At 43.7% G+C, this 144,179-nt stretch overlaps 1 protein-coding gene across 1 annotated transcript; it reads right to left on the bottom strand.

Moving 5' to 3' along the window:
* Window positions 1-58,770: 58,770 nt before the first annotated feature.
* LOC144761986 (fucolectin-like) lies at window positions 58,771-132,352 on the bottom strand. Its single transcript, XM_078647151.1, has 4 exons — window positions 132,286-132,352; window positions 84,142-84,212; window positions 78,303-78,600; window positions 58,771-58,962 (listed from the first exon to the last, which is right to left on the bottom strand). The coding sequence occupies exons 2-4, from the start codon at window positions 84,209-84,211 to the stop codon at window positions 58,791-58,793; spliced, it is 540 nt and encodes a 179-aa protein (XP_078503277.1). The 5' UTR covers window position 84,212; window positions 132,286-132,352; the 3' UTR covers window positions 58,771-58,790.
* Between the last annotated feature and the right edge of the window lie 11,827 nt (window positions 132,353-144,179).

Below are 144,179 nucleotides of genomic sequence, written 5' to 3'. Positions count from 1 at the left end.
ATGGTGAGCAAAGTATTAATCTCATCAACCTTGCTGGTAACAACCACAAGTGCCCAAAGAAGCCTTAATTTTTTCCTGTTTTTTTTGCTCCAGTTGAGCCGTTTACAATTCCCTGTTTTTTGTTTGTCCCCATAAAAAATACAAAAAATTAATAAAATTCTTCATACAAGCCAAAAAAAGTAAAAAATGTTCAAAAAACCAATAAAAAATATAAAACAACAAAAAGAATAAAAAAACAGTTCTTTTTAGAACTACCTCTAATTTATAAAAAAATGCTACATTTTAAAAAAACTCTGTCATTCTTTTTTCTCCAGGGTACGCGTACCGGTACACGCACCGCTATGCGTACCGGGGCGCGTACCAAAAAAAAAATTAAAAAAAATAAAGGAGTAAGCATGAGGGAAGGATACAGAGAGAGTGATGTTAAGAGAAAGAGAGCTAGAGGTAGCAACACAGAGGGACTGTTTATTACATATAAAAACAGAGAGAAGGCATAATAGGGTGTAACTAAGAAAAGGAAAATGAATAAGGGAGCGAAAGAAGGGAAGAGAGAGGAAGAAGGCTAAAGCAGAGGTACTGGGAGAATGTGAGTGGGTGTTGAAAGTAAAAGGAAGGACAGTAAAGGATGGGGAATGAGGGGTAGTGACGGAACCGAGGTAAAGGAAAAACAGTGAGGGAGGGTGAGAAAAGAGCAGTGAGTGTAAGTAAAGAGGGGTGAAAGAGGGTGGATAAAATTGAATAAGGGTAAGACATGGGGAGTGACAGAGAGAAAGGACAGAGAGAGTAAAGGAGGGAGTGACTGAAAGGGTCTGAGTGAAGCAGCAAAGAAAAGTAAGTGAGGGAGTGTGGGTGAGTTGTAGGGAGTGAGCATGACGAAAGAGTAGTGACAGAGTGAGGGGACAGAGACAGCGACGGTAAGAGACAGAGTGAGGGAACGGAAGTGAGGAACTGTGAGGACAGACGGACTGAGAGAAGGAGTGAGAGGAGTGAAGTAAATGAGTAAGGGAATGAGTGAGGGAGCGAAGGAAGGGAACAGAACATAAGGGAAGTAAAGCAAGGGGGACTAAAAGAAGTTGAATGTGGTAGGAGAGTAATGGAAAGAGGAGTAAACATGGAGGATAAGAATAAGTGAGGAAAGCAGAGTAAGGAAACAGGAGTGAGGTAGGGTGAGAAAATAGTAGTGAGGTTAAAGCAAAGGGTGATGACAAACTACATTTTTTTAGTCACACTTACCATATAATTAATGTAACTTTAATTACATTTTTTTACTACACTTTGTATCTGTGAAAGAGAGAAGAAAAAATAAGTTATAATTAGTAAAATATATATTTTAAAATAAAAGATACAAGTGAAGAGGTTAAAAATCATAACAGTGTATTAAGAAATAAAGTACGAGAGAAAGACAGAGAAAGGGAAATAAAGTAATGTAGAAGGACAAAAAGAGGGTAAAAGAAATAGAAGGAGAGCAAATTACTAAGAGTAAGGCATATACATTCACTGACAGAGAGGAAGAGAAGAAGAAAGAAATGAACTGAAGGTAAGAAAGATACTAAAAGAATGTGAGTTAGCAAAACTAAATCAGGAAACAGGAGTAAGTAAAAAGAGGATGACTGAGAGGGAAAGGAGTCTGATTGAGGATGCATTTAGAAGAATGAGGAATGGAAGATAACTGAGAGTAAGTGAAGGGTAGTCATAGAGTGAAGGGATGAAGGGAGAGAGGATAATATAGAAGGATTGAGGGAAAAGGAGTGAGGAAGTTACTAGACAGATAGACTAAGGGAAGGACTGAGTGAAGTGGAGTACAATGAGTGAGGAAAGGAAAATGAGTAAGGGAGCAAAAGAAGAAAAGAGAGGAGAAGAGGACTAAAGCAGTGGTACTGAGAGAAAGTGATTCGGTGATGAAAGTAAAGAGAAGGACACTGAAAGAAAGGAAATGAGGGGTAGTAATGGAACCGGACTAAAAGAAATGGGGTGAAGAACGATGAGAGAGGAGCAGTGAAGTTGTTGTAGGAGAAATGATAGAAGGTAGATAACCACAATTGAACATAACACAAGGACAGTGAAGGACTGAGGACATAGAGGTAATGAGCGGAAAATAGAGAGAAGAGATCAAAAGAAAGGAGCAAACAAAGATAAGCGAGGGAAAGTGGGTGAGTTATAGTGTGACAATACTGGTGAGTGAGTAAAGAGGAATTACTAAAAGAACAAAGGAGGAAAAGATGGAAAAGGGAAGTAAAGCAGAGAGACTGAAAGCTGAAAAGTGGTGCAAGGGAGAGAGGGGATGCAGACAGTTGAAATGGAAATGAGGGGTTGTGAAAGAAGTGGAGTAAACGAATGGGTGTGAAACAGAGTGAGAAAAAGGCAGTGTGAGTGAGTAAAGAGAGCTGAAAGAGAGAGGAAAAAGGAAAGTGAGTGTGAGACAATGGGAATACAATATAAATTACACAATACAAACTATAGAATAATTTGTACAACATGTTAGATAGTTTATTTTTGCGGTTCTCAGAACATATTGAATTTCACTAAAAACAGTGAGTTCAAACTATTCATCATATGACAGCGGGAAAAAAACCCACAATCTAAAAGATTGTGTTTAAAAAAAAACATATAAACTTACAAATCACATATGTACACTAATCTTTGATTCACTTACTTTTCCTTTAGGCCAAATAGTGCATCATGAAGGTCCTTTTCGTTGGAAGGTACTCTGCTGTTCTCCTAAAATTCCATTTCATCAACTTTCTAGAAGAAAAGCTCCAAGAACATCTGAACTATGTTTCAATGTTTTCATATACTCCTTGTGTTCAGTCATGATTCTTTGCTCATTCCTTCACCTTTCCTTAAGGCCAAATAGTGTCAGATGTATCAGTATATTTTCAAATTACTTAAAACAAACTCTAAAATTACCGTTTTCCTGACGTTCTGAAAGAAAGGCTCAAACAACATTTTCACAATATTTAAATGTTCATAATTCCATCTCTGGCTCTCTCATGTTGAACATTTCCTATAATACTGAAATCACTTACTATGCGATCCACTTACCGTACCTATATGAGAACTATAATTTTTATATTATCTTCATCACTTTTACTCACAATATAATTTTAAACAGCAGACTAACTTTTATTAACTGCTCCCGTCTTCATAGGCCAATTACCTTTACTTAAATTTTGGTTGTAAAAAGACTAGGTATGAATTTTTTAAGTCAAAAGGCAAACGTTGTTTGAAAGTCAAATGAGTATCATTACAGTTAGTCCAACCTTTTCGACATTTTAAATACATTGTATAATGCCCTGATGTTGTTGAAGGACCGTCATGATAAATAATAGCTACAGTTGCAAAAGTTCTTCCTGAAATTGATAACTGAGAAGCCACGAAATTTTTAATAGAAGTTGTCAATTTAGTTCCATCAGGTGTAAATCGTTGGAACATTAAAATGACATACTGACCATAATTTTGTATAAATAATGTGGACAGCATTGCAGACTTACATTGGGTACACACCATATTGTGATCAGCTGCTTTAACTAGATTATTAAAAGGCACTGATTTGCAGTCTGGTAAAGTCAAATATATAAATCTTTCGGTGTCTATTGTAGTACTACTTGATAAACTACAGTTGTCGCAGTCATGCTGCCATTGATAAGAAAGGCTAAAAAGATTTTTTATATATACACCTTCATCTTCCAATACATCAAACATATACATTAAAAATTCCTGACAATCCTGCTGAATATTCTGTGAAAATTGATTTTGACCAGAACATATTTCTAAAAGATTACAAATTTCTGAAACACTTTCTATTTTTGCTCTATCACTGCTACATTTCTCAAACACAGAATTCAATAAACAGCAGAATGGTTGATCCCGATTTTCAACAATCTGTTCTTGTACATTTTGAAGAAAAAAAACAACATTAACCACTACATTAGCATAGCAGTTGACACCAGAACTGTTTTCAAACTGAAATCCAACAACATCTTCAACAGAATCCTTTTTCTTTCTGCTTACAATTACAGTTTCATCTACTTTTTGTCTTTTTGCTACTCCCTCACTGCAATTATTCTCATTTCTTCTTTTTCGGCCTACCACACGTTTTTCAAACAGAGGAAATTGAGGCAAATGTAGAGCATACTCTCTTCTTAACCTATTGTATTCTTTAACACAATCTAGAGCTGCACAAATCTTTGTTTCATCACACTCAATCAAGTACAATCCTGATAAAGTTCTGACTCGTGATAATGCCACATATTCCATACCCTCTTTAAACACAGAACTTCCAATGTTCACCAAAGCACTATCTACACTTAAACCTTGAGATTTATGAATTGTCACCGCATATGCCAAACAAACAGGAAACTGTTTTCGGCGAACATATAAGTCTTTCACAAGCAAAAATCTAGATGAACAACAACAAATTTGTTCTATTTCGTCAATGCCATCAAATTTATTTTTTAAAATTTCAATTCCATCTCTATTTTTGTAATTCACAAAATCAACAACATGACCCATTGCTCCATTTACCGGACCTCTTACAACATTTAAATTCCTTCTCAAAATGATACGACAATTTAAACACACATTCAGAGTCTTTTCAAAACCAGCAGTTTTAGATATACTCTTCTCTAATGAATCCAATTTTGATTTCAAATTTTCAGACAAAATAATTGTTGCTCCCATATGCTCTATTTTATCTATAGCTTCCAGTTTCACAATCTCTTCATTTTCTAACTTTAACATTTTGTTGTTGAAGATGGAACATTCTTGCAGAGTTGGCATCAAACATATCCCAGATTTGTTCTCAGTAATTTTCTTAAAAATATTCTCTGGAAGAATGTTTTCATTTGGATACAAATTTGAAATTAATCGTGCATGTAAAGCTTCTTTCCCATGCTCACTTACTTTTCCGATTCTTACATCTTGTAGAATATTTTTATAATCTTCATCCTTTGCCTGTCGCATATTTTGAAGTAGTTCTGCATATTTGAAATTTAACCATATATTAACGTTTCCAATGCTTCCTAGGCACTTCCTGGTATCTTCATACGTGACCTTTTTAAACAATGGTTGTCCTTTCACTGGAGTCAACTGCAGTAGATCTCCAAAAACAATAATGTGTTTTCCTCCGAATAAGAAATCATAGTCTGTTCTAAGAATTTCTTGCATTCTCAAATGCACAAAAGCAAGCATTAGATTTGAGACCATGCTTTCTTCATCAATGATAAGAAGTTTCATTTTCTTCAGGACTCTGGAAACTTCAGAACAAGCTTCTCCAGATAGCTTGTGGTATTGTAATTTGTTATCATGCTCAACTGGTAGCATCAGTAAATGATGTAAAGTAATCCCTTTAATGTTATGTGCTGCCAGCCCAGTTGGAGCGTGTTGGACCTGCGATGGGAAAGTCCAGCACAAGGGGGGGTAGCTTGGCTCAAGTGTCAAGGCAGTGAAGGCTGTAGTGCTAAGCCGGCTCTGATCCAATAATAACCCCCTGCACAATCACACTAAAAAGAAGGACACCACACCACTGCTGTAGAAAAATACAATTCATTTATGTAAATGTTCTCTGCTTGTGAATAGGGATCACTTGGAAAGCACAGTTACATTTCACTTTTCACAAAACTCTGGGATTCAGGTTAAGAATAAATACAGGGAATAAATACAATACATAGGAATTCAGGAATACTGGTATTGCATAAATATTGAGAATAGCTCTGTTCAATAAACAGATTAAATAGCAGGCTCAACTGTCACCATTACATGAATTAAATACCACTTGTACATAGCGCATTACTTTCTAGTTCATTTAGTCTTCAAAGCCACATTTCCATTTTAATAACGCTGTCACCAATTAGAGAATGTCATGCAGTTGACTCTGGTAAGTAACACACTTTTAGTAAATGGTTGTTTACAGTACTTGTGGAGTTCTGAGGACTGCCTGCGGTCACACGGTGAGCGGGGACTCCTTTTAGTTCACTCGGGAACTATGCGCGTATGACTGGAAAAATAAGGAAACCCAGTAAGTCCTTCATTCGGCCCTACGCGGCCACCGGGGAAGGATGTCCGCTGCCGGTGGGGGTTGACCCGAGCCAGCAGTGCTACTGCGGGCTCCTAGGCAGCTCAGTTCGACGTCGCTGGACGGACGAACGGCCGCACACAGGGGTTCTTGCCTTCAGCGCTCACTTAACTCAATGTCGGGCACAGTTCCACTTTACCGCGGCACACCAACAGGGGAATCATATTTCCTCACAACGGCTGGATCGATTAGCGATTCAGTCGGGCACAGTATTCTCCTACGCCAGCATCAGGGAATTCACGGGCTCCCGGGACCTCCCTCCAACTTCCTCACACGGGGGCTGGTCCCGCCCATGGCAACAGTTTCCCGGGTCTCGGAAAGGGCAGGGACGCAGATCCCGCCCAGTAAAGGCCGGCCTCTCCCCCCCCCCCCCGGCGCACCACCTCACCTTCTCACTTTGGGCACCAACCAGGAAGCGCGCAACGCCGGTGGGGCTCGGAGACGTCCGAGTCCCCCGCGCTTGGCGCTACACGTGAAGGGGGCACAGGATGAGGTCACAGTCACGGCGATCGGGCACACGCCTCGCGACCCGACTTCTTCCTCAGTCTGGCGCCACCGGGGGGGGTCGGGGAGGCACACAAACTCGGCCACAGTCTTCTGGGGCACAGAGGTGCTAGCTGGGCAGGCGCTGTAGGCGCAAGGGTTCAAAATTACGCCTGACTGGAACGCCAGTCAGTATCCACAATATTAACCCTTGCCACACTACTGCCTGTTCTCTCAGCCACCTCAAGGGTAAGCAGGGCAGGTGTCTTCTCTGGTGTCAAGTCAGGAATAGGGGTCACACCTCTTCAGCAGCTATCAGCATCTAGGTGTAGTAGTCTAACCAACTCCCCTCTCTCTTCAATAAAATGGCCGCCAGGGTCTGGGCTTTATATAGCCAGAGCCCTGAGGGACTGGCTCCAGCCAGAAGGTTCTAGAACCTTCCCTGGCTGTGTCAATGGGTTGACACATTCTGAGGTGTCTTATGGTCACTCACAGCCACCGTACTGGGGCTCTGGAGCGGCCATTTTGTGTACCTGAAGAAATCTTAAGAATTCCTGTCAGTAAAGCGCGCCAACCACAAAGGGCGCCAAAACCTCAGAAGGTCAGGGTTCAAGGAGGCTCCAATGGGAGTCACTCTCATGAGGAAAATATGTGTCCACCATTTTAAGGTTAAACACACACAGGTTGCCAACCTCAGTTTTAATGGCCACAGGTTTCTCCAGGCACCTTGTACATAGGTGCCAGAAACCTTGTGAGCAACTGGGTGTCAAGGAACACCTAGCCCCATGAAACAACACACAAAAAGGTCCTGGTAGACAAATGAAAAGCGACAAATTTTGGGAGGTACAGGGGACAAAAGAAATTATAGTGGTGAGGGGACTCTCAGAAGCAGACGGGTCCAACATGCATCCCCCCCAGCTGAAAGTGGGGAGAGCTACCCAACCCCTTGGGAGTTCTCAACACTAAGGCGGAAATACCTGGAGAGACCGTCTGCATTGGCGTTGTCAACTCCGGGCCGATGTTCCACCCGAAAGTCCATTCCCTGTAGGGAGATAGACCACCTCAACAGTTTGGGGTTTTCCCCCTTGATCTGCATGAGCCAGCGAAGGGGTCGGTGGTCCGTCTGAACAAGGAAGTGTGAACCAAACAGGTATGGTCACAGCTTCTTCAGTGCCCAGACCACCGCAAAGGCTTCCCGCTCAATGGTACTCCACCTCTGTTCCCGGGGAAGCAGTCTCCGTGACAGAAAGACCACGGGTTGATCCAGACCCTCTTCATTGAGTTGCGATAGCACCGCCCCAATGCCAATATCGGATGCATCTGTCTGGACAATGAACTCTTTCGAAAAATCTGGAGCCTTCAGGACTGGAGCTTTACACAATGCTTGTTTCAGAGTGTCGAAGGCTTGCTGGCAAGCCTCCGTCCAGATGACTCTCCTGGGTTGCTTTTTGGCCGTGAGTTCTTTAAGGGGTGCCGCGATAGTGCCATACCCCTTCACGAACCGTCTGTAGTAACCTGTGAGGCCCAGGAAGGCTCACACAGGCCATGATTGCCTCAATCTTCGCCTGAAGGGGCTGCACCGTTCCCCGGCCCACCAAGTGACCTAAGTACACTACCGACCCCTGTCCAATCTGACATTTGCTGGCCTTGATCGTCAAGCCAGCCCGTTCCAGGGCCTGGAGAACGGCTTGCAAGTGCTGCAAGTGATCCTCCCAACTGCTACTGAAGACAGCTATGTCATCCAAGTAAGCAGCAGAGAATGACTCCATCCCGGTGAGGATCGTGTTCACCAGCCGCTGGAAAATGGCAGGAGCGTTCTTGAGCCCGAAAGGCATAACGCAGAACTGGAAGTGTCCATCAGGTGTGGAGAAGGCTGACCTTTCCTTGGCTCCATCAGTCATGGGAATCTGCCAGTACCCTGCAGTGAGGTCAATGGTACTAAGATATTGGGCAGCTCCCAACCGGTCAATCAATTCATCCGCCCGAGGGATCGGATGAGCATCGGTTTTCGTTACCGAATTGAGTCCTCTGTAATCCACACAGAATCGTAATTCTGGTTTGGTGCCAGGTGGGGCAGCTTTGGGTACCAAAACCACCGGGCTGGACCAAGGGCTGTTTGAAGGTTCAATGACTCCTAGCTCCAGCATCTTAGCTACCTCGCTTCGGATACTGGCCTTCACCTTGTCAGACAGCCGGTAAGACTTTGACTTCACAGGTGGGCTGTGTCCACGTCGTGGGTACACAGATGGGTCTTACCCGGGACAAGGGAGAACAGCGGAGCGAATGTCCCCAGGACCTGGTGACATTCCCCCTGCTGCTCAGGAGTCAGGGATGGTGAGAGTTTTACTCCCTCCACTGACCCATCCTTTTCTTGAGACGCAAAGAGGTCGGGGAGAGGCTCAGTGTCCTCTTCCTCCGATCCGTCAGTCACCATCATCAGCATGACTTCGGGCCTCTCATAGTGGGGCTTGAGGCGATTGGCATGTAACACCCGATGCGGATGCCGAGGGGTCCTTACGTCCACCAAATAGGTAGACTTGCCCATCTTCTCCAATACCTCATAGGGGCCTGTCCAACGGTCCTGGAGAGCACTCAGCTCCCCCGGCTCCATCACCCACACCTTCTGTCCAGGCTCCAACTCCACTGGGTGAGCATTGTGGTCATACCACGCTTTCATGACTGCTTGACTGGCTTCCAAGTTGTCAGAAGCTTGCTTCCACAACTTAGCCATTTGGCTCCGGAAGGCCAGCATGTAGCTCACCACATCCTGGGGAACTTTCCGGGGAGACTTTTCCCAGGAGTCCCTCACCAGGCTGAGAGGTCCACGTACAGGGTGCCCGTACAAAAGCTCGAAGGGGCTGAAGCCCACTCCCTTCTGTGGCACTTCCCTGTAGGAAAAGAGCAAACAGGGTAGGAGGACGTCCCATTTCCTCCGCAGGCTTTCGGGTAGACTTCTGATCATACCCTTTAAGGTTTGGTTGAACCTCTCCGCGAGGCCATTGGCCTGTGGGTGATAAGGAGTGGTGAACCGGTAGGTCACTCAACACTCCTTCCATATTGCCCGCATATACGCTGACATGAAGTTGGTCCCCCTGTCAGACACAACTTCTTTGGGGAATCCCACTCGGGTAAAGATCCCCATCAGGGCCTTCGCCACTACCGGTGCAGTAATGGTTCTCAGAGGAACTGCCTCTGGATACCTTGTGGCGTGATCCACCAGTACCAGGATAAACCTGTGACTGGATGATGTCGGTGGATCTAGGGGCCCAGCAATGTCGATGCCCACCCTTTCAAAGGGGGTGCCAACGACGGGAAGTGGTTCCAGGGGAGCCTTCAGCTTCATCCCTGTTTTCCCACTGGCTTGGCATGACACGCACGACCGACAGTATGTGTCGGACGCCACCCTCATTCGAGGCCAATAAAAGTGGGGGACAAGCCGGGCAAAGGTCTTGTCCTGACCCAAGTGTCCTGCCAAGGGAATCTCATGAGCCAACTCTAATAGGAAGGCTCGGTAACACTGTGGGACTACCAGGGCCCGTGACAGTCCGTGCACTGGCGCCCTGGGTTCACTGTAGAGGAGACCTTCCTCCCAGTAAACACGATAGTTCCCAGACTCGTTACCTGCTGCCTGGGCTTCAGCCTGTTGCCGTAGACCCTCGAGGGCGGGACATTCCCTCTGTCCCTTGCTTAGTTCCTCCCTGGACGGTCCTCCCTCCACTCGCCACTCAGCAGGGGTAGGTAGGTCCTCCATCAGAACCATGTCCTCCTCCGCGGACTCCGGGTCCACCTCCACAGGTGGCCTATCCGTCTCACGGGGCACGGCCATCGAGGCAGGCTCCTCCTGTCCTCAAGATGCTCCCTCATCAGCAGCTGGGCGGGCCATTGTTCCAGGCTCCAACCCATGCGACTTCTCCTCCCGAGCAGCCGCCGACCTGGTACTCACACAGGCCCAATCAGGTGTACCCAGCATCTCAGAATGAGTCCGGTATTCCACCTCCTTCCAAGCATTGTGCTCCATATCATTACCCAGCAGACAATCAACTGGCACGGCGGGGCTTACGGCAACTCGAAGTGAACCTGCAACCCCTCCCCACTCAAAGGGAACCTCGGCCACAGGATAGTGGCCCATTCTGCCGTCAGCCATCGCGGCTGGATGAAGTACGTCTGGAATTACCTGCTCTGAGGACACCAGATGACTCCTTACCATAGTCATACTGGCTCCTGTATCTCTCAGAGCTTCCCCTCTATGGCCATTGATGGTGACCCACTGCCCATACTTGGTAGTATTTGAGGGCACCTGGATCTTTGGAGCCATCTCCCGATCACCCAGGGATACTAAGGTGACTCCCACCCACTCCCTCCCCTTAACTAAGGGCATCTCCTCCCCGAGCACTACACGAGCAACTCCCGGGGCCTTTCCTCCAGTGGGAGGGGGTGGTCTCTTTGGGCATTTCACGTCTCCCTTATAATGTCCAATACCACCGCACTCAAAGCAATGGACAACCCTTGGCTGCTGACTCTGGCCAGGATTAGGGTGCTTCTGCGGGTTAGCCTTAAAGTTGGAGAAGGAACTTTTCCCCTTAAAGTTATTTTGGGGGCCTTTGGAGAACTCCTTTTTCTTATTATCTCCCCCCTCTTTCTTCTGGGGAGCGCCCTGTCCGGACTTCTGAGAATCTCCTCCCGTCCCCCAGGTGGACACTCGGGTACTTGTCCAAATGTCCGCCTCCTCAGCAAGCTTACGGGGGCAAGTAAGTTTGCTGTCTACCAGGTGTTGCCTCAGCTCGGGAAGACATTTCTCGAGTAGATGTTCCTTGAGTATTAGGTCGTACAACCCTCGATAGTCTTCCACCTCACTACCTTGGACCCACCCATCTAGGGCTTTCTTGGCATAATCCAGGAAGTCACCCCAATTCTGTGAGCTCAGTTTGTGGCTGCCCCGAAACCTCTGCCGGTATTTCTCTGGGGACAACCCAAACTTTCTGATGAGCGCCACCTTCATGGCGGGGTAATCTACCTGCTCCTCCCGGTCTAGGGCCAATAGGGCATCCCTACCTGTCGGAGGCATGTAGCGGTACAATCCACCACCCCAATGCTTCTCATGGATCCCATGGGCTCTTAAGGAGACCTCATAGGCTGTCAGCCACTTGGCTATGTCGTCTCCAGCGGTATAACTGGCGACCACGTCCTTGGGTAAATGAGGCCTGGGCTCCCTGACAAATTCCTTTGACTCGACACCCCGCGGAGTGATGTTACGGGCTTGGAGGTCGAGCTCTCGTAGCTTGAGCTCATTTTCCATCCTCCTCCCTTCTCTCCTATCCTCCATCTCCAGCTTGGCCAACTCCCATCTGAACTGTCTCTCCTCTCTCCTGTCGGCTAACTCGGTCTCTGACAACCCTTTTGAGGATACACTGCTGCCCTCCCGTGAGGCTACCTTGGGGCTGATTGACATCTCACCCACCCCCAGGGGACATTCTGCAGTTACCTCAATGACAGTAACTCTGTCTGACTCCTCCTCCTCTACCGTTCCCTCCGGATGTGCTTCCACCCAGGCCCTGCAGACTAGTACGGAGCTCCTCTCTTTTGGCCCCTCGCCTAACGAACACTCCCCTTTACTGACAGAAATCCTTGAGCTGTGCCACAGTATAGGTCTCCAGCTCTGACATTTCGAATTCCATCTTGTCAGTGAAAAGTGTGGACAACCACCCCGAAGTAGGTTATAAGGATATGAGACTCTGAGGGTCACCTCCACCCACCTCCAGAAGAGAATTTGAAAAAAACAAAATGTTAAATCAGAGGGCCGCTGGGAGAAAACTCCGGGTTTGTACCTGTGACGCACACTGAATTATTATGGGGTACAGAACAAGCACGGCTCGCAATCCCACCATCTGAGCACCAATTTTATGTTGGACCTGCGATGGGCAAGCCCAGCACAAAGGGGGGTAGCTTGGCTCAAGTGTCAAGGCAGTGAAGGCTGTAGTGCTAAGCCGGCTCTGACCCAATAATAACCCCCTGCACAGTCACACTAAAAAGAAGGACACCACACCACTGCTGTAGAAAAATACGATTAATTTATGTAAAAGTTCTCTGCCTGTGAATAGGGATCAATTGGAAAGCACAGTTACATTTCACTTTTCACAAAACTCTGGGATTCAGGTTAAGAATAAATACAGGGAATAAATACAATACATAGGAATTCAGGAATACTGGTATTGCATAAATATTGAGAATAGCTCTGTTCAATAAATAGATTAAATAGCAGGCTCAACTGTCACCATTACATAAATTAAATACCACTTGTACATAGCGCATTACTTTCTAGTTCATTTAGTCTTCAAAGCCACATTTCCATTTTAATAACGCTGCCACCAATTAGAGAAAGTCATGCAGTTGACTCTGGTAAGTAACACACTTTTAGTAAATGGTTGTTTACAGTACTTGTGGAGTTCTGAGGACTGCCTGCGGTCACACGGTGAGCGGGGACTCCTTTTAGTTCACTCGGGAACTATGCGCGTATGACTGGAAAAACAAGTAAACCCAGTAAGTCCTTCATTCGGCCCTACGCGGCCACCGGGGATGGATGTCCGCTGCCGGTGGGGGTTGACTCGAGCCTGCAGTGCTACTGCGGGCTCCTAGGCGGCTCAGTTCGACGTCGCTGGACGGACGAACGGCCGCACACAGGGGTTCTTGCCTTCAGCGCTCACTTAACTCAATGTCGGGCACAGTTCCACTTTACCGCGGCACACCAACAGGGGAATCAGATTTCCTCACAACGGTTGGATCGATTAGCGATTCAGTCGGGCACAGTATTCTCCTACGCCAGCATCAGGGAATTCACGGGCTCTCGGGACCTCCCTCCAACTTCCTCACACGGGGGCTGGTCCCGCCCACGGCAACAGTTTCCCGGGTCTCGGAAAGGGCAGGGATGCAGATCCCGCCCAGTAAAGGCCGGCCTCTCCCCGCCCCGGCGCACCACTTCACCGTCTCACTTTGGGCACCAACCAGGAAGCGCGCAACGCCGGTGGGGCTCGGAGACGTCCGAGTCCCCCGCGCTTGGCGCTACACGTGAAGGGGCACAGGATGAGGTCACGGTCACGGCGATCGGGCACACGCCTCGCGACCCGACTTCTTCCTCAGTCTGACGCCACCGGGGGGGGCGGGGAGGCACACAAACTCGGCCACAGTCTTCTGGGACACAGAGGTGCTAGCTGGGCAGGCGCTGTAGGAGCAAGGGTTCAAAATTACGCCTGACTGGAATGCCAGTCAGTATCCACAATATTAATCCTTGCCACACTACTGCCTGTTCTCTCAGCCACCTCAAGGGTAAGCCGGGCAGGTGTCTTCTCTGGTGTCAAGTCAGGAATAGGGGTCACACCTCTTCAGCAGCTATCAGCATCTAGGTGTAGTAGTCTAACCAACTCCCCTCTCTCTTCAATAAAATGGCCGCCAGGGTCTGGGCTTTATATAGCCAGAGCCCTGAGGGACTGGCACCAGCCAGAAGGTTCTAGAACCTTCCCTGGCTGTGTCAATGGGTTGACACATTCTGAGGTGTCTTATGGTCACTCACAGCCACCGTACTGGGGCTCTGGAGCGGCCATTTTGTGTACCTGAAGAAATCTTAAGAATTCCTGTCAGGAAAGCGCACCAGCCACAAAGGGCGCCAAAACCTCAGAAGGTCAGGGTTCAAGGAGGCTCCAATGGGAGTCACTCTTATGAGGAAAATATGTGTCCACCATTTTAAGGTTAAACACATACAGGTTGCCAACCTCAGTTTTAATGGCCACAGGTTTCTCCAGGCGCCTTGTACATAGGTGCCAGAAACCTTGTGAGCAACTGGGTGTCAAGGAACACCTAGCCCCATGAAACAACACACAAAAAGGTCCTGGTAGACAAATGAAAAGCGACAAATTTTGGGAGGTACAGGGGAACAAAAGAAATTATAGTGGTGAGGGGACTCTCAGAAGCAGACGGGTCCAACAGAGCGGTAACAACACAAGACAGCGGTGATTCAGTCCTTTTCTGCAGATAAGTTGCAATTGCTTTAATCAGAAAACTTTTTCCAGTTCCCGCTTCTCCACTCACATACAGTCGGACAGGCTTAAATGATGTACATGAGCACTCTTTTTTCTCATGACTGAATCCATGTTCAACCAGTTCTGTGACTTCGTCATATATCTGTTTCTGCTCAAGGTTTAGTTGTTTCACCAAATCTTTTAAGTTAACTACATCATCTTGAGCTTGTTCCATAGCTCTTTCCACCTCATCCATGGCAGTGGCAGTTTCATTTTGGATAATTGGTCCTCCTAGTGGATCCTGACTCAATGAAGTAGAACTCTGACTGTCTTGAGAACTGTCTCTAGCAATCTCTACAGCAATTGTGGCTTCTTGCTCTATTTCTTCGTTCAACATTTGCAGATAATTGGAAAAACAGGACATTCTATGGTATCCTTGGTTGCATTAAAAGAATCTTCGTAACAGAGAAAATCTCCAAGTAGTTCCTCTTCTGTACGCCATGGCTTAAAGAGTTGCAAAAGAGCTAAATAGTAAAATTCCATTTTCTCTGGATTTTCGCAACTCAATTTTCGATGATTAATCAAATGGCCTTTTCTCTGCTTCACTAGACATCCGTCACACCCAATGACAGCATATATTCCATTATTGATATCTTCTCTGATGTTCCTCCTATAAATATAGTTTTGCAGAACTTCATATAAACAACTGTTCTCAAGATGACTACTTCTATTTGGATAGTATGTATCCAACATGTTTGTCTTCAAAATATCTGTACTGTGTGGTTCTTTCTCTGCCAAATACTCAATTTCTTGTACAGATTTCAAAACTCGGTTTCGTGTTGCAGCAAGACCTAGACTCGCCCAAATAATTGTTCTAGACTTGGCGTAGAGACTTGCTGATGATAACCGATCAGAACATTCATATGCTCCAATTTCTCGATGCGACAACATCTTCAGACTGAAACTGTATAATTTTTTACTTATACTCTTTTCATGTGAAATGTCCTCCCACATTTCCTTCAGTTCTGTCTTTTCTTTTTTTGTGATGTAAGACGTCACATATCGAGCCACAGCAATAGAGTTGTCAGCAACGAACTGAATATCCATGTTAGCATTCCACATGGACAAAATCACTGGTTTGTAGTCGTTGAAGTACTGGGACTCTTCGTTTCTTTTTAAATTGTATGTATTTTTTGGTGATTTCCTCGTCATAGTATGTCGCAGAGAAGACATCAAATTATTTACTCTTCCTTTAGAAATCACTGGTCGTGGAAACCCGAAACGACATTTTGTGTAGAACTTGTCCTTGTTTCTGAATTTTCGACGACAGTACTTTCCACAACGATGGGATTGAAAGTGTAAAACTTGTTGCCTTAAACTGTTTTCTTCGGTAGTTTTCAGAACAGCACATGTTGAATACTCTTCAATGAAACTCATCACTGTGTCATCCGAATCTGTTCCAAATTTGGGTGCATCTTTAATCCACAAAAACATATGTATGTGAGGAGCACCTCTCGCTTGATACTCCTTTCTCCAAAAGAAATCCAAAACCTCTCCAAGGGGAGGATTTTTTTTGTTCATAATAAAAGACATCATACCTTCAAATCTATGATTGAAATATCTGCATACATTCACTGGATCCAAAGAACACAGTTCTCCAGGTGTTTTGAATTCTATATTTTGTATGTTTGCGTTTGCCTCTCGTAGAAATTGAAGTAAGTCGTCCCATGCATATTCAGCACAGCTAAGAGTGAGGAACCATGTAGGAGTTCCTAAGTTTCTTAGCATACACTTCAATTCCCCATGACGACGGAACCAATACTCGTTTGTACCACGTTGACATGCCATGAGATTGATTAGATGAGATTCCAAAATATTGTCTTGCAGATTGACTTTCTCCATAAAGTCCCTCGCCGAAACATTTTGAAGATGTGCTCCACTTTTCAGTATATGGTTTACTGCATAAGAAAGCCCAGACAAGTCACTTTTATACAGTAGATGAAACAAATATGGGATGCATTGACGAAACCTTGGATCTTCAGCATATAATCTTAAAGTCCGGTATTCAGATGCAGGAATTTGAAGTGGTCGATCGTCATATCGTCCACCTCGACCTGTTGGAAATAGCTGTGGAAAACAACGAGGTTCCAAACTTTCTTCCCATACACTAATGGGACTTCCTTTTGCTGCTTTCATTTGAAACAAGTCAATTGTATTCCCATTACTTCTTTGGAATGCAAAGGATGAACAGTATAATGTTCATATATTTCTTCACTTCTAGACAAATCAACTTTTTCAATTTGGCCGGCTGAACAATCACTGTCTTCTTCTGCAGCTGTTTCCTCTGCTCCAACACATACATCTTTGTAGTACTCATTGTTTTTGACCAAATACAACGTTGCCTTTTTGACTTTCCTAACATCCACTAAATCTTGCTAGATTTTCTTACTCTTTGTCGGAACCCCATTAACTAGAATAACCAGAGGATCCTCTTCCACTTTCTCTACACCCATTGTATCAATATTTTTCTTGAAATCTAGAGGCAAATAAACAACTCTTCCCTTTAATCCTCCCTGTAAATCTGAAGGAGGCAATTTCCCTATCTTAGGCTCCATGCGAACAATAGCCTGAAAAGGATGGACACATTGAATCAAAATAGATTCATATGTATTTAAATCCATCAATTCAGGAGGAATGTCTACCAACTCAAGATTATTATGAACAGCTCTAGCAGACATTCTGTTTTCATTTAATTTATTATAACAATACTTACAAATACGCTGATGAGAACTCAAACCAAAAGAATTCTCCACCAACAAAAAAGTTGCAAAATTCTTCCATTAACTATTATTTTCCATTTCACTTTCTGCATATAAATCAACTAACCTAGTCTGAATCTTATAATGAGTCCGTCGACAACACACACAAGTAAAATTAGGCCTTTCACTTGATTTCACCTTAAACTTGGTAATTTCCTGGTCAAACCTTTCTGTACTTGAAATCTCTACATTGTCTTCCACATTACCTTCTATTACTGTGTCAATTTCTACACTGTCCTCTTTTTCACCAAAATAACAAATCTCAATTTCTTCACAAATATTCTTCACATCTAATTCAGTTCCATGCAAAAGAGCACTGTTTAATTGTTTAAGCTTAAGTGCTGGACTTTTTGCATAATACAACCTTCTCACTAATTTCCTCATTTTGTTATGATGCACTGCTAACATCCTAAAATGATGAAAAACACTCTGACATACTTTTCTAGAAAGACAAACCAGTGAATGCCCTTGCAAATCTGTTTTTTCTCTCACTCTGCAAGGATCTAAGTCTTGCAACATCTTCATTTTCTGTTTTAGACTTTTCTTACTATATGTACGTACGAAATTACGAAGCAAATCGATTGAATCCTGTCGCACACTACAAATACTACTACACTTCCAAGTGTACACTGGACCCTTAGTACGTCTCCCTAAAACTTCATCAGTTAACATCTCTTCTGCATCTCTAGACACAAGTTTCTCTTTTTCAATCGGACAACCGTCTTTCACCTCATATGCTCGACCACTGGTGTGAACTGCATGCACCAAATCATTCTCCTGGAAGTAACTCTCCTCATAAAAAAACGGCTCACAACTTGAACTATGCATCCATTCTCCAGAAAAAACTTTACAAAAATTAGTCCGATTAATTACTCTTTTGCAGCTACTGTTTGATTTGAAAACATCAATTCTCTTGTTAAGTATCCTAATTCTATTGATTACTAAAATAAATAATTTTTTCTTAACTTCAAAAGCCTTATCAACAATCTTCTCTACACTTTTCTTTTTCTTATAAAAAGCAGCTCTCTGTTTACCTTTCTTAATATTTTTTAACAAATTTAAAACAACCCTATTGAGAAACATTCGTTTACGAATGTCCCTAAATTGGTTTTGCCTTCTATTCCTATACATATTCTTCTCTCCTGCTCCAGTAGTAACATTTTTGGGGGGCCTCTCCTTCCTTTTCAAATTTGCTCTCTCCTTCTGTATATTCACATCCTCATCAACATTTTTTTTTGATCTACATATGTTCCGAAAGAAAGACTTAGTTGTCTTACCAGGAGCTTTTGTCCTGTTTTTTGAAGTATTTGTTGTAGACGAGTGCTTTAATTCCGTTGCTGTTTTTTATTTTTTCCGCTTGGCATCTTTTCTTCTCCTCTGCCTTGAGGGCATATTTCCTTACTATTGAAATCTTGATTTCAATCTGTGTTAAAGAAATAAATAACACATTTTAGACCACTATTACCAAACAACAAAGCAATGACAATAAGCAAACGATATAAACACTAGTTTACAACATATCTAAGTTTATATCACAGCAACTATGTAACTAGGAGTAAGACAGAGAAAAAGAGCTGGAGGAACTAACACAAAAAGACAGAGAGAGTCAGACAAAGAAACAGGTAGAGGGAGTAAAACATAGAGAAGGAGTAAGACATAAAGAGTGTATAATATGTTGTAAGACAGAAAAAGGATGTAATAGGGAGAGGGAGTCAGTCAAAGAAAGGGACAAAGGGAGTAAGTTAGAAAAAGGATGTAACAGGGTGTAAGACAGAGAGAGGGTGTAATACGATGTAAGACAGAGAGAGGGTGTTAGAAGATGAGAGAATGTAAAAGAGACTAAAACAGAGAGAGGCTGTAAAAGGTAGAGAGAGAGAATACGTTTGAGAGAGGGTGTAAGAGGAAGTAAATCAGAGAGAGGATGTAACAAGGAGTAATGAGAGAGAGGGAATAAATCAGAGACAGGGAGTAAGGGAAAGTAAGTCAAAGAGAAAGTTTAAGGGAGTGTAACACAGAGTCATGATGTAAAAAGGAATGAGTCAGAGAGAGGGTGTTAGAAGGGGACTGATGGAAAAATAGAGTAAGTCAGGAAGAGAATATAAGAGAGACTTATACATTCTTGACAATAAAGAAACCTTGGTGCATAAAGGAATTGTATTTTATAAATGAGCGACGTTTCAGTAGTGTAATGAAATGCTTATACATATGACCTTTTCTCTGTTTTTTAAATGTTATTCTAAAAAAAGATTTCGGGCACATGAAATAGTTTTACATTATTGACAAGGATTAGATAGTATCTACATTATTTAAAAAAATATATTAGCACCTTTCACAATCATGAAACCTGTGTTTTCTCAGATTAGTAAGTACATTGTGCACATGAGGTGAGGCCTGTCCAAGGGTGCAGAGGAGGTAAGGCCTGTGTCGAAGAGTGCATTGGACAGGACTCACCTCCTCTGACCCTTGAGCAAGCCTCACCTCCTCTGTGTACCCTGGACAGGCCTCAATGTATTGGGTATAAGTGATGGTAACAGGATGCAGATAAGGTGAGGCCTAACCAGGAGTGCAGATGAGATGAGGTCTGTCCAGTGGAGCAGAGGAGGTGAGGCCTGTGTCCAAGAGTACAGTGGACAGGACTTTATAAAGCCTCTCCCCCACTGCACTCGTAGACACAGGCCTCACCTCCTCAGCAACTTTCACAATCATGAAAGCCATTTCGACTTTCCTCATCTCCTCTGCACCTTTCGCAATCATGTCAGGGGTGTTTCCTCCTATTATGAATCAGATTGTGTTTTTTTATTGTTGCTTTCTGTTATTTTTTTGTTAATGCTTGGTAAAAATTTTCTGCTGCATAGAGGAATTGTATTTTGTAAAAAAATGAGGTTTCAGTAGTGAAATTAAATGCTTGTACATATGACCTGTGCTCAGTTTTTTTAATGTTAATATAAAAATGATTAAAGGGCAAATGAATGGCTTTAGCATTTTTCAGAAGGATTAGACAGTGTCTACATGATTAAAAAATATTCCTGCACTTTTCACAAACATGTCAGCTGTGTTTTCTAAGATTAAGAAACAGATTAAACTATTTAATCTTTCTTTGTGTCATATTTCTTGATAATACTTGGAAAAAGAAATGTTACTACATAGAGGAATTGTATTTTGTAAAAAAAATGAGGTTTCAGTAGTGCAATGAAATGCTTCTATATATGACCTGTGCTCTGTTTTTTTAAATATTAATTAAAAATCGATTTAGGGCACATGAATTGGACCCCTGGACAGACCTCACCTCATGTACACCCCTGGACAGGCCTCACCTCATCTGCACCCCGTTACCATCAATTATACCCAATACATTTAGGCCTGTTTAAAAAACGATTTAGGGTTGCAGATGAGGTGAGGATTTTCCAGGGGTACAGAGGAGGTGAGGCCTTTGTGCAAGAGTGTACTGGGAGAGATGCGTGTCCTGGGGAACAGAGGTGGTGAGTCCTGTGTCTAAGAGTGCAGTGGGCTGGACTTCATGAAGCCTCTCCCCCACTGCACTCTTAGACACAGGCCTCACCTCCTTTGCACCCCTGGACTGGCCTCTCTCCCACTACACTCTTGAACACAGGCCTTACCTCCTCTGCACCCCTGGACAATCCTCACCTCATCTGCAACCCTGAACAGACCTCACCTCATCTTCACCCCTAGACAGGCCTCAGCTCATCTACACCCCTGGACACGCCTCACCTCATCTGCACCCTGTTACCATCAATTATACCCAATACATTGAGGCCTGTCCAGGGGGCAAAGAGGAGGTGAGTCTTGTCCAAGGGTCAGAGGAGGTGAGTCCTCTCCACTGCACTCATGGACACAGGCCTCACCTCCTTTGTACCCCTGGACATGCCTCACCTCATCTGCACAATCTACTTCCTAATCTGAGGAAACACAGGTGACATGATTGTAAAAGGTTCAAATATATTTATTTAATCTTACAGACACTATTTATTCCTTCTCAAAAATGTAAAAGCCATTCATTTGCTCCAAAATCGTGTTTTCAATAACATTTACGAAACAGAGCGCAGGTCATATGTACAAGCATTCCATTTCACTACTGAAACCTCACTATTTTTCAAAATACAATTCTTCTATCTATGAAATGTTGATACCAAACATTATCATTAAACTTAACAAAAAGCAAGAAGAAAAAGCTCAATCTGCTCCCTAATCTAGAGTAACACAAGTGACATGATTGTGAAAACTGCAAATATATTTATTTAATCATGCACACACTATTTATTCCTGGTCAAAAATGTAAAATCTATTCATTTGCCCAAAAATCGTTTTTCAAATAAGATTTAAGAAACGGAGAGCAGGTCCTATGTACAAGCATTCCATTTTACTACTAAAACCTCACTATTTTACAAAATACATTTCCTCTCTCTTGCAAACATTGATACCAAGCATTATCAAAAACCATGACACAATTCAACAAGAAAAAAGCTCAATTTGCTTCCTAATCTGAAGTAACACAGGTGACATCATTGTGAAAGCTTCAAATATATTTATTTAATCATGCAGACACTATTTATTCCTTCTAAAAAATGTAAAAGCCATTCATTTGCCCCAAAATCGTTTTTTAAATAACATTTAATAAACAGTGCGCAGATCCTATGTACAAGCATTGAATTTCACTAGTGAAACATTACTATTTTACAAAATACAATTCCTCTATCTTGCAAATGTTGATACCAAGCTTTATCAAAAAACATGACACAAACCAACAAGAAAGAAGCTCAATCTGCTTCCTAATCTGAGGTAACACAGGTGACATGATTGTGAAAAGTTCAAATATATTTATTTAATCATGCAGACACTATTTATTCCTTCTCAAAAATGTAAAAGCCATTCATTTGCCCCAAAATCGTTTTTTAAATAACATTTTAGAAACAGTGCGCAGGTCCTTTGTACAAGCATTCAATTTCACTACTGAAACCTCACTATTTCACAAAATACAATTCCTCTATCTTGCAAATGTTGATACCAAGCATTATCAAAAAACATGACACAAACCAACAAGAAAGAAGCTCAATCTGCTTCCTAATCTGAGGTAACACAGGTGACATGATTGTGAAAGGTTCAAATATATTTATTTAATCATGCAGACACTATTTATTCCTTCTAAAAAATGTAAAAGCCATTCATTTGCCCCAAAATCGTTTTTTAAATAACATTTTAGAAACAGAGCGCAGGTCCTATGTACAAGCATTCAATTTCACTACTGAAACCTCACTATTTCACAAAAAACAAATCCTCTATCTTGCAAATGTTCATACCAAGCATTATCAAAAAATATGACACAAACCAACAAGAAAAAAGCTCAATGTGCTTCCTAATCTGAGATAACACAGGTGACATCATTGTGAAAGGTTCAAATATATTTCTTTAATCATGTAGACAGTATTTATTCCTTCTCAAAAATGTAAACGCCATTCATTTTCCCCAAAATCTTTTTTCACATCACATTTAAGAAACACAGCACAGGTCCTATGTACAAGCATTCCATGTCACTACTGAAACTTCACAATTTTACAAAATACAATTCCTCTATGCAGCAAAAACTTTTTACCAAGCATTAGCAGAAACATGACACAAAGCAACATTTAAAAACCACAATTTGCTTCCAAATCTTCTCCATAGAGTATACAAGTCTCTATCTATATTAAATGAATCATTACTCACCTTTACAAATGCTTTGGGAGATTGAGAACAGTGTCAGACACACACACCAATATTTCTTTAGCAGAGCAAAAGGTATGTACTCCAGGCACTGCAACCATGAATGGCACAGAAAACCTCTAATTCTACACACATATCCCTCATGTTAACCAATTAAAACTCTTCCCTCTCTATTTTCAAACCAACACCCTTCCCCCCCCTCAGCCCTTTCTACCTGTTACCATAGCAACTCCCTCCTCACTGAGCTCTCAGGTTTAAAAGTGTATTCTACAATGTTGCAAATGAACTCAGCAAGCATGTTTGACCTCTCAATACACCAGCTTATCAGGTGCAATGTTTCTTTAAATGACTTTTTCTTAACCATTCAAATTACTTCTTTCACAGAACAGAACCATGCACCCTAACTTTCAACTATCTGAATCCACCAATCATTGCTTGTGATTCAAGAGCACTGAAACTCCACAGTTTTGTTTTTTACAAACTCCTACTGTTCCAACTGCCATTTCATTCCCACATTTCATCTGACTTCACCAGAACCTCCTCTCACCATGTATTCTGTCTGGATTATTGGACATAGCTACATCCACTGGGCTCAAAGGTATGCAGCTATCAGAAATGTTCACAACCTTGATTTACCAAATGTAGAAATCAAGTGTATTGGCCAAAGAGGATTGAGATGTCATCAATTGATACCATTGGTGAAACCCTTTTACCATCTGCCACACCCTGACCTCATAATTGTGCCCTGTGGTGGAAATGACCTAGGCACTTTGACTGGGGTAGGTCTGGAAATGCTTTTAAAGGACACCTTTGGGCAATTGATGACACTTTTTCCACAAACTGCCTTGGTATTTTCCAATATATGCCAAAGACAGAAATGGAAGTGGTCCAACCAATTTTGTCCACAATTTATGAAAGCACGGAAACATGTGAATAAATCTGTTTCTGCTCACATGAGAGACTATGGAATGGGTTCAATATACAACAATAACTTGCGTTACAACATGCAAGATATCTACAGAGGACGCGCACTGTAGATGCGCACCGGGGAGCGTACCGGGGAGCGTACCATGGGGAAAACCTAGTGAAACAGTAAAATAATAATTTAAAGTGCTTAGAGGTAGGGTAGCTGTGAATAGAGTTGTTGTGTTGTGTGGGTTATTTAAGTACCAACATGTAGGTACCAATGCAGAGTCTTAAATTCAATGTACACCGTCTCCTCTGTAGATAATTTGCATGTTGTTACAGAAGTTATTGTGGTATATGGAATCTATACCATAGTCTGTCAGGAAAGCAGAAACAACATGGAGGCAGGATATGAAAAAGAGATGTCAAATACTCATTGGAGATAATATAGTGGGAGAAAGGAAGTAACTATGAGCAAAATTACTATGTAACACAAAAAAGTTGCACAGTATACTATAAGTCTCACTTTATATTATAATCATTTTGGTACTATTTCATGAATTACATATAAAAATGAATAATGTCTCAAACAATTTTTAATTATTAAATATAAATTTATGGTTGTGATTTTTTCAAAATTTAAAAGAACTTCTAAGATTACATCATCTGGAATCTCCTCATTGTGATTCCATGATTCTATTTCTTCAACACAATTAAGTAACTCTTGGTCCAGAGACTGATCCATAAAGTCCAAGTCATCATTATTTTCCTCAGGATTGTTCTCCACAACAATTTCGAAAGACATATTAATTTTGTTTTGTTCTCCTTCCATTTTCTTGCTGTAAATTGCATAAAAAATAAATATATCAGTAGAGTTAGGGCGCTGTTGGGTTTAAGTTCAGACAGGTACTTCTGAGTTTTTAACAGTGAAGTTATCTTTGGGCAGTGTATGGTATCAGGCAGGAAGTAGAAATATAAAAAAGTGTCTGTGAAGAAGCCTAAGTAAATTCATAATTATACCAGAGAAGCCTAACTCAATCTATAACTATAACAGAGAAGCATATCTTAATATATAACTATAACAGAGGGACAGTAAATAACTTAAAGTGCCCCTTACAAATTAACAACTTACCTTATAGAAAGGTGATGAAGATAAATGAGAAAATCCTTTAAAGACGTACCTCAGGTAGTTGTAGTCAAAATGGCCGTGTTTCCCTCTCATTTTTCATTTATATTCATGTACATAACCAATGAAATGTCAGGAAATAAAAGTAGAAAATGAAAGTAACATTTTAATTGGTTGTAAATTCTAACACTTCATATGTGTTTTTGTCATGTAATTTACCTCAGGATATTTAGACAGGGCTACAGCCCAAATGGCTCAATGGAATTCCACCAAATTTGGGAAAATGGTAGGGACTGGTATGTAGTAGGGCGTATTCTATATTTGGTGAAAGTCTCTCCAGTGGTTTTTATGTAAATTAACTTTAAAACATTTTTGGGAGCGCTTACCGGTGCGCGCCCCGGTACGCGTACCGGCAGCGCTACGGGAGTTCTCCATCTTGTGTTTCGGTAGATTTGAGACACAAGATGGAGGACAAACAACATTGGGAATGGGTAAAAGGGGGCACGGTAGACACCCCCTGATCCCCTAGGTTTTCTGAGGGGGGCTTAGGAGGCCCATATAGGCCCCCCAAAAAATATATATTTTTAATTTTTCGCGGGGGCAGCGCCCGGTACGCGTACCGGGGAGCGTACTTTGGTGAAAAACAGTGAAAAAAGTTAGAGTAAAGTAATCATTTTGAGTGATGAGAGGTAGGGTAGCCCTGAAAAGAGCTTTTGGGTTCTGTGGCTGATTTAGGTACCTACAAGTAGGTTCCAATGCACAGTCTTAAATTCAGGAGGAATATTCTATTCCCCTCATCTGAGAAGTGCACACCATCTCCTCTGTAAATATCTTGCATGTTGTAACGCAAGTTATTGTTGTATATTGAACCTATTCCATAGTCTCTCATGTAAGCAGAAACAGATTTATTCACATGTTTCCGTGCTTTCTCAAATTGTGGACAAAATTGGTTGGACCACTTCCATTTCTGTCTTTGGCATATATTGGAATATACCAAGGCAGTTTGTGGAAAATGTGTCATCAATTGCCCAAAGGTGTCCTTTAAAAGCATTTCCAGACCTACCCCAGTCAAAGTGCCTAGGTAATTTCCACCACAGTGCAAAATTATGAGGTCAGGGTGTGGCAGATGGTAAAAGGTTTTCACCAATGGTATCAATTGATGACATCTCAATCCTCTTTGGCCAATCCACTTGATGTCTACATTTGGTAAATCAAGGTTGTGAAAATTTCTGATAGCTGCATACCTTTGAGCCCAGTGGATGTAGCTATGTCCAATAATCCAGACAGAAAACATGGTGAGAGGAGTTCCGGTGCAGTCAGATGAAATGTGGGAATGAAATGGCAGTTGGAACAGCATGAGTTTGTAAAAAAAAACTGTGGAGTTTCAGTGCTCTTGAATCACAAGCAATGATTGGTGGAGTAAGATAGTTGAAAACTGAAAGTTAGGGTGCATGGTTCTGTTCTGTGAAAGAAGTAATTTGAATGGTTAAGAAAAAGTCATTTAAAGAAACATTGCACCTGATAAGCTGGTGTATTGAGAGGTCAAACATCCTTGCTGAGTTCATTTGCAACATTGTAGAATAAACGTTTAAACCTGAGAGCTCAGTGAGGAGGGAGTTGCTATGGTAACAGGTAGAAAGGGCTGGGGGGGAAGGGTGTTGGTTTGAAAATAGAGAGGGAAGAGTTTTAATTGGTTAACATGAGGGATATGTGTGTAGAATTAGAGGTTTTCTGTGCCATTCATGGTTGCAGTGCCTGGAGTACATACCTTTTGCTCTGCTAAAGAAATATTGGTGTGTGTGTCTGACACTGTTCTCAATCTCCCAAAGCATTTGTAAAGGTGAGTAATGATTCATTTAATATAGATAGAGACTTGTATACTCTATGGAGAAGATTTGGAAGCAAATTGTGGTTTTTAAATGTTGCTTTGTGTCATGTTTTTGCTAATGCTTGGTAAAAAGTTTTGGTGCATAGAGGAATTGTATTTTGTAAAATTGTGAAGTTTCAGTAGTGACATGGAATGCTTGTACATAGGACCTGTGCTGTGTTTCTTAAATGTGATGTGAAAAAAGATTTTGGGGAAAATGAATGGCGTTTACATTTTTGAGAAGGAATACATACTGTCTACATGATTAAAGAAATATATTTGAACCTTTCACAATGATGTCACCTGTGTTATCTCAGATTAGGAAGCACATTGAGCTTCTTTCTTGTTGGTTTGTGTCATTTTTTTGATAATGCTTGGTATGAACATTTGCAAGATAGAGGATTTGTATTTTGTGAAATAGTGAGGTTTCAGTAGTGAAATTGAATGCTTGTACATAGGACCTGCGCTCTGTTTCTAAAATGTTATTTAAAAAACGATTTTGGGGCAAATGAATGGCTTTTAAATTTTTGAGAAGGAATAAATAGTGTTTGCATGATTAAATAAATATATTTGAACCTTTCACAATCATGTCACCTGTGTTACCTCAGATTAGGAAGCAGATTGAGCTTCTTTCTTGTTGGTTTGTGTCATGTTTTTTGATAATGCTTGGTATCAACATTTGCAAGATAGAGGAATTGTATTTTGTGAAATAGTGAGGTTTCAGTAGTGAAATTGAATGCTTGTACATAGGACCTGCGCTCTGTTTCTAAAATGTTATTTAAAAAACGATTTTGGGGCAAATGAATGGCTTTTACATTTTTGAGAAGGAATAAATAGTGTCTGCATGATTAAATAAATATATTTGAACCTTTCACAATCATGTCACCTGTGTTACCTCAGATTAGGAAGCAGATTGAGCTTCTTTCTTGTTGGTTTGTGTCATTTTTTTTGATAACGCTTGGTATCAACATTTGCAAGATAGAGGAATTGTATTTTGTAAAATAGTAATGTTTCACTAGTGAAATTGAATGCTTGTACATAGGATGTGTGCACTGTTTATTAAATGTTATTTAAAAAACAATTTTGGGGCAAATGAATGGCTTTTACATTTTATGAGAAGGAATAAATAGTGTCTGCATGATTAAATAAATATATTTGAAGCTTTCACAATGATGTCACCTGTGTTACTTCAGATTAGGAAGCAAATTGAGCTTTTTTTTCTTGTTGAATTGTGTCATGGTTTTCGATAATGCTTGGTATCAATGTTTGCAAGAGAGAGGAAATGTAATCAGTAAAATAGTGAGGTTTTAGTAGTAAAATGGAATGCTTGTACATAGGACCAGCGCTCTGTTTCTTAAATCTTATTTGAAAAACGATTTTTGGGCAAATGAATCGATTTTACATTTTTGACTAGGAATAAATAGTGTGTCCATGATTAAATAAATATATTTGCAGTTTTCACAATCATGTCACTTGTGTTACTCTAGGTTAGGGAGCAGATTGAGCTTTTTTCTTCTTGCTGTTTGTTAAGTTTAATGATAATGTTTGGTATCAACATTTCGTAGATAGAAGAATTGTATTCTGAAAAATAGTGAGGTTTCAGTAGTGAAATGGAATGCTCGTACATATGACCTGCGCTCTGTTTCGTAAATGTTATTGGAAACACGATTTTGGAGCAAATGAATGGCTTTTACATTTTTGAGAAGGAATAAATAGTGTCTGTAAGATTAAATAAATATATTTGAACCTTTTACAATCATGTCACCTGTGTTTCCTCAGAATAGGAAGTAGATTGTGCAGATGAGGTGAGGCATGTCCAGGGGTGCAAAGGAGGTGAGGCCTGTGTCCATGAATGCAGTGGAGAGGACTCACCTCCTCTGACCCTTGGACAAGACTCACCTCCTCTGTGCCCCCTGGACAGGCCTCAATGTATTGTGTATAATTGATGGTAACAGGGTGCAAATGAGGTGAGGCGTGTCCAGGGGTGTAGATGAGCTGAGGCCTGTCCAGGGGTGCAGAGGAGGTAAGGCCTGTGTTCAAGAGTGTAGTGGGAGAGAGGCCTGTCCAGGGGTGCAAAGGAGGTGAGGCTTGTGTCTAAGAATGCAGTGGGGGAGAGGCTTCATGAAGTCCAGCCCACTGCACTCTTAGACACAGGACTCACCACCTCTTCTCCCAGGACACGCATCTCTCCCAGTACACTCTTGAACAAAGGCCTCACCTCCTCTGTACCCCTGGACAATCCTCACCTCATCTGCAACCCTAAATAATTTTTAAACAGGCCTAAATGTATTGGGTATAATTGATGGTAACAGGGTGCAGATGAGGTGAGGCCTGTCCAGGGGTGTACATGAGGTGAGGTCTGTCCAGGGATCCAATTCATGTGCCCTAAATCGATTTTTAATTAATATTTAAAAAACAGAGCACAGGTCATATATAGAAGCATTTCATTGCACTACTGAAACCTCATTTTTTTTACAAAATACAATTCCTCTATGTAGTAACATTTCTTTACCAAGTATGATCAAGAAATATGACACAAAGAAAGAATAAAAAAGTTTAATCTGTTTCTTAATCTTAGAAAACACAGCTGACATGTTTGTGAAAAGTGCAGGTATATTTATTTAATCATGCAGACACTGTCTAATCCTTCTGAAAAATGCTAAAGCCATTAATTTGCCCTTTAATCATTTTTATATTAACATTAAAAAAACTGAGCACAGGTCATATGTACAAGCATTAAATTTCACTACTGAAACCTCATTTTTTTACAAAATACAATTCCTCTATGCAGCAGAAATTTGTTACCAAGCATTAACAAAAAAATTACAGAAAGCAGCAATAAAAAAACACAATCTGATTCATAATATGAAGAAACACCCCTGAAATGATTGCAAAAGGTGCAGAGGAGATGAGGAAAGTCGAAATGGCTTTCATGATTGTGAAAGTTGCTGAGGAGGTGAGGCCTGTGTCTAAGAGTGCAGTGGGGGAGAGGCTTTATAAAGTAATGTCCACTGTACTCTTGGACACAGGCCTCACCTCCTCTGCTCCCCTGGACAGGCCTCACCTCATCTGCTCTCCTGGTTAGGCCTCACCTTGTCTGCATCCTGTTACCATCAATTATACCCAATACATTGAGGCCTGTCCAGGGTGCACGGAGGAGGTGAGGCTTGTTCAAGGGTCAGAGGAGGTGAGTCCTGTCCAATGCACTCTTCGACACAGGCCTTACCTCCTCTGCACCCTTGGACAGGCCTCACCTCATGTGCACAATGTACTTACTAATCTGAGAAAACACAGGTGACATGATTGTGAAATGTGCTAATATATTTTTTAAATCATGTAGATACTATCTAATCCTTGTCAATAATGTAAAACTATTTCATGTGCCCGAAATCTTTTTTTAGAATAACATTTAAAAAACAGAGAAAAGGTCATATGTATAAGCATTTCATTGCACTACTGAAACGTCGCTCATTTATAAAATACAATTCCTTTATGCACCAAGGTTTCTTTACCAAGTATTGTCAAGAATGTATAAATCTCTCTTATATTCTCTTCCTGACTTACTCTATTTTTGCATCAGTCCCCTTCTAACACCCTCTCTCTGACTCATTCCTTTTTACATCCTGACTCAGTGTTACACTCTCTTACACTTTCTCTTTGACTTACTTTCCCTTACACCCTGTCTCGGATTTATTCCCTCTCTCTCATTACTCCTTGTTACATCCTCTCTCTGATTTACTTCCTCTTACACCCTCTCTCAAACTTACTCTCTCTCTCTCTACCTTTTACAGCCTCTCTCTGTTTTAGTCTCTTTTACATTCTCTCATCTTCTAACACCCTCTCTCTGTCTTACATCGTTTTACACCCTCTCTCTGTCTTACACACTGTTACATCCTTTTTCTAACGTACTCCCTTTGTCCCTTTCTTTGACTGACTCCCTCTCCCTATTACATCCTTTTTCTGTCTTACAACATATTATACACTCTTTATGTCTTACTCCTTCTCTATGTTTTACTCCCTCTACCTGTTTCTTTGTCTGACTCTCTCTGTCTTTTTGTCTTAGTTCCTCTAGCTCTTTTTCTCTGTCTTACTCCTAGTTACATAGTTGCTGTGATATAAACTTAGATATGTTGTAAACTAGTGTTTATATCGTTTGCTTATTGTCATTGCTTTGTTGTTTGGTAATAGTGGTCTAAAATGTGTTATTTTTTTCTTTAACACAGATTGAAATCAAGATTTCAATAGTAAGGAAATATGCCCTCAAGGCAGAGGAGAAGAAAAGATGCCAAGCGGAAAAAATCAAAAACAGCAACGGAATTAAAGCACTCGTCTGTAAAAAGGTAGGGCCGAATTCGACCAAGAACCCTTCAGTATTTGCCCGGCGTTAGCCGCCTCTCATACCATTCGAGATTACCAAACAAAGAGGCAGGCGCTGGAGACAGAAGGCAGGAAACAGGAGTTTATTCCGACGGAGCAGAACACGTCAAATCAGACAACAGGGTATCTTCTCGAGGTGCTCTAACCGCATCTCAGAGGCCTGGCCTCTTATACACAAGTTTATGGCTTTATTACATACACTGCATCCGTAATGTTTCTTTGAAGGACAGAAATGACATCCTCGGAATCCCCGGGCCAGGCCAGTTCCCACACACATCTACAGTAGAGTTCCCACCCCGATCTCAGCATGTGGTGGTTATCACGCAGCTGGACATTCCGCTGGGAACGGGGATGTGTGTGATCAGTCGGATCTTCGGGGTGCAAAAGCATTGATTTATCCCCGCTCCTTTGATGTGAGGCGAGGTCCTACTGTAGGGGGCAATAAACTGCATCTGTTGGGCTAGGTGATGGCCTGGGATCAGGCCGGACAATCGGGCAGGGAGGAATAGGTTATCAAAAGGGCCTATTCTTTGAATGAGATGAAAGAGTGAGGGGGTTCAGCACGGGATGTGGCTCAGAGACAGGGTCGCGTTAGAGGTGCGTTTATGGCCCAAGCAGGAGAGACCGGGGGCTGTCGGGGCACGGGGGAATGCTTGCGAGGCCGAGGAGTGAGGGGGAGAGACACGCAGGATATTGGCAGTGGGCAGAGAGGCCACGATACACAAAATGGCTGCCACTTACGTGCATGATGGGGCCTAAAAGGGACAAGATGGCGTGGCCACTGTTTCACGATTCTCACTTTACTTTCAACAGTGGCTGTGGTGAACACGAATGAACGCCGCTTATATATACCTAATTTTAGTCATTTTCCACACGTCTACAACAAATACTTCAAAAACAGGAAAAAAGCTCCTGGTAAGACAACTACGTCTTTCTTTTGGAACATATGTAGATAAAAAAAAAAATTTGATGAGGATGTGAATATACAGAAGGAGAGAGCAAGTTTGAAAAGGAAGGAGAGGCCCCCCAAAAATGTTACTACTGGAGCAGGAGAGAATAATATGTATAGGAATAGAAGGCAAAACCAATTTAGGGACATTCGTAAATGAATGTTTCGCAATAGGGTTGTTTTAAATTTGTTAAAAAATATTAAGAAAGGTAAACAGAGAGCTGCTTTTTATAAGAAAAAGAAAAGTGTAGAGGTAGAGAAGATTGTTGATAAGGCTTTTGAAGTTAAGAAAAAATTATTTATTTTAGTAATCAATAGAATTAGGACACTTAACAAGACAATTGATGTTTTCAAATCAAACAGTAGATGCAAAAGAGTAATTAATCGGACTAATTTTTGTAAAGTTTTTTCTGGAGAATGGATGCATAGTTCAAGTTGTGAGCCATATTTTAATGAGGAGAGTTACTTCCAGGAGAATGATTTGGTGCATGCAGTTGACACCAGTGGTCGAGCATATGAGGTGAAAGACGGTTGTCCGATTGAAAAAGAGAAACTTGTGTCTAGAGATGCAGAAGAGGTGTTAACTGATGAAGTTTTAGGGAGACGTACTAAGGGTCCAGTGTACACTTGGAAGTGTAGTAATATTTGTAGTGTGCGACAGGATTCAATCGATTTGCTTCGTAATTTCTTACGTACATATAGTAAGAAAAGTCTAAAACAGAAAATGAAGATGTTGCAAGACTTAGATCCTTGCAGAGTGAGAGAAAAACAGGTTTGCAAGGGCATTCACTGGCTTGTCTTTCTAGAAAGTATGTCACAGTGTTTTTCATCATTTTAGGATGTTGGCAGTGCATCATAACAAAATGAGGAAATTAGTGAGAAGGTTGTATTATGCAAAAAGTCCAGCACTTAAGCTTAAACAATTAAACAGTGCTCTTTTGCATGGAACTGAATTAGATGTGAAGAAGATTTGTGAAGAAATTGAGATTTGTTATTTTGGGGAAAAAGAGGACAGTGTAGAAATTGACACACTAATAGAAGGTAATGTGGAAGACAATGTAGAGATTTCAAGTACAGAAAAGTTTGACCAGGAAATTACCAAGTTTAAGGTGAAATCAAGTGAAAGGCCTAATTTTACTTGTATGTGTTGTCGACTGACTCATTATAAGATTCAGACTACGTTAGTTGATTTATATGCAGAAAGTGAAATGGAAAATAATAGTGAATGGAAGAATTTTGCAACTTTTTTGTTGGTGGAGAATTCTTTTGATTTTAGTTCTGATCAGCTTATTTGTAAGTATTGTTATAATAAATTAAATGAAAACAGAATGCCTGCTAGAGCTGTTCATAATAATCTTGAGTTGGTAGACATTCCTCCTGAATTGATGGATTTAAATACATATGAATCTATTTTGATTCAATGTGTCCATCCTTTTCAGGCTATTGTTCGCATGGAGCCTAAGATAGGGAAATTGCCTCCTTCAGATTTACAGAGAGGATTAAAGGGAAGAGTTATTTATTTGCCTCTAGATTTCAAGAAAAATATTGATACAATTGGTGTAGAGAAAGTGGAAGAGGAACCTCTGGTGATTCTAGTTAATGGGGTTCCGACAAAGAGTAAGAAAATCTGGCAAGATTTAGTGGATGTTAGGAAATTCAAAAAGGCAACGTTGTATTTGGTCAAAAACAATGAGTACTACAAAGATGTATGTGTTGGAGCAGAGGAAACAGCTGCAGAAGAAGACAGTGATTGTTCAGCCGCCCAAATTGAAAAAGTTGATGTGTCTAGAAGTGAAGAAATATATGAACATTATACTGTTCATCCTTTGCATTCCAAGGAAGTAATGGGGAATGCAATTGACTTGTTTCAAATGAAAGCAACAAAAGGAAGTCCCATTAGTGTATGGGAAGAAAGTTTGGAACCTCGTTGTTTTCCACAGCTATTTCCAACAGGTCGAGGTGGACGATATGACGATCGACAACTTCAAATTCCTGCATCTGAATACCGGACATTAAGATTATATGCTGAAGATCCAAGGTTTCGTCAATGCATTCCATATTTGTTTCATCTACTGTATGAAAGTGACTTGTCTGGGCTTTCTTATGCAGTAAATCATATACTGAAAAGTGGAGCACATCTGCAAAATGTTTCGGCGAGGGACTTTATGGAGAAAGTCAATCTGCAAGACAATATTTTGGAATCTCATCTAATCAATCTCATGGCATGTCAACGTGGTACAAACGAGTATTGGTTCCGTCGTCATGGGGAATTGAAATGTATGCTAAGAAACTTAGGAACTCCTACATGGTTCCTCACTCTTAGCTGTGCTGAGTATGCATGGGACGACTTACTTCAATTTCTACGAGAGGCAAACGCAAACATACAAAATATAGATTTCAAAACACCTGGAGAACTGTGTTCTTTGGATCCAGTGAATGTATGCAGATATTTCAATCATAGATTTGAAGCTATGATGTCTTTTATTACGAACAAAAAAAATCCTCCCCTTGGAGAGGTTTTGGATTTCTTTTGGAGTAAGGAGTATCAAGCGAGAGGTGCTCCTCACATACATATGTTGTTGTGGATTAAAGATGCACCCAAATTTGGAACAGATTCGGATGACACACTGATGAGTTTCATTGAAGAGTATTCAACATGTGCTGTTCCGAAAACTACAGAAGAAAACAGTTTAAGGCAACAAGTTTTACGCTTTCAATCCCATCGTTGTGGAAAGTACTGTCGTTGAAAATTCTGAAACAAGGACAAGTTCTACACAAAATGTCGTTTCGGGTTTCCACGACCAGTGATTTCTAAAGGTAGAGTAAATAATTTGATGTCTTCTCTGCAACATACTATGACGAGGAAATCTCCCAAAAATACATACAATTTAAAAAGAAACGAAGAGTCCAAGTACATCAACGACTACAACCCAGTGATTTTGTCCATGTGGAATGCTAACATGGATATTCAGTTCGTTGCTGACAACTCTATTGCTGTGGCTCGATATGTGACGTCTTACATCACAAAAAAAGAAAAGACAGAACTGAAGGAAATGTGGGAGGACATTTCACATGAAAAGAGTATAAGTAAAAAATTATACAGTTTCAGTCTGAAGATGTTGTCGCATCGAGAAATTGGAGCATATGAATGTTCTGATCGGTTATCATCAGCAAGTCTCTACGCCAAGTCTAGAACAATTATTTGGGCGAGTCTAGGTCTTGCTGCAACACAAAACCGAGTTTTGAAATCTGTACAAGAAATTTAGTATTTGGCGGAGAAAGAACCAGACAGTACAGATATTTTGAAGACAAACATGTTGGATACATACTATCCAAATAGAAGTAGTCATCTTGAGAACAGTTGTTTGTATGAAGTTCTGCAAAACTATATTTATAAGAGGAACATCAGAGAAGATATCAATAATGGAATATATGCTGTCATTGGGTTTGAAGGATGTCTAGTGAAGCAGAGAAAAGGCCATTTGATTAATCATCGAAAATTGAGTTGCGAAAATCCAGAGAAAATGGAATTTTACTATTTAGCTCTTTTGCAACTCTTTAAGCCATGGCGTACAGAAGAGGAACTACTTGGAGATTTTCTCTGTTACAAAGATTCTTTTAATGCAACCAAGGATACCATAGAATGTCCTGTTTTTCCAAATTATCTGCAAATGTTGAACGAAGAAATAGAGCAAGAAGCCACAATTGCTGTAGAGATTGCTAGAGACAGTTCTCAAGACAGTCAGAGTTCTACTTCATTGAGTCAGGATCCACTAGGAGGACCAATTATCCAAAATGAAGCTGCCACTGCCATGGATGAGGTGGAAAGAGCTATGGAACAAGATCAAGATGATGTAGTTAACTTAGAAGATTTGGTGAAACAACTAAACCTTGAGCAGAAACAGATATATGACGAAGTCACAGAACAGGTTGAACATGGATTCAGTCATGAGAAAAAAGAGTGCTCATGTACATCATTTAAGCCTGTCCGACTGTACGTGAGTGGAGAAGCGGGAACTGGAAAAAGTTTTCTGATTAAAGCAATTGCAACTTATCTGCAGAAAAGGACTGAATCACCGCTGTCTTGTGTTGTTACCGCTCCAACTGGGCTGGCAGCACATAACATTAAAGGGATTACTTTACATCGTTTACTGATGCTACCAGTTGAGCATGATAACAAATTACAATACCACAAGCTATCTGGAGATGCTTGTTCTGAAGTTTCCAGAGTCCTGAAGAAAATGAAACTTCTTATCATTGATGAAGTAAGCATGGTCTCAAATCTAATGCTTGCTTTTGTGCATTTGAGAATGCAAGAAATTCTTAGAACAGACTATGATGTCTTATTCGGAGGAAAACACATTATTGTTTTTGGAGATCTACTGCAGTTGACTCCAGTGAAAGGACAACCAGTGTTTAAAATGGTCACGCATGAAGATACCAGGAAGTGCCTAGGAAGCATTGGAAACGTTAATATATGGTTAAATTTCAAATATGCAGAACTACTTCAAAATATGCGACAGGCAAAGGATGAAGATTATAAAAATATTCTACAAGATGTAAGAATTGGAAAAGTAAGTGAGCATGGGAAAGAATCTTTACATGCATGATTAATTTCAAATTTGTATCCAAATGAAAACATTCTTCCAGAGAATATTTGGGATATGTTTGATGCCAACTCTGCAAGAATGTTCCATCTTCAACAACAAAATGTTAAAGTTAGAAAATGAAGAGATTGTGAAACTATAGATAAAATAGAGCATATGGGAGCAACAATTATTTTGTCTGAAAATTTGAAATCAAAATTGGATTCATTAGAGAAGAGTATATCTAAAACTGCTGGTTTTGAAAAGACTCTGAATGTGTGTTTAAATTGTCGTATCATTTTGAGAAGGAATTTAAATGTTGAAAGAGGTCTGGTAAATGGAGCAATGGGTCATGTTGTTGATTTTGTGAATTACAAAAATAGAGATGGAATTGAAATTTTAAAAATTAAATTTGATGGCATTGACGAAATAGAACACATTTGTCGTTGTTCAGCTAGATTTTTGCTTGTGAAAGATTTATATGTTCGCCGAAAATAGTTTCCCTTTCAGTTTTGCATATGCGGTGACAATTCATAAATCTCAAGGTTTAAGTATAGATAGTGCTTTGGTGAACATTGGAAGTTCTGTGTTTAAAGACGGTATGGCATATGTGGTATTATCACGAGTCAGAACTTTATCAGGATTGTACTTGATTGAGTGTGATGAAACAAAGATTTGTGCAGATCTAGATTGTGTTAAAGAATACAATAGGTTAAGAAGAGAGTATGCTCCACATTTGCCTCAATATCCTCTGTTTGAAAAACGTGTGGTAGGCTGAAAAAGAAGAAATGAGAATAATTGCAGTGAGGTAGTAGCAAAAAGACAAAAAGTAGATGAAACTGTAATTGTAAGCAGAAAGAAAAAGGATTCTGTTGAAGATGTTGTTGGATTTCAGTTTGAAAACAGTTCTGGTGTCAACTGCTATGCTAATGTAGTGGTTAATGTTGTTTTTTTTCTTCAAAATTTACAAGAACAGATTGTTGAAAGTCGGGATCAAACATTCTGTTGTTTATTGAATTCTGTGTTTGAGAAATGTAGCAGTGATAGAGCAAAAATAGAAAGTGTTTCAGAAATTCGTAATCTTTTAGACATATGTTCTGGTCAAAATCAATTTTCACAGAATATTCAGCAGGATTGTCAGGAATTTTTAATGTATATGTTTGATGTATTGGAAGATGAAGGTGTAGATATAAAAAATCTTTTTAGCCTTTCTTATCAATGGCAGCATGACTGCGACAACTGTAGTTTATCAAGTAGTACTACAATAGACACCAAAAGATTTAAATATTTGACTTTACCAGACTGCAAATCAGTGCCTTTTAATAATCTAGTTAAAGCAGCTGATCACAATATGGTGTGTACCCAATGTAAGTCTGCAATGCTGTCCACATTATGTATACAAAATTATGGTCAGTATGTCATTTTAATGTTCCAACGATGTACACCTGATGGAACTAAATTGACAACTTCTATTAAAAATTTCGTGGCTTCTCAGTTATCAATTTCAGGAAGAAGTTTTGCAACTGTAGCTATTATTTATCATGACGGTCCTTCAACAACATCATGGCATTATACAATTTATTTAAAATGTCGAAAAGGTTGGACTAACTGTAATGATACTCATTTGACTTTCAAACAACGTTTGCCATTTGGCTTAAAAAATTCATACCTAGTGTTTTTACAACCAAAATTTAAGTAAAGGTAATTGGCCTATGAAGACGGGAGCAGTTAATAAAAGTTAGTCTGCTGTTTAAAATTATATTGTGAGTAAAAGTGATGAAGATAATATAAAAATTATAGTTCTCATATAGGTACGGTAAGTGGATCGCATAGTAAGTGATATTAGTATTATAGGAAATGTTCAACATGAGAGAGCCAGAGATGGAATTATGAACATTTAAATATTGTGAAAATGTTGTTTGAGCCTTTCTTTCAGAACGTCGGGAAAACGGTAATTTTAGAGTTTGTTTTAAGTAATTTGAAAATATACTGATACATCTGACACTATTTGGCCTTAAGGAAAGGTGAAGGAATGAGCAAAGAGTCATGACTGAACACAAGGAGTATATGAAAACATTGAAACATATTTCAGATGTTCTTGGAGCTTTTCTTCTAGAAAGTCGATGAAATGGAATTTTTAGAGAACAGCAGAGTACCTTCCAATGAAAAGGACCTTCATGATGTACTATTTGGCCTAAAGGAAAAGTAAGTGAATCAAAGATTAGTGTACATATGTGATTTGTAAGTTTAGATGTTTTTTTTAAACACAATCTTTTAGATTGTGTTTTTTTTCCCGCTGTCATATGATGAATAGTTTGAACTCACTGTTTTTAGTGAAATTCAATATGTTCTGAGAACAGCAAAAATAAACTATCTAACATGTTGTACAAATTATTCTATAGTTTGTATTGTGTAATTTATATTGCATTCCCATTGTCTCACACTCACTTTCCTTTTTCCTCTCTCTTTCAGCTCTCTTTACTCACCCACACTGCCTTTCTCTCACTCTGTTTCACAGCCATTCGTTTACTCCACTTCTTTCACAACGCCTCATTTCCATTTCAACTGTCTGCATCCCCTCTCTCCCTTGCACCACTTTTCAGCTTTCAGTCTCTCTGCTTTACTTCCCTTTTCCGTCTTTTCCTCCTTTGCTCTTTTAGTAATTCCTCTTTACTCACTCACCAGTATTGTCGCACTCTGTCACTATAACTCACCCACTTTCCCTCGCTTATCTTTGTTTGCTCCTTTCTTTTGATCTCTTCTCTCTATTTTCCGTTCACTACCTCTATGTCCTCAGTCCCTCACTCTCCTTGTGTTATGTTCACTTGTGTTTATCTACCTTCTATCATTTCTCTTACAACAACTTCACTGCTCCTCTCTCATCGTTCTTCACCCCATTTCTTTTAGTCCGGTTCCATTACTACCCCTCATTTCCTATCTTTCAGTGTCCTTCTCTTTACTTTCATCACCGAATCACTTTCTCTCAGTACCACTGCTTTAGTCCTCTTCTCCTCTCTTTCCTTCTTTTGCTCCCTTGCTCATTTTCCTTTCCTCACTCATTGTACTCCACTTCACTCAGTCCTTCCCTTAGTCTCTCTGTCTACTAACTTCCTCACTCCTTTTCCCTCAATCCTTCTATATTATCCTCTCTCCCTTCATCCCTTCACTCTATGACTCCCCTTCACTTACCCTCAGTTATCTTCCATTCCTCATTCTTCTAAATGCATCCTCAATCAGACTCCTTTCCCTCTCAGTCATTCTCTTTTTACTTACTCCTGTTTCCTGATTTAGTTTTGCTAACTCACATTCTTTTAGTATCTTTCTTACCTTCAGTTCATTGCTCTCTTCTTCTCTTCCTCTCTATCAGTGAATGTATATGCCTTACTCTTAGTAATTTGCTCTCCTTCTATTTCTTTTACCCTCTTTTTGTCCTTCTACATTACTTTATTTCCCTTTCTGTGTCTTTCACTCGTACTTTATTTCTTAATACACTGTTATGATTTTTAACCTCTTCACTTGTATCTTTTATTTTAAAATATATATTTTACTAATTATAACTTATTTTTTCTTCTCTCTTTCACAGATACAAAGTGTAGTAAAAAATGTAATTAAAGTTACATTAATTATATGGTAAGTGTGACTAAAAAAATGTAGTTTGTCATCACCATTTGCTTTAACCTCACTACTATTTTCTCACCCTACCTCACTCCTGTTTCCTTACTCTGCTTCCCTCACTTATTCTTATCCTCCATGTTTACTCCTCTTTCCCTTACTCCCCCTTGCTTTACTTCCCTTATGTTCTGTTCCCTTCCTTCGCTCCCTCACTCATTCCCTTACTCATTTACTTCACTCCTCTCACTCCTTCTCTCAGTCCGTCTGTCCTCACAGTTCCTCACTTCCGTTCCCTCACTCTGTCTCTCTTACCGTTTCTGTCTCTGTCCCCTCACTCTGTCACTCAGACCCTACAATTTTGCCAAGTTTGGTGTAATTCCGTTCAGCGGTTCGGGCTGTAGCCTTGTCAAAACGTCCTATGGAAATTAACATGGGGAGAAAACGTTTTGGGACCCCCCTGTTTTCTCAGCTCCCACTTAACGAATCTCCCCGAAACTTTCAGGGAAGGAGCTCAGCGGAGCTGGCCAAAATGTTTGAAAATTACGCGCAAATTCCTCAACCGGCGCCAAAGTTATTCCCAATAGAATGTTGCAGGTTTCGTATGGTAGCTAGGTCCTAACTATATATACCTACTGGCTATCGACAGTAGGTAATATGTGTGTATATATATATTATTTATTTCTTTTGTGTAATTGTTGGAACGCATTATTGAATTGTGCCCTCTGCGTATTTGATTTAACCAATTCATGGTTTAGATCTGTAGGGTTTTTTGACTTTTAGAAAACCACTCTAAGATGGCGCCTTTGGTATCGCCGAGGGTTTAGTCCCTTGTTGATGTTTATGACTAACCACTTGATTGGATTTAAGGTGTGTTTTTTGAATTACGGGTTGTGACACCGACGAAGGCTCTTTGCCGAAACGTTTGTCTGTGCTGAATAAACTGCACGCTGTTAGTAACTCTCCTGAGTGCTGCCCTCTTCTTTTTCACGGAGAAGTTTTTCGAGCGCAATATATTGCAGGGTTCTACGACCTGCCGAGCAGCACCCGCTCCAGAGTGCCTGAGGGTTCGTGGAAACTCGAGCGTGGAAAAAAGGTATCCCTTTGGCACCGCCGAAGCAATTACGGACACCGGTGAGGCTCCGGCTTTTGAAAAAAACCAGTGCCGTGAGAAAATTCCTCTGCCTGCCTCCGTCCGAGGCGAGAAAGACTGCGCGTCTGACCGGTAAGCCTGGCTCCTTTCTATCAAAGTTTGGAGCATTTTGCATGTAGCGGCAGAGCGTCAAGGCGAGTGAACCACAGCGTGCCTCTAACCAGGGTGGTTAGAAGTAAAAAGCACTGAATGGAGTGAATGCAACCCGAGTTAGTGCAACTATGGAAATGTTTGGCGAGCAGGAGCGCCGTGCTATGGCGCAGGATATGTTTAAAAAACGTGACAGACCGCCCACAGCTACAGCGGCTGCCCCGTCCTCCGGAGATGGGAGTAATAAGTTAAACGAACTATTTTTTAAACTTGAGAAATTACATGAGCGGGAGATCCGTAAATGGTGGGAGGCCACCAGCCTCAGTAGTTACATCGATGAAAAGATGGTGCCTAGAGGATTAAGAGTGTATACAGTACCGGCGTACGAACACCCTGATCCCCAACTGCTAACGGACTGGCAAGAACACACCCAGGCATACTGTGAGGGTATTTTGAAACTGTTGGTAAAGTACGCATGGAGCGACAGGGACAAGGCTCTAGCCGAAATACAAGCATTGGAAACCCTCATAGATGGGGAAGGTGACTCTCCAAAGGTGCACGAACTTAAGGAAGCCCTGAAAAAACGTCTGGTCCGGTATCAGCAGAAAATAATGTCACGAAAACAAGAGAAATTTGAACGTGACGAAAACGATTACCGGCAGGGGCGTATCCTGACGTTCGCGAAAAAATATGACGCACCCAGGAAGGCCATGATCCAAGGCACCATGTCAACACCAGGCTCCAGTGCGCCAACCTCAGAGTCAGAGGTAACAGCAGACGAATCAGGAGATGACCAACGAGAACAAAGGAGTGAAAGAAGGAGAATCCCTGCTCCTTTTCACGCAGAGTTCCAGCTGATCCGACAGAATTGGCTCAGAGGTGGCAAGAACAAGCCTCCGGAACGACCAGAAGAAGGAGGACCAGAAGAGGCGGAGGAGGCGGGAAAAGGAAGAGGCAAGGGCAAAACAAGATCCCAAACACGGTCATATCGCAAAACAAAGAAGTGAGAACTGGTGAGGAACAGCGCGATCAGGGGAGTAACCTCACAGTGGTGAATCTTACAAAGAAACTCCTGACCGATGAGCAAAGAGAGCTACTTAGCCTTGGACTTTCCTTTTGCCCGAACACAGATCTCGAATTCACTCAAACCAAGATCGATCTTTTCAAGTTTACGAGGAAATTGAAACTACACAAACATTTTAAATTAAGACCACATATTAAGGGTGTGTCAAAACCTGGGCTCAGGATAACAGCTACTGACACCCTGATTGGTCGGGACATGCCCTGTATCGAAGCCATGGAAGCTCTGAGGAGTGAAAGCAGTGAAAGCAGTGAAAATGTTGATATGGATATTTCGGCAATGAATATGGCAGAGAGGGCAGTGGCCCAAGGTATTGAACAAGAAAGAGATGGGAGTCAGTTCAAACCTCTCTCAACGTTCATTCCTCAGTCCCCTTGGGATGCTATCGACGCCTTCTCTGAAGCAGTGATGATGGAGTTGGTCAAGGGAAGAAAAGTTCCCCATTCTATTCCCAGTAACATCACTCAATCACAGAAAAAAGCCTTGCAGGAATTGTTAAGCGACAAACAAACAATTATAAAACCCTCGGATAAAGGAGGTAATGTCGTCTTAATGACAAGGGAGTACTATCACCAAGAAGCAATGCGCCAACTTTCTGATAGAAAATACTATGCCATCACGACGAAAGATCTGTATGACACTAGTATTAGGGAATATGATAACCTGATCTTCAAGTGGTATAACCTCTCCATGCTGGATAAAGATGAACACATCTTTCTAAGAAGTAGCAATCCAATGATACCTACTTTTTATCATTTGCCGAAATTGCATAAAAACAATGTCACTCCTCCTGGCCGACCGATTGTGGCATCTATCGGTGGGCTAACGGAGAATATGTCCAAATTTGTGGACAACTATATCTTCCCTCTGGTTTTGGGTCTTGAATCTTATGTCCAAGATACAAAGGACTTTCTAAAGAGAGTGGACACTATGGACTGGCAAGATGACTACCTTTTCTTAGTGATGGATATCACTAGTTTGTATACCATCATTGAGCATAGACATGGACTATCTGCTGTCGAACATTATCTGAACAAACGTCCCATCCGATTTGCGCAACATAATGTGATGCTAAAGGAATTTGTGCAATTTTGTTTGGAAAATAATATCTTTTTGTTCGAAGACAGCCTATATCGACAAACCTCTGGGACAGCGATGGGCACATGCTTTGCCCCCAGCTATGCGAACTTGTTCGTTGGCTGGTGGGAGGAGCATGTGCCCAGGAGCTATGACAAAGATGGTGAGAGTGGAGAAGTGGTACACTGGTACCGCTACATTGATGACTTGTTCATCGTGTGGCAGGGTACAGAGGAATCGGCCAAAAAATACATTGATGTCCTTAATAACAATGTCTACAATGTGCACCTGTCAGGGACCATTAGTGGGGTGGCAGCTCACTATTTGGACCTACGGGTTCACATTGAAGGAGGTCGAGTCCAAACGTCTCTTTATCGAAAAGAGACGGCAGGAAACTCTATCCTGTTTGCAAGTAGTGCCCACCCACCGAGTCTTGTCAAGAGTATCCCTTATGGAGAACTCTTGAGAATTAAAAGGAACAGCACTCAAGATAAGGATTTCGAGGCGGCTGCCTCGGAATGTCTCTCTCGTTTTCGATCTAGAGGGTATGATGAGCCACTTTTGTCCAATGCATTGAAAAAAGTGAGAACGATTTCGAGAGCTCAGTTGCTAGCTGAAAAAGCAAGGCCGACAGATAAGAACAGTGGGAATGTCTTTAGAATGATTACCCCCTACTCTGCAGGTGCTAATAGACTGAGGAGCTTGATGCGCAAGAATTGGCACATCTTGCTCACAGACGAGGTACTCAGAGAGGATATGCCTGCACATCCCCAGGTGACCTTTAGCAAGGCGAGGTCTCTGGGAGACGTGCTAGTACGCAGCCATTTAGAACCCCTACCCACTCAAAGTAATACCAACACTTTAAAAACCATGAGTGGTTTTTTCCCATGCGGGAAATGTAAAGCGTGTAGCAACAGCCGTAGGGTCCTGCAATATGATATCCCTGATGCAGGAATAACTAAGAAAATCAATAAGTTTATTACCTGCAGTACCACCTATGCTGTGTACTGTCTGATATGCCCATGCGGTCTCAGATATATTTGTAGTACCATCAACCAACTTAAACTGAGAGTGCTTGAACATCAGAGGGCTATCGACAAAGTGGACCCCACTTACCCAGTAGCGAGGCATTTTGCCGAGTACCATCAAAAGGACAGAACAAAACTGCGCTACTTTGGTTTGGATCATGTCCCATCCAATCCCCGGGGCGGAGACAGGTTAAGAAGGCTCAGGCGTCTTGAGTCTAGATATATAATCGACCTGTCTACTAAGTTCCCCAAGGGTATGAATAGTGGTGAGGACATGGTGGTCCATTTGGGGAAATAATTGAGCAGGAAATAAGTGTGGAGTCATTCTGTCATTCTGCTATGCCTTTATACCATCTATGTGCTATAACATCTTGCATATTTGTCCGAAAGTATGGCCAATTTATGAAAATGTGATGATGTTTAAATGTAAATGTATGTATATATGTACATAGTGTGCCTTGATTATATGGTATATTATATACTCAGGCTGATTACCAGTCTTTGTAAAGTATTGTGTGCACAATTATATGCACATAGGGGGGTGCATATATATGTATATATATAGATGTATATATTTGTATATACTTTTCCATACCCAATAGCATAATGTCTGTACATATATTATCATATCATCATCATATATATCTCGTATCGAATCTCACTCCTCTTAGACTGTGCTAGTATCTGTATGTTTGTGTTTGCAATTTGACCTAGATCATTTTTCTACACTTATCAAATTTTGATTTAATGTACTTATTAATTCGTCAACTCATTATTGCGTAGTTATGATCATATTGTATATAGCCTTTTGCTTATCTCCCGCCGGATGGACGTGGGGTATCTGTTTTACTGTGGTGCAGGACTGATCATTTAACCACTTTTTTCAATATTTTTTAACTATAGTTGAATCATAGTATTTAACACTGTCCACTTTGACTGCTCATATGAAGTAGGCCACTTCCTTTTTGCACATTTTTATGTATAATTCCAGCACCTGATTGAATGTGGTTATGAATTTGTTTATTCATTTTTCTCATCCAAGGGACCTTTGCCGATCCACGGCTTTATTTCTTTTGTGTAATTGTTGGAACGCATTATTGAATTGTGCCCTCTGCGTATTTGATTTAACCAATTCATGGTTTAGATCTGTAGGGTTTTTTGACTTTTAGGAAACCACTCTAAGATGGCGCCTTTGGTATCGCCGAGGGTTTAGTCCCTTGTTGATGTTTATGACTAACCACTTGATTGGATTTAAGGTGTGTTTTTTGAATTACGGGTTGTGACACCGACGAAGGCTCTTTGCCGAAACGTTTGTCTGTGCTGAATAAACTGCACGCTGTTAGTAACTCTCCTGAGTGCTGCCCTCTTCTTTTTCACGGAGAAGTTTTTCGAGCGCAATATATATATATATATATATATATATATATATATATATATATATATATATATATATATATAATATATAGATAGATAGATAGATAGATGGTTATTTGTTAAAAAAAAAAAAGAACAACATTTTATCCAACAGAGTGGGAGATGTAGTGTAGTGTCTTGCAATATTTTAGAAAGGACCCCTTTTGGCTTCTAACAGACACCATAGAGCTGTGACATAGGTGTCAAGAGTGCAATGTCATGAACGCTTGTGTAAGAATGGTGAGTTAGCAGTTGCACGCAGCAGAATAAAGATGTGTAATACTAAGTTCCCTGTGTGCCATGATCATTGGGGGGTACTCCCTGTGAAAAGATGGATTGTCATTCAAATTTAATTTAGACATATTGGCTTAGGAAGACATTTGAATCGGAATTTTCCAACATTATAAACAATGTATACCAGTAAGTTCAGGCACACATTTCATTTAATGGAGCAATGAAACTTATAGTTCATAATTTTGCCGTCTGAAATCACCAGATCGAATTCTCTTTTTGAAATGTTTGTGTGCTCTTAGATTGGACTGTAGCCTTTCTTGAGGAAGAGAATGGGTTAGAGTGCAAACCACATCCATTCTGGCTCTCTGATGCACTTGGAAACCCTGCCAGCGTTCGCTACAGTGACAGCAATCCAGAGACAGTGTTTTCAGTGAAGCGTGGTAGAAGGCGAGAAAATAGCCCTTTTTCTGTTTTTCTTTTTTGAAGTTGGGTCTACTCTTTTGCAGCTAATCAGTGGGTGATTTCAGTGAATCTTCAAAAGTGTCGGTAAAGAAAGGTGTGCCTCAGCCTTTTTGTTCTAAATTGCATCATTACTGAGCTATCAGATGTTTCACTTGTGAGCCAAGGGCATCAGAGGCAAATAACCTCAACCCTCAAGGTTAAGGCCTATAGGGCCGGCTTTAGGGAAGTACAACCGGTGCAGCCACCCTGAGCACTTGCCTGCGGAGGTGGCGCTGACCTCAGGGGGGCGCTGTTTTTAGCAATAACGTATGATTGGAGTGATGAGGGGCACTTTTGGCCGGAGATAGTGAGAGAATCCGAAGAGGTGGTCATTGGGTGTGGGGGCACAAAAAATTATTCTTGCTCTGGGCGCCACCAGCACTAAAGCCGGCCTTGAAGGCCTAGGAGCCCCTGTGTACACCGTTGCCTCCAAACAGGGTCTGACAGTGAAGCATCTCCTGCCGGAACTTATTATTCATATTTAATTCATATTTTTATTACTTACTATTAATATTATCTTGTATTATTATGTATTAATAATTTTTCCTAGGTGAGTGATTACACAGAATCACAGCATCCGGGCAGCTAGAACGAATGCCGAGACGCGGGGTCCCTCAATGTTTTATGAGTTTGAAACCAATTGCGTGACTCGAGGGGTTGACTACTTGCAGCAAGACGTACCCGTCCTTCCCAGAACCCTGAACGGCGTTACCATACCCACTGATTATTGTTCAGTGGACGTACACGATGACTGATTGCTGATTGATATGCTCACCTTTCTGATTTGAATCTGGTCATTGAACTTGGAAGTAATATACTTTTTATAGCTGAGTACCTCGTATTTCACTGTAATTACAATTGCATCTTCAATCAACTCAGACCCCGACCGGGTTGGAATTATCACCGGTCTTGGGATTATCCATGCCATCTATTATGACTCAATCAATCAATCAATCAAGACATTTATAGAGCGCACTACCTACCCATTGGGTCTCGAGGCGCTTGGGGGTGGGGGCGGTGCCGCTATTGCTCGAACAGCCATGTCTTGAGCTTCTTCCTGAAGGCGAGGTGGTCCTGGGTCAGGCGCAGGTTGGCCGGGAGGGAGTTCCAGGTCTTGGCGGCCAGGTAGGAGAAGGACCTTCCTCCTGTGGTGGCTCTGCGGATGCGTGGGACGGCGGCGAGGGCGTGGCTGGCAGATCGGAGGTGGCGTTTGGGAGCGTAGAAGTTGATGCGGTTGTTGAGGTAGCTCGGGCCTTGATCGTGGAGAGCTTTGTGTGTGTGGGTAAGGAGGCGGAAGGTGATTCTCTTGTTGACCGGGAGCCAGTGCAGGTCTCTCAGGTGTCCGGAGATGTGGCTGTGTCGTGGGATGTCGAGGATGAGTCTGGCTGAGGCGTTCTGGATGCGCTGAAGTCTCTTCTGGATCTTGGCGGTGGTTCCGGCGTAGAGTGCGTTGCCGTAGTCCAGTCGGCTGGTGACGAGGGCCTGGGTGACGGTCTTCCTGGTCTCTGTGGGGATTCACCAGAAGATCTTCCGAAGCATGCGTAGGATGTTGAAGCATGATGAGGAGACGGCGTTGACTTGTCTGGTCATGGAGAGGGAGGAGTCCAGGATGAAGCCCAGGTTGCGTGCGTGGTCCGTCGGTTTGGGTGCGGTGCCCAGGGCCGGGGGCCACCAGGAGTCGTCCCAGGCGGAGGGCGAGGAGCCCAGGATGAGGACCTCCGTCTTGTCTGAGTTCAGTTTCAGTCGGCTGGTCGTCATCCACTCGGCTACCTCTTTCATCCCTTCGTGCAGGTTGGCTCTGGCGGCGGCGGGGTCGTTGGTCAGGGAGAGGATCAGCTGGGTGTCGTCGGCGTAGGAGATTATGTTGAGGTTGTGTTGGCGTGCGATGGCCGCGAGGGGGCTCATGTAGACGTTGAAGAGAGTAGGGCTCAGCGAGGATCCTTGGGGGACGCCGCAGATGACTTCGGTGGCCTCTGACTTGTACGGTGGTAGGCGGACTCTTTGTGTTCTTCCGTCGAGGAAGGAGACGATCCATTCCAGTGCCTTTTCCTGGATTCCGACGTTGCTGAGGCGCTGCACTAGGGTGCGGTGGCAGACGGTGTCGAAGGCCGCGGAGAGGTCTAGGAGGATGAGGGCCGCTGTTTCTCCGTTGTCCATCAGGGCTCGGATGTCGTCAGTGGCGGCGATGAGGGCGGTCTCGGTGCTGTGGTTGGCACGGAATCCGGACTGCGATGGGTCGAGGGATCCATTCGTCTCGAGGAAGGCGGCCAGCTGTTTGTTGATGGTCTTTTCGATGACTTTGGCTGGAAACGGGAGTAGAGAGATGGGGCGGTAGTTCTTGAGTTCGGTGGGGTCTGCTGTAGGTTTCTTGAGTAGAGCGCTGAGTTCGGCGTGCTTCCAGCTCTCGGGGAAGGTGGCGGTTTCGAATGAGGTGTTGATGATGTCCCGCAGGTGGGGTGCGATGACAGCGTCGGCTTTGTTGAAGACGTGGTGAGGGCAGGGGTCGGTCGGAGATCTGGAGTGGATGGACTTCATCATGTGGACGGTGTCTTCGGTGTTGACCGGGGTCCAGGCGCGGAGGGTGGCGGTGGGTGGTGTTGCCACGGTCGTGGCGTGCGTTGGTTGCGTGCTGAAGCTGTTGTGTATGTCCGCGATCTTGTTGTGGAAGTGGGAGGCGAGGGAGTTGCAGAGGTCTTGCGATGGGGTGATGTCGTTGTTTCCGGCGTTGGGGTTGGAGAGCTCTTTCACGATGTTGAAGAGTTCCTTGCAGTTGTGTGCGTTGTTGTCTAGTCGGTTCTTGAATGCAGTTTTCTTGGCGGTGCGGATCAGTTGGTGGTGTTTCCGGGTGGCGAGCTTGAGGATGGTCCTGTTGTCCGGCGTGGGTTCCTTTCTCCAGGCTTTCTCGAGGGCTCGGCAGTTCTTCTTGGAGCTCCTGAGTTCGTCGGTGAACCATGGGGCTCTCTTATTGCCGGGTCTGCTGGGCGGGATCCTCATAGGGGCGAGTTCATCTGCGCATTTGCTGATCCACTTCGAGAGGTTGTCGGCGGCCTGGCTGGGGTTCGCTGAGCTGGCCGGAGGGTGCTGGCTCAGGGAAGCGGCGAGCTGGTCGGCTGTGATTTTGTTCCAGCTTCTTCGGGCAACCTGTTGCTGGTGGTGGTGGATCGTCGTTCTTCTGAAGGTGAAGTGGATGCATCTGTGGTCCGTCCAGTGGAGTTCTGTGGCGTGGCTGAAGGCGATGTCTTTGCTGGATGAGAAGACTACGTCGAGTGTGTGTCCGGCGAGGTGGGTGGGGGTGGACACCAGCTGCTTGAGTCCAAGGTTGGCGAGGTTGTCGAGCAGGGTGCTGGTGTTGCCGTCGTTGTTGTTCTCCAGGTGGAAGTTGCCTTGAGTATGTGTCTCGCATGTCTTTTGACATTTAATCACGCCCTGAAGAGTCAGAGTTGACTGTACACTGATGAAACATGTGTCGGCTGGTGTCTGTGCAAATAAGCATTACAACAAGAAAAAACGTGGAGATTTCTTGTCTATCCGTTCATTACATTTACATATTCTATGTTGTAATTTTATGTGTGCACAAGCCTGCCAGATCGACCCAGTAGCCCCTGTAGGGCCTGCCAGCCTACCTGCCAATAGCCAAATGGTCCAGTTCACACAGCAGAAAGCCGCCAGAACCACCCGCCTGCCTCCCGCTGCCTCACTCACTTACACCATCTCTGAAGTGCGGCCGCCGAGCGGAGAGCAGGCCAGGGGACTTCAACCCCCAGCAGCCCATGAGCCACGCGCACCAGGAGACCGCGCCAGGAGGCGCATAAGAACTGCGTCAGCCCCTGCCGAGTGGGGAAGCCTGCCAGATCGACCCAGTAGCCCCTGTAGGGCCTGCCAGCCTACCTGCCAATAGCCAAACGGTCCTGTTCACACAGCAGAAAGCCGCCAGAACCACCCGCCTGCCTCCCGCTGCCTCACTCACTTTCACCATCTCTGAAGTGCGGCCGCCGAGCAGGGAGCAGGCCAGGGGACTTCAACCCCCAGCAGCCCATGCGCCACGCGCACCAGGAGACCGCGCCAGGAGGCGCATTAAAACTGCGTCAGCCCCGCCTCGCGGGACGCCGGGCAAAGCCCGGGCAAAGTGCGGGCCCTCTGGGGCCCTCAGCGGCCTGAGGAGACTGAACTGGGCTATACCCTTTCCATTACTAACTCAACTTCACCGCCTTATGAAAACTAAGGTATTGTGATACCTAGTGCCAACATTTGGAGACTTTTTTCCTTCACTCCGTGTATTGTTGTTGCTGTTTCAACCGAGTAGACTTTGCCATCTATTTTTTATTGCATAAGTCCTAGGCTTAAAACAAGGAGTTAATATGTCAACGAGGGCTCTGAAGGGAAGAAAATCACTGGTGGGAGGGTCAGTAAAGGGAACGCTCGACCAGTTCATCATAAGAGCAGCCTCCAGGCTTGAGCACGAGATTGCTATAACGGAGCAACGTATATCATCTGAACTCCAGAACAAACGCACATCTTTAAGTCCCTCACTAACAGCGGCCTTACTGGTATCTTTATCAGACAAGGAGAGATCGCGTCTCAGTGATATTAGTATATCCCATCTGCTTGAAGATGCCACATCACCTTTTGAGTCCTACAGATCCCCAAGAGGCAGAGATTCTAGTGCCGAGCATGATATAGACTTACTCTTGCGAGACCCCACACCATTAAACCCCCCAAACCCTGGTGTCACCAACAAGGTGCGGGCCCAAACTACATCTAAGGGACACCCGTTAAAAAGGAAAAGGGGGGAAGTAACCAAGTGGGGAGACAGGCCAAACAGACCAAGACACACTCTCGCACTCCAATAAAAGAATCAACTGGAGCAGGAAATGTACCTACGAATACGAACTTAGAACATGGCCCACTGCCCTCGTCCCTAATTCAGGAGCTGACAGGGAAAATTGAAACTCTGATGAAATCTCTGTTCCTGCCACTTGCGGAAAGACTAAAGAGGGTGGCCTCCCAACTAGGGTCCATATAAAATGCTGTTATAGCCAACACAGCCTTACTGAAGGACCTAACACTTAACATCAGCATTAGACCTCCCGCCCCAGCTCCTGTGACACACACTACTAGTAAGACCACTTCGCCGCCAGAACCCCTACACACAGCTCCAGCAAAGATACAGAACACGGCCAGGGTAACGGGACCTACTAGGACCGAGGGAGTAGAGACCAACGAAACTAGAGTAGGGACTACATCACCCAACAATGGCAGGGGCGACCTATTCTCCAGAAAGAACACTGGGCCTATTCTACAAATGTATCTCCCCCCAGTGGCAGCCCCGTATGTCACAGTACTGACCAGGGTCCCAGAATTACCTCAAGAGAAACCAGAAAGCTATTGGGAAGTTAAAAACAAGGTTATGTACTGGTTACGGAATAATAGACCGCTACCCCCCAATATTAATGGGGAAATCCTGAATGTCTGAAGGCTTAAATGGGTAGGCCAGAGGCATAATAGTAATTAACTTTAGAGATCGCAGAGTTGTAAAATATTTCAATGACTGGTTTCAGGAAAGCGGGGGGGAGGGCATTCAGATTCACGACCTGAGCTACTTCTATACAAGGTCTCTCCAGCCCTATCAACCCAAGAAAGCAAATTGCCTTTTAACAACATGGGGGGCCCCAGTTCTTAATGTCCCCACTAGAAACAGATATGAGGTATTGACAGGTTTAGACGGTGTAGACTGACTTATTTTAGAGAAACAAATGGCTCCATTTACATCCAATAATTTAGTTCAGACAACGGACTCAAATGGTCTCTTGTCTTCGCCTCTGCAAATAAATGCGGAGCTGGGTAACTACACCGTCAGTAATAAGCCCTCTGTGGGGGACGATATGAGGTTTGATCAAGAGGAAAGTGTAGCGGATAAAATACCCGCACCTAACATAGTCATGCCTATTACTACGGCGCCCGTAGTATGCTGTAGCTCTGCTAACAGTATCAGAAATCGTGATCCAAGTAAATATGCTAATGTCACAAGAGATCACATTAAGCCAGCCTCTGAATCTTCTAATACCTCTGTGAGGTCCACAATCCAACTAGTACAACCAATAAGAGCATCTGTTACCACAAATCTGGAATGGCCATCACTGCCAACCATACATGCTAATTTTAGGGAAATAGCTGAAGCTTCCCAGGCTGAACCCCCCGAGATTAGCCTGCCACTGAAAACTCCACCTTCCAACAGCATAATTAGCTGGAACGTCGCAGGCCTATCTGCCAAACTTAACGATCCTTTATGGCAGCAAATGACATTAAATCACACCATCATTTGTGCCCAGGAAACCTGGTCAAATAAAGAATTTCATATACCGGGATATAAAACCTTCTTTACACCAGCTATCCCGAGTTCCAGTGTTAGATATAAGGGGGGGCCTCTGCACTTACATTTCAGTTAATACGGGACCCCTAGATGTTAAATTTATCACCAATGAATACTATCAAATCTTGATTACATCGTGGGGACCTTTACAAAACATGATGTTGGTAAATTTCTATAACAACATCCCCCCCACCCAAATTGAGTGTACCCTTAACAACCTTTTGAAGGAACTTACCAAAATTGAGGGCCAAACGACTAGCGATATGGTCCTGCTCTGGGTAGGGGATTTTAATTGTTCCCTCTGCCCCCATGGATCGAAGGGTATTTGTGGCTTGGGAGAGGACTCCGAAGGGCCCGAGAGCCACTTCTCCTACACTAGAGTTGGGGAGTTATATAATACTATATCAGCACAATTTACCTTATCATTTATAAATGAACTGTGTGCCCCAAATAAACCCTTTAGACCAACATTTAATGGGAGGGGGAAAATTCGACCATTGATTTTACACTCCTTTCAACCCGTTACGCAGGTTTGGTATCGAACTGGGAGACTCTTGACACTCCACTTAGTGACCACTACCCGATAGTGGTAGAACTGAAGACGAGGGATGGTGATTCAAGTTGTAAGAGTAATATTACATACAATCTAACCCCAATTTTTGCCTCGAAAAATGGGTTCTGTATTAAATGGGAAAAGGTTGAACTCACAAACTTCATACAAAAGTTTGTTAAGAACGCCCAGGAAGAGTTTAAAACTTGTCTTTCAGTAGAAGCCGATGCTTACAGCACTGTCGGCTCATTAAAAAAAATCTGTGCAGATATAAAACACCTACTGACTAAAGTTCCCCGTAAATCACCCAAGGGACATCATGGATGGTTCAATGGGACTTGTACTAAGGCGCTTGCCGCCCTGAAAAAAGCCCTCTACTCTTGCCCAAAGTCTAAAGATGAGATCCAGCTAGCTAGACGTGTCTATCAGAGAGCCCTAAACAGTAGGAAAAGGGAGCTACAAACTCAGGCGTGGTCTGATCTTTCCTCAGCAGCTGACCGGAAAGACAATATTGCCTTCTGGAAGGCCGTTAATGCCCCGTTCCTCCAAGACCACCAGGGTCCCAAAATAGATCAAGCTATTACAGCACAAAGCTGGGTTAAACACTTTGAAGGCCTCTACAACGGAGTTGAACCCTCTAGATCGTCCCCTGAAAATCATGGGGCACTCTTGTCAAGTACAAATAGTACCTCATTCCCGCTGGGCATACAGTTTCATCTGGACGAGGTGATTAAGTCAATCAGAAAAAGCCCGGCAGGAAAGGCCCCAGGGCCAGATTGCGTCCCTGTGGATGTCTTCAAAAGTGTACCAGATCTTTGGGCACCTCTTTTGACCCGTGTGCTTAACTCCTCAAACAACATTGGGTTCATCTCCACCTGGTCGGAAGCCATAGTAGTTTCGATCTATAAAAAGGGCGATAGGAATGACCCTGCCTGCTATCGGCCAATTTCGCTTCTTGATGGCCTAATGAAGATCGCATATTTACAACAAGGGGTGGTGAGGGACAGAGTCTCTGAATTAAGCAGAATACTCTCACCCAGTCAAAAGATCAGGGCTAGATCCAACACCGTTTTTTAGCTCATTGCACCATCCCAGTTTCAGAACCTGGCTGTATGCAAATTAGTCTGTTCCTGTCCCAGTGCATGATGGGAACAGGGCAAACCAAACTACAAAAGCCAATTCTTACACTGGGAAGGAAACAAGCTTCCGGGGACCGGTTTCTGGCATTACAGCCGTCTTCAGCCCGGCTTGCTTGAATCCTGATGGTGCAATGAGCAAGGGACTCATGTCTGAGTATACCCTTCCACGCTTAGGGTGGACAAAAATATTTACAACAAGGGGTGGTGAGGGACAGAGTCTCTGAATTAAGCAGAATACTCTCATCCAGTCAAAAGATCAGGGCTAGATCCAACACCGTTTTTTAGCTCATTGCACCATCCCAGTTTCAGAACCTGGCTGTATGCAAAGTAGTCTGTTCCTGTCCCAGTGCATGATGGGAACAGGGCAAACCAAACTACAAAAGCCAATTCTTACACTGGGAAGGAAACAAGCTTCCGGGGACCGGTTTCTGGCATTACAGCCGTCTTCGGCCCGGCTTGCTTGAATCCTGATGGTGCAATGAGCAAGGGACTCATGTCTGAGTATACCCTTCCACGCTTAGGGTGGACACAAATATTTACAACAAGGGGTGGTGAGGGACAGAGTCTCTGAATTAAGCAGAATACTCTCACCCAGTCAAAAGATCAGGGCTAGATCCAACACCGTTTTTTAGCTCATTGCACCATCCCAGTTTCAGAACCTGGCTGTATGCAAATTAGTCTGTTCCTGTCCCAGTGCATGATGGGAACAGGGCAAACCAAACTACAAAAGCCAATTCTTACACTGGGAAGGAAACAAGCTTCCGGGGACCGGTTTCTGGCATTACAGCCGTCTTCGGCCCGGCTTGCTTGAATCCTGATGGTGCAATGAGCAAGGGACTCATGTCTGAGTATACCCTTCCACGCTTAGGGTGGACAAAAATATTTACAACAAGGGGTGGTGAGGGACCATCACCACCCCTTGTTGTAAATAATTTTGTCCACCCTAAGCGTGGAAGGGTATACTCAGATGTGAGTCCCTTGCTCATTGCACCATCAGGATTCAAGCAAGCCGGGCCGAAGACGCCTGAAATGGCAGAAACCGGTCCCCGGAAGCTTGTTTCCTTCCCAGTGTAAGAATTGGCTTTTGTAGTCTGGTCTGCCCTGTTCCCATGATGCACTGGGCCAGGGACAGACTAATTTGCATACAGCCAGGTTCTGAAACTGGGATGGTGCAATGAGCTAAATAACGGTGTTGGATCTAGCCCTGATCTCTTGACTGGGTGAGAGTACTCTGCTTAATTCAGAGACTCTGTCCATCACCACCCCTTGTTGTAACTAATGAAGATCGCAGGCAGGATCATTCTTAACCGCATGCAGGATTGGCTGGAGGAACGGGAAATTGTTTCCGACCTGCACTATGGTTTCAGGTCTGGTAAAGGGACCATCGAGCAGAGACTTAACTTAGCCATAATTACAGCTAAGTACATTCAAGCAAAAAAAAGAAATGTGTTCATAACATATGTGGACTTAAGTTCCGCATTTGATTGTGTCGACCATGGAACGCTCTGGCAAACATTAACGGACATTGGCCTGGATAACCAAATACTTACTTTTATCAAGGAACTGTATCATGGGGCTGATGCTTGTGTCAGATTTGGTAGAAAGGGTGAGTGTTCCCTCATGTTTCGGATCCACAGAGGAGTAAGACAGGGGTGCATTCTTGCCCCTCTGCTCTTCACGCTCTATATAAACAAGGTTGGATCAATTCTGAGTGAAGTCTATTATGACTATCCTACAGCAAATGGAACACCCATCCCTTCACTGCTTTACGCAGACGAAGGGGGGATCATGTCCCAAACGAGGGTAGGGCTACAAAAGGCGGTGTCTAAATTCTCGGAGTGTATGAAAAGCAAAGGTCTCCATGTGAATGTTTCTAAAACTTACACAATGTTGTGCGGACCAAAGATCCGAAGAACACCTTGCCCAATAACCTTGGATGGCAGAGGGTTTGAACTCACTGATAGATTTTGCTACCTTGGAGTCCATTTTGAGAGGAAGGGCTCCTGGAAACATGCCGTGGCTGCACAGACTCTAGCTTTCACAAAGGCTACTGGAGCCCTGGTGAATTTTGCTAAAAGATTAGGTGGGAGGCCAGTTAAAGAACTGCTCCAGATCTTCAAGGCTAAATGCATTTCTACAGGGACATATGGGGCTGGGCTCTGGGGGATAGAGCAAGTGGAAACTATCCAACGCGTTGAGAATCGTTTCTTACGCTATCTATTGACCACCCCCAAGAGCACGGCAACATATGTGACACACATGGAAGTAGCCTTGCCATATGTCACATACATTATTAAGTTATCACCAGTATTGCTATGGCACAATGTATGGGTAAATCCAGAGACCCCCTTAAATAGAAAGATCTTAATGGATTGCCTAGCCATGGATGGAGCCACTAACATTAAATGGTTCTCTTATGTTAAAGCCCTGTTGGATAAAACTAGTCTTCCCGAATTCTTTGTTAACCCAGACAGCTTGGCAAACATTTCAAGATCTGCTGTCAAAAAACATCTATTGGCACACCTAGAGAGCAAAAGATGGCGGGAAGAGAGACACAAGAAGACGGTCATGGCCCCCGATTCGGTTACACTTAACAAGGGGGTTCAGCTGTACCTTTTGATCGAACAACCCCCTTTTACTCGTATGCTTTTGACTCGGTTTAGGTTAGAAACCTTTTATAGGTTAATAACCTTCCCACAGTGCAATGACTGGTGTAAAGAAAAGCAACTTTGCCCTTGCGGCAATGTCTCCCACCAGTCTAATATTCATTGTATTTTCTTTTGCACTTTTTATAGTAAGCCGAGGCAAAAAATCTTGAAACCCTTACTTGTATCCTGGGGTCTGAGGTCATGCAGAAGGGCATATGACAAATTAAGATCTCTAGAAAATGAACATACTATTTTTGTTGTATCCTCCCTACTGAGAGCTGTTATTAGGCACAGAAACACGATGCAAGCTTAAACTTGCACCCGCACATGTTTTATTATATGGACCCTTCCTGGCCTAATCCAAATTATTTTACATGGCTATGGTAACATATTATGAAACTTCTCGTTTTTAAACATTGAACTCTTACTGATGTAATGAAAATGTAGTATTTTAACTAATATTGGAAATATAACTTTTAAATGTGATTTTTTAACTGTACGCTTTTATGAATTTGTTTTTATAATTCGAATAAAGCATTTTTAAATTGAATTGAATTGAGTGATTACATATGATGTTGAATCTGTTAATCCTGGTAAATATATTACTGTAGAATGAGAGTATAGTGTTCTAAGTCTGAGCTATCACTTTAGTAAAGTGGGAATGTAATAGGGATCAAGCTGCCAACCCTCCGGGAAAGACATTATTAGTTGTCAGTGTGAAAGTCCTGACTTGCATACAGAGATTCTCAGTTTTGCAGTTGCAGTAATATTTATTTAAGAAGAAATAGAAACTCTTGATTTACACAATTAAAAATCAAGACATATAAAGAATGTTCAAATTAGGATAATTGCAATTTATTTCATTCAGTTAAAATGGAAATAATTATATAGAAATCATTATTTGTAAAGTATACTGGTGCTTTGATCGTTTAGCACCAGAAATCAGCTGGGTACACATGCCGAAGCTGTCTCGATTCTCTTTATTCAGCAGGTTTTTGGGCAACATTGATCCTCCACATATGCAAAGACCTGTACTTCACAGGGTGTCAAATACTCCAGTTTATTCCGAAGGAAAAGATTCACATAGCGTCCAACCATTCCATTGCACTGAAAGGTCTGTGTTTCTCCAGAAGATATTGTAGTAATAATTGCACACCTAGAATGAGAAAAGATAAGGATCAGGTAAATGGTACATCATTTCCAGAATATGGACTAATACAAGAGTACAAAAATACTTATTTATACCTAAGTACAGATGTACTGTTCCTAACTGCTTATTCATGATTGTCGAAGATACACATATCATCACGAAAAATAGATGTTGATTTAACAATGGAAATAAAATGAAAGCTCAGAATACTTACGTTCATGATATTGTGGTAGCTGATATTCTGGGTACAATATTTTTGCCGAACGATATTTAAAACTAAGGGGCATATTATCAACTAAGGGAATTCCAATCGAAGCCCATGTTAGATGTGAAGACATCTAACATGGGCTTCGATTGGAATTGATAGAGCATATTATCAAGCCCATTATCGCTGCTTTATCGGCCGTTTCCTGCCGATAAAAGCGGCGATAATGTAACGCCCTTATTTGATAATATGCCCCTCAGTTGTCTAATAGAACACCAATCACCCCAACTCATAGCACAGGGTTATTAACAATGACCGGAAAAGCTTCATTACTATAAAATGCCTCCACTTGACTAATGAAATAACAACCACAACAGAAATTGCCGACTACGTGAAAGAAGCTGCTAACAGCTACTTATGTCCTCAACGAAATTCGTTGTAAATAATACATGAATGGTAAAATCATATGTTTTTTACATTTAAGTTTAAGGTAAGTATATGGTTTTGGTTTTGGGGTGTGTGGGTATATGTTTTGGGGTTCAGGGGTATTTTAAGGGTTCAGGGTGGGTTTGGGTTATGGGGTGCACAGGGTAATTTTAGTGTATAGGATGGGTTTGTATTTTGGTGTGCAGGGGTATTTTTGGTGTTTATGGGGTTTGTTGGGCTTCTTTGAGGCTAAAATTCGGCAGGTTATCGTCCAGGCCACCATACTATCTAGGCTGGATTATGCTAGTGCTCTGTACTTAGGGGTTAACAGAGACACCATGCCTCCAAAGAATACAGAATGTGCCTGCCCGACTACTGTTTGGCTCCCCAGGACCTGTCACACTTCAGAGTTCATTAATAGACTTCATTGGCTCCCAGTGGAGAAACGTGTTCTTTTTAAAGCACTGTGCATTGCCCACCGTATCCTTAACGCTCAATCCCCTGAAATCCTAGCATACCTCCTCATACCTTATATGCCCACTCGTCTCCTGCGCTCTGTCAATCAGCATTTGGCGGCCATCCCGCGGATTACCATCCCGCGGATTAAGAGAGCCAGAGCCGGAAGACCCTCTTTCTGAGCTTTAGCTACCAAACTCTGGAACTCCTTTCCAGTTACCATCAGAAGCATTTAAAATCATGCTGCTTTCCGCAAGGCCATTAAAACTCATCTGTTCTCTAAAACACTGGTTGCGGCGTTCCTCGGCCCTGTCATCCATCTTCTGTCTGAGCTTAGTGCTGGGATGCCCATTGGCTGGGGCAGCCATGCGCTCTACAAATATTATAACAACATAACTTTGAAAAGGGAGAACATTGAATTGAAGAGTCAACTTAATCATTAGGTTAACTCTTCATTTTAAATTTCTCCTCTCGAGGGCAAGGGGGGAATATTGTCCCTAATCTCTGACCTGGGACCAGAACCCTGGGTTCCACGGAGGGTCTGAGGCAGAGACCCAGAGGCAGAAAGCTGGGCTTACTGGTCTTACTGTTGTGGCTACTGTGGATCCTACAACGTCCTCTACTTCCTGGAATCTTGTTAGGTAGTGCTATCGGCAGGTTATCGTCCAGGCCACCATACTATTTAGGCTGGATTACTCTAGTGCTCTGTACTTAGGGGTTAACAGAGACACAGCGCCTCCAAAGAATACAGGATGCACCTGCCCGACTACTGTTTGGGCTCCCCAGGACAAGTCACACTTCGGAGTTCATTAATGGACTTCATTGGCTCCCAGTGGAGAAGCGTGTTCTTTTTAAAGCATTGTGCATTGTCCACCGTATCCTCAACGCTCAATCCCCTGAAATCCTAGCATACCTCCTCATTCCTTATATGCCCACTCGTCTCCTGCGCTCTGTCAACCAGCATTTGGCGGCCATCCCGCGGATTGCCATCCCCCGGATTAAGAGAGCCAGAGCCGGATGACCCTCTTTCCGAGCTTTAGCTCCCAAACCCTGGAACTCCTTTCCAGTTAACATCAGAAGGATTCAAAATCATGCTGCTTTCCGCACGGCCATTAAAACTCATCTGTTCTCTAAAACACTGGTTGCGGCGTTCCTCGGCCCTGTCATCCATCTTCTGTCTGAGCTTAGTGCTGGGATGCCCCTTAGCTGGGGCAGCCATGGGCTCTACAAATATTATAACAACATAACTTTGAAAAGGAAGAACATTGAATTGAAGAGTCAACTTAATAATTAGGTTAACTCTTCATTTTAAATTTCTCCTCACGGGGGCAAGCGGGGAATATTGGCCCTAATCTCTAACCTGGGACCAGAACCCTGGGTTCCATGGAGGGTCTGAGGCAGAGACCCAGAGGCAGAAAGCCGGGCTTACTGGTCCTACTGTTGTGGCTACTGTGGGTCCTGCAACGGCCTCTACTTCCTGGAATCTTGTTTGGATGGTGCTGGGGCTGAGGCTGTGGTTCTGGTTTGGACAGCTGAAGTCTCCTGGTGCTGTAGTCAAGTGTACCCACCCGGTACCTCGAGTTTTCCCCGCCCTTCGCGAGTTGGGGCCTTCCAGGGGACCGTAGGCTGCACTTGGTCTAACCGAGCTGCCTCCGCGGGTTTCCGGGCCCACTCTTTGCGGCAGCTGCTGCACTCTCGCACTTGCGCACACAGCACAAACTTGCGATCGGCTGGGAGGGGTCTGGTAAGCTGCAGACTGAAATGATGCGCCTGTCTGAGTTGAGGGATTATAGCTGGCCTGGCTAGGTTCCATGCTCCCGGCCCCCTGGCCCCCGAGCTCCGGAGGATACGCCTAACTCTGCTGCAGCTGCGGCTGTGCTGGCGTCTGCACTGACGTCAGGCTTCAGGCTTCACATCTATTTAAACAGAAGTACTGTCTCTATTTTGGTTGGAGATCCCCTCCCCTGCTTTCCCATTGTCACTACCGGAGAGGTTACTAGAGGGGGTGGTGTTTTCACTATCCACTGAGGAACCTCTACTGCTCATGGCCTGGTTATCTCTATTGACTAGATAGTCAAAACATTTCACAAATGTGAATACCCTTCAACTTGTATAGTCAATTTCGTGAATTTTTAATTTTCTTGCCTCTCTTTGTTTAATATAATTCTGATGTTTCTGCACAATACCTTCCAAGATTGCATAATTTTTCTTGGTAGGTCCTGGTAAATTCGGTTCCGTAATCTCTTGTTCATCTCCTCAATTTCTTGTAAAAGTTTAGAAACTCGTCTTTCCACATTTTCAATCAGAATATTCATGAAATTAGCAGAACTATTTGTTCGCTCTTTCTCCCAATGTATCACCAAATCCTCATCCAGGTCATCATAAGAGGGTGTGATCTAAAACCATATGTAATTCTATTTATTCTCAGATACTATTTCAAAGTGGCGGCATCCTACCACTTAAACATCTCTGCTTTCATGAGTTTTACTCAAAGCGCATATATGTATCTTTGAGGCCTTCTTTACTTTTTGTATTGCCTTACCTATGGCATTCCAACTGTTACGCCTGCATTCAAATTCCTGATAAGATCCGCTGCAATTTTATCCCAATCTTGTGTGGTACTCTTTTTGTAGAAGTGAATTTTCAAATAATAATGAGTTTTTGATGAACATAAGTAGACTGCAAATGATAAGATTAATCTGTATTTAACATGATATGGGATCATTTGACTGGTCTCCTATCCTGTTAGCTGCTCACCCTGATGCAAAAAGTAAAGAACCTCAGAATCATATTCAAACAAACTTTACTTTTACTCCTCACCAATATGTTTGTTCATGAATACTGTCAAGCTTAAGTTTTCAAGCTATACCGTAATTTGTGCATTTTATATCTCAACACTTCCCCACGTCTTTCTACCATCATAGCTTTAGGGGTGTGAGTGTAGTTGGTAAGAAGGTTGCTGTCATGACAAGTACAGCCCTGATGAAAGTAGTGTCCCTATTTGTACAGGAATGACTCCTGCATGGTAAACGTGTTCCCTGTAGTACCCAGACTTTTGCTTTGGCCCTGGTGCGATGCTAATCTACCGCTTGTGCAGAAGCTAGACTTTTCCCTAGTTATGTAAGGGCAAAATCTGTTGGGCGAACTGGAGAGATGCAACAAGTGTGCCCTCAAAGAGGGAACTGGACGGCAGTCAATATACTGAATGCAGTGTAACATGTTTTATGAATCAGCAGTATGTCCAGATCTGTTTCTCTGTATCAAGGAGAAATTAATCTACTGTTGTTGTTGTTAAATGCTCTATGGTTATGTGACACACAGAAGTTTGAACTGATATTCTAGGTGTGCATTAATTATTTGTATGTTCGGTGAATATTTAGCCCATGTATGGTAGTAGGACTCTGTGTGTTGTATGCCTTTCAGTTCTGGAACCTGTGAGGTTCACTTTTGATGAACCCAGTTTATCATGGCACAAGAGGGAGGATAAGCATAGCTTGCGCTAGACAGTGGGATTGGAGGTGGCAGTAATATGGAAGACATTGAAGTGAAGAAGGATGGAAATAAGGCTTCCCTTATAAATCCAATGAGTACCTTGTTTGCAGAGGGTGGTTGGTTAGTTCTTCCTGAGCACTGCCATTTGTTGGATGGCAGGTGTAAGAAATTGGGTTACTGATGGACTGGGGATGAGCCCTGGTCAAGCAACAACCACAATCCTTGTCAGGATAAAGAACAAGCAAACCCCAAGTTAGCCTGGGCTCATGCCCTTGGTAGCTTGGCACAAAGCAGTCAGGCTTAACTTCGAGGCAAATTGAAAACTATTTCCGCAACACCTCAAACAGTCAAATAGTGAAAAGTCTGCACCAAAAGTATCTCATACCAGGTTCGAAAAATAGAGCAAAATGTAATGAATAAAACAAGACTAAAATGACAAAACTCCTATCCGTAGAACTGGAGTTGTGAATTTTAAAAAACAATAACGTGTAAAATAGCACCACCGCTGCTATTTTGTTTCGCTGTACCAGTTCAAAGTCAAAAGTTTAGGCCAACTGCGATGGAGCACAGGTTGACTACATTCAGCAAAGTCCTGCTTAAGTTTTACATTCTAAAGTTTTGTGTCAAGAGGCCCGTTTGTGTTGGAGAGGGCTGCTGGATGCAAGGAAAAGGTTAGGGGAGGTTGTCAGCAAGGCATGAAGAGCAGGCGGAGCTTCACAGAGGGGTGGGCCAGAACTTTGCATTGTGTGTCGATGCTGCATTGTGAAGAGATGGTCTGGTGGTGCTTCAGTGTGAACAGTGCAGTCTCAGTGCAAACAGGCCAGTTCACAGGCGCAAAGAGCCCAAAAGCTTGATTTAAGCTCGCTGAGCCATTCCAAAGGTCCAGGAGCTGAAGGGCAGCACTTGGAAGCCAAGAACACACTGAAGCTTATTTCAGGAGCTGTTTGGGGAAACTTTTATGTCCTTGAGGGTCAGGAGGACAGCAATCTAGCCTTTGGAGTCACTTTGGGGTCCTCCACTCAAGATGAGATTGAAGGTCCAGTTCTTCCTCCCCAGGCAAGAGGGCAGCAGGGCGGTAGCTCCTTCAGAGTAGCAGTCCAGCAGAGTGGCAGCCTTTTCAGCAGCATAGCAGTCCTTCCTCCTGGAAAAGTATCCACAGGTCCAGAAGTGTACTGTAGCGTTGGTGTCTGAAGTCCAGTATGTATACCCATGTGTGCATTTGAAGTAGGAGAGAAGCTTCAAGAGGTTTCCCTTTGAAGTCCACAGGAATCCTCCTTCCCTGTCCTAGCTCTAGACTAACTACAGGGGTTATGCAGCCCTTTGTTTGGAGGCAGGACACAGCCTAATAAAGTGTAAGTGAAACTGTGCCCAGCTCCTCCTTCTGACCCTGCCAGTGATGGCTCATCCAGGCACACCTAAGCCCCCTACTGCGCGTGGATGTCTAGGAGGAATCCACACAACTCAGCTGTCAGCTACCAACAGTCATGTAACCCAGGTACAGGATACTAGCACTAACTGTCTAAGGGAGTAAAATACCAACTTTCTAAAAGTGTAATTTTCTGAATTACACTTTTAAATCTGACTCCAGCATAAGTTAGGATTTTAAATTGTGATTCCAGAGAAACCTAACCTAAACTGGTTACCTATTCCCATTTAGAAGTTACACTTATAAAATGTAATAAAGTAACTCCAAAATTATCATATGGGAGAGGTAGGCATGTAGTAGTGAAAAACAAATCCAATCGTTTTTCACCACCAGAACATGTAAAAACTAAAAGTATATTTCCTATTTTTTAATAAATAGCAACCTGTGGTCTGGGCTATTCAGGGCCTACCCTAGGAGTAACTTATATGTATTAAAAAGGAAGGTTTGGGCCTGGCAAAAGGTTTATTTTGCCAGGTTGTAATGCCAGGTATACTGCACACACAGGTGGCGATGGCAGGCCTGAGACATGAATAAACAGTATATTTAAATGGGTGGCACAACCAGTGCCGCAGGCCCACTAGTAGCATTTAATTTACATGTCTTGGGTACACGTGGTACCACATTACTAGGGACTTAAAAGCAAATCAGATATGCTAACTGGGGATAAGCCAATATTTCTATGTTTTAAGGAGTAAACATATGCAGTTTAGCACTGGTTAGCAGTGGTCGAGTGCGTAGAGTTCAGAGGTCAGCAACAATGAGATCAGAGTAGAGGAGAAAGGCAAAAAGCTTGGGGGAATACCACTGGCAGGTCTAAAAGTAGAGGTGATGATTGGGACTGCTGTTTCTTTGTTCAAGGTGAGGAAGATTCTATCCAAGGCCTTCTCTTTTGTCTATCTCTATATATTGCTTCGGAAAGGCTGATGACTGCCAGATGCACTGATTTATCACTCCATTGTGCCCCTGTTTTAGATACACCTGCTGTAAAAGCCACCACCATGCACAAAGGCTGTGTATGAGCAGCAGCTAGAAAATATTTGAAAGAGAACCACCCCAAGCTGGCTATGAAGTATTAGACAGTGGATCCAAATCCACTTTCTGGAAAATATTCATTAAAGTGTGAGAAAACCACCTAATGTGTTCCAGTTCCAAGGGCTTAATGACTAAGGAAGGGAATGCTTGCTGAGTAATCGAAGAGCTGAATTGCGATCAAGGCTGTGGTCTGACAAACACCCAAAGGTGAGGGGACTTAACCCGAACTCTGCATTGTCTACTGGAGAAGCTGACCTGCACAAGTTCAATCCTGGACTATACCATCGTTTCGCTTCCTCTGCTGGGGTTAATTGATAATTTCCAAATTCTATGTTCGGCAGACAGTGATCACTCAATGCAACACATTGAAATCAACCTGTCACCACCCAAACACTTAAAAGCCCGATCATTAGCTGGGGAAACATCAACTACCAACCTGAAGAGAATAAGGTGGACGAGTAAATCAATACCGCAAATAGCACAGCAAGCAAAGCACTTACTGCAAACAATAACCAATGACAATGTACTGTGTGCAGAAACATGGACAGCCTTTTTAAACATGCTACCAAAGACCGGAGCCAACAGGAGCATGAACTTCAATCAAAAGGCGCATGGTAAGCCCAGCAAGACCATACTGTCCCTAAGAAGGCGTCTGCGACAGTCAATGAGACAAGCAAAGGGACATAGTACAAATTCGTGTGTCTGGCAGACAATTCGATCAATAAGGAAACAATACAAGAAACAAATTTGGACGGAAAAACCCCCCCATGTTACTGACTTCTGGACAAAATTGTTATACAACATAAAGAATTCTAACTCCAAAGCATTCAGGTCACAGGTAAATGCTTTAAATAGATCAGTACAAACAATAAACACGACCTGTGTCACGGAACAGATATGGGTCAGACATCTACTTGATACATTTTCAGTAAGCTCACCATCACCGTCCATAACAACAGCTCACAACACATTATACGCAGTGAACTCAAAGACTTCTGTCTTGGCACAATCAAACAATCTGATCAGCAACCAACAACGCAGAGACAAAATCTCCAGTTCATACGCTGAAACAGAAACACTAAAAATAATTAAGAAAAGCAGGCAAGATAGTGCTCCGGGACCGAATGGGGTCCCCCAGGCTATCTACAAGGAGGACCCCCAATATTGGGCAGGCAAGTTAAACACCTTATTTAAGTCAATAGGCAACACAAGTCGGCTCCCAGAAAGCTGGAGAGGGGCGACCATAAATCCCATCTACAAAGGAGGAGACCGCAAAAACCCAGCTAACTACCGTCTGATTGCACTTATCGATGCAGAAGCAAAGTACTACGCATCCCTGGTGTTGATTGACCTTATAAAATGGTCAGAAGAAAACAAGAAGATTCCGGCAAATCAGACAGGGTTTCGCAGGGGTACCGGCACCATGGCTAATGCCATGGCAATAAGTATAATCGCCGAAAAGAGCATTCAAAGCCAGCAAGCACTGTACTCCTGCTTTGTTGATTTCAAGGCGGCCTTTGACCGCGTCAGCCGTCAACTACTTTGGTCTAAATTAAAGCAGCAGGGTCTGCCGGACAGAATTTTAAATCCTATAATGGACTTATATACAGACACCTGGATGCAGGTAAAGATCGCCAATGGGCAACGGCTAACACGGAAGATCAATACACATAATGGATTGAAACAAGGCTGTGTACTGGCCCCCCATCTCTTTAACCTGTTTATGGCAGACCTAACCACCAGGCTTGATGGGATCAATGCCCACCCACCGAGGCTAGGAACTCTACGGCTGACACATCTTTCCTATGCCGACGATGTGGTGCTCTTAAGTCAGACAAAAATAGGTCTGCAACGCCTCCTGTACGATCTGGCTGAATATACAAGGCTGAACCTTCTCGAAATAAACACCCAAAAAACAAAGATCATGGTAATAACTCGTCAACGCAAAGCACCACCACTTTTTTTAGTAGTGGATAGCTATAAGTACCTGGGAGTACAACTGGACAGACGCCTTAACTTCTCCCAGCATTTCGATGCCATCGAAAAAAAGGGAACGGCCCTGTTACATGCATTTAATAGCATTTCCAAGAAGCTAAAAGGCCCTCTGTTTAATCCACTCTTGACAGTTATTAAAGCCAAGCTTCTCCCTACTATAGCCTACGGCAGTGTGTTACACCATGGGAAAAGTGCACAGCTTTTAGACAAAATCCAAACTAGAGTCTACAAGCGGCTATTCAGTTTACCGGGTAATGCCTCTCCGGCACAAGTCCGACTAGAGTTTGGTCTACAATCTCAAGAACTGCAAAAAAAATACGAGACCATTACATTCTGGTACAATGTCTGGATGCACAGGGAAACAGAAATCAACTCTGCCATGTGGGAGGCCATGCAAAACAGTCCTAACTCCCAGTACACCAAGTTTTTGAAATTATTCCTTGCCACCACTGAACTTGCTTCATTGTGGCAAACTAAACTCCCCGTACCTACATTCAAGCAAGTTGTCAAAAAGGTGGCAAACAGACACTTGCTGATCAACGACAAGTCAATTCTAAGTCACCGTGCGCATGCCTGGATGATAATTCAATCATATAATACGTCCAAACCTGCACCCTACCTTGGCCTCTCCTTTTCACCATATGTCAAACTGAAATACCTCAGCTTAAGGATGGGTAACCTGTCAACAAATGCAGAACAACCAGACTGGAGGAAATTAGACTCCAAGGAGTGTAAATTATGCGGGCCGCAAAACAAGACTTCATCCACCTATTTTGTATTTGTCCAGCGCTGGACCAGGAACGTCGTCACTGGTTAAAGGCAAAGTATAATGAACATGGAATACTTACTTGTCGCTCAGCCATTATACAAGTCCTGTGTACAGCTGATCCACAATTTATCTGTAGATCAGTTAGGTTTGTTCTGAAGTTCCAGAACAAAAAGAAGTGTCACGGTAGAGCCTGAAAATCTGACAAGTCTGTAACATAACGAAGCTATAAGAACTCGACATGTGCAACCATGTAAGAAGATTATAAGGTAATAAAAAGAAGTAACAAGAACTTTGTACCCACAATCACTCAAGAAGTCAGATAAGGGATCTATTTAAATCGAGAATAAGCCTGTGAAAAAAGTGGCATTTTATGCTTAGAACTATCACAAAGTCGGATTATGCATTTCAGTGATAATCTCTCCAACATGTATTCTATTAGTATTTTTATATTCAAATTTTGAAGGCATATTAACTGATGTATTTTTACTTTTTGTAATGGTTTTTATTAACTCTACAATAAAACTATTATCTTATCTTACTGGGGAAGCTGAGAGTCTGCCTATTGTCCTGAAGTGTGTCTGTCTGCTGAGAGAGGGAAGGAGGGACACATTCAGCTTTATTTCATTACATGCACTATCAGAAAATACCCCGTTTAATGTAAACTGATTGGAAACACTGCTTAGGCATTGTGGGAAATAACCATCTTATGCGTGGGGTATTCCAAGATTTTTGCCTTAACTGTTGTTGCTGGCTGTAGAACTCTGTGCACTTTAACCCCTATTAACCAAATGTCTATGCTCCCCCTTTCAAATGTGATGACATTGGTATACACCTGATTGACATATTTAACTACCAGTAAGTCCCTTGTATATGGTACATAGTGCACCCAGGGCCTGTAAGCTAAATGTCACTAGTGCACTGTAAGCAGGGTTCCCATTGTAGCCTGATTGTGGCACATTTGTTGGACAACCAACTTTGGATGAGGTGCCTAGACTGATTCCGGGCACCCCCGTAGAATATGTTGGCCTAGAGACCTGCTAGCTCACTGTGCCACCATAAGCCCCCTTAACCTTACCAGGAACCTAATAGTTTCTGGAAACCACTGAAAATGACAACCCTGACCCCTCGGGGATTGTGGAAACAGGTCAGAACCTTTTGCTCAGTCACTTGTGCTTACCCGTGCTCAGAGAAGTATACAGAATAGACAGTGGAAAGTTTTCAATATATTTATTGAGCCAACGTTATTCTTGTATGGAATTCATGTGCTGCGATAATCAGTAGAGAGAAGCAGATAAATGTGATTACATGCACAAAAAGAGTAAATAGTAACTATGGGCCAAAAATTCGTTCCGCTCGCAGAATTTGGGGATGTTCCGCAATTTCGTGATCCGCGAATCTCGCGTAATTGCGGAAAAATACGCGAATCCGCGAGCGGGACAAATTTTTTCCAGGAAGCACTTACAGGGTTACAGCAGGTGCCCAAGTTGAAGCTAATTTCTTTGTAACCATTTACAAAATGGTTACAAAGAAATTATCAACTTGGGCATCTGCTGTAACCCTGTAAATGCTTCCTGAGCGGCACCTCCTTGCCTACTTGCAACTATTCTCTGACCCTGCTCTGACCCTCGAAGCAGGGTTAGAGAATAGTTACAAGCATGGCACAAGGCTCCTGTTCCAAAAATAAAACCTCAACAGGAAGCCCTTACAGATAAGTAACAGGTGCCCGAGTTGAAGCTGAAATTCAGTAGCGTTTTAATCAGCCAAAACATTAGTGAGCACGGTGGAGGCTGGGCAAGTGTGCTTTAACCCCATCCCTGCCATCGGAAATTAGCTGTAATACTCGAGGGAGGTCTTTGCATCCATGAGTTTCTCGAGCGCGATTCCCTTGTAGTTCCTGTGGCCAGGAGGCTGCTTTCTCCTCACCTGCTGTCCTGCTCGCTCTCTGACCCTTTACACAAGAGGCAAGTGCACACGCATAGAAGCCCCGCACCACACACTAGCAGTATCAAACGTCTTTCCCGCCCTTTCCCAACTATGATGGACAGCTCACTCAAGGGACCTCGGCACCTTTTGGCGCGGTGGCAAAGTTACAGGCACACATGGTGTGGAGTAGTGTGGCTCACTGGTTAGAGGCGGCAGGCCTGAGAGCAGAAGTCAGCCTGGGACCAGGGTTCAAATCCCGACGCGGCAGGGTCGTGGACCTTGGTCAGCGGACTCGATAATTCTCGCTTCGGTGCTTACTCTAATCAGGGGTTCCACTCGGCAACTCTGGGCATTAGCTTGCCTAATCTCCACAACGGCCCCACCAATTCCGGGGATGCCTGGCTCCACCTTGGGGACTCCCAGCAGGGGACCATCCCACAGGGAACGCCAGGACGGGTTCCCCAGAGTTATACAGCGCCGGGACGCCCAGTTGCTGGGGCAGCTGTGCGCTTTACAAGTATACTACATTTACATTTACATTTACATGATCAGCACACATGGTCACTGGGGACAAATCATCTGGCCCTTTACGCAGCTGCAGTATAGGAAAAGCACTATGCAGTTGAGTAGAGGTATTACACAAAACGGTGGCATCTTTGTGGATAACTATGCAGGACAGGATTCATTCTGGCACGAGGCTCCTGTCACAAAAAATTTGCGATTTCGCGCGAATTTGCGGACCGCAGATCCACAAAATTCGCCTATACTTAGTAAGTAGTAGATACAGTTCTACCATGGTGCTAAAACAGTGTATATATGGAGGCATATAAACAAGGCAGTAATCTGGTGTACTCTTACTGTGCAAAAAACAACGTTATTCTTGCAAAGAATACATGTGCTGTGATATTCAGTAGACAGAAACAGATATATGTGATGACTCCTACTGTGCAAAACCCTACTCTAAGTGTACCTAGAGAGTGTGTGGGTGCGAAGAATCCCCCAAAGGGATGATTCAACCCCATTATCTGGCTGGAGAGAATGTGAGAGACCGTCTTGGTGACGAACTGGATACCCCCTCACAGCGTTGTCAGACCACTGCGTGGTGATCTCTCTGCATGCAGGAACCCTCGATATCAGCTGAATTGCCCCCTCTGCTAATCGATCAGGATATTCATTATTTATAATAAAAAGCAGCCTTGCGAGCAGACGACGGAATGGGTATAATTAAATAAATAAATAATACCTATTCCGTTGTCTGTCGGCTTCCCCCTTGTTGCGCTCTGCTCCGCCCACCACGCTTATCTGTGCCGGCCGCCACTGTTGGTGATGTATATTGTAGATTCGCTATGTTATGGATATGTAAATAGGTCTTTCACCCCTTGGATGAAGATAGAACAACATTTGCACATAGTGTGCACAGAGGCCTTGTACATGATGTTTGAGGCATCATGATAATGTTGTGTGAAGCTGGATGTGTAAACAAACTTGTTTCAGAGAAACTAATCCAACATTGTCTTGCATGAAAATATGTGCAAAAGTTCACAGCAGAAATGTTATAGTAAAAAATAGAACAGAGTAAGAAATTAGCAGCATCACTACATAGGCCTAACCCGGGAACATAACAATATATCCACTCACCTAAGTAGCTGGGGGGACATATAACCGTTTTTCAATGCCAGTTACTGCCAGGAAAATGTGGTGGTAAACGTCAGTGAAAAATGCTCAATGATCCACTCACCATGAAAAAAACCTCCCACGGTGAGGAGGGTATTGTTTTTTAGTTTTCAAAAACAAAATCTCGCTTTGGGAGTGGTTTTGAAAATAAAAAAAATGTACTTTGTCGTACTGCTCAGTCATGTTACAATCCACTTTGATGGTGGTTCCTGTCAATGTTTGAAATGTTTGCTGGCCTGATTTCAAAATTTGGCATTTGGGTCCTCTGCCAGGGCAGTAGGGTGATTTAATCCAGTGCCCTGGGGAAGGATGGCTCGACTGCCAAATATTAAATCGGTCCCTAAGTCAGAAGGTATAACTTAACCGGGTCAAATCTGGTTTCTGTATCCTACCTGTGCTCCATTGTGGTCGGCCTTAAATTGTGCCAAGGTACCAGTTAAATGCAACCAGATGACCCTAGTTGGCGCTCAGTACTTTTTGTTTCAATTTTTAATTTAAATTTTAAAAATGTATTTCCCTGATTTCATTTGGTGTCATTTTATTTATTAAAATCTCTATTTTTCTAAATTGGTTTAGGATTTTTCTTGTGTTGCATTTTGTCCATACTTTTGTTTTGGTACTGCATAAATACTTTATACATTGCCTTCAAATTAAGCCTTTCTGCTCTGAGCCATAGCTACCAGGAGCTGGAGCTCAGGTTTATTTAGTGACTTCAGTGGTTCACCCTGACAAGGATTGTGATTATTACTTGAGGTGAGCAGTCACACCCTCAAATAATACTCTCATTTCTTACAAGCATGGTTCCTTCATAACTGAGCCTATGGTACTATTCGAGATCTGTTGTTTGTCCACTTGCTAAATTGTTGTATTTTCTACACAATCTCCAGACATAGGAGCTTATTTACAAGCCCCTTGCCCCGCCGGAGCATCAGTTTTAATGTGGGAAAAAGTGACGCACTGGCAGCGCAGGGGGCTTGAAAATTAGCCCCATAGTTCCTTCATGCTTTATTCCTGGAGTCCCTTCCCATTGTGCCCTTTTTTAATATGCATGTTTCTAAAATCTGAATTCTTCCTTCATTGTGTTTCTTACCTGGATCGTTCAGAACCCAGATCTTCAAGGGGCTGAGGCAGCCCTTGCTAACGTTGGTGTAAAGATACATCAGACTGCTCAAGTCTGAATACTCTACAGTTAAGCCATTCAACATCATCTCTCTGACAGATTGTGAGCCCATGTGGTGTGCTAACTGCAAGGGATTCCTCAAACCCAGTGACGATTTAGGAGAAACTCAACTAAATTGGATACCCTGGAGGTGAAAAAAGAAAGTTAAGAATATAGACTAAATGTCTTTGTTAGAGGATAGCAACTGGAGAGGCTCTAGACACAGAGACTAGCTTCACTCAATTTTCGTCATTCTCTCCTAGTTTGGACCCCACACAATATTGGTCTTTAAACTTAATGTTTCAACAGGGAGGTAGTTTGTCTTTTCTTTTGAGGGGTTGGGTGGGTAAGGGATGAGGGGTGATTTGAGGTGGGGGGACCTTATTATATTATTTCCAACCTATGTAGTTCAAGTTATAAGCGGGAACTTTACAACAGATGCTTTCAGTACTGATATTGTATCGTTGTGATATTAGAAAGCAAGACTGCATGTCATAGAGTAGGTTCTGTGTGTGCCCAATATTTAGGAACTGACTTAAATAATTCCAGGCTCATGCAGCATTTGTCAGATCAAATGTTATATTACTGAATAGTGTGAGTGTTAATTTATTTTAATACCACGCTCATTGTGAGATATGGGGCCATATGTGAGAATCCAAACGGGCGATGACCCGAATTAGCAATAAACCAAGTCAAATCAAGTTTACACCAGACAAGGTTCAAAGTTTTGAATCATTATAGAGGGCAACATATGGTTAGTCAGTTATTTATATCAAAACTATAACTGTACATGTGTCTCACCTTTACATAATCTGAGGGATTAACTCACCTGTGAATTTCAGGAAATTGTGGTTGGCAAAGCAAACAGACAAAGGTCATTTACAAGATGAGGAATTAATATTTGCGCTCATGGCCCTATGTGAAACGTCAATCGCAAATTGGCTTCGCCTCATACTCTTTAAATACCTTCATAGGATATACCTTACTCTGAGATACTATAACACTGTCACAAAGTACCAGGGCCATAACCCTTACGTTGTCAATCAGCATTAGAGAACTTTATACACAGAGTCTAGACTTGTTTGGCTTTGGATCCCTTTATGTCAGACATTTTCTGCAAATCCTGGTCTATTCTGGGGCGAACAGTGGACCAAAGTCGCTTATTGTCTCTGCTAAACGTTTTTGAAGATGAGGGTTTACAAATGCAGAGAAGACATTTGTGAGACTTTTTTTTAACATTGGGTAAAAAAGACATCACTCAGACCTGGAGATGCCGAATATCCCCAAATGTCACAGTACAGAAATTTTGCGTGACTGATACTGTATCTTCAAGATCCGAATATACAAAGATTGGGGCAATACCCAAAACAACAACAAAAATAAAACAAATGGGAGAAGTATTATGCAGAAGGGAAAAATAATGGACCCATGACAAAACTTTACACCTGCTTAAAGTCACATCAGCAATGGGTCGCCTGACATGCATTCACAATCACACTACACCACTTATCTTTGAATGTAACCTCATAATCTGACAGCATGATAAACATAGTTTGGTGATGTGTTATTTGCATTTGTGATGTGTTTTGTTAATGAGAACATTTTAAAACCTCAATAAGGAAGACTATAAGAAAAAAACAGTACCGACTGAAAGTTCTGCTTTGAGAAAGTAGTTTATTACTTGTTGTGGATTGGCTTCAATCACTAGTATAAATCACTATCCTATTAAGTCCAATCAGTTGTTTCAATAATTTAACCTGAGCTCTGCCTGTGGTATGGTGCAAACAGGTTTAACATAAGGAAAATGCTTAAAGCATTTGGAAGTACCAAAACAGTTGAAAAGTCTACAACAAAATGCAATAGAAATCCCAATCCAAATTAATGCAAGAAAGAAAAAATGTAACAAGCAAAGTGACACCAAACTAACGAAAATCCAATAAGGGGAAACAGAGAAATAAATGTGTAAATATTTAATTGAAAACAGTGCCAAAAGCAAAAAACATCAATGGTAGTCAATGGTTACCATAGATCGGTTCGTAGTTGCAGTTATAGGCCAACCACAATCAATCCTGGGTAGGATACGCTAAATAGACTGGCACCGCTAGGGCCTGGAAGTAAGGAGGCTAAAAAAATCCGAAGAGGGTCTTTGTCATTTTCTGAGGAGAAACTCTTCTCAATGCAAGACAAACCTGAAATCTGCCATAGAACTGACGGTCGGATACTGTATTGAAGTTATGGAGCTAAAATCTGCCATAGAACTGCCGGTCAGATACTACCGTGAATCTATGGAGCTCTGGAATAAAAGTTTTGAAAAAGTTCCCGAAGTTCCTTTATGTGCTCAAACAATGACAGGGCCACACTTCCAAGGACCCCAGGATAATAAGTCCTAGAGACTCTTACAGTGTAAGGCAGGGGGCACCTGCAAAGTTCAGTTCAGCTCCAGTTGTCACTGGTCTGCTGGGATTCTTCATAGGGATGTACACTACAGCTTTAGCATGTTAATGGAGTCACCCAGGGGATAAGCCATATGATACTGGGAGATGTTTTTGTCCTTGGATTTCTAGTGGAAGGAGGTCGGATCTTCTCAGGTCCTTCCATCAGGTCATAAATGCCAAGTGCAGCAAGTTCAGTCAGCCTTGTATGCTTTTGCAAGTCTATCAGTGTTTTAAGGAAGGCCGAGTGAAGGGTCCAATTTTGTAGACTTCCCCGGCCTGTGAGTTGGGGACTCCCTTAAACAGTCATAGTTTATCTCTGACCATGGAGTAAAGGTTCTTAGTACTGGCTGAAATAATTTTGCAGTGGATCCTAGTTTCTGTACTGCAGACAGGCCCAAAATTCAATGTGTAAGGGTAAATCTAAAATAGAGAAGGTCTTCGGCCACACAAAACAAGGGCTCTGAGGTTGCGGATTTGAATGGGGAGTATACTATGGTAATCGTAGTGTCCTCCCACATAAAACTGTAAGATCTAGTTTAAAAGAAGGCACTGTCCCCACAACAAACCCAGAGGCTGAAGTCTAGTAGGACAAAAGCATGGTCCTTTAGCAACCAGACAGGGTATACACAAGAATTGTTCTGGCATCATGCTTAATCTCCTTGAAGGGTGCAAAACTTTTACATGTTCTTCAGACAAAGCTGTCGTCCAAGAGCTGACATTTTGGTGTCAACAGGAAGGGCACGGCCCACACCCTGCACATTCTATTGAGCTTATAGGAGTCATTTCTGCTCATTCAGGTCAGCTTATTGTTCTTCTGGGTGGAATTTCACACCTTTTTCACACCTCTTTCTGGGCTGAGAATAGGCAGGGAGTTGGTAAAAGCAAATACTAATTAGCCTTCTAAAAGACCAGGCAGGTAAAAGATAACTTTCTAAAATTTTGAAAAATTATTTTTTGTAATATTTAGCAAACATCAATCTTCACCATTGAATTAGATTTGTTCTAGCTGGTCCCATTGGCGAGATACAGTATTAGTATTTTAATCTGCACTCTGGTTTTCTACATAGGACAGCTAGGTCTGACACAGTGAAAATAGCTTTAGGACATTGTTTCTCTAGGGACATGGTAACATACATTTTCTACATTTCCCACTTTTAATAACCATGCACCCTCTCTTATGCACCATATACCAAGGCCATTTGAGTAAGTTAAATAAGCCAGTCAGGGGTTATCAAATGTCCACATCTTTTATGGGTCAGAGCATATACACTGGGCACTGCCCCAGTGTGCAGAGTCTAAAATCCAACAAAAATGGGGGTGGTCATGCAAGAAGGGGCATTTTTTCACAATTGCAGTGCAAGTTGGGTGCCCTAAGACTTATGGTGTAAATGGTGATAATGCCTGCACTGGGCTATATCAGGTATCTGTGAATAAATGCCAGCTGAAACTCCTCTTCTGGGCTGCTTCCTTCTAAATAGAACAATCGTTGTTCATATATGTATTGGGAACAATTACAGGATATGCAATATTATAGTCAACTCTTCTATTGGTCAAAAGTCAACACCTGTTGTTTATAAACATGATTATGTTCAACTGAAATTTCAAACTCATCTTTCAGGGAGGTACCATAAAGCAAACCAATTAACTGATCTGAAGCTATTTCCATTGTTTATTTATTTCTCATTGCTTTTTATAAGGTGTGGGCAGCTACTTGGACCCACTTTGAAACATCTCTAGGACTATGATAAGTGAATTAGGAAGCAAGGCCTAAGACAAGAGCACATGGCATTAAGTTTGTAACCTCTGTGCATGAAGTCCATATTTGTTGAAGGGGGCTTATTGGTAAGAATACATAGTAGGAATTCCACTCAAACCTATGCAGTTACGCATCACCAGAAAGCAAATTTCTCACTGTTGCCTAGAGTATCAAGAACACTTGGCTGCACGGTTCCCAGTCTAGTATATGTGTAGGAGGCAGCTGTGGTAGTTTTGGGGGTTTTGTTGGAGATCGTCTTGGGGGTGGACTAGGAGGCGGATTCTGCTGTGTTTTCGGTGAAGCTCTTAGAGGAAGCTTTGAACGTGGTGGTTTCGGTGCTTCTTTTATTGGAATCATTTTTATTGGTGAATCTAGAGGGTCAGATAGTTCATATTCTCGGCTTTCAACAATATCCAGCATTTTTTCAAAACTACACCTTGTTCAGATGTATTTTTATTCAGGTATTCAAATTTAAGACCTTGTAGCCTGATATGTGGAAGCAGTCTACTATATCACCAGACACAGCAGTCGTACATATTCTGATACTTCAAAATGTAGGAAGTTTTAAGGAAAGGTACAGCTGACATATATACTTTACCTGGGATTGGTATTCCCATTATTTGCCAGGGAGTCGCCAATGAGGAGTTCAGCGCCATTCATCCTTTCTGGAACAGTGTTTGTAACAGTGATGGTCACATACTCAATTTTATACGATGATAATAAATCAACCCTCCACCAGGGGGACTGCTCACGATCTGTATGACTGCAGGATGCTTGATAGTAGTTTGAATTCAGGTTCCCATCAATGGCGTTCATGGCGTGTCCAAATTGACCAATGTTCGTGTCAGGGAGCTGGCTTGACATGGTAGCGCGACCACCTAAGGCAACATTTTGCACTAAAAAAGAGTAAATGTTAAGTGACATTATGATCAGGAGCAACATATACCATGTTTTCAAAAAAATATTCATGCCCTCAATTTCTTCTGTCACACTGAATTTGTAAGTGGAGAAAAACACAGTCTGTAATAGGAAAGCTGTTTTGGGTTGGTTGCAGGCTAATGTAGTTAATACTTTTACAATATAAATGGATTTGCAATAAAACCCACCTGCAGACTATGGCAAGAGTGAGACCTAAGACGCCTATAGTTAAGGTCAAGCTCCCACAAGACCTGTGCAGGAGCTCACTTCAAGGCTGCATCCCCACAAGTAATGTGGGCCAAGTGTGAAGGCCTACTTTTAAGATGGGTTTGGGATGCTAGGAGGCAACAACATTTTTGAGATGTATTCCCAGAGCACAAGATGTTTGATAAAAGGTCCTAGAATGAACTGAGCAGGTCCAGAACTAAGTTCAATCTGGGACGGCTGCAGAAGTAGCATATGCCACAATGTGTGCAGCATCACCTCATTTTTATTAATATTTATTATCTATGACTTTTGTAACCAGCTACAGAGTAAATGGTTTCGGATATGACCATCTTAAACACATCGATTTAAGGATAGAATGCAGAATGAATCCATAGCTCATACAATTTGTATATTCCCGATTTACCAAAAAATTTAACATGTGACATTATAGATTGTTATTGCACAGAATTTAATCAAGCCTATAGACACTAGGCAACCCTAAATAATATTACATTCATAGATCATTGTCCATTGAGACTGTTTCTGCTCCAGCATGCTGCTTCTCTGCTGGTTGTTGAAGGACATATGCTCTCAGTGAACCCCAGATGTATTCGGGTCTAGATTACTGTGCATCATCTCCCATTAAGTATCTGATTGTTCATTGCAACAGGTCTCATCACATAGCGAAGCTTTAGTCCTCGGAGGGGGTCCCCGGCACCAGTGGATATCAACCCTTTTCATTGCTTGCAGCAACATCATGGCTGTGAATTTGATTGATTCCACTAGGATCTCTTGACATGCCCTAGTGGTGCTGTCAACAGTGTCACAGGAACAAAGAGATCTGTCATGGCAACTACCTCTAGTACTGTTTTGTGCCAGAATTCATCAACCTTCGGGTATTGCCATGCTAGCTAAAGGGAACTTTGCATCTGGGGCCCCACGTCTTGCACAATTTGAGTTGTCTCTTAGTCCTAACCTGTAGAGGCTCTTGGGGTATGATACTCTGTAAAAATGTAACATTTGTCTGTGTCTATGCCTAGGAGAGAGAGCAGCTGTTTGGGCACAGCATTATTTCCAAAGGTCGTCAGTAAAGGATGGGCCCAATTCTGCAAACCATGTTATTTTAGCAGATGTAAGAGTTTGGTGCTTCTGTCTGCATTGCTGCATTTAACAGACCTATCAACCTCCTAGGAGAGGGGGAGTCTAGTATTGTCACTAAAGTAGTGAATGTTGACCGGGAGCAGGAAATGTAGGCCCGGATTTACAAACATCTGGTCAACAGGTCACAGAGAGAGTGCAGGAAAGCACCATGTCCAAAGAGATATAGCACTGTCCTGCTCTCCCTTAGTGCTTGCATAGACTTTTGCTACTAAGCACCAAGCACACATGTTTGCATCTTAGTGCAAAGGTGTCCACTTGAGTCTAGCATAGGTTTTGTATATGAAGAATACCCTTCAAGAACAAAACACTGTGCGTTGAATAGATGTAAAACTTTTCCCACTATGGATGTATGCTGTACAGTGCAGCAAACATGCAAAGTGGCAAAAGTTAGGAGAAATAAAGCATTTCTCCTTATCAACACCTGCTTACAAGTGGCGTTAATTTAAATCCTGATAGCTATCAAAAAAGAGTTGTAAGTTCTAGGCTTTTGGTTTAACATACATTACATTAATCAGTTGGTCTTTCTTTCCTTTGGCGGGAAGGTCTGACAAGGAAATCTCTTGTCTGTGCATGTAATGCATGAATTGAAAATGTGGATCTAATTGATTGATCCATACACCAAATTGATTGGCTTCCCCTTCACTCCCTCCACAAAATAAGCACATCACCATCCTAACTTTTCTCAGCTACAAAAGATATAAACCATTTTTTTTAAAGTTGGCTAGTAAACCCTTTGATAAGACCCAAACCCATACTTCTTGAAAACTGGAAATATGCAATGAAGATATCTCTAGACAACTGGCTATTACAGATTTCATCTGTGGTGAATGTGAAAAATACTTGTTATCACTTTGAAAGCAAAGTGCGGAGTAAGTTCCTAGTAACGCATGATTAAGTTTCTCATCCACTCTATTATTACAACATTCAATTCCATGCCTAGATGCAGGCCACGTGCTACTTTGCCACTGGAACCAAGCTGCACCCAACTGATGAGCAGCAGCTAGGGTGGAACCTGTCTTGCTTTGCTTTTGGTTCAGAGAGGACCAGGCTTGGTAGCTCGAGTTGGACTGCTCCTACTTGATCAGGATAAAGACTGATTTGCATATTGCTGGAGCAAATCAGAGGTGTCATTGTGGGCACAAAAAGATGGACTTGGATGGGGTCCGAGTAATTACCAGTGACTGAGATTAATTCAAGCATCCTTCCCATCACATTTTGTATACCATAGATATAGCCCTGAGCAAGGTCACTGCACTGTGGAGGCATTGTCTTGGGTTCTCTGTACCTTGTACAATGAAGGATACCAAATGCCAAGTGACTGTTGTAAATGTGAGTAGCAACAAAGGAAGAGCTAATGCTCCTCTGGCCACTTACAGAAGTGCTGAACCTGAAGCATATGTTCTTGCTGGCACTCCGATTGGAAGAAGAGGACACTAATGCTCCTGGATATGGTCACATTTTATGCCATGAGCAAATGTTGAATGTCAACTGAGAATACATTGCTTTCAGTGTATGAGCAAACTATTAAGGTATGGTAACATGTCTAAATATCATTTAGGGTTAGCACATATGCTGAGGCACATATAATCACAGCATTTGGAGAGTACATTAACATTTGCAAATTGATCTAAGAAATGTACTTGTGGAGGTGGTCGGGCTGGTTTTAACCTGAACAGGAGAAGTGTGGCTCAATGGTTAGAGCGGCAGACCCTGATGCAGAGGTCTAGCCTGGGACCAGGGTTCAATTCCCCGCGTCGGCGGGTCTTGAGCTAAAAAATTCCACGGACCTGATAATTCTCGCTTCGGTGCCTATTCCAATCATGGAGTCTGACTCTGCAACTATGGGCAATAGCTTGCTTAATCTCCACAATGGCCCCCACAACGCTAAGGATGCCTGGCCTCCACCTTGGGGGTGCCCAGGAGTGGACACCTCACAGGGAAAGCCAGGATGGGTTCCACAGCGGTATTCGTACAAGCGCCTTGTGACCCTTGCGGGTGAGTAGTGCGCTATACAAGTATCAATTTTTTTTACTGAATGTTCTTAGATTTACTAATTCTGTTGCACTTCCCCGTGGGTGAACTTGAATGAAGAATCTTCTTTTGCACCCACCAAAAGCTACACAGATGACTTACCTGTTACTGTGTCTGTATTTTGCAACATCTGTTGAGCTATGATCTGCTCAGGTACTGATAAAAATGATGAATGAGAAACTATTGTCTTTTATGTCTGACGCATAATGACAGTGAATGAAGAAGTTATTTTCAAAATCTCTGTATTTTGAAAACAATTAGGCACTCTGGGCCTATTGGCGGCATGTACAGGAAGGTTCAAACATTTGGTACATATGCAGTTATGATGGTCAGGATTCTCTTGTGCATATGAAGAATAATAAGTAATAATGTGACAATCTTCACTCAGTGTCATAAGTTCTGATTTTCGGGGGATCGTATACCACTTCTCCTGACATTCTTCCCTTTATCTGCTTTCATATGATTTAGCCAACCTTGTCAATCCTTTAGATCCAGTGATGTTTTGACTGTCTGCTCCCGGTCCTATGTTTACTCATGCTGACATTCAAAGGTATCATCAAGGGAATTTGCAGAGGCCAATACATTTAAATTCATGAAACACAAAAAAAGGCAAACCAAACTGCCTCAGGGGTCAGCCCACCAATCTGATGTGGATATATCAGGGTGCTCCAAAAAGTGAAAGTATGAGGTCACCAAGGAGCTCAGTGATGGGGCCTGGAGGGGAGGGGAGGAGACTCTACTGTTAAGTTACCTAAGAATAACTGAACAGTGGGGGTATGTGAGGTGGAGGGGGCACAACCCCCTGTGTCCCACAGTTTTGCAACCATGGAATGTAGCACATTTTCCTCAAGAGATACAGCCACTCAACACTTCAATTGTGTGTCATCTTCCTCATCTGTATCCCCAGTGATGGCTGGCATGGTGTGTCCCTCTGTAGTTTAACCAGTATCCTCCACTGGGTGTTCCCAGGACTCTAGGACTTCCAACCACAATGCCACAATTGGGCGGTGTCGCACTCCATGGCATCATCCCTAATCAGGGCACTCTCTTCCGGTCTAGCTCTAAATCGTGACATCCTTCACCAACTTAAAGCCACTGGCCCCACCCCAGATTTCCACATCAGTGCTATGCGTTTCTTAGATAAATCCAGGGCCACATCTAGGAATGTAGTGCCCACCTTCCTTGTCCAAGGTATGGGAAACAACACCAGTAGGCAGGTTTCCAAGGTGTAGAAGAGGGTTGTATTAAGTGTGCGTATTGCTCCGATCGTGAGATCATAATCCAGCGGTCGGACCACTTCTGTGGATGTTGGTGGGCCCGCTACCAACAGTCTTTCCGTGGCGGGCCCACCGACATCGAAATAAGACCATTAGTATTAAATACAAATATCAGTAAATTAGCAATTAAATAGTATACAACAAATATATTACATAACAAATAATCAATTGAAAGTATAAATAATTAATTGCCAGGTAAATACTTCATTTTAAAAGGTAAATTACCTCCTGCTTTATTCCCATACAAATCCAATAACCGCTACTAAAATACAAATTATGAATTCAAGTGTAGAAAAATACAATAAGCAAAAAAATCACAAAACACACTTAAATATTTAAAACAGCAATGTGTTATTGAATTTACAAAATTAATCACCTCTTAAATACTAATAATTAACAATAAACATTATTTAAAAGTAAAAATATAATAATTTAGGTAAAATTATATTTTTGTATCGATATTTATGTCCTTCTCCCCACAGCAAGGGCAATATTAGACTGCAGACTAAGTGCAAAAATGAAAAAAGGCAGAAGGCCCTTGTCATCTGATACAACATCCCCGTATCCATCGGGCCTGCCCAAATTCAGGTTTGAAGATACACTATTTTACAGAACACTACATCACAGTGCATTAACCTCCACAAACCAGATAGCTCTCCTATGACTCAGTTACTTCATGCTGATCTTTGAGGCTGAGCTGCTGTCGCTGTCTTTATCTAGGGATGTGCTCTAGAAATACCACATGTGTACATAATCACTACATTTCCAATTTTAATGTTGAAGGCAAAACAAGGCCACACACTGAAGCGTTTACACAAAATGTCAAGTTCATTGAAGCCTTACATGTGCTTTCAGTAGCAGCGCTGATGAAACACACAGCATGGACAAGAGCTGCTACAAATATTCCTTTCATCCTGCAACAGAAAAACAACATTATTGTAAAATACATTTTTATTTTATAAGGTACATTATCAAGAGAGATCCTTCTGGTTCAACAGAGGATGCTACAATATTTACATGTCTGCATCATTTGAATACATTTATATTCTTGGCAACCTCTCTATAATAGTAATAACCCGGTGCTAATTGTGAAGCACAGATATTTGTTATCTGTGAAGCTTTTTTAAGTTCTTTGTCACTTTACAGTTGAGCTGACCATGTTTTATGTTTTGCATGATTGGGCATTACCACAGTGTGTCAACTAGTGATGCTGAAGACAGTGTCTGTGGGCAGAGTCTGGTGTGAGTGACAGGCCGTTCAGGTGTGCGATTGGTTGAGAGCCTGCAAGGCAGGGCTGTGATGAGAACATTTCCGAAGAGTTAGGTCAGTTCTGTCTGAGAGCCCTAGAAGGCTGTTGGGCTTTAGCCTGCACTCTCTATAAGTCCTGTGATTTACACAGTTCGACTGGTTAGGCCAGCTGACTGTTATAACCAGAGCATTTCAACCTCCATAGCAACAGAATTTAAAACTCTGCATTAATGACAACCAATGTTCTCCTTAAGTGACAAAAGCATGTCTACTGGACTAATGGAATCTGGAAGGCCCCAGAAATAATAAAACTGGCTATATTCTACACACTCCATGGCCAGCAATAGGAGCACACATCGCTAATGGCCAGATGTGCAAAATTTAGGGATTGCGAATTCCTAATTGCAATTGTTTTTGAATTAGAAAATCGCAATTCCTAATGTACAAAATAGGTATATATAAAATAGTGATTCCTAGTGTGATCACAACCCGACCTGCTTCATGAAAATTAATGAGGTAGGTCACTATTTGCGACCAACTAGGAGCCGCAGCCATCACAAAGAACCACCAGAAAGGAGAAGCAAGGATAAAGATGCTTTTTCTTATTTAGCAGGAGTTTAGTACAAAGCTTAAATGTGTGAAGGTGCTAGAAACAAACAATGTCAATAGGCTTGTCTAGTAAAAGCTGTAGTGAGTAACAGTATTTTCTCTATAAAGAATTGATGTCATGTCTCTTTAATTCACAACCAGACACTCCCTGTTCTTTTATCTCAGTCTTGCAGGTTCCTGGTTTTTCTCTAAGGGCCAGATGTAGGAAGCGAAATAGCGACCGCAAACGCCTTTGCAATCGCAATTTGGCTTTGAGCAATGAAGGTGGGATTACACCTACTCGCAAAATAAGGAATCACAAAAATTGCGACTCCTTATTTTGCGATTGCATTTAAGGAATCGTGCAATGTAAGTAGCTCAAAAGAAAGTGCACTCTAGCCTTAGGGAATCACTAATTACCACCAACTTGAAGTTGGTGGTAATTAGCAATTTCCTTTACAGAAAGCACTTTTTTTCTTTTTTTAAAGTGCCATGTGGCACACATTCATGCCCTTATGGCATGTATGTGCGCCACATGTGCCCACATGCACATTTCAGGGGTGCAACAGGGTGACCTTTTGGAACCCTTGCACCCTTGAAATTGCGCTCACAAATTGCGGGCGCAAATCCTATTCATTCCTATGGGCCTTTTGGCCCATAGGAATGAATGGGATGGCATTCCTTGAATGCGAATTTCAATTTGTGATTCACAATCAAGAAATATTAAGGAATCGCAAATATTTTTGCGATTCCTACCTACATTCAATTTTGCGAGTTCTTAATAGCGATTCAGTAAAAATCGCTATTAAGTCCTTAGTGAGGATCTTTCCCTCGGAAACTTCATGCGCTGCATTGTGTGAAAGGAAGATAGCAGGAATACGCCATATCATATACAATATTGCACTTCTGGTCTCTTACAGCACTGGCTCACTTGAGGCAGCCTAGCGCTAATGCAGGCACCCTTGCGCCATGGTGCAAGGGATATCTTCCTGCACAAAAACAATTCCTCAAGGCATTTTAGAGAGAGGTATCCCACAGTCTATCTGAGGTATTGGCAGTTCCTCACTCCAGAGAGACAATACTCCTCCATGTTTCCTACCATAATCTGCATTCCTTTAGAATCCGACCTCTTGCATGAGTCAAATAACTATTTCACCTGGAACAATTCAAAATTCCCAGAAAGGACAGCAGTGTTTCATTTCTTAGGCATGAGGCGATTACACTGGGATTGTTCACCTCTAGGATTAGAGGAGCCTTTGAGAATTTAAACACTACACCAATCTTCATTGGCCAGCTCCAGCTTCCTCTGACCAGAACTTTTTTCACCGTTTGACTCTGCAACCAAGCTGTGCATCACTGCAGATGAGATGACAATGGAGATGTAGTAGGGTAGCCATTGATGGTGACCTATCTACAGATCCCAGAATGGGACTAAGTATGGACAAGACTCAGGAAGTGCTTCTGTTGCTGAACTGCATAGAGAGGAAGACCAGTCTACCTGTTTGAGTTACTATACTAATATCAAAAGGAGGTGTGACGTATCTCCAGCGAAGGATGGAGCCAAGCTCTCCTTAAGTACCAGTGTGGGGCAGCCAGATTAACTGAGTTTGCCTTGGACATATGAGCCAGACTTCAGCTGAAAAGAAAGCAAGAACTACATCACAAAGAGATCTTGGCCTAAGGCAAGCTCATCACCTTTGTGTCAACGCCAAGGGTGGATCTACTTCCCTCCCCAACCCCTCACCATAGAGTACCTACATGATTCACTCTAGTTCCCATGAAAGTCTTATTGTTTCTTCTACTTCACTCCTGGGCATGGAGACCTACTGGAGTATTTAGAGAAGGTCATCCAAATGCTGGAACTTTTGGAATTATTATTCTAGTCTAAAAGATTCTGGAACCCCTGCGTTAATTTAATCTCTACTATTGGTGTCCATGGTGTGTGTATTCTGACCGGTGAGTGCCCTTACCTCTTGGAACATTGGTTGTGTCTGTCATATTGCCATCACCTGTAAAAGCGTATTCAGGAAGGACCGGCACCCTGAGCAAAAGCTATTCCCTTCAACTTGTATTCCACTTGCTAATGGAGTGTTGGACTCTAGTGCACTGTACCCCACATCAGGCACCTAAGACAAGACAACAGATACTGCACCATTAACAAAGCACCTAAAGGAGACCTTCTATGTGACAATCCTAGACTGCACATTTCGTTCTTTGAGATGTTGGTGTGCAGAAGCACCATAGCAAATGCATTGAAAGGTCTTAATCATTCCAGTAACAGTTACAGAAACTAATCTCTGTAAAGCAAACACGGAACCGATAATTTGATATGTCCCCTCATGACCCATGCATATTTGCCTCCTTGTAGTGGGGTCGTCATTAGGTTCAGGCTTCTTGTGTGGAAGCTAGCCGCCCCAATATTATCATCCCTTGTGACTTGTATGAAGTATGAGTCCGGCTGGTTACTGTGTGCCTCTTAAGTTGATGTGGGGTGTGCATTGATGATTGGGAGTCTCTGTGTTAAGTGAGATAGGGTGTAGGAAGGTTGTGATGCAGTTAGGGTTTATTTTGATTTCATATTACACCTACCCCTGGGTAAAAGTTGGTGGTATAGCCTGCATTGTAACCAGTGCTGAACAATGTTTCTTCCCTGGGAAGAATGGGGCTGGTTGAGCTCTGCTAAACTGCTCATCCAACCATTTATGGTTTAAACAGCTGTAAGAAGATAAAGATGTCTTTGTAATACCTAGTACAGCACAGTCAATATTGCAATGCTTCAGGAGACTACTCTCTCCTTCATTAGTTGTAGATCCTTCACTAGCATGTGGGGCAGCCACTGATGTTTTGCTTATTGCTCCAGAATGGTAGGCACATTAAAAGCTACATTTTTCAGGCAGCTTCATTCAGAAGCTGACCCAAAAAGGCATTTCTTAAAATGTTGGTGCGTAAAATAAGGGTTGTAATTACTTGTCATCATATATTATTGACATATAGGTAGCCCCAGTTCCTTGGACACACTTTTGTGGCCGGTGTTTACAACATGGTGCTGGTAGTCACACCAAGGAGGGGTATTTTAACACCCTATGGACTTGGCATTACATAGGCAAAGTCATTCAAGGAACACTCTTTACACATCAGGTTGGGTAATATTGAGATATTAGATCTTTATAATTTAATATATCAAATATATAGTTGTTTTACTCTTCTGTCCACAATGCTTCATCTTACATTTATTACTGTATGGTTGCTAGGCAACTGTCCGGATACATTTTTGTTTCAGATTTCCTTCTGAGATCATTAACCCACCTGGTTGACACTGCTAGGGGTCCAAAATATATTCAATACTCACCGCTGAAGCATGATCATAGATCAGATAGACCAGAGATACCAGCATAGACTTCTTTGGTAATAGCACTGACTCAATTTCCAAAGTTAGTGAGTCCGTCAAGTCTATAGGATGTACATTTGGAATGGAACATTTTCAAAGACCCTATAGTTCTCAAGTCAAAAAGACTTCAGTTGAACAACATTCAGGGAAAACATGCAGGTTTAAAGGGTGATTTTGAGTGCAGTAGAGATCACAAAACCCTCAAGAAAATCCACTAATCATTTGTTTCTTCTTAGACTTTGCAGACACAGAATTTCTATGTCTGAGAATGAATCAATGGGATAGGAAATTTGGGGGAGCAGACCTGTTAAGTCACCAGCATAGCTTCTGAAAACCGTGTAGTTAACAGAAGTGTATTTAGCATCTAAGCGGCAGATGGTTTACTAGTGTTGCCTCTGTCCTGCGTTGGTGCATTGGCTACTAACTCTTGTCTCATTGATTTTGCTCTTCTGTAGGTTAGTTGTGGTAGTTTTGTGCATGAGGGGCCCATGGTGGGGTCACAGCGGATTATATATATATATAGGTCAACCTACTATCCTGTTTTCTATATTTTTTTCCTTATGCAGGCGTAGCTACCTATGGCGCAGAAATCTAGGGCACAGCTGAAGTGGGTGCTTTGCAGAAAGTGGAGGATAAGTTTGGTAAAAAGTTGCTTTCAGTTAATCTGGCTGTTAAAATAAAGGTTTAAGTCGGGGACAATCGATATTTGCCCGGCGGTATTGCCTCTGTGACCCTCGAATTATTTAATAAATGAAGAGACAGGCGCTGGAGACTGGAAAGCAGGAAACAAGGTTTTTATTCTCTCCGGAGGAGAACACAGCAAAACGGACAGCAGGTATCGTTCTGAGGTGCTCTAACTTATGTTTGAGGCCTGGCCCCTTATATACAGTGTTTGCGGTTTTTATTACAGTTTACACACTCATGATAAAGCTTTGATGTACGGAAAGACATTCCCGGAAACCCCCCTCCGGGCCCGTTCCCACACATATTTACAGTAGAGGTCCCCATCCTGGTCACAACAGGTGATGAGTATCGCGCAGCTGGATATTCCGTCAATTCATGGAATGCGGGGTTCGATCGGATCTCATGGGGTGGGGGCTTTGATCAACCAGGGGATCCCTTGATGGGGGAAGCTTTCTATTGTACGGGGAGGGGCAAGGAACAGTATCGGCAGAGCTGGGTGTCGGCCTGGGAACGAGGAAGACAAACGGGCACACGGGGAAAAAGGGGGTTTGCATCTAAGGGCCGGGGATCATGAAAGGGAAGAAGGGAGGTGTCGCGCTGGGAACAGGATGAGGGCCTGGGGCAGAGCAGCGCTGAAGAGGGGTTTATGATTCAAGGCAGGTGCAAGCAGGGGGGTTGGTCAGCGTGCGGGCTTGGTGAGGGTGAAGGGCTATGTCAGGGGCCAGCGGCATGCAAGAGGGTTCGTTCTGATCAGGGCATCTTAAAATGGCGGGTGCGCACGACAAAAGTGTGGCATCAGGGGAAGAGGCAAGATGGCGCAGATAATGTTCACCAAACCGTACTCGTTTTCAACAGTCCTCCCTTTAACATATTCAAGGCATCTTGCTGGTTCATTTTCTACTCGGTTCTATTGTGGTGGGCATGAGAAAGAAAACGGTAGGAACCCTGGATGAAAAGAGTTGTAAACAATACATTTTGAGATTTCTAGTTTTTAGGAGGCGGACCTATTTGATAAACTTTGATAATCTTGTTTAGCAGGAAAGTCATAGTAATGCAATGCAGAGCAGTGAGTACATTTCATAAGGCGAACTGATGGATTGTTACCTAATCAATACAATGTTGGCTGGGAGAGAAACGAGACGTGGCAGAAATGATCGGGAATGTTCGAGGTTTAGTAAGCTTTCAGCAATTCTTCGTCTTCCGTTGGCACTGTGGAGCACCGGCGGTGGAGCTACGAGTCCAACTCTATTCTAAGTTCCGTGTTGCAGGGCACGACCCTTTCCTCGCGTTTCTGGTCAGAAAAAGGGTCTTTCTCGCCCGGTGTCCTTTGGGATCAATAGTCAAAAAGTTCAGGTGGAAGAAGAGTGTACAAAATAGTCCATAGGGTAGGTCGGAGAAAAAGGGGGATGGAGCAAGGCCAAATCAGGAACAAACTAGGGGAACGAGAGACTTCAGATAGGCGGGCTCATGACCGAGTCTAGAGAGCGGGGACCTTTCGGCACACATTCGAACATAGAGCGGGGGCATCAGGTTAGCCCTTTCTTCTCACTTTGTTGGAGGTAGTGCCTCGTCCTGTAGCTCTGTTCTGTCGCGGTCTCGCCTTGGCCCATGTCACAGACGTTCCACAGTCCGTAGTCAGGCCACGTGCTCCCACATCCGGTCCTTCTTTCCTCCAACAGCCGTACCCTTGAAGGAGTTTGAAAAGACAGTTTTTAGAGATTTGGTAGAGGAAAGTAACCACATAAGTCTATTTCTCTCCCAGCTCAAGGCAAATGAAGATAGGAACGTTCGCTATACATATAAATGATCGATGGTGGACCTGCTGGGTTTACTATGGCTTTCCTTCACAACCGTTTAATATAGTCACGACAGGTCATCTGATGGGGGCCCACCTCTGTAATGTAAGCCGGGCAATGCTAATAAAAAGTGGTGTGAGCTAACCGCATGGTACTAATAGGCTTCTCGCTGAGGGACGAACATAGGCTAAACCTTCAATGCCTTCTGCCCTTTAACTAAACATTTTCACTTTCGACAAGGCTCAGTGTAATGGTTTTCTTTGCTCCGGTCTAATCTTTAACTTTGCAAAACATCATTCTGGTCCCTATGCAGCCTCTCGCGGCCAGATTACTAAATTAGAGAAGACAGGGGTCTCATCGGAAGACACCTAGGTACATAGAAAACGTTGATGGGGGGGGGGCAACTGAACGCAATACTGGGAGCGTCCTGAGAAGATGGGGGGTTTCGGTTACCTTTATGGTTTTGGGTATCGGGACAATTTGGGACGGGGAGGGGCGCGTTATCTGAGGCACTTTTATTCCATAGTAGTAGCCGCTGACATGTAGTTCCCTCATTTCGGGTCAGATTTAGGGAACCTCAGTCAGCTTACCTGTCCTTTCCTTTTTGACCAATTCTCGATTTCATCAAAACATTTCCGGAAAGGAGAGGTGGTGACACAGTATTAGGGTGATTTTATTAAAGACAAGTTTTGAGCAAATACCGGCGGTATTTGAAGCCAATTGGGTGGTGTGCTAGGGGTGGCAGTCTGTCAATTTCGGGGCTAATCGCTCGGAAGAGTGGGAGTGTGAAAGAGAGAGAGAGAGAGAGAGAGAGAGAGAGAGAGAGAGAGAGTGAGAGAGAGAGAGAGAGAGAGAGAGAGAGAGAGTGAGAGAGAGAGAGAGAGAGAGAGAGAGAGAGAGAGAGAGAGAGAGAGAGAGAGAGAGAGAGAGAGAGAGAGAGAGAGAGAGAGAGAGAGAGAGAGAGAGAGAGAGTGCAACGGCAGGCTAAATAGTACACGTGCGACAGAGAGAGTGGCAGTGTATTTAAGGAAGGCTATTTAGTGCATTACACAGTAAAGGACATTCACGGGTCTGCGTTAGAATCTTGAAATCATGCAGTTTGAGCATTAGACAGGGTAGAGGAGACATGCTTCGAGAAAAAGGAAAAAAGAAAAGGGAAGTACCATTGTGTCGCACTTTCTTGCATTCTCGGTCCTTCGACCCGTTGAGTCAATGCTTCAGTCACACATGCACATTCTCTCATAGTTTTGATTAATCTGTGACATAGGTTCATTCGCGCAGCCTGGGTTAAGAGTGATCACTTTTCATCAGATCATACTAGTTCTACAGGTTTGTTTGCTACGTGAGTAGTTTGCAGGCGTGCTTAGGTGCCACCTTGCAGCGCTGGTCTGTTTCGTGTATTAGACATGGCAAGGCTTCAGATCTTCGCCATACCTTGGTTGTGGCCCCTGATGTACCCTGTAGAGGGAGGAAAAAAGAGGGGAGGGGAGGGGGACAACATTCGCGCACATCCAATACATGGATTCGAAAGTCCTTTACTTACCTCATACTCGTCTTTCCTCCTCGGGGTAGAATCCCCGGGGGTATCGTTTCTGGAGTCGGGGGGGGGGGGAGCAGTGTGTCCTTATAGGTCGTGTGCGGGGAAACGTGAAAAGGGAACCAGAGGTGTCTAGTGCGAGGTATCTAGTCGAAAGATGTATCTCACTATCGGGATCCTTAAACCTCCTTCAGCGCTGTGATGTTCTAAGGTTCTTCGGTTCTTGGGTCAGCTCTGTTCCCTAATACCTTTGAACGTCGTACTTTATAACATTTACATCGTTTTATTTTACCCTTCTTTTACATTCCCTCATTTATACCGTTCGTTTTACCCATCCTTGGAAGTCGAGGTCTTCCTCCATGCGAGAGTTCATGAGTCAGTCGCGTACTTTGAAGGCAGAGCGTTGTGTTGTCGATCCGATCCGTCCTCCAGGGCTGGGCAGCCATCTTCTTAATAACCTTAAAGAGAGAGCATAGTAGGGTGCACAGAAAAGAACTCTCCCGCCCATCCCACATTTTAAATAAAGCAAGCAATACCCGTTCATCATTTTGAAAAAAAGGACCTTTATTTTTGCGAGATCATAGTATGTGGATTCATAAGGGTGCAGTCGTATTTGGCCGGGCACGGCAATGGCTAAAGTGCGTACAGTGGGGGGTGTTGTTTGGCAGCAATAAAAAACATCTGAAAGTTTTAGCAATTCATTTGTAGCAAACCAGAACGTCTATCAGTTGGCCGGGGGGGTTCGGGGGCGTTTATTTCATAATTTAGAAGCATAGTCATACTAGTTGCAATCAGATTTCCTATATGCATACCGTGCGTGTGCATCATAAGCGAGGATATACATCGGCTATAAAAATATAATACATTGTACATTTATAATCATCATTTTTAACGCGATCCTTTTACATGTTCCTCGAGTGAGCTCTCCGTTCTTCTCGTCAAGTGTACAAAGGGTCATATATGTATCAGAACATTAAGTTTGTATAGTGAAAAGGGACACCACGAGGTGTTCGTAGGTTCCTATTGATACCGGCGCCATTTTGGGCGGGGCCGGGTTAGTCCGGAAGTAGCATCAGGGAAAAATGTTTCCTACAACCGGCAGTTGGACCAGAGTCCTTTTCGGCAGTTCTAGAATTCATGCTAACAGAAGGAGTGGCAATGTCATGTTTATTTCGTTGGCGATCAAGGCAGTTGCCCCTTACCGGAGGCCTGCAGTGGCCGAGGGCTCCTTCGGGGACCTTTGTAGAATCTTCAAGGCTGTGGAGATGTTGTCGGAGGTGGGGGCTCGTGCTCCGGTGGGCGAGCCACCGAGTTATATTGCTGGTCAAAGTTACTCTAGCGGCCGAGGCCCGCCTTCCAGCGGACCCAGACGCCATTTTGGGGCCCTACAGGGGCCACTCTCGTCGAGTTTGCAAGAGTGGAAGAGATCCTTCGGAGTGAAAGGAAGAGGGCTCTGTTTTGTGAAAGCGGGACGTTCGGCTGGGGTGCAGCTGTGATGCCCCCGCCTGGGGGGGCGAGGGAGACTCGTTCGCGCCGTCTCCTTCTTCCGGTGCACCCCATGCTGCTCTTTTTCATCGGCCCGCACGAAGGTCTCTCCCCATCCGGTGCTCCCCAAGTCGTGTGCTCAGTGCTGTGGGAGTATGGCCACCTGTGGCGCGCATTCGGCGCGGCACGAGTATCGGTGCAGTCATTGCAGGTTCGGTGTTCCGAAAATATGGGCACCATTGCACGTTCGGTGCTGCGCAAGTATTGGGGCACCATCGCCTGGTTGGGGGTGTTCGGCGTTGGGCCGGGGGCTGGGAGACCTCCTATCCGTGGAGGTGGGAGAGGCTCGTCCGTGTCGCCTCTCCCTCCCAGCCCAACTTGGACAAATTGTTGCGGAGGTACGTGCAGGACATCCCGCCGTCCAGAGCTGCTGCGGCTGTTACGGAAGGGAAAAGAAAGAGGTGTCTCGTTCTTCTCGGGACATGTGGCGGGACTACCTGAGACTATCCGGGCCCGTTGAGGCTGGCCGAGGAGACATGTGGCGGGACTACCTGTAACTGCCCAGGCCGCTGGCCCCTTCCTCTCCTCCGGCTCCCCAATACGTTAAGATTTCCTGACCAAGAGTTGGCAGCAAGGCCCGCCTTATATGGGTTGCCGCCGGTTGGGCGTAGCCGTAACCCTACCCTGCTTTGGAAGGTTCCAGAAGGTGGGGGGGGGACGAATGTTCTGTTGATTTTCAAGTTCTACAGTTTACCGTTCTTGTTTTTCTAGCGTTATTGTGTTTTTCTTTGCCTGTTATGTTAAAATAAAAGTTCGTGTTTATCAGTGGCTTACTGATTTCGTTTCCCATTTCTTTCTTTCCAGGTTGTTTTATGCTAAAATTTCTATTAACATAGTTTATGTAACATGGAAGCACGTGCAGGGGGATGACGCAGATTTACGTACACATAAACTCAGACGGGCAGGGGTAATAGAAAAGTATGACACACAAGATCCAAAGACAAACATAAAACAGTGATTATTTGGCCAAAATTATCTTTTTCCGTCTGTTAATTTAGAGCTAGGCTGGGTTCCCGTTTTTATATTGTCCGACCTAGGAAAACTCGAACATGTCGCTGAAATCGTTCTGGCGGAACCTGTGCCATCGGGCATAATCAAACGCGGTGGTTCTGTCTGGTCTGTCCGTGCGAGTCGGATTTTTCTTTGTCTCGCGCTTTTTCTCATTCTGCTGGCCTGTCATTCCTGTCGGCCCTTTGCCCTTACTCACGCTCAGTAGAGTCGGGCATTGGGCTTTCCAGTGTCCGACATATCTACAAAAAGCGCATTGGTCTTGCCCTAAGTCTGGCCGTCTTTTGCGTTGTGTCGGGGGATAACTTTTGGGTCGTGGTGTCCCGGGGTTGTCCTGTCGGTATATTTCTCTACCTGGTTTGTCCTCGTCTTTTCTCTGTCGTTGCATAGCCTCTCTGCGCCACATACCGAGACTGTCGAGCATAATAGGCGTTGTCTTATTATTGCGAAGGGCTATTTCCAACGTTTCTATTTTATCAAGGTCAAAGGATCCTGCCAGTGGCCACTGTTTGTCTTGACTTTCTTTGGTATACCTGTGCCACAATTTATTATAGGCTATGGTAACTAATCCATAGTTTATAAACATGTCCTTATTAGGGGTGCCTTCTAGTGGAGCTATATGGTCCACCTCTAATACACGGTCCGGGCTGAACCAATTATCAATCAGTGGGGAGAAGACAGACATGACGGCTCGTAACGAGGGACTAAAAAGTCAGCACTGCCTATCTTATCACTAGGTGCAAAGACTAGACAGAATATTCCTATTCTACGTTGTTTGCAGGCAGTGAATACCTCATGAACAAAAAGTAACAAATAACGAGGAACAATCAAACAATCAATAAATAAATAAGATAGAGTAAGATCAATGGGGAGAGTAAGTAGGGCGCAAAAGTCTGCGTCCTCTACCCTTTCACTATCCGCAAAGAGGAATCTGTTGTTTCCGGTTTGCAGACAGAGAATCTCCAGAAGACAATCTGCGAACAGTAGTTCGGGGTCAAAGAACCCAGTTAATCAGTGAGGGAGAGGGAGTCTCCCAAAAACCGTTAAGAAATAATAGAGTCAGTGGGGGAAAAAAAATAGGCGCGGCGGTTACGTTACCTATCCTTCACTGTTTGCAAAAGAGAAGGAGCCTACTGTTTCTCCATGTGCAGACAGTGAATCTCCAAATAGGTCAAACAAAGAGTAATACTAGTATATTTTTTTGTAAACAATCAAGCAATCAATTATTTTCGCAATCCGTCGTGTTTACACGACCTTACCCGGACCGTATGGACAGTTTCTTGTCTTCCGAATCCAGCGCCCGTTCGTCCTCTTTTTCTCGTATTTCTCACGGCACTCCTAATGGTCCCCAGTCAGGACCGTAGATCACTCGAGAGAGGTCTGTTCGGAACTAGTGAAGTTCGGATGATCGGCTGCCAGACGAGGGTCTATTGGGCAAGAGCTCTCCCGATCGTTGCAGTCATTCACTCTGTCGTCGGGACCTCTCCCACTGGATCCACGAGTCGCTGATGGGCCCCACGCTTGGGACGCCAATTGTTAAAATAAAGGTTTAAGTCGGGGACAATCGATATTTGCCCGGCGGTATTGCCTCTGTGACCCTCGAATTATTTAATAAATGAAGAGGCAGGCGCTGGAGACTGGAAAGCAGGAAACAAGGTTTTTATTCTCTCCGGAGGAGAACACAGCAAAACGGACAGCAGGTATCGTTCTGAGGTGCTCTAACTTATGTTTGAGGCCTGGCCCCTTATATACAGTGTTTGCGGTTTTTATTACAGTTTACACACTCATGATAAAGCTTTGATGTACGGAAAGACATTCCCGGAAACCCCCCTCCGGGCCCGTTCCCACACATATTTACAGTAGAGGTCCCCATCCTGGTCACAACAGGTGATGAGTATCGCGCAGCTGGATATTCCGTCAATTCATGGAATGCGGGGTTCGATCGGATCTCATGGGGTGGGGGCTTTGATCAACCAGGGGATCCCTTGATGGGGGAAGCTTTCTATTGTACGGGGAGGGGCAAGGAACAGTATCGGCAGAGCTGGGTGTCGGCCTGGGAACGAGGAAGACAAACGGGCACACGGGGAAAAAGGGGGTTTGCATCTAAGGGCCGGGGATCATGAAAGGGAAGAAGGGAGGTGTCGCGCTGGGAACAGGATGAGGGCCTGGGGCAGAGCAGCGCTGAAGAGGGGTTTATGATTCAAGGCAGGTGCAAGCAGGGGGGTTGGTCAGCGTGCGGGCTTGGTGAGGGTGAAGGGCTATGTCAGGGGCCAGCGGCATGCAAGAGGGTTCGTTCTGATCAGGGCATCTTAAAATGGCGGGTGCGCACGACAAAAGTGTGGCATCAGGGGAAGAGGCAAGATGGCGCAGATAATGTTCACCAAACCGTACTAGTTTTCAACATGGCTTGTTCAAATCTGATCGCCCATAAAGAACTTGGCCTTCCTTTAATTACTGATGTAGTCAAACTGGCCCGCTTCTCTTATGGTTGTTCATCTGGAAAAGGGACTCGGTTGGCCGGAAACCTAAAAAACCTAATACTTTTTTCTGTGAAAGTGCAGAACTGACCAGGGTTGACCTGCTTTACTTACTTAAGAGTACTTTTTGATGAGAGGGGTTCCTGGGTACCGCAACAGAAAGTAAAAGTAAATGCAATGGCAAGGTCAACAGCCGCTGTTAATGGATTTGCACAGCGACTGGGGGCTACACCAATGGAGGCAATGCTCAATATTTATAGGTCTAAATGTATAGCCATTGCATTATATGGCTCGGCCATTTGGGGATATAAGTCAATGGAGGGGATGCAGGCAGTTGAAAATAAATTTCTACGTACCCTCCTGTCTGTACCTCAATCCACTTCTACTTTTTCAATTCACCAGGAATTAGGTGTTGAAATTGTGGCAGACAGGTTGAGGCTGGTTCAGGTGCTTTGCTGGCTTAAAACCTGGCTTAGCCCCCAATTAACGCTGAACCATAAGATAATTAGGGATTGTGTCACCCTGGAACTTCTAACAAAATTCCATGGCTAAACTATGTTAAGAATACTTTAACTAAGCTTGGACATCTAGACCTATTCTATTCCCCGGATAAAGCAAGAAAAGATGATTTGGCATGGGTGAAAATACACTTACTGGATCAAGTGAAGGTAGAGCAGAAGGAGATGGAATAAAAAAAACGACAGTTAAAGTCAATTTTTTGCTAAAAAACCACCCCTGAGATTGAACCTTACATAAGGATTGTCAAGAAGCCATTCCACCGCCTGCTTTTTAACCAGCGTTTGTTTTAATCTAATACACTTTTTTCTGGGTAATATGCAAGGCTGGAGCAGGACGTGTGATTCAGGTCCTTGTACCTGTGATAATTTTTCGATACAGGATACAATGCATTTTAGTATGTTTTGTGACCACTATAGCGCTATCCGCAGAAGGTTCTTAGTCCCAATTTTAAAAGGGAAAGGTTTCATTCAGGTTAATCCCGCTTTACTCTATTTACAAATGCTTAATGATCCGTGGGAGATTTTTAACACCTGCCTTTTTATTACTAAATTATTTTTATTGCAATGATGTACTGTTTTAATGGTTTTAACTGCAGCCAAGATTGTTATGCAACCTCATGAACTTTGTCTTATTCCCTCCCTTGTTTTCTCAAATCACCATATTATTGATGATTTGATTATGATATTTTACTGTGTATTGTATGTGTTTTTATTGTGTACTGTATGTGTTTTACGTATTTTGGTACTTTTATGGTTTTTACTAACCAAATAAAATGGTTTTGACTGACAAAGTAGTTTTGACTGATTGATTTACTATTCCAACACTTTCCCTAGTGTAGTAAATCATACTATTCCTAAGTCCAGCGCACCATCTAGCGCAAGTAGGGAAGAGGTGTGGCGCCGCGGCTAGGGCGACTGACTCCGGAATCTGGGGATCACGGTTCGATCCCCGGCCCCGGCGGCAGATTAGCCCAGCACCATGTGACTCTGGGCAATAGCTTGCTTAATCTTCCAGACGGCCCCCAGCGCCTAGAGACCCTTACGGGTGATTGTGCGCTTTACAAATGTGGATTATTATTATTATTATTAAAGACTTGCGTTGTAATGGCAGTGCATTGTGACAACGTGGTCGTTGTAACAACCGCATTGTGAATGTATTGCAGAGTAAAATCTGCGATGTAAAGAGTCATATTCTATGTCGGGCTGTCCCCATCTCTGTTAGGGTCACGTTCGCCTTAAGTCTCAAACTTGGACAACACTACGGCTACAGAGGTTGTGGACATCCAGCAAGGAGAATGACAACAGGAGAAAGCAATTAACAACAACGCAATCACTACTGGAAAGGGTTGGATAATTGGTTTACAGACAAGGAACCCATGGGGCCATTATGAAGATGAGGAAATTATCATATATTTACAGGATGAGTAGGGGACACCACCAACACTCTTCGGTCTCCAACCATTAACCTTTAGTCATAACTGTAACTTATACTATTACGGAAATATACTGTATCTTTACAGCCTAGCGTGTTTTATAGTGGACACTGACTATGTTCAGGTGCCTAGTTTTAACCTTATATTCTCTCTTTTATCTTTTTTCACAGGAGGAAAGGAAGGGACCTACCTATACCTGTACGAAGCAGTAGAGGTCACCTACCCTTTTCTTCAAGAGTAAGAGAAACCGGCACATGGCACATTAAAAGACAAGACTATACTTCCCTTTTTAATCTTTGCCATTCTTTCTGCACAATTTCACTGTAATCTAATTGTTCCGGCTTTTTCACATAAGACACGGTTAGTGAGAGGGTTTCATAGATCCATCTGTTGGTGACGGGTACACCACCCACCTTAGTACACCCTTGTACATGTGGAACATCTGGCCAGAGGACTTTTAGCAACTCAGATCTAGAGTAGTAATCTACCTTGGGAGGTTCTCTGTAGGATATGGGCTCCTCTTAGGAAGGACATGAGTCCACTGTCTCGGTTCATAAGCCACTGTGGCGATTGAAGTGTATATATCAAAACACTTTTATACCATATTACCCGATCAAACAGCCAAACCTTATATCTCTTTAAGTATATTAATCAGCTATGGAGATCATGTATCATGTATAAAATCTGTACAATTGTAAGAATTCCTAACCCATAAAACACTGTGTTATATCATGTTCACCTGATGTTGCTCTATCTATCATGCAATATACAGTAACTAATGTATAATAGGGGAAGAGCAAAGTATGACTACGCCACTAGAGCGAAAACACTTTCTGCCCTTCCAATACATTTAACATTACCACAAAATTTCCCATAGGACATCTGGATGAGTCCAGAAAATACAACAAATTTATGTTGTATCACATCAAGTATACGTAACATGCGCCAAGAATATATGTATAACTTGTCTATGCAAATAATATTATGAGGTAATAATATGAAAGCTTATTAATGCAAGTGGCATATAGACAAACTGCGACTCACCCCACTTCAAAATGGATGCCATGTTTACTGTGGAAATTCCTCCTTGTGGTTAAGCGTGTAGTCCCATGTTTATGTTGGTGTACTATATATGTGGTGGTGTAAACCAATACCCAGTGTGTGAGCAAGGGGACAGTGTTCGCCGAAACGTGTAACTGGTAAGAAATCCTTTGTTATTGGAATATCCTAAGAGAGTGTGATTACTTGGATCGTCAGACAAAATAATGTATCTGAATTTTTTTATATAATTTTAAAAAGAAAAAATATATTTCATTTAATAGTTTATTCATTGTTTTACAGTCACTATATATATTAATTATTATGTGTGTGTGTTTAACTTTTTTAATTATGTTTATTTGTTATGTTCGTTAAAATGTATATTAAATCTACTTTATTTTGTTATATTAATTTTATTATTTAACATATTTAATATTTATTATTTTATTTAGATATATTTAAAAAAATATATTTTGTACAACTATATTTTTGCATCGATATTTGGTTTTCAATATTTTTGTACTTACCTGTTTAAGCATTAGGAGTCGATATTTTTGCTTTCTATAATTATTTCACCTAGAGTATTAACAACAATATTTTGTACATCGATATTGTCAGTGAACCAACATAATCAAAAACATTTTGACAAACGGTAGTTACTCCACCGCCAACAATGGTCCATGGGGCCAATAGCATGGTACACATGCAATGTCCAGCCACATCCTGCCTCTTCTGGTTACTTCTTGGGTTTTACCCTGTGGGGATGTGGGTTGCCTGCTGCTGCTCTTACGCAGCATGTGTGTCTCCGAAGTGGAGAGGCTGCTGTGGCTGGATACCTCACTATCAGGACACTGATAGGTCTGTATGGCCTCAAGAGCAGCGGTTATATTCTGCAGACCTCTGGCCATATTTCCACTATAGTGGCCCATTTCCACCTGCAGGGCCAGTTGAGGGTGGTTGCATGGGCCAGGCTACGAATTGCCTAAGTCAATGCCCCCCTCCTGCTTGCCCTGCTCCTCTCATTGTGCCTCTCCTGCCTTCTTTCATCTGCCAGCTCAGTGCAGACTTGTCACATCACCCCAGTCAGGGCATTTAACTAGGCATCTAGCAGTGCCTGGATTTCTCCCATTTGGAGGTATATGTTTGTGAATCCCTGGGCCAGCTTGCTGTTGATAACCCTGAACTGTCTTACAGCAGCTGCATTTGCAGCACTGTCTGCTCAATGCCACTGGCCTCCGCCTGGTCACCCATGCCTGCCTGGAAGTGGGCATCATGCTTTGCCCGTTGCCGCCTCTGCAAGCGCTACGTTGGACATAGTTGCCGAACCCTAGTGACTAGAGTTGTTGCTGGTGCTGTTGTCTTCTGGAATGTGTTGCCCTGGACATCTGATGTATCTAGCTGCCACTCTGCCTGGACATCCAGCTCTGCCTCCATCAGGTCACCGTCCTGCCCTTCCCCTGCTTCCTCTTGTGTGTCCTGGATTGGCACAGGTGAATCTATGTGCTACATGCAAAACAAAAATGCACATGTGAGACACTAGCTCAGTGGTCGGACCATGTTCTTCAGCTCATGTCAGAGTGTTACTCCACTGTTTGCGTACCTGATTACATATCCCATGATGCAACAGCTGTGACTTTTGGTGCCTGAAATAGAGTGTGTAGGAGTCTCTATGTTACATGTCTGTGGACTGCTGGGTCCTGGCCGACATGTATTATAGGTATTTTGCACTTACAGGAGGTGGTTGCAGAAGTGAGGACGGTCCCTGAAGCACACACTGCCTCTGTATCTTGTCCAGGATTCTGTTGTGGCTCCACAGATGAGAGGGGGAGCATTAGATGGTCTGCTCCTAACCCTTGGGCCTGTCTCAGCCGTACTTCTATCCTTGCCTTAGCACAAGAGCACAGGTCGTGAACCTTTTCTTGAGGTCATCGCAAGACCTATCTCCAACTCCCAGGGCATTAATTTGTTGCTGCATCTCCCTCCAGATCTTGCATTTTTCTTCTTCTGGAAAATTCTGCGAGGCCCGGCAAAACAGCTGTTCATGATTGTTGCAGAAACCATCTGTGAAAATTTCCAAATCTGTTTCTGAAAACTTGATTTTGCCCTTGCGCTCCTTTGTACCCTTCTCGCTCTGCTGGAAGGCCATTGCAAGGCTTGCTTGGTACCTGGATGCAGTCTGGAGTTTGCTCCTGGCTCCACTGTGCACTCCTACTACTATGTGGGAATCACAATGGACACCACTTCCTGGTTTGTGGTCCTTTTGCTGTTCAGGAAGTGATCAGGCACTTTTTAAAGCCACAGTCACAAATTGCTACCCTCTTGCAGTCAATTTGTGACACACTTGTAATTCATTTGCGACCCATTCTCAATTTGCAAACACATACAGACTCGCTAAATGCGAGCCCGGTAATAGCTATGCAACTCAATTGCGAGCCACAAATTGAGAGCCAGAATTGGTTGTACAATCCACTTAGCAACTCGTACTTTGCGAGTTGCTAATTCTCATGGTCGTAGATCTAGCCCTAAGTGTGTAACCTTAATGGAAGTGCATCAGACCTTAAAATAAATGCTAGTTTCTTGCTTGACCAAATGTTTTGGGCATGTACAAAATGTCCACCTATCTTCAGGTTTGTTTTGCTTTTGGAAACCTGGGAATGCGTCAGAATCCTACACCTCCACAGGAAATGTGTAAGAGGAGCAACAATGAGATATCCTTTTATTTCTCCTCAATTTTTCCTCTGTCTATGTGGCCTGCATTCTGGAGTATGCATAGAAAGAGGAAAACACCGTAAAGTATGGTTTTCGTGCAGGAAGATGCCCTTTCCTGCATAAAAACAATGCACTGTGGTGCAAGGGTGCCTGAGTTGCTGAGTGCCAGCGCAGGAGAAAGCACTGGGATGCGTCATATTGTTGTAAATATGATGCATCCCTGTGCTTTAAAATAACAAAGCTCGGTGCAGCAAAATGGCTTGCGATGCCGCGCTGTATCATTTTGTTGTAAATGAGGCCTCTTGTTTTTAGGGGTTTCGAACGAGTAGGTTCCCATCTGCTCCAAAGATACATTAAGAAGCAAAAGGTATATACACTTTCCCAATTAAGGAGGAGCAGAGCAACAAACCTGTTGCTGGGAGGCATGCTGCCTTTTCCAAAGCTTAAATGAGAACCCATGGTGAGCAGATATGTGGGGGTATTACATACCTCAGCAACAAATATATTATGATGATCCAAATCAAATATGGAGTTCTAGACGAATTGGCTAGTGATATGTACTAAACAAAGTTTGGAGCATATATTTTATATATTGAGCTATTCACTATTATGGCAACACCTTTTATTGACATGATTTATTTAAGTTTACCATGTCATAAATACTAGATATTATAAAATACCAAGGTTTATACAATGACTTATTCATTTGATTCAAGGTGGGGTCCTTTACCTTTGGGAGATTTCCCCCATTCCAAAAATGCACCTACTCCTTTAAGTATCAATCAATCAAATATTCATTTATAAATATAGAGTCACATAAGTTACAATCTGACAAATACATACATACATATTAAAACATTGTAGTATTGCGTCGTCGCACAGCTGGCATTAAAAAGGCCACAAAAGCAATAGAGACTTCCTTATCTAACAACATTAGTAGAAAACACAGTGCAATTCTGAAGGATTAAAACATGTTTATAAAAAAATTGATAAAATTAGCAGAAAACCATAAAATGAAGTCAAATCTGTTTTGCATATTCTACGCATCGGCAAGAACACGCAAAAACAGTACTATATTGACCTAATAAAACGGACAATGAGTAATGTAATGAGCCTGCATTTCAACAAGAGACCTCTCTGACCTCTCTCCCATCTTCCAAAATCCATGACCAGATATGTTTCGATTTGCAAGGTTCTCTGGATTGAGACATAAATCTGTATAGAAGATCCTTTAAATTCTATATTTTCTCTTAAGTGCAGCCTATCAGATTTGACATAGGAAAACTTAAGTATTTCCGAACTAAGATCACGTTTCAGACTGTCACTGATAATATCTCTATTTAAGCACACGGATTGTAGCAATGAGTGTAATGGTATCTTAAATATATGTAAGCACTGGCTCCTCCTGACAGAAATAATGGGGGGCATTGGGTTGGAGTGATTCTCCTCAGCCTGCAAAAACCCAATATTTGTGTAACCCCAAATCCCTGCACCATACGTAAGGATCAGAATACATTGCATATTACAAATCTCTAATTACGATATAATAGGTCTACTCCAGAAGAAATGTTAAATACTGCACCCACTGACTGTGAGATTTTTTGGTACCTACCCCAAGATAGCAAAATTGTTTCACTTTCACTAATATACTTCCTTTAACTTAGATGCATGAGATCTAGTACTATTGGGGCCACATATCATTACAAGAAATCTGGCAAAATGTATCTCTAAGTCAAGATCATCCATAATATGTACCATTAGGCGTACAGGCTAGCAGTAAGTAATTTTTTTGTCCAAGTAAAGGAGGGCTGGAATCAGCTTCATATTAACTACTGGAACATCCTGTCTAGAACTGATCAAATAGGAGTCCACATTAATAATATATAACATAAATGAAATAGGGGCCAAAATACAACTGTATCCCCTGTTCTAAATCGAAAGATAGTGTGCACCATAATTCCCAAATTTGACATTAGCCAAATGATCAGCATCAGGTGTGGATAAACAATTGACTAAGGCTTCCTTCATTTCGATTTTTTTTAGACGCTCCTATAGTTTTGATCTAATATTGAAATGAAAAGCGCTGGATAACACCATGAATGGTAGGTTCTACGGGTGGCTCTTAGCAATGGTATATTTACTAATAATTAGATATAAATTAAGGCAGTGTTCCATTGTACCTAGACCCTCACGGAATCCATACTGTGCATCACAAAGTATTTTGTTATATTGCGTTTTACAAAGATATAATCAATGAGAGTATTACAGCCACATTCACAAATGTAAGGACAACTTCGTCAGGGCGATTCGCAGACTCAAGACTATTTAACAAGTACCTATAGATGATGTATTTTTGAGAGTTTCTGAAACAGAGAATCAGACAAAATCCCGAACTAGAATTATCATATAAAAAAGTGCTAGTGAGAAATGTGGCATTGAAATCTCCGATTAACAACAAGGTTATAGCAGAAGAATGTAGCTTGCCTGACATATGCTGGTCATCAGTCAAGGTAAAAAGGTACTTCAAATTACTCCTTCTGTCTGGTTATCAACAGCCTTATGAAAATGTATTAAATGCAAAAAAAATCACAATAACTTTTTTTTTTAACTGCTAAATTCAACAATGATTAACATCAGTTTGGAAAATGTGGCAGGTTAACATTTAATCTGAACCAGGTCAATAGACCTCCCCTTAACCCTGCCTGAATAACACAGCATAGCACATTTTGAACAGCAAACATAACCATCGCTTTGAGGAAACCCAGGTCTCCTAAAATGCTAAATAAGGGAATTAGTGTATAAACCCCAGACAAACATCACTATTGATTTTCAAATTTTTGCCTGCAATATTCCAACTTAACATAAAAAAAATACCCAGGAAAACATTCAATAGAGGAAAGGTAAGCTCATCTGCAACCATTGCATGAAAGGTGTTAGACACCGCTGTTTCATTTCTAGACTTTAAAGATAGAGACCTAAGAGACATGGCACATTAATCTAACGTCTTAAGATCGATGAAGGCCTGAAATCTGTCGTGCAGTGAGAGGTTGTGACCCCATGACTGGGCAAATTAAGCTTGACCTAGTCTGCAGTGTGAATCACTAATCAACAGTTCCTTGACTGAGGTATGAGCACCATTCCATTGTTGAAGCAACAGGTTCCTAGCACACATCTCCTTCTTGAAATTAATCACAGCGTAATCACCAGATAAAGACTTGCTGGAGGGACCAATCCAAGCAACTCTTCTAAGAAATAGAGCTTGAATTTACAACATAAAACTTTCAAATTGGTTGATAGCCAGTGAACTAATTTGTTTTTAAGTTGATCAACGTTCTCTGACAACTCAATCCACAAAGTAGGTTGATTTACTAGTATAACCACAAGCTGGAGGTGACAAACTGAGGTTCATACGGGCACAAGCCCGATACAGCCTCATGAGCAGAGCACGAGTTACAAATGGGCTGCCAGGGTGGTGGACAGGGATAATTAAAACTACAATCTGACAGGTTTGGTAGAGCATCAATTGGAGGAACAGTATTTTGGATTAGTACAAAATCATGCATAATAAAAAATTAGCCCTTGACACTTTACGTTGATCTATGGATGGCATTTGAAGTATTTTATGGAAGTATATCAGACTGCACTGATTCTGATAGGTAGAGGAAAGGACCCAAGGGTGGTATCTGGGATAAATTGCAAACTTGCAGTGCTTAGAGCTTTAGCCAAACACTCCACAATGCGCTTTAGCTGTTTGACACAAGGTTATATCATCTTTTCCAGCAAAGCATCCAGTTTCAATTATAAACACTTATTGATTGGGAAGGAAAAGCAGCGACACTGTCCATAGTTGTATTAACACCTTTATCAAATTTCTTCACAAAAAGAATAGCTCTTCTCCAGTGTTTAGCTGCTGGACCATTCTGAACAGTGGGGGCTGATGAAATAGGGAAACATCTAACATGGTCTATACAAAACCCTATGCCCTCACATCAGCATGCAACAACTCACCATTACTGCAGGGAAGGGCAGTATCATCAACGGAGAGGCAACATTGTGCTAACTCAATCTCTTTAGATATCACACACCCAGCCCACTCCAAAAAACAGTCAATAGTAGAACCATCGGACCTAGTGCTGGGGTTGCAGGTAGAATTACCCATGATTACCCATCTTAAAATACTGCAAAGAGAGGTAGGTTAGCTCTCCTCATCGAGTATTGCTTTAGCCCAGGTATGGTCCGAGTTTGTCCCATGAGGCAGTAAAAAAGACATCACGCTGTACGGCCAATGACCACTCCTTCATCTTCAAAAGTCACAGTGGATTGTGGACTATTGAGTCCTTGCCCACACCAGCATTAGTCTGTTTACTATCCGAGCTGCAGGAAAAGACAATGAGCTATATGCACACTGGCCCCTCTTCAAGCTACTCTCCCCCCAAAATAGCACCTGCAGCCATTGAACGAGGTGGAGGGTGGAGAAATTCCTTCCGCACTTGAGCAATGTAAAGAGGAAGGAGAAGACAAGCACCTACTGCCATTAGGCAAGTCAGGTGATGTTGGCCCCAGACTAAGCTGCAGCTAACACATGACCCAATGCTTTTGTGGATTAAACCCACTTCATTTCAGTGCAGGAGAGAATAAAGAAGCTAATAAACACTACTCCCTTCTGCCATGATGGGATGATGACACAACCACCACCCTCTGACCTACCAACTTCTGAATGTCTCCCAATCTGGGTTTCGGGCTAAACATAGCACCAAATCCGCCCTTATTGAGTTCACTGACAACATTCGCTTGGCTGCTGACAATAGTCAGGCGATTCAGAAAAGGGGGTGGTGATGAACAGAGTGTCTGAATTAAGCAGACCACTCTTACCCAGTCCAAAGATCAGGGATTGATCCATCACCGTTATTTAGCTCACTGCCCCATCCCAGCTCAGAACCTGGCTATATGCAAATTAGTCTGTCCCAGGCCCAGTGCATCATGGGAACAGGGCAGACCAAACTACCAAGCCAATTCTTCACCAGAAAGGAGACAAGCTTCCGGGGACCGGTTTCTGCCATTTCAGGCGTCGTCGGCCCGGCTTGCTTGAATCCTGATGGAGCAGTGAGCAAGGGACTCATGTCTGAGTATACCCTGCCACACCTATAGTGGCCAAAAACGATTCAGAAAAGGGGGTGGTGATGAACAGAGTGTCTGAATTAAGCAGACCACTCTTACCCAGTCCAAAGATCAGGGCTTGATCCATCACCGTTATTTAGCTCACTGCCCCATCCCAGCTCAGAACCTGGCTATATGCAAATTAGTCTGTCCCTGGCCCAGTGCATCATGGGAACAGGGCAGACCAAACTACCAAGCCAATTCTTCACCAGAAAGGAGACAAGCTTCCGGGGACCAGTTTCTGCCATTTCAGGCGTCGTCGGCCCGGCTTGCTTGAATCCTGATGGAGCAGTGAGCAAGGGACTCATGTCTGAGTATACCCTGCCACACCTATAGTGGCCAAAAACAATTCAGAAAAGGGGGTGGTGATGAACAGAGTGTCTGATTTAAGCAGACCACTCTTACCCAGTCCAAAGATCAGGGCTTGATCCATCACCGTTATTTAGCTCACTGCCCCATCCCAGCTCAGAACCTGGCTATATGCAAATTAGTCTGTCCCTGGCCCAGTGCATCATGGGAACAGGGCAGACCAAACTACCAAGCCAATTCTTCACCAGAAAGGAGACAAGCTTCCGGGGACCGGTTTCTGTCATTTCAGGCGTCGTCGGCCCGGCTTGCTTGAATCCTGATGGAGCAGTGAGCAAGGGACTCATGTCTGAGTATACCCTGCCACACCTATAGTGGCCAGAAACGATTCAGAAAAGGGGGTGGTGATGAACAGAGTGTCTGAATTAAGCAGACCACTCTTACCCAGTCCAAAGATCAGGGCTTGATCCATCACCGTTATTTAGCTCACTGCCCCATCCCAGCTCAGAACCTGGCTATATGCAAATTAGTCTGTCCCTGGCCCAGTGCATCATGGGAACAGGGCAGACCAAACTACCAAGCCAATTCTTCACCAGAAAGGAGACAAGCTTCCGGGGACCGGTTTCTGCCATTTCAGGCGTCGTCGGCCCGGCTTGCTTGAATCTTGATGGAGCAGTGAGCAAGGGACTCATGTCTGAGTATACCCTGCCACACCTATAGTGGCCAAAAACGATTCAGAAAAGGGGGTGGTGATGAACAGAGTGTCTGAATTAAGCAGACCACTCTTACCCAGTCCAAAGATCAGGGCTTGATCCATCACCGTTATTTAGCTCACTGCCCCATCCCAGCTCAGAACCTGGCTATATGGAAATTAGTCTGTCCCTGGCCCAGTGCATCATGGGAACAGGGCAGACCAAACTACCAAGCCAATTCTTCACCAGAAAGGAGACAAGCTTCCGGGGACCGGTTTCTGCCATTTCAGGCATCGTCGGCCCGGCTTGCTTGAATCCTGATGGAGCAGTGAGCAAGGGACTCATGTCTGAGTATACCCTGCCACACCTATAGTGGCCAAAAACGATTCAGAAAAGGGGGTGGTGATGAACAGAGTGTCTGAATTAAGCAGACCACTCTTACCCAGTCCAAAGATCAGGGCTTGATCCATCACCGTTATTTAGCTCACTGCCCCATCCCAGCTCAGAACCTGGCTATATGCAAATTAGTCTGTCCCTGGCCCAGTGCATCATGGGAACAGGGCAGACCAAACTACCAAGCCAATTCTTCACCAGAAAGGAGACAAGCTTCCGGGGACCGGTTTCTGCCATTTCAGGCGTTGTCGGCCCGGCTTGCTTGAATCCTGATGGAGCAGTGAGCAAGGGACTCATGTCTGAGTATTCCCTGCCACACCTATAGTGGCCAAAAACGATTCAGAAAAGGGGGTGGTGATGAACAGAGTGTCTGAATTAAGCAGACCACTCTTACCCAGTCCAAAGATCAGGGCTTGATCCATCACCGTTATTTAGCTCACTGCCCCATCCCAGCTCAGAACCTGGCTATATGCAAATTAGTCTGTCCCTGGCCCAGTGCATCATGGGAACAGGGCAGACCAAACTACCAAGCCAATTCTTCACCAGAAAGGAGACAAGCTTCCCGGGACCGGTTTCTGCCATTTCAGGCGTCGTCGGCCCGGCTTGCTTGAATCCTGATGGAGCATTGAGCAAGGGACTCATGTCTGAGTATACCCTGCCACACCTATAGTGGCCAAAAACGATTCAGAAAAGGGGGTGGTGATGAACAGAGTGTCTGAATTAAGCAGACCACTCTTACCCAGTCCAAAGATCAGGGCTTGATCCATCACCGTTATTTAGCTCACTGTCCCATCCCAGCTCAGAACCTGGCTATATGCAAATTAGTCTGTCCCTGGCCCAGTGCATCATGGGAACAGGGCAGACCAAACTACCAAGCCAATTCTTCACCAGAAAGGAGACAAGCTTCCGGGGACCGGTTTCTGCCATTTCAGGCGTCGTCGGCCCGGCTTGCTTGAATCCTGATGGAGCAGTGAGCAAGGGACTCATGTCTGAGTATACCCTGCAACACCTATAGTGGCCAAAAACGATGATGGATCAAACCCTGATCTTTGGACTGGATAAGAGTGGGTAAGAGTGGTCTGCTTAATTCAGGCACTCTGTTCATCACCACCCCCTTTTCTGAATCATTTTGTCCACCATAAACGTGGAAGGGTATACTCAGATGTGAGTCCCTTGCTCATTGCACCATCAGGATTCAAGCAAGCCGGGCCGACGACGCCTGAAATGGCAGAAACCGGTCCCCGGAAGCTTGTTTCCTTCCCAGTATAAGAATTGGCTTCGTAGTTTGGTTTGCCCTGTTCCCATCATGCACTGGGACAGGAACAGACTAATTTGCATATTGCCAAGTTCTGAGCTGGGATGGTGCAGTGAGCTAAAAAACGGTGATGGATCAAGCCCTGATCTTTGGACTGGGTAAGAGTGGTCTGCTTAATTCAGGCACTCTGTTCATCACCACCCCCTTTTCTGAATCATTTTGTCCACCATAAGCGTGGAAGGCTATACTCAGATGTGAGTCCCTTGCTCATTGCACCATCAGGATTCAAGCAAGCCGGGCCGACGACGCCTGAAATGGCAGAAACCGGTCCCCGGAAGCTTGTTTCCTTCCCAGTATAAGAATTGGCTTGGTAGTTTGGTTTGCCCTGTTCCCATCATGCACTGGGACAGGAACAGACTAATTTGCATATAGCCAAGTTCTGAGCTGGGATGGTGCAGTGAGCTAAAAAACGGTGATGGATCAAGTCCTGATCTTTGGACTGGGTAAGAGTGGTCTGCTTAATTCAGGCACTCTGTTCATCACCACCCCCTTTTCTGAATCATTTTGTCTACCATAAGCGTGGAAGGGTATACTCAGATGTGAGTCCCTTGCTCATTGCACCATCAGGATTCAAGCAAGCCGGGCCGACGACGCCTGAAATGGCAGAAACCGTTCCCCGGAAGCTTGTTTCCTTCCCAGTATAAGAATTGGCTTGGTAGTTTGGTTTGCCCTGTTCCCATCATGCACTGGGACAGGAATAGACTAATTTGCATATAGCCAAGTTCTGAGCTGGGATGGTGCAGTGAGCTAAAAAACGGTGATGGATCAAGCCCTGATCTTTGGACTGGGTAAGAGTGGTCTGCTTAATTCAGGCACTCTGTTCATCACCACCCCCTTTTCTGAATCATTTTGTCCACCATAAGCGTGGAAGGGTATACTCAGATGTGAGTCCCTTGCTCATTGCACCATCAGGATTCAAGCAAGCCGGGCCGACGAAGCCTGAAATGGCAGAAACCGGTCCCCGGAAGCTTGTTTCCTTCCCAGTATAAGAATTGGCTTGGTAGTTTGGTTTGCCCTGTTCCCATCATGCACTGGGACAGGAACAGACTAATTTGCATTTAGCCAAGTTCTGAGCTGGGATGGTGCAGTGAGCTAAAAAACGGTGATGGATCAAGCCCTGATCTTTGGACTGGGTAAGAGTGGTCTGCTTAATTCAGGCACTCTGTTCATCACCACCCCCTTTTCTGAATCATTTTGTCCACCATAAGCGTGGAAGGGTATACTCAGATGTGAGTCCCTTGCTCATTGCACCATCAGGATTCAAGCAAGCCGGGCCGACGACGCCTGAAATGGCAGAAACCGGTCCCCGGAAGCTTGTTTCCTTCCCAGTATAAGAATTGGCTTGGTAGTTTGGTTTGCCCTGTTCCCATCATGCACTGGGACAGGAACAGACTAATTTGCATATAGCCAAGTTCTGAGCTGGGATGGTGCAGTGAGCTAAAAAACGGTGATGGATCAAGCCCTGATCTTTGGACTGGGTAAGAGTGGTCCTTAATTCAGGCACTCTGTTCATCACCACCCCCTTTTCTGAATCATTTTGTCCACCATAAGCGTGGAAGGGTATACTCAGATGTGAGTCCCTTGCTCATTGCACCATCAGGATTCAAGCAAGCCGGGCCGACGACGCCTGAAATGGCAGAAACCGGTCCCCGGAAGCTTGTTTCCTTCCCAGTATAAGAATTGGCTTGGTAGTTTGGTTTGCCCTGTTCCCATCATGCACTGGGACAGGAACAGACTAATTTGCATATAGCCAAGTTCTGAGCTGGGATGGTGCAGTGAGCTAAAAAACGGTGATGGATCAAGCCCTGATCTTTGGACTGGGTAAGAGTGGTCTGCTTAATTCAGGCACTCTGTTCATCACCACCCCCTTTTCTGAATCATTTTGTCCACCACAAGCGTGGAAGGGTATACTCAGATGTGAGTCCCTTGCTCATTGCACCATCAGGATTCAAGCAAGCCGGGCCGACGACGCCTGAAATGGCAGAAACCGGTCCCCGGAAGCTTGTTTCCTTCCCAGTATAAGAATTGGCTTGGTAGTTTGGTTTGCCCTGTTCCCATCATGCACTGGGACAGGAACAGACTAATTTGCATATAGCCAAGTTCTGAGCTGGGATGGTGCAGTGAGCTAAAAAACGGTGATGGATCAAGCCCTGATCTTTGGACTGGGTAAGAGTGGTCTGCTTAATTCAGGCACTCTGTTCATCACCACCCCCTTTTCTGAATCATTTTGTCCACCACAAGCGTGGAAGGGTATACTCAGATGTGAGTCCCTTGCTCATTGCACCATCAGGATTCAAGCAAGCCGGGCCGACGACGCCTGAAATGGCAGAAACCGGTCCCCGGAAGCTTGTTTCCTTCCCAGTATAAGAATTGGCTTGGTAGTTTGGTTTGCCCTGTTCCCATCATGCACTGGGACAGGAACAGACTAATTTGCATATAGCCAAGTTCTGAGCTGGGATGGTGCAGTGAGCTAAAAAACGGTGATGGATCAAGCCCTGATCTTTGACTGGGTAAGAGTGGTCTGCTTAATTCAGGCACTCTGTTCATCACCACCCCCTTTTCTGAATCATTTTGTCCACCATAAGCGTGGAAGGGTATACTCAGATGTGAGTCCCTTGCTCATTGCACCATCAGGATTCAAGCAAGCCGGGCCGACGACGCCTGAAATGGCAGAAACCGGTCCCCGGAAGCGTGTTTCCTTCCCAGTATAAGAATTGGCTTGGTAGTTTGGTTTGCCCTGTTCCCATCATGCACTGGGACAGGAACAGACTAATTTGCATATTGCCAAGATCTGAGCTGGGATGGTGCAGTGAGCTAAAAAACGGTGATGGATCAAGCCCTGATCTTTGGACTGGGTAAGAGTGGTCTGCTTAATTCAGGCACTCTGTTCATTACCACCCCCTTTTCTGAATCATTTTGTCCACCATAAGCGTGGAAGGGTATACTCAGATGTGAGTCCCTTGCTCATTGCACCATCAGGATTCAAGCAAGCCGGGCCGACGACGCCTGAAATGGCAGAAACCGGTCCCCGGAAGCGTGTTTCCTTCCCAGTATAAGAATTGGCTTGGTAGTTTGGTTTGCCCTGTTCCCATCATGCACTGGGACAGGAACAGACTAATTTGCATATAGCCAAGTTCTGAGCTGGGATGGTGCAGTGAGCTAAAAAACGGTGATGCATAAAGCCCTGATCTTTGGACTGGGTAAGAGTGGTCTGCTTAATTCAGGCACTCTGTTCATCACCACCCCCTTCTCTGAATCGACAATAGTCAGGCAGCACTTTTGGTGCTGCTTGACTTGTCAGCAGCGTTTGATACTGTCTCCCATCACATTGTTCTGGACAGACTCCATGACATAGGCATTCGAGGGTTGGCATTGAAGTGGGTCACCAACTTTTTAACAGATAGAACACAGACTGTCACCATGGGATCTTTTAAATCTACCACTACCAATGTTAGTAAGGGGGTCCCGCAAGGCTCCTGCCTGAGCCCGACCCTCTTTAACATTTATGTCACCCCTCTGGCCAAAATCATGAGATCCTTGGGATTTACTCCCATTTCATACGCTGGCGACACTCAGCTCCTACTTATATTTGATAAAAACACACCTGACATCGAACTTAGGTTCTCTGGCGGCATGAAAACCATTGCTGCCTGGATTTGTAACAACTATTTACAACTTAATGCGGGCAAATCTGAAATCATGTTGTTCGGAGGAGCTGCCACTTATTGGTCACCTACCTGGTGGCCGGAAGAGCTGGGTACTGCCCCTATTCCTAAAGAAGTGGTCAAGAACTTAGGTGTCAGGATTGATCACAGACTCACTCATGACACACACGCCAACACTACTGCAGGCTCTTGCGTCTACATTCTTGGCCTCCTGCGAAGGATCTTTCCCCTTTTACCCTCTTCCACCAAGAAAATGCTGTTGCAGGCCTTGGTACTTAGTAGACTCGACTACTGTAATGCCCTCCTATTTTCAGCTAACGAAACTGCCATTAATAAACTTCAGGTGGTACAGAATACTGCTGCCCGACTCACTGTCAACGCCCCAGCGAGAACACCCTCGGCACCCCTCCTGAACCAACTCCACTGGCTCCCTATAAGGAAAAGGGTAACATTCAACATAGGCTGGATTATTTATAAAGCCTGCAATGGTCAGGGTCCTTCGTATCTCTCAAACAAGCTCTCTTCCTACACCCCTGCACGAACTCTTAGTTCCAGCACTAAGCATCTGGTCATCATCCCCAGAGTCAAAAAGACACATAGCGGTGGCAAGGCATTCTCTTATCACGCCCCTCTATTTTGGAATAATTTACCATCTCATCTACGTTCTGGACTAAATCTGGCCCAATTCAGAATGATGGTAAAAACCCACCTCTTCTAAATCTTCCCCCGGTCTTTGATGATTCCTCACCGTCCCAAGCGCCGAGATATCATGGGTGATTCAGCGCTATACAAACCAATAAACATCAAACAAAACTTCAAAACTTTATCCTTGAACAAGCAGGAAACCACATTGCACTTCACAATGCAGGTGTGAGGGAGTTATTAAACATGCTTGCCTTTGGAAAGTGGTGTGGGACTAGGGCCCTGGGCATCCTACAGCAGGCCTTTGCTCATATTTGACAATGCAAACAGGGGAGGGGGAGCTGATATCTGCCTTGTGGCATTCTATTCACCCACCTTTTGCCCTTGGACAAGGCGGGGGTGTTGGTGTGGTGATAAGCCACCCTTCACACTTAGCAATGTTTGGGGTAGTGGAAGGGTGGTAACAATCTTACACTACATTTTTAAGCAAGGCGAAAAGTGTTGAGGAAATCCACTCATGATGAACATTCACCCCCTCCCCCTTTTCCTGAAGAAAAAAAAGGTTAATGGGGAGTTAAAGTAGAGATGGTGTATTAGTGGCTAGAGCAAAGAACCTCAAACAACATAAAGAATGTAATGTATTACCGTAACCTTAGTTCACAAACACGTGGTAATCCTAACATTAACTCCAACCTCTATGTTATGCTCTTTACTAACTCAAACATGTTTTCACACCTACAATACCAAATTACAAAACGTACAGTATCACATATTACATGTATTAATAAAAACATGAATATCCACACGTAAGTAGACAAAATTCTTTAAAACAATTGAATGATGTAAGATGTAATCTGCAATTTTCTCTATTGTACAGTATGTAATTTGGAATTGTAGGTGTGTAAACTGGTTTCATATTGCTAAGACTGCACGAAGGGGTTGAAGTTAAGTCTAACTATGAGAATCATTAGAGAGAAAATGAAGGCAGTAACACAATTAGTCTTCGTTTTTATGATACAGCCACTATTATATCCCCATCAAACACATATTAATTTTGTTTTTTATGGTTATTTCTGTGGCTCTAATTAGATCTGGCAGGTATCAGAGTCCTGTTTAACAGATGTGCATATGACACCTCATTGAATACAGTGAAGATATCAGACATAGAAATGCCAATAACAGAAGGATACACAGGAATTAAATAGCAGAGAAATCTTAAAATAAGTGGACTAGTGGGGGAGGAGAGTCAGTAAACTGAATTTAAAGGACTCTTTAGGGCTGGAAAGTATGTGACCACCAAACGGAAAGAAATCGTAGCATCATAATTTACATGAGCAAAGTAATGGAAGGAGTGGAAGAGAGAAGTAAACAAGATGCCAGTAGTTACAGAAGTTAATTAGTAAGAGATGGAGAGGAGTCATGGAACAAAGGGTGAACAATCTGTCTGGAGCAAAGGAAGACACATGGAAGGGTTACAGAACCACTGAGAGATCAGGCAGAAGAAACTAAATAGAAGGATTGAGAGAGTAGCCAAAGGAAAAGCCCTTCTCTGAGACTTGATAAACATAACCAAGCGCTGTGCTGAGCTCTAGGATGGAGTTTAGCAGAAAAACACTGTGTTGAAATAAGTACAGTAATTTATTCTGTACGGTTGAAGTTGCATCTTATTTATGTTGAGGTGTATAAGGACACAACTGTAAATTATTCTTAAAATGAAAAGCTAGGTAAAAGTAAGAAGGTATGCGGAACAAAACAGATGTGTGCATGATTTATGTGATACATAGGTGACCTCTGATTTAATACATTCAAGAACTGGACTTGGAAAGTTGTTGTTAAGTTATGCATAGATACACAACAAATGATAGCCTGAAACGCTATTGTGTTTCTGGTGACATCTAAAGCTTTCATTGTCTGGAGACTATCTAAGTGGATTCCCCATATCTGCACTATAGTAATGTCAAGTTTGGGCCAGGCTACCATGCAGGATAGATACAGGACCCAGAGAGGGCACAGAAATGAAAGGACATTGGTGGATCTTTACCCTTAGAGTAATGGACTCTCCAGTACATACTTATTATGTACAAATTGACTCTTCAGAGCACTCGGTATTATGACCAAATGACTTTCCAGAACATCTATTCTTATAACCAAATGTATCAAACAAAAGCACACGTTTGATGAATCCAGTTCTTAATATTAACCATAAAATATGTTATAAAGTTGCTAATGAAAATAAGACATCTATGTTTAAATTGTCTTTTTTAGTACTTTTAAGTAGCGTGAAAGAACATACTTTGGCTAATTGATTTTATTGCAATTTATATGTGTATCAGAAATGGAATCTAGGAGTGTAAACAACCATCAAATACATTAGAATAAAAGAAAAAATAAGAATACATTCACAGGCACACAAAACCTCCACAACCATACACTAATATAAAACAAACTCCAACAAAACACATACATCTGCATAAACACCCATTCTTCTAGACAGTCACATACATAAGTAGACACATATAACCCACACGAATATGTGAACCTGCGTGCATATACAGCACCACAATGAAATAACAACAGTTGATCACCCAGTGGCCTGTCTTATTCGAGGAGTGCGTGGGAGATGCTACCTTGCTGGAGACTTTGGACCAAATGCTCGTTGCGATGCTCAGGCGTCTACCTCTGCTGCATTCCCTGCTCCCTTGCCAGAAAGCGAGAGCTGTTATATCTCTCACTCAGCATCCCGTTGCTGTTTGCCCAGCTGCTGCTGGACCATTCATCATTCAAAGAACAATAGAGTCCTCTGTAGGTGACACTGTTCGCTCAATTCTATGAAAAGGGTCATCGTGCACTGCTCGATTGATGACACAGCTGCATTGTGGGTTATTCTTGTTACTGTGTTCTGAGATTTTCTTTATCACTGAGATCCCTCCATCTCACTTGCTTCATTACAGCACTTTTAAAAGGTGTGAGGTGGCTGAGGCATAAAGCAAGAGCTAGATAACTTATCTTGCCAAAATGTGTAGATTTCAATTGTAAGTTTAAACATAAATTTTATTTTCAGAAAAATGTAACCAAATACAAGCAATCAAATAGATATCAAATGACAATTAAAAACATGAATCGAAATACAAACTTAAATATTGCAAAAACTAGAAGTAATGAATCAAAAATAGTTGCATACAGAACTGTTGTTATAAAATGTATGAGAGAAAGAGAAAGGAAAAGGTGGGGGGGGAAGAGGGGGAAGGATAAACAAGGGTGTAGATTTCAAATGTAGTAAGAGAGGATAGACCGAAGAGTTGAAAAAGGAGGAAGTGAAAGAGAGTGTGAAAGAGATTATGAGAATCCAGAGGCAGAACTACATTTTAAAGCTCAGTTGGTTAATGACTTGCTTCCGAGATCTGTGTTTAATCTGAAGGTCGTATAAGAGTATCTATAGGGCCTTCCTTCCCTTTCTTTCCTCTAAGGTCAATACAACGAGTAGGGCAGAGAGAACCATGTCATTGATGGTTATTGACATGCTACTGAGACAGGTGCATAACCTTAAAATCAGGGATACTAGGTACACAGGAGTAGATTTACTATAAAATAATGCTATGCAGTGCAGCAACCAAAGTTGCTGAGCTGTGTTGCGCTAGGGCATGGGTACTCACAAACTTTCTCTCGGGGGCCAAATTTACAGTTTGGTTTGTGTCCGAGGGCCGCATCGGTGGGGGGCGGGGTCAGTGGGGGAGGGGGCGGGGCTAGAGCAACAACATAAAACTGACCATGAGGTTGATCACAGGTCCCTGCAGCGGACCCCTTTGTCCACTGAGCCGTCCCAGCATACACACATCTCTCTCTCTCTCTCTCTTTCTCTCTCGGTCTCCCTCCCTCTCTCTAGCTCTCTCTCCCTCTCTCTAGCTCTCTCTCCCTCTCTCCTGTCTTACTCTGTCTCACTCGGACTGTCTCACTCCCTCTCTCTCACTCCCTCTCTCTCACTCTCTCCCTCCCTCTCTCTCTCTCCCTCCCTCCCTTTCCCTCCCTCTCACTCACTCTACGTCTCACTCCCTTTCACTCCCTTTCCCTCCCTCTCCCTCCATTTCCCTTCCTTTCCCTCCCTCTCCCTCCCTCTCACTCCCTATCAGTCTCCCTCCCTCTCACTCCCTCTCACTCCTTCTCCGTCTCCCTCCCTTTCACTCCCTCTACGTCTCCCTCCCTTTCCCTCCCTTTCACTCCTTCTCCGTCTCCCTCCCTTTCCCTCCCTCTCCCTACATTTCCCTCCCTTTCCCTCCATCTCACTCCCCATCAGTCTCCTTCCCTTTCCCTCCATCTCACTCCCCATCAGTCTCCCTCCCTTTCCCTCCATGTCATTCCCCATCAGTCTCCCTCCCTTTCCCTCCATCTCACTCCCTATCAGTCTCCCTCCCTTTCCCTCCCTCTCATTCCGTCTCCCTCCCTTTCCATCTCCCTCCCTTTCCCTCCCTCTCCTTCCCTTTCCCTCCCTCTCCGTCTCCGTCTCACTCCCTCTCCCTCCCTGTCTGTCTCACTCCCTCTCCGTCTCACTCCATCCCTCTCCCTCCCTCTCCCACTCACTCCCTCTCACTCACTCCCTCTCACTCACTCCATCCCTCTCACTCACTCCATCCCTCTCACTCCCTCCCTCTCGCTCACTCACTCCTTCCCTCTCACTCAGTCCCTCCCTCCCTCACTCCCTCCCTCTCACTCACTCCCTCCCACTTACTCACTCCCTCCCTCTCACTCACTCCCACTTACTCACTCCCTCCCTCTCACTCACTCCCTCCCTCTCACTCACTCCCTCCCTCTCACTCTCACTCACTCACTCTCTCATTCCCTCTCACTCCCTTCTTCCCTCTCACTCCCTCCCTCCCTCCCACTCACTCCCTCCCACTTACTCACTCCCTCTCTCTCACTCACTCCCTCCCTCTCACTGCCACTCACTTACTCCCTCTCACTCCCCCCTCTCACTCACTCACTCCCTCTCACTCACTCCCTCTCACTCACTCCATCCCTCTCACTTACTCCATCCCTCCCACTCCCTCCCACTCACTCACTCTCACTCACTCACTCTCACTCCCTCTCACTCCCTCTCACTCCCTCCCTCTCACTCCCTCCCTCCCTCTTACTCCCTCCCTCCCTCTCACTCCCTCCCTCTCACTCTCACTCACTCTCACTCCCTCCCTCTCACTCCCTCTCACTCCCTCACTCCCTTTCCCTCACTCACTCCCTCCCTCTCACTCACTCACTCCCTCTCACTCAGTCCCTCTCACTCCCTCTCACTCTCTCTCACTCACTCACTCCCACTCCTTCCCTCTCACTCACTCCCACTCCTTCCCTCTCACTCACTCCCTCCCTTTCACTCCCTCCCTCTCACTCCCTCCCTCTCACTCACTCCCTCCCTCTCAATCACTCACTCACTCACTCCCTCTCTCCCTCCCTCCCACTCACTCACTCACGCACTCCCTCTCACTCTCTCTCACTCCCTCTCACTCCCTCTCCCTCTCCATCCCCCTCCCCCTCCCTTTCCCTCCCACTCCCTCTGTCACCCTCTGTCACCTCACCCTGCCTGTGTGCCAGCTGGGGCACACACACACACTCACAGCCACACCCCCCACTTCACAGGTCTTCAAAAGACCATTTGCATGTTAATGAGGCCTTTGTATTTCACCTCTTCTTAGGCCCCTGCAGCTGTACTCTGGCCATTGCTAGGATCGCCCGGCCGGCAGCCCCCACAGAGCAGCAGAGTCTCTCCCGCTGCTGCAGACACTTAAAAAAAAATGTAAATCACAGGTGTGATGTCTGGGGAGTCCGCGGGCCGCCAGGGAAGGCTTGCCGGGCCGCCCCTGGCCCGCGGGCCGTACTATGAGTATCCCAGCGCTAGGGAGAGAGTGCACCACAGAGCCACTTATTAAATATGGCAGGCGGCTGCTCTCATCCCATGTGCTTGCGCTCGAACAGGCTGCCAAGCACCATGCCCACAACTTTTCACTATAGTGCAAACATGTGTGCCTGCTTTCTAGCATTGGTTTTGTACTAGAAGTATACTCTTCCAGTGCAAAATCCTATTTGTAGACCATTGTTTTTAAATATTTCACACAATGGATGTGTACATTGAGACCCTCACGGGTGAGTAGTCGCGCTTAACAAATATTGATTGATTGATTGCAGCACATGTCCAATGAGTTAAATATTTTTAGACAAGTAAACATTTCTCCTACTTAACATCTGTTTCAAGGTGACATATTTGGCAACCCAAAGCAATGTCTAACAATCTTTGTAGATTTGGTTTTGCTTTTATCAGTATGGGTGGTACTGTGTGTACACCCAAGTACCACACATGAACACATCTCCTCACTCCAGATGGGATGTCCTTGACATATTCTAACTGGGCAATGAGTGGTGGTATGTGATCCTGGTTCCAGAAGCAATAATAAGAAGTGCAGATGCCCAGAAGTTAGCTATTGCCCAGGCATAGCCAAGCCAGATGTGGGAAATCAGTGTTCCTCTGGCCACATTGTTGTTGTCTGAGTTTTCCCTCTGACCCATCTTATATAGGCATACCGAAGTAGGATATATTTGATGTAAAACGTAAGATGTATTAGTTACAATCTATAGTTAGGACATTACATACTAGTTTGAGTGCAGCAGAAGCACCACAGTCCTCTGTTGGTGGGAGGGGCCAGACCCGCTCATCATCTAGAGTAGGTCCTCGGTATGCAGACTGGGTGTCACCCTGCATAGTGTTAGACACATTAAATTATGTGTCAGACAAGATCAATTTCTTGGGAGAAGAGGGCTCCAGAATTGTGTTCAATTAATACAGTGGCAAAGGGGCTTCAGAAAATGTGCTGTGTATTGCTCTGCACGTAACTCGTATTCTATTATAGAGGAGTATATCAAGAGGAGTACAGTCAGGGCTGTCTGTAATGGACCTTAAAGAGATAAAATTCCCATCATGGTAAAGATCACCTGGTTCACTTATTGGAAACGTTCCAATTGCAGATGCACTGTGAGACCAGCAATTTCATACAAAGCGGGGTTGAGTGCAAGAGACATGTCATCTAAGTGTATACAGGCCAAACAGGAGAATGCACTTGGGGTAGCCCTAACTCGTTCCCCTAAATGGTGAGGATATTTCTCCATTGATTTACCCATGTGTGACAGGTTGTTGATAGAAAAGTCTAATAGTATAATCAATTGGGTGAATTGCTTAATAAAGCCAAGGCGTTCTAACAGCATGAATAAATACTTCCACTCCAGGGAATCAAAATCTTTTGTAGCATCTAAGAATATTCCAGTTGAGGTTTCAGTGAGTGTAGTAAAGCAAAGTTTGTAGGAAGATTATGAGCAATAGAGCGCCCAGTTATAAAGTCCAACTGGGTAGCTCTCATGAAATTGGGGAACAGGGGAGAGAATCCTGTTGGCAATTAACTTGACCAAATGTTTGTTATATTATTTATCAAATAATAGAGACTAATAGGGGTCACGCCATGTGGATGGTTTGGCCACTTTCTAGATGGTGACTATCAAAGCATCCCCACGCCACATACTGGATCTCCTGCACCACAACTTCTATGGGAAAGGGGACTACCAGATGCTGCCTTTGGTATCCTCCAGCCATGCTAATGCGATGGAGTCGGGTTTGAGTCAGAGGCAAAGCAATACAGATCTGCATAATAATTAGTGATGATCCGCTTTAAAAAGTCTTTGTTGTAGTAGGGTTAGTCATTCTGTCAATTCCATGATGTAGTGTACACCCAGAATGTTAACCAATTTGCTTTTTGGACATGCTCACACCTGCTTTTTTCCTTGATCCTCACTCCCCGGAACTATGGGGAGGTGACTTCAATTGCGTGCTGGATAAAGACCTCGACCGCCCCATCCCCCATGTATAATTCTTAGACCTGGCATCCTTGGCATGGTTTTCCCTGGACTTCTGAGCTCCTGTATTGCTGACTTAATTTGTTGCCTTCTTTAGGACTCTGGGCACTTTACCACTGCTGACCTGTGCTAAGGTGCATGGGCTCTGTCCCTAAAACATGAAAACAATGGTTTATCCACAATTGGTTTTTTTAAATTTACTTGTACGTTCCTAGTATAGTGTACTATTTGTGCCCAGGGCCTTTAAATTAAATGCTACTAGTGGGCCTGCAGCACTAACTGTGCCACCCACTTCAGTAGCCCTCTGCAAATGTCTCAGGCCTGCCATCGCAGAACCTGTGTGTGCAGTTTTAAACTGCCATGTCAACCTGATAAGTTAACCCTCTTACCAGGCCCAAACCTTCCTTTTTAATAATATACGTCACCCCTAAGTTAGGCCATGGACAGCCCCAAAGTCAGGGTGCAATGTATTTGAAAAGTGGAACATGTACTTTTAAGTTTAACATGTCCTAGTAATAAAAAAATATTAAATCAATTTTTCACTACTGTGAGGCATCCCTCTCTCATAGGATACACTCCTGTTTTACCATCTTAACAGTGTATTGCCCACCCCAAAGTACCTCAAAATTCAACGACCTCTTTCTCCCTATATTATCAGACCTATGCACACGTTACAAAAGCATCCTGGTAACTGGCGACTTCAATGTCCACTGGGATAAAAGCGATCAAGATCTGTTAGTCCAGAAATTACAGACTACTATGACCTCTCTTGGTTTAGTACAACTTGTGGAAGCTCCAACCCACAAAAAAGGCCATATTCTTGATCTTATCTGGTCTTCCATGCCTAAGGCGGTCATTACAAGTATTACACCCTGTATCTGGTCGGATCACCACCTAATATTGTATGACGAACCGTTAATCAATTCCCAGGCTAAACTCCCTTTAAAAACTAAAAAAGTGCGCCAATGGAAAAAAGTGAATTCTGACACCCTGGCCCAAACTCTGCCCAAATACAAACAGACGCCCATAGTCTCCCAAGGTGATTCTGACCTTGACTCAATGTATGATGCGATAACGACTACTCTCAGGAAATCAATCGATGAGCTAGCCCCCGAAAAGGTACAAAGAGTAAAGGGTGCACAGAAAGGAGCCCCTTGGTTCACCCAAAGTTTACGCGAACACAAAAGAAAACTCCGCTGCCTTGAAAGATGCTGGAGGAAATCCAAAAAGGACACCGATAGGGAACTATATAGAATGTCGTTTCAGACATATAAAAAGTCTATCGTCTTAGCTAAGAAGGAGCATTACGAGACACGCATAAACAACGCCACAAACATCCAGAGGGAAACCTTTCAAATCCTGAAGGAGCTAAGTGTGAAGGAGGATAAGATCGACATCTCGATCAACTGTGATACCTTTCAAGGATACTTCCTCGAAAAAGTTGCGATTATCTTGTCCGATATTGAGAAGGATAATCCAGTCTCACACATCGAACAACTGCCTCCTTTAAATCCCCCAACCCCTATCTTTACTAGATTCCCCGAAATTGACCCTACCATCTTGAGTCAACTTGTAGCATCCACCAAGTCAGGCTCCCCTGCCGACCCGTGCCCACCCGATATTCTCCGACTAGCAATCCCGATCCTAGAGGATCAGATCTTACACCTCCTAAACACCTCACTAGCTACTGGCACATTACCAACCTCCTTTAAAGAGGCACGCGTCAGACCCCTGTTAAAAAAGCCCGGGGCAGATCCATCCAGCCTGAAGAACTACAGACCTATCTCTCAGTTGCCATTTCTGTCAAAAGTGTTGGAACAGCACGTGTTAAAATCTTTGTCATCCCTCCTGGAATCTCACCATCTTCTCCAGGAGCGGCAAGCTGGCTTCCGTGCCCACCATAGTACAGAATTGGTAATGCTGTCTGTGCTGGACGAGCTTAGATGCATGGCTGACAGTAAAAAGCCAAGCGCCCTGATATTATTAGACCTTTCAGCGGCGTTTGATACTGTCAGCCATGCATTGCTTCTGGGCAGACTGGCTCGGTTTGGGATAGGAGAGCAAGCCCTTGAATGGCTAACAGCCTTCTTATCTGGGAGGACGCAGAGAATCCAGGTAGCAGATCAGGTCTCCGATGAGGGTGCCTTATCTTGCGGAGTCCCGCAGGGCTCTGCGCTCTCTCCATTCCTATTTAATTTGTACTTACAGCCACTGATAGAGTCCCTGGCAAATATGAACTGTAAAGTTTTCAATTATGCAGACGATACTCAGCTGCTGCTGAGTATCGACAATACACCATCGGCTCAGTCCATGGTCCAAGGCATATTACGATTTACAGTAAATTGGATGTCATCCAATTTATTGAAAATCAACCCAGACAAAACGGAGGTTCTTGTAGTTTCAACCTTGACCTCCCCCTGGAATGATTTGTTTTGGCCACAAGAACTCGGACCCACTCCAAAACCGTGTAATAGCGTTAAGAGCCTCGGCATGAAAATCGATCAGGAACTCTCGATGGCCAACCAAGTGTCCGCTGTAGTTGGTTCTTGTACCAACTTAATCAGGAAACTGCGGAAGCTTGTTCCCTTACTCTCACAGAATATGCTTCGAACCATTGTCTCAGCCACAATAGTGTCGAGAATCGATTATGGCAATGCGCTATACCTTGGCCTCCCAAAAAATCTATCCAATCGTCTTCAGGTTACTCTGAATGACGCAGCGCGCCTGATATTTGGAGTGCCAAGGCGGACTCATGCTTCTCCTTTGCTCTATAGGCTTCATTGGTTGCCTATGGTGCAGAGAGTTGAATTTAAGAGCATGTGCATCTGCCACAAAGCAATCCACGGACAGGCGCCAGCTTATATAAAAGAGAGACTCGAAATATACGAACCTAAGCGCGCCCTGCGATCCTCCGGTTCTTTCCTGCTGTCCTGCCCACGCTTTAAGCTGGCAACTAAAGGAGGCAGATCCTTTTCAGTTCAGGCTCCGATCATCTGGAATAAGCTACCGGAGGTGCTTCGCAGAGAGTCCAACCTTCTCCACTTTAGGAAGTCTTTGAAGACTCTACTCTTCAAAGACGCATTTACTTCTTAGTATCTGGTTATTAGCTCCAGAATCCTCATATATTCATCTTGCTTCTTGTTGCTGCACTTGGTTAGTGGCGCTTTGAGACCTGTCGGTGAGTTGGCGCGATACAAAACCCAGTACAAATACAAATACAAATACAAACATTGGGTTGCCTTAATATATGTTATAGGTGTAATTTACAATTGGGAAAAGATTGTGTGGTGATGTCTTCTTTAAATTAGAATTTGATGATGTAAATAGGTGATATCACGTGGGGTTCTAAATGTGGAAGCAGTTGTAGCTGAAGGTTGCTGATAAGCTGTATCTTGTATACCTGAATAAATAAGCTCTACAATCAACAAATTAAGTGTGATTACTACACTTTTCATGGCGACGAGGGTGGGATAGGTGTGGTGGACCTGGGCATATCGCCACATATCCCACCTGTGGAGCAAGAAATTCGATTTGTAGAACTTGTGGAAGAAAGGTTCATTTGGCGAAGATGTGTAGAACAAAAATGCGACCTGTACAACAATCTAATGTAAAAGTGGTTGAAAATCTTGGCGAAATTCATGAAGATGTAATTGTGGTAATTGACGAGTGTGACATTTTTAATGAAACTTGCAGTGAAGCTGTGGTTGAATGTCAGACCACTGAATGTGTAAATGGTGTAGTGGTAAAAAGGGAAAGTACGGATAAACTTGAGAAACCACATTGTGATGTAAATTTTGGCAAATCTACAGTAAAAGTTCTAGTTGACTCTGGAAGTTTATTTACTATTATAGCTAAAACTGTCTTTGAGGAAAAGCTGTGTGGGCGAGTAGGTGATTTACTACGATCCGACATAAAGGCAGTTGGGTATGGTAGAAAGACAATTAACATTATTGGTATGATGTGGAGTGATATTGGTTTTAAAGGGAATGCTGTACATAGCAGAGTGTATATATCTGAGGATGGTTTCAACTTATTGGGATGGCGCCATCAAAAAGACTTGAATATAATTCTCAATCCCAATAGACATGAACCAGTCATGGTAGTAGAAAGAGTGCATGATATTGAGACAGACTGGGGTGAGAAATTCATGTCTGCATTACCTAATGTATTTACTGACAAATTGGGTTTGTTGAAGGGGTTCACGCATCGCACAATTTTGAAGAGAAATGCGGTACCAGTAGTGCATAAGGTTCGGCCTATTCCTTTACTTATGAGGGAACCTCTTCAACAACAACTTAATAAGTTACTGGAGAGTAAGATCATTGAACCTATTGAGCCCTCAGAATGGCTTGCCCCCATTGTTGTCGCCCCCAAGGAGGATAACAAGATTCGTTAATGCATCGATCTTAGAGATCTAAATAAAAACATCTGGGTGGATCGGCAACCTCTTCCCAATATTGGGGAGATGTTGAGTGCAGTGAGTGGTCGTAAAGTTTTTTCTGTTTTGGATATGTCTGCTGCTTACCACCAGGTAAATTTACATCCGGAATCGAGAGCTTTAACATCTTTTGTTACGCCGTTGGGCGCTTTTAGGTATTGTCGTATACCTTTCGGATTAGCTTCCGCTTCTGCGGTTTTCCAAAGAATTATGCACAATATTTTTAAGGGGATGGAGAAGATATTGTGTTTTCAGGACGACACTCTTGTGGTTGGTGAGTCTTTTGAAGAGCATGATGAGCTTCTGAGCGAGGTGTTAAAGAGAATTTCTGAATATGGCATGACTATTAAGAAAGAGAAGTGTCAACTGAGGAGGGAACAAGTGAAATATTTAGGACAGGAGATATCTGGTAAGGGCATCAAACCGAAAAATAGTATTGTGAAAGCGATTGTTGATGCTCAGAGGCCTGTGGACAAAGATTTGTTGAGGTCATTTTTAGGCCTGGCCGAGTATTGCTCTAAATTTGTGCCTAATCTTTCCGATTTGGTTGAGCCAATGAGGGCATTACTGAAAAAAGGAATTGAATTTGAGTGGAGTGAGGCTTTTGAAGTGGCTTTTAATAAGATTAAAGATTCTTTGGTTTGTGCACCTGTTTTAAGTCATTTTGATGTCAATAGAAAGACTATCTTGACGACGGATGCTAGCAATGTGGGTTTGGGTGCTATTTTGACACAACATGTGGATGGTGAAGAAAGGATTATAGGCTATGCGTCACGTCGTCTACAAGGTGCTGAAAGGTCTTATTCGGCCATAGAAAAACAAGCATTGGGTTGTTGTTGGGGGATACATCATTTCAAGTTCTATCTTTGGGGGTTGCCTTTCATGCTTAGGACGGATCATAAGCCACTTTTGTATATTTTTAAAGGTGGTAAGGGTTTAGAAGGTAATGTAACTCCTCGGATCTCTAGGTGGCTTTTGTCGGTCATGGATATGAATTTTACGATTGACTTTGTAAGGGGAAAGAAAAATGTTGTAGCGGACTGTTTCGCATGCCAATTGTTGAGGAAGAAAAGATCTCTTTTCTGGTTGAGGTGGACGTTATGTCAAATTCTTCTGGAGGGGAATTGGCTTTGAGAAGTGAAGATTATAATGAAGCTTTGGAGGGTGATGAGATGTATGAGAGTTTGAGGTGTGCGATAACTAGAGGTTGGAGAGGTATTTCGACCATGAGTGAAGAGTTGAAGCAATATGTGAAGGTGAAGGATCAGTTAAGTATTCATTCTGGAAAAGTTTTGAGGTGCAATCGGATAGTGCCACCTAAGATGTTGAGACCTAGGTTGATTAAATTGGTGCATGAGGGACATCTTGGTAGAAGTATGTGCAAGAGGAGGTTGAGGCAGAGTTTCTGGTGGCCAGAAATGGACAAAGAGGTGGAAGAAGTTATCAAGGATTGCCATGCTTGTAGTAATAGTGACAAGTGCAAGGTGGTTCATGAACCACCTTTGCGGTGTGTGGATGTTCCTGATCGTCCATGGGTGAAATTAGCGCTAGACTTCCTAGGTCCTGTGGAAAGGCTAGGAGTCAGGAGTAGATACTTGATGGTTCTTGTTGATTATCATAGTAAGTGGTTCACCATAAAGCCAGTTGAAAATATCATGTCCACAAAGGTGATTGAGTTTCTGAAAGAAGTATTTATGGAAGAAGGTATCCCCAGAACGTTGGTTACTGATAATGGGGTGCAATTGGTATCTAGTGTGATGAAAAAATTTCTTGAGGATTCTGGAATTGAACATATTCAAGTAGCATTATTCAGACCACAGGCCAACGGTCTGGTTGAAAGAGTTAATAGGATTATCATGGACAATATTCAGTTGTCTTTGGCGAATGGACTGGTATGGAGAGAGGAATTGAACAAGATGATGTGGGCGCATAGGGTGACTTCCCATTCTGTCACTGGGATTTCCCCTTTCATTGCTTTGAAGGGGAGGGAACCTGCTACTAAAGAATCCCCTATATGGCTGAAAAAGAAAGATCAAGTATGAGTGGATCGCGAATGCATGGCTGAAAGAATCAAAGATTCTCACGGACGTAACAAGGAAAGTTATGATAGAAGAAAAGGTGTGAGAGTTGTGGGATTTGAAAACGGCGATTGGGTTGTCGTGAGAAAGGCTGGTATTCTCAGCCTCGGAGAGTGATCAAGGTGATGGGATCTGTTGTGAAATTGGATAATGGGAAAATTTGGAGTGTAGTCAACTTATGTAAAATTAATCCTCATTTTCCAGAATAGTGGTTTTAGTTATTTATTATGTGTTTATTTTCCTTTTAATGTTCTTGTTTCTCTTTTGTTGTAAAATTGATATATTGCTTTCATGTTTTTACATATTTTAATATTGTACCAATAGTTGTATTCATTGCTATGGAATTGTGTATTTGTTCAATTATTTGTTCTATGGTTATGAGGGGGAGATGTGTGGTGATGTCTTCTTTAAATTAGAATTTGATGATGTAAATAGGTGACATCACGTGGGGTTCTAAATGTGGAAGCAGTTGTAGCTGAAGGTAGCTGATAAGCTGTATCTTGTATACCTGAATAAATAATCTCTACAATCAACAAATTAAGTGTGATTACTACACTTTTACCTTTCAAGTTTGGTATCTCTGGACTTACAGTTTAAAATCATAACGTTTAGTAAAGTTGGATTTTAAGTTGCAAGACTGAAAATGCAATTTTTTGAAAATTGGCATTTTCTTACTTTAACCATTCTGTGTCTCTGCCTCTGTGGGTGACAGCTGGCCTTTGTGCATTCCCTGTAGACAGCCACACACAAAGGGAGCTTAGGTGTGCCTGATGGGCTATCCACATCCTTATGGACCATTAACATCCTGATGGGTCATCCTGGGCAGGATTGGAGGGAGGAGCTAACACTTGCACATGAATAGGCTGTGCCTGTCCCCACATAAAGAACTGCATACCCCCCGTAGTGAGCCTGGAGCCAGAGCGGGAAGGGCAGGGCGTTGTGCACTTCAAAGGGCTCTCTTTGAAGTCCCTCCTAACTTTAGAGGCACAAATATGTATAAGTACATGAAGACATTTTACCGGGATGAAGGACTGCTGTGCTGCTGAAAGAACTGTCACTCTGCTGAACTCTGCCTGTCTTTGCTGGACTCCTGCTTTGCTGTGCCTGCCTGCTGACCTCCTTGCCTGGGAGTGAGAAGGACTGAACCTGCATCTCTAGATCCCCAGAACCAAAGTGACTCGAAAGTCTTTCCGGCTTGCCTCATGTTCTGAAGTCTCAGGGACATCAAAGACTTCCAACAACCTTTCTGCAACTTCTGGACTCTGCTACTGTGAGTTTTACCCTGCTTAGTGATGGCAGTCCAGTCCAGTGGCATTGGAAGTGGGTTTTTGAAGTTTGGCAGCAAAATCCACGCATTGCTGTTATTGCCTCAGTCAGAACCGACACATCTCTTTCAGCACCGATGATCTGCCTACTAAGGAGATTGCTTTGCCGCCTGCGTGGCTCGACAACGGCGCAGCACTTACCTAGCAAGGAAGCCGATTCATCTTGGATTGAGTGTCCCAGAACCAAGGCATTGCCTACATCAATCAGTATTGACAATGACTCATCTCAGTCGGGTCTCTTCCGGTCGTAAGCCAGATTCCACAGGAGCGAAAGATGAATCCCCCTAACTTCCAAAAAACAGCACCAAGAATGCAATATTAAAACACACTCCTATTAGCTGTTCTCTAAAAGTACGGGGGAAAAACCCAAGGAGTGTCCACCACTCTCCCCATACGTGGTTAAACAGCAAGGGCGAGGGAGGTCTGTCAGGTGCAACCGGTACTGTAAGAAAACAGTGGACGTAGTAACACTACTAGGCGATATTCAAAACATACTAAGATTCATTTTACCTTGACATGTGTTCAGTTTGTAGGCTTCACTTACCCCATAAGTAGTCCTTCTCAGCCTTAATAAATAGTTGTCCTTAACGAAGAAACTCAGACTGAAGTCTTCACATCAGGTCACAGAAATGAAGGACTTACAAGAGAGGGTACACTCATGCACCAAACACACCCAGCACGAGTAAGTGGCAGGAACAAGTAAAAAGTGAGTTTTTGGTTAGTTGTTTGCCAAGAGAAAGCATAGAGAGGAAACACCTCCAAAGAGACTGCCAGAATAAGAACTACAGAAAGACTGGCAACACAGAACAAAGAAAGGAAACAGGGAGATGGATTTGAGGTGTTCCGGCCGGCTCTCTGGGGATTAAGAGAGCGGAGCAGACACACACTCAAGGGATGTGCCGTCCGGCTCTGGAGGAAGCTACAGAGCGGAACAGTCACACACTTGAAGCGGGCTGTGGGGAGATATGCCCGACTGGGATAAAGAGAGCGGAGCAGCCTCACACACGTGGGAAGAAATGGAGACTGAAACTCCGTGAACTACAGGGCAAAAAGGTCACGGTGCTCCGACATAATAGTACTGAAATGCAGAGAAGATATTCAGACAAGGAAATATGCGGCCAAATACCAGAACAGAGGCTTTCCAGTTGAAGCGCCGCAGTATCTAATCTCTCAGGGAAGCGAGAGGAGTCTCCGAAGCGAGGACGCCACTCGAAGAACAACACGGAAGCAAAAAGGGGGCGTGGACGTTACAGGAACAGTAAGCCAAGCAATTGCTTGCATCGAGGCACATCCCTTTACGTGGGTTAGGGAGCTTCTCAAAAGGACATGATTTTAGGGTAAGCCCGATCCTGAACACACATCAATGTCTGCGTAACCCTTTACGATCCCTAACAATCTCCTCCACTGCTCCACGTATCAGACCAGTTGACGGCACAACCAAGGTACATTTTCAGTGGGGCTCAGTTGGTCCCTGTATCCACCCCATGTTTCATTGCGGTCGGCCTGAACTTTTGGTTTTACCCCAGTAAAGCACGACTGGATATCCCCAGTTGGCTCTTTATGCTTTTGTGCACTATATTTCAATTTAAGTTTTTGAAATTCATAACTCCAGTTCTACTTATTGAATTCTTGTTGTTTTGCTCTTGTTTTGTTCATTACATTAAATTCTATGTTTCTAACTCGGTGTGTTTTTTTGTGTAGTGCGTTCACTGTTTTAAGTGTTGCACAAATACTTCACACATTACCTCTTAAGTGAAGCCTGCATGCTCTGTGTCAAGCTACCAGAGGGTGAGCACAAGTTAATTTAGGGTGTGTTTTTGAGTCATCCTAACTAGATTGTGGTCCCAACTTGGACAGGGTGCATACCTCTGCCAACTAGAGACCCAGTTTCTAACATTAATGCTGCATGTGTCTGCTGCACAACTCAAAACTTTAACAAATGGCGCACACAATAACTCCTATATACGATGTGTGGTGGCTTGGGCACCCACTGGACTGTGAGTTATTGTTATATTCTCCAATCCATGACGTTCACACTTGGCTAGATCTCTTTTTGCACACTGAGCAGCTAGGTGCACTAATGCTATGGCCAGACACTCGGCACACACCCTCTCGGATCACTGACCTCTACAGGTGACCCTGCAAAGGGGCAAGCTGCGTCCCGGGATCTCCACCTGGAAGATGCAAATGGAAGCGCTATCAGATGCCCCAATTATGGAGGAGTTGGAGAAGTGCATTACCCAATATTGTGACCTTGACAAAGGCTCTACCAGCTCCCTGGCACTGAAGTGAGACGCACATAAGGTAGTCGTGTGGGGCCAATGCTTGGCAGCTGCATGGGATATATGCTGACTGCTACACGGTGATTTGTTGACCCTTGAACTGGACTTGTGGCTTCTGGAAACAGAGGTGGCAATTCAGACCATGACAGCTGAGCAGCTTCAACAAAGGCGTAAACAACACAATGAAGCAGAGTCGCACCTGGGAAAGTACAATTACAAGCAGTGCATAACCATGTTACATCCAGAGGGAGACTGCTCAGGGAGACTTCTGGCATGGCTAGTGAAGGAGAATCAAGGGCAATCCTCGATAGGTGCATTTAGGATAGATAAGGAATACTCTGCTCACAATTTAGAAGGCTGACCTAGATGAACCTCTTCAATTGGAAGAAATACGGGCTGCTATTGCCCAAAATATTCCCAGAACAAGACGCTGGGCACAGACTGGTTGCCAATTGAATATTATTCCACCTTCTCCGCCCGCATTATTCTACACTTACTGGATATGTTCAACAAGACCAGGATGACAGAACTGCTCCCAGACTGGGTGCAGGAAGCCCTGATCAATGCAAGGTCATGACCCATTGGATGTCTTCTCCTACTGGCCACTATCGCTCCTATATAAAGATTATAAAATTCTAGGTTGGGTACTAGCAAACAGAGTGCTCCCCATAATTGGCAGTCTAGTACACAAGGATCAATCGGGGTTTATATCTGAACGAAGCACCATCCTTAACATACGACAGGTGCTACGCCTAATCCAAGACATACCCCGTGAGGCCTACAGCTGGGTAGCGGTACTCTTGGACATTGAAAAATCATTTGACAACCTGAGCTGGCTCTTTCTATTGCTAACCTTCGAGCACATAGGGTTTGGCCTAGGGTACCTGGGGTGAATCTGCACCCTTTACGAGAGCCGAATAGCGAGAGTCTGGAGAGGTCAGGTGATTTTGGGCAGTTTCACAATTCAGAAGGGCACTAGGCAGGGTGAGCGTCCTTTTTCATCATTGATCTTTGCTCTGGCAGTGAAGTCGCTGGCCTGCCACTTGTGACAACATGCACACCAATAGCGGATACATCATCATCTCTTTATATGGAAATGACGGTTTTTCTATAGGAGGTGTAGGCTTCCCTACTCAGGTTGATGCTAATGCTGGAAGAGTTCAGAGACATTTCAGGACAGAAAGTAATTTGGGCCAAATCCTGCCTGTTCCCTTTCACCCGACCCCTGACCAGACCAGGATCACCCCAATGGGATTCCGTCTTCCTTAGTGCTACGACACCTTTAAATACTTAGATGTCCAGATATAGCCTTCAGAGAAGGACATCAAGGAGGGTAATGTGGACAAGGCGCTGAGATCCGTCCGTCAGTCATTGCCCTTTTGGCAATCACTGCTCTCTCTCCACTGGGTTGGGTGGGGTAGTCTCTTAGATGCTGGTGCTGCCCTAGCTGTTTTACTGCTTCGCAGCATCCCAATCGGGCTGCCCTGGTATTTTTATGCAAACTCCACAGCCTCCTATTGGAATTAATATGGGGCAAAGGACGATGACGGGTGACTCTTACCACTCTACAACGCCCCCTACTCTAGGGTGGACTTGGTTCACCCAACTTTGAGTTATACTATGCGGCGGCGCAGCTGCAATGGCGGATGTGTTGGCTACAGGGACCTGAGTGCTCTAAAAGGGCAATTATTTGTGGCATACTAGGAGGAACAAGAATATACAGTTGTCTGTCAGACCCAGATAGGCACCATCAGCGGGAAACCCACCAGATGACAGTGGCTCGACTGTTCTGGTGCTTGGAAAGAGGCCCCACATCCCCGCTCCCCTTCCTTAGAGTTGTCAGACTTGCTGAAACTAAGGGACAAGCAGAGATTCGGCATGGACACATGGAAGGAGACGGGGATCATCCAAATAGGAGACCTATACCGAGATGGCACACTGATATCATTTCAGGACTTTATGGATACCTTTGGTGTCGGTTTGTCTCCACTAGTTTTATCGCTTGGCCTCGTGGTTGTGCAGTGACCTTTGCTTCTGGAACTTGCGGGTTGCTATTTTGTCTGTGTGTCATGATCCATTTACTTTTTTCTTCAACTTGCAAACCGTTCCAAAATGGTTCTCTTTCCCACAGCCTTTTCACAGCCTTTTCACATCTGTCCAATGGTGGAACATTTATCTTTGTCTGGAAATGAAAATCCACACCTATTACACAACTTGTTTTTCTTTGGAGATATCACTTTGTCTCCTTCAGTCTTGGATTACTCTTCAAGTTCATGACTGACTCATTTTGGACACCTCAGTCGTCCATGTCAGTAACTTGTCAATCATTACACTCTTCAGCTCTGACAGTCATGAGAACTCGCTCCAGACTAAAAGTTTCTCTCTGAATTCATCTTCTGAGTGGATAAATGAACTTACAGTGTTTGAGGGGATCCAGTCTTTCAACAAATTCATCAATTGTTTTACCAACTTTCTGTCATTCTTGGCTGAAGATGTACCTTTCGTAATCAAGCTTTAGCATTGAATTGAATTTCAGATTCAAGACTTCTGTGATTTGGCAATCTATAACTTAGTCAGCTCACTGCATTTTCCTTATTACCTTGTATACCTTCACCCACAAGATTCTTGATGTATCTGATAATCTTCTTGTAAATTTGTTTCTTCTGGTGCAGCAGTGAAATCATCAAATGTCTCTATCCATGCAGTCCATCTGTCGCCAATATTCTACTTGGTGACAGTATCAAATGGTGGTGGTGGTTACGGGAAGGCTGCAGCATTGTAACCATATATTAGAGTGACTGACATAGAGGTAGAAGTTCTCTCCAATACTGTCTGTTGTTCGCTTGGATCTACTTCACGCATGCCATCTCTAAGGGCTTGTGACGTGTTGGCCTCTGGATCATCCAGGACAATTTTTGAACCTGTGGCCTCTTTCTTTCTGGCCACTGGCCATTGGAGAAGTAGACAGTCACTATTCCGACCGCCTCTCACGGCCTTTCAGTGGGTCTGACGGATTTCACCAGCCTCGTATGCACAACCCCTGTGCTTCTTCTTGGGTTCCGACACCTGGTGCTGATGTTCGATGGTTCTGGTAAGCAGCTGACCATTTGTAGTATTTGAATCACTTCACTTTTGGGCGTTTCTTAGTCATGTCTTACACCTGGTCTATTTGCATATATCTGCTTCTCACCACAGCATTCTCTTATATCTGGCTGTCGCCACTGGGTGCCTATTCTGTACCTGGTGGATCTGTGCCTCTCAGCACTTCTGCTCACAGATTTATCTTGCAATTTGCTGTCACTATTGGCTGCTCTTTCAAAACCAGGTTGTACTATTTTTGGGTGTTATCACTCTGTATGTTGTATAGCTCTATGTTGTGTAGTAGGTTGTACCAGCAGGTTCTGGGCCAAAGATGTGTAGACTTCACAGTAAAGCTATCGTATTCTTCGAATGCTTCACACTGGTTGGAGTTGCACTTTGACTCCACATAAGCCAAGCATCGATTCCGTATTTCAACGGAGGCACACGTGGTATGCATGAGCAGTTTGCTTGGACCAGAGCAAACGCTCTGGGAGAGCACAGGTGATCTTTGGGTTACTTATCCCCTATCTCATCACCCTTGACCCCACCAGGTAGGTCGCTCCCCCTCCGCGCAGCACCGCCTGTATCTCCCTGCTCCAGCTGCCGCTGCTAAGGAAGTTCGATGCCCTCCACCACCCACAGGCTACCACCTGCGCCTCATCCCTGGTGGCCAGTGGTAGGCTGTAGGTAGGTTTGTTCATCCTCCGCTTTATTGCTTTTATTGTATTGCCTGTATTTTCATTGTTGTGTCTATGACTGCTGTTGTCTGTCTTCCCCTGCTGCCTGTATATGGTCCGTGCCCCTTTTTCTTCCCTCTGTTTCCCTCGCTGTCCCCGTGCTCCCTCTGCCCGGTCTTTTCTTCTGTACCCCTCACTGCCCCCGTGTCTCTGCCCAGTTTTCCCTTCTGTTCCCCTTGCTGCCCCTGAGTCTCTGCCCGGTTTTACCTTCTGTTCCCCTCGCTGCCCTCGTGCCTCCCTGCCCGTTCTGCCTTCTTTTCTTATCTGCCCCTGTATTTCTGTGTTCTGTATTTTGCCTCTGTGCCACTCGTTTTTCTGGTATTTCTGTGCCCTATTGCCTTCTGTGCCACTCGTTTTTTCCTCGTTTTTGTGCCCCTTTTTCCTTCTGTTCCACTTGTTTTTTGTGCCCGTCTGCCTTCTGTGCCACTCTATTTTTCCCTTGTTTTTTGTGCCCCTCTGCCCTCTGTTCCACTCGTTTTTTGTGCCCTTCTGCCTTGGCAGTTCGGGCTGGACTGTTCCCATGAGGGACAGGGTCAGACTGATTTGCATATAGCCATGTCTGAACTGGGGTGGCAGAGTGGGCTAAAGAACGGTGATGGATTAAACCCAGATCTTTTGACTGGGTGTGAGTGTTTGATTGATTCAGATGCTCCGTCCATCACCACCCCCTTTTGTACCGCTTTTGGCCGCCATAAGTGTGGCAGGGTATGCTCAGACGTGAGTCCCTTGCTCACTTTGCCACTGGATTCAAGCAAGCCGGGCTGAAGACGGTTGGAATGCCAGAAACCGGTCCTCGGAAGCTTGTTTCCGGTCCAGGGAAGACATGGCTTGGCAGTTTGGGCTGGACTGTTCCCATGAGGCACAGGGTCAGACTGATTTGCATATAGCCATGTCTGAACTGGGGTGGCAGAGTGGGCTAAAGAACGGTGATGGATTAAACCCAGATCTTTTGACTGGGTGTGAGTGTTTGATTGATTCAGATGCTCCGTCCATCACCACCCCCTTTTGTACCACTTTTGGCCGCCATAAGTGTGGCAGGGTATGCTCAGACGTGAGTCCCTTGCTCACTTTGCCACTGGATTCAAGCAAGCCGGGCTGAAAACGGCTGGAATGCCAGAAACCGGTCCTCGGAAGCTTGTTTCCAGTCCAGGGAAGACATGGCTTGGCAGTTCGGGCTGGACTGTTCCCATGAGGCACAGGGTCAGACTGATTTGCATATAGGCATGTCTGAACTGGGGTGGCAGAGTGGGCTAAAGAACGGTGATGGATTAAACCCAGATCTTTTGACTGGGTGTGAGTGTTTGATTGATTCAGATGCTCCTTCCATCACCACCCCCTTTTGTACCGCTTCTGCCTTCTGTGCCACTCGTTTTTCCTTCGTTTTTGTGCCCCTTTTGCCTTCTCTTTCACTAATTTTTTGTGCCCTTCTGCCCTCAGATCCACTCGTTTTTCCCTCGTTTCTGTGCCCCTTTTGCCTTCTGTTCCACTCGTTTTTTGTGCCTTTTTACCTTGTGTGCCACTCGTTTTTCCCTCGATTTTGTGCCCCTTTTTCCTTCTGTTCCACTTGTTTTTTTGTGCCTTTCTGCCCTCTGTGCCACTTGTTTGTTCTTCGTTTTTGTGCCCCTTTTGCCTTCTGTTCCGCTAGTTTTTTGTGCCCTTTTGCCTTCTGTGCCACTCGTTTTTCCTTGTTTTTGTGCCCCTTTTGCCTTCTGGTCCACTTGTTTTTTGTGCCCTTCTGCCCTCTGTTCCACTCGTTTTTTGTACCTTTCTGTCCTCTGTGCCACTCGTTTTTCCCTTGTTTTTGTGCCCCTTCTGCCTCCTCTTTCACTCGTTTTTTGTGCCCTTCTGCCCTCTGTTCCACTCGTTTTTTTGTGCCTTTCTGCCCTCTGAGCCACTCGTTTTTCCCTCGTTTCTGTGCCCCCTTTGCCTTCTGTTCCACTCGTTTTTTGTGCCTTTTGCCTTGTGTGCCACTCGTTTTTCCCTCGATTTTGTGCCCCTTTTTCCTTCTATTACCTTTGGTGTCCCTCGCTGCTGCGTCCCCTGCGGCCCCGCCCCCCTGACGGCCCACTGCCCATTCACTGCCCTTGCCTCCCGCCTCCCAGCTGCTCCTCCCTCCCACTTCCCCATATATGCCGGCTGCTGCGAGACCGCGCCGCTGGTGCACCGAAGGCACACCTAAGGCAAGTCCATCTGCGCCTGTCCGCACCTGGACCGCGCCTAGCACCAGAAACCCTGGACTCCGCACGCTCTCAACGCCGGACGGAGCCACACCTGCTTCAAGGCTGCCCTGAAACGCACAACTGCCCCTTCACCTGCCGGAACTGCAGCTACACCAGCCTCAGAGCCGACGAACCACCCACCAAGAAAGACCCCAACCACCTCCGATGCATACTACTGAACACCTGCTCCGCACATAAGCATGCCGTCGAGCTATGGGACCTGCTCTACACAACATCCCCAGATGTCGCCTTCCTGACAGAGACCTGGTTTAACGACTCTTCCGCACCTGACATCGCCATAGCATCCCAGACGGCTACACGATCACCCGCAGAGACGCAAGGAGGAATTGCCATCGTCCACAAAAACAGCATCAGGGTCTCAACTAGCACCAACGACGCTCTTAGCACCGTCGAACACATGCATTTCCAGATCCACACAGACCCTAACTCCACCCTCAGAGGCACCCTCGTCTACCGACCCCCCGCCCCCGCCCCCAGTTCAGTGACTCCATCGCCGACTTGATCAGCATGCACGCCCTGACCTCCACCGACTACATCCTCCTCGGAGACCTGAACTTCCACCTTGAGAACAACAATGACAACAACTCCACAACCCTGATCGATAACCTCGCCAACCTCGGATTGAAGCAACTCATCACAACGCCCACCCACTCCGCCGGCCACACGCTCGACCTGTCTTCTCCTCAAGCCCGCACGTCTCCGTCAGCCACACCACGAACTCCTCTGGACCGACCACCGCTGCATCCACTTCGCCTTCCAGAAGCCCACCACACACCACCGTACCCAACAGATCCCCTGCCGCTGCTGGAGCAAAATCACCGAAGACCAACTAAACGCAAACCTCGATCTCAGACCACGCACCGAACCCTCCAACACCGACGACGCTGCCCACCGCCTTAGACTCTGGATAGAGGACTGCGCCAAAGCCCTCGCCCCGCTGAAGAAACCCCCCCACAGAGAAACCAGCAAGAGGGCCAGCTCTTTCACCCCAGAACTCCTGGCCTCCAAGCAGGAAACTAGAGAAGATATGGCACAGTGAACAAACTCCGGACAGCCACGCAGCACACAATGATGCTATCTGCAACCACCACCACCTCATCAGGGTGGCCAAGAGGACCTCCTTCAAAGACCACCTTGACAACAACGCACACAATAGCAAGGAGCTCTTCAACATCGTGAAGGAACTCTCCAACCCCAGCTCCAACACCACCGACATCCCGCCGTCGCAAGCCCTGTGCGACTCCCTCGCCACCTTCTTCCACCGCAAGATAACAGACATCCAAGACTGCTTCAACACCCAGACACCCCCAACAAACAGCAACACAACAGACCCTCTGCACACCATCAACCACGACCCACTGCTAGCCTGGCCCAGCATGAGCATCGATGACACCATCAAGACCATGCGCACAATCCACTCCGGCTCTCCGTCAGACCCATTCCTGCACCACATCTTCAACAGTGCAGGCTGCTCCATTGCAACCCACCTGCGCAACATCATCAATCTCTCCCTCGAGACCGCGACCTTCCCAGAGATCTGGAAACACGCCGAGATCAACGCCCTACTCAAAAAACCTAAGGCAGACCCAAGAGACCTCAAGAACTTCCGGCCCATCTTCTGCTCCTCTTCCCGGCAAAGGTCATCAAGAAAACCGTCAACAGACAGCTAACCCGATACCTCGTAGAAAACAGAATCCTGGACCCTTCCCAGTAAGGGTTCCGCAGCAACCACAGCACCAAGACTGCCCTCATCGCCGCCTCCGATGACATCAGGACCCTACTCGACAACGGCGAGACTGCAGCACTCATCCTCCTAGACCTCTCTGCCGCCTTCAACACCGTCTGCCACCGCACACTATGCGAATGCCTCCATGCTGCAGGGATCCAAGACAAGGCTGCATTAACTGAAAGATAACTGCAATTGTGTTGCCTATATGGTAGTAAAATATAGCAATATAAGGTGATTAGAGGAATTCTAACTTTTGGGCCCGGTGCCACTGCACCTACTGCACCATTCAAATCATCACCCTGAGGTCTGCAGGATAACTGCACTTGTGACTTCCTGTTTAGTAGTAACATATAGCAATATTAGGTGTTTAGTTCGGATGCCTAGAGCTTTTGGTCCTGCTGCTACTGCACCTGCTGCACCATTCAATTCAATTCAAAATCTTTATTTCGGCATATATGCCATAAAAGAAAAACAGTGCACACATTACTTGCATTACATCAAATAAAGCAACATATCTCTACATAAAAACATTGATACATAAAAACATTGATAAAAAGTACAATCATTAATAAAAGTACAATCCATGTTGAAAGACAAGTAGTGGGGGAACAATACATTCATATGTCGTGGGATGGACCACCACATCGGATCAACAATTCAGATCAATTACAGTTGATGCCCCTTCTTTTTCCTTTGGTAAAAAATAGAAAGTAGAAATCTACTGACACTAAATATTATCTGTTGGGACGTATTAGTAGTTAGGATTCTCAGAGCCTGTGAGCATGACCTCAAGCCTAATAGTAGGCATATTGGTTTGATCCATCTCTTCCTTGCCTGAACATACGAGGGGCAGAAGAAAAGGATGTGCTGTTCATTTTCAGTCTGTTCATGTTCACACATAGGACAAATTTCATCCATTACTTGGGACGATATATCACGACTCCTAGCCCAACGTGCCAATGTTGTTTTAATTAAAAGGTTTCCATACCTAAATTTTAAAAATAATGTTTTGGCAAGTGGGGGCTCTATTTCATCCATGAAAATTTCATAAAGGGGTTCGTCCTTAAAACTTGAGAATTTTTAGATTATGGTCCCGCTAGTTGAATTACTTATAGTTCTGTTCCCTATAAAGGTCCAGAATGCCCTTTTTAAAATTTGTTTGGGATTATCTGGTAGTTGCTCGGGATTCTCCCAGAAATGTTTTAATCCTATACAACTCAACCAGGTCTTAACATGCCTTAGCCATGGGGTAGCACTTTGGTTGTCAAGCGCAATAATTTCTTTTAACCCGTCTCTGTAGTCTTGGAGTTCGGGGACGTGCCATAGTCTAACCCATAGCATTAGGGGTCGAATCAGAACATGATGGTCTGTTCTTTTAAAGTTCAGGTCCAGTTCCAAGGGTACAAGTGGAGTACCTCTTGGGACCCTCACCAGACTTCGCATAAAGTTATTATCTGATGCTCTAAAAATATCTTTGGCTCCGGGGCCCCATATTTCCGCTCCGTAAAGGACTGATGACTGGACCTTAAATTTAAATAGTTCCATCACTGGGGACACTGCTTTACTAGTACTTTGACTGTGTTCCCTGAGGATTGGTCTAACATTCTGAGCAAAGATTAGTTTACTTTTGTCCATTTGCGCTTTCCAATTGAACTTGGAGTCTAGTGTCACCCCTAAATAAGAAAAATGGGGAACTGATTCCAACTTTGCTCCTTTTAGTGTTAAACAACCTTTGTCCCGTTTTATAGGATTTAGGGACATACATTTAGTTTTCATTCCATTAATCTCCAACCCCTTTAAACTACAATATTCGTTAAAAGTGTCCAATAGTGACTGTAATCCATTTTTCGTTTGGGATATCAAAATTGTGTCGTCAGCAAATAGTAAGGAAGTTACCTTTTCGCCATTAAGCTTTGGTGAGTCGTTTTTACAACCTTCTAAAAAAGAGGGGATGTCATTTACAAACAGGGAAAAAAGCGTGGGAGCCAGGACGCAGCCCTGACGGACTCCACGTTCAATGGGTATTTTTTGAGTTAACTCACCATTTGGGCCCCATCTAATTCTCGCAAAATTCCCTTCATGCAACTCTTTAATCTGAATAACGAGGTTGTTTGGCATGCCCGCTGCACTCAAGGTTTTCCATAAAAGATTTCGGGGCACCAGATCAAATGCTGCCCTTAAATCAACAAAGGCAACATATAAGTGGCACCTTTTGATCTCTACGTACTTCCAATAGAGGCAGCAAAATCTAAAGATTTGGTCTATTGTGCTGACTTTTGATCTGAATCCAGCTTGGAATTTGGTTAAAATTTTATTTCCATCCAGCCAATCACTCACACGTAATAAAATGTGTCGTGAATAAATTTTCTGTAGGATGTCCATTAAACTTATTGGCCGATAGTTACAAGGGTCCATCCTATCACCTTTTTTAAAAATTAAAACAATTTCCGCTCCCTTCCAACTTTCTGGAAATTCTAAAGAGCAAGATAATGTATTGCACAAATAGTTAATATAAGGTGCCCATATTTCTAGATCGTGCTTGTATAAGTCCCCCGGGATCTTATCCAGACCAGGGGCTTTCCCTGATTTGATTTGGGTTATTGCCAGCTCTGTTTCCCCTAAAGTAAAAACCAAAGGGTCTGTTCGGTAATCGTGGTTCTCCACAGTCGTGTCCATATGTGAATCATCATATTTTTTGTATAGATTCGTAAAGTGAGTAACCCATGTTTTCTCGTCCAAAAAAACATCTTTTACCACCATTCAAATCATGACCCTATTGCCAGCTAGATAAATGCAGTTGTGACTGTCTTGTTTAGTAGTCAAATTTAGCAATATTCTCGGTTTAGTCGGGTCCCCAGAGCATTTTGCCCCAGTGCCACTGCACCTGCTGCACCCTTCAAATAAAGTCCCTTTTAACTGCAAGGTAACTGCAATTGTGACTGCCTGTTTAG

Source organism: Lissotriton helveticus, chromosome 6 (assembly GCF_964261635.1).
Source record: "Lissotriton helveticus chromosome 6, aLisHel1.1, whole genome shotgun sequence".
NCBI lineage: Eukaryota > Metazoa > Chordata > Amphibia > Caudata > Salamandridae > Lissotriton > Lissotriton helveticus.
This window is presented reverse-complemented; position numbering and strand designations above follow the sequence as displayed.

What these genes read in the sequence shown, in the direction of transcription:
- LOC144761986 (XM_078647151.1), bottom strand. Translation starts at nt 84,211, where the DNA reads ATGAAAGGAATATTTGTAGCAGCTCTTGTCCATGCTGTGTGTTTCATC. An exon ending in CGCTGCTACTGAAAGCACAT is followed by an intron (nt 78,601 to 84,141) that starts GTAAGGCTTCAA and finishes ACTCTTTTTTAG; the next exon opens with TGCAAAATGTTGCCTTAGGT. An exon ending in AATGGGAATACCAATCCCAG is followed by an intron (nt 58,963 to 78,302) that starts GTAAAGTATATA and finishes TTCTCATTCTAG; the next exon opens with GTGTGCAATTATTACTACAA.